The sequence below is a fragment of the Mytilus californianus genome, unplaced genomic scaffold, assembly GCF_021869535.1.
Source record: "Mytilus californianus isolate M0D057914Y unplaced genomic scaffold, xbMytCali1.0.p SCAF_5, whole genome shotgun sequence".
NCBI lineage: Eukaryota > Metazoa > Mollusca > Bivalvia > Mytilida > Mytilidae > Mytilus > Mytilus californianus.
Window position 1 is genome coordinate 57,633,579 of NW_026262701.1, and position 125,545 is coordinate 57,759,123.

The window sequence follows — 125,545 nt, forward strand, 5'->3', positions numbered from 1 at the left end:
TACTTTATCCGGAGGAAGAAAATCCCCAGTGATTTTTATCCAACAAAAATTCACTAGGTTTTTCTATCCGGGTCCAGTGTAAAACATCCACCAGTCGTTATAAGGTTCTAAAAAGGGTTTTTTGAAGGGGAAACATATATGAAATGTGGCTTAATAGTTTTTAGTGTATTTGAAACTTGCATAAATAATTTATGTAAAAAGTGGAGAGTTTTCATCCAAGGAATGTTCACACTAGTGTTTTTAAACAAGGAATGACTAGTGATTTTGTAACGGAATGATTGCACTAGTTATTTTATACCGGGATTAATTACACTAGTGCTTTAGATCCATACATTGATGAAATGATTAGTACTCATTTTGAACACACGATAACACAATAATGCTTATTAATGAATAAGATTTAAATATTTTTTCTATGCAAATCTTTAAAATCATATGCTTTTAAATTGTCACTAAACATTGTAATATTTATATTTTTTGGGTTGCCGAAGTTTTTCTGTGTATTTGCTTTTCGGTCGACTTCTATAATTGAAACTTTATGTAAGAACAAATCTGCTCTTTAAATTTGGTTTATATCAAGTTCAATGTCCTGATCATTGATAAAGTATTTTGAGTTATAAAAAAACCTCCTCATCATCATCAATATTATTTATAATTGCTAGATTGACTCAGATTAATTAAACTGGTTTTTTGAAAATCATTTTAATTTTAACCCATTTATTTATGTAAACAATAAACCGGTCTAATATAAACAAAACAACGATATCACGATCGACGCTTTCACACTATTTACATCCAATATTCTCTAGTGAAAAACAGTTACCCGGAAATAATACACACCGAAATGAAAGTACGCTTACAATAACATTAAGGTAGAAGAATAAAATAGGGTAATAATATTAGGTAGAAGAATGGAATAAGGGTAATAACATTAATAGTACCTATTTTTCTGCACCAGATTGGAATTTCAACAATAAATGTCCCTTCAGTGATGCTTGATGTAATTATTTAAATATAAATTGATTTAGATTATTACACATGATCTTGGATGTATTTTTATGTCCCACCTAGGGGCATTATGTTTTTTTTCGGTCTGTGCGTGCATTTGTCAGTCCGTCCGTCTTTCCCGCTTCATGTTAAAGTTTTTGGTCAAGGTAGTTTTTGATAAAGTTGAAGTCCAATCAACTTGAAACTTAGTACACATGTTCCCTATGATATGATCTTTCGAATTTAAATGCCAAATTAGAGTTTTGACCCCAATTTCACGGTCCACTGAACATAGAAAATGATAGTGCAAGTGGGGCATGATTGAGTTAAGCTATTTCAAGTGATATTTTATAGTGTGTCTTTCTATGTTGTAATGTTACACTACTATTTCAGGTTGGGGTGAAGGTTGGTGCCTGTTAAAACGTTTAAACCCGCTGCATTTGTTTGCACCTGTTCTAAGTCAGGAACCTGTTTCAGTGGTTGTCGTTTGTTGATGTGGTTCTTAAGTGTTTCTCGTTTTTTATATAGATTAGACCGTTGGTTTTCCTGTTTGAATTGGTTTACACGTAATTTTGGGGCCCTTTATAGCTTGCTTTTCAGTGTGAGCCAAGGGTCGTGTTGAAGGTCGTACTTTGACCTATAATTGTTTACTTTTTACACATTGTGACTTGGATGGAGAGTTGTCTCATTGGCACTCATACCACATCTTCTTATTTCTGTATATTCTGTCTTTGTTTCTTATGAAATTAATTGTTTTTCAATACTGCATGTACTGTCGCTGCATATGAATTTGGATGTTAGATACTATTTATGCTATAACATATCAGGCTGACTACACAAGGTACAATACTGAATTATTACATGATGAAATCGCGACCTGTTATAACTCTTACCTTGGATAAGTTGATAAGTTATGTAGGGTCCTTATGACTTGGACTTATCGAGGTTCGAATGTAACAAGTTTCCTCTAATCTGCTATAAAAGTGAATGCATAGAAGGGTGGGGATCCCGCTAACATGTTTAACCCCGCCACATTCTGTATGTATGTGCCTGTCCCATGTCAGGAGCCTGTAATTCAGTGGTTGTCGTTTGTTTATGTGTTACATATTTGTTTTTCGTTCATTTTTTGTACATAAATTAGGCCGTAAGTTTTCTCGGTTGAATTGTTTTACATTGTCATTTCAGGGCCTTTTATAGCTGACTGTGCGGTATGGGCTTTGCTCATTGTTGAAGGCTTGTACGGTCACCTTAAGTTGTTAATTTCTGTGTCATTTGGTCTCTTGTGGAGAGTTGTCTCATTGGCAATCATACCACATCTTCTTTTTTATTTAGAAGCCAAGACAATGACGATTGTTGTTTATTCACAACTTATTTGGACTCTTGGAATCAGTGTTTGATGTTTTGTATAGACAAACCCATGTATATACTATTGTTGAAGACCATGAATTTGACCTCTAAATGAACTTTTTCGTGTCACTTGGTTTCTACTTTATTAATGTATACCCCACAATCTCTTTCATTAATGTAGGAACTAATTTTTGTCAGCAACCAAATATCAAAAACTTGTATAAACCTTTCTATTCCTTTATGTAGAAGATATGCACAATAATTTAATTAATATATTGTTTCCATAGGACATATGTTAATCAGAGGCTATGGTGGCTGACTTGTCTAAGGAGTTCATCAAAAGTGACCACCAGCCTGTCAACAGGGAGATTGTGAGCCTGAAACCTCTCCTTGGCAAGGTGTGTTTGAATTTGATCTTAATTGCCAAAGGTAGCTAGTTTTCTGCCAAAGCTGAGCGGTTCTTTCTGACTTCCTCCACCAATAAAAATTTGCCACAATGATATAGCTAGGTGTGCTGAAAGTGGCATCAAACACCAAAAATCTATTGATCAATCATATGTCAACTGAATTTCACTTTCATTGTAAAAATCAATAAATCATGACAAATTATATTTGTAAATTTCTTATATCAAGTGATTTACTAACACAAGATTACTTCTGACTTGTCTAAATAATGATGTACATGTATATATCATCCAGGCACAATCAGTACTATTAACAAAACATGTCCAGCATTGTTTTTTTCTTAATATTCCACCATGCAGACTTATTAAAAGGATGTTGAATCCTTTGTAACAACAGCTTCAGGTATCATCCAACAGAAACTTCACATAACACAAAGCATCTGTAAGCAAAGATTAAAAAACATAAAAGATAGGTACATTGTGTACATGTATAGCAATTAGATACAACACTGATGTAAATGTTGAAATTTATTCAAGGAGCATAACTGAATGTTATATGAAAAGTAAAATAACAAAAAATACCGAATTCCAAGGAAAATTCAAAACAGAAAGTCCCTTATCAAATGACAAAATCAAAATCTCAAACACATCAAACGAATGGAAAACAACTGTCATATTCATGACTTGGTACAGGCATTTCCTTATCTTTACTTGAAATCTTTGAAATCAAAATAATTGAAATATTTAAGAATTGTTTGCATTATCATTTAAATGGAATAAAGTTCAATTATGCAAGTCATAAAATGTTTGGCTTCTGCTGAAGAGAAACACCTTGATTATTTGAATGGCTAATTAATAGATGCTGAATATTAAGCAGAAAATACTATATGCTTATTCAGGACCATAACATATTATTGTGATATGATGATGATGGATAGCTGTTTAACACGCAGCGGCAAATTAATATGCATATTCAGGACAAGAACATGTTTATGTAATATGAATACTAACCCTGCTTTGTACTGGACCGACACACTGAGCCGGATTTTTAAAGTGCTAGTTCACAAGGTAACAGTCTGCAGGAAGACATGTCACCTTACCCAGACACATTGTTCTGACTCCAAGCCGACCAGTCTTTGCTCTTACTCCTTAATGCCGTGTGCTTAGTGGAGATACATCCCAAATACCAATTTTAAAGTCTGTTTGGCCCGACCTGGGTTCACACCCACGACCTCCCACACTCGAGGCGAACATGCTACCACGAGACCACTGAGGTGGTATATTGTGATATGAAGATACACTGCTTTGTACTAGACTTTTCTTCATAAATCATGCCGTTGGTTTTCTTGTTTGAATTATTTGTTTTATATTTTGTCATGTTGTGGCCTTTTATAGCTTGTAAGGTGATATGAATTTCGCTCATTGTTGAAGGCCTTACGACTGCTTTGAACTAGACTTTTCTTCATTAATCATGCTGTTGGTTTTCTTGTCTGAATTATTTGTCTTACATTTTGTCATGTTTGGGCTTCTTATGGCTAGCAATGCCATATAAATTTTGTTCATTGTTGAAGGCCTTTCGATGGCTTATACCATAAATCATTACATGTAGGTCATTTGGTCACTGGTGGATTGTTGTCTCATTGGCAATCATACCACATCTTCTTATTATTAAATTGACAAGCTAAGTTAGATCTTTAACATGCTATTTCACAAGGTCGTAACAACTTGTCACCCTACTCAGGCACATTATTCTGACTCAAAGCTGACAAGTTTTTTCTCTTCCTCTTCCAGTTTCCTGTTTTACATATCTGATAAAATCAGCAAACATACCATTCACTTTCTGTGTTGTATCTTTATTTCCACTATTCCACATCTTCATAAAATTATCACTATCAAACTTATGAACAGTATATGTATCTAAAAGATGTTTCTTAGCCCAATATCTTCAATTCTGTTAAGGTACATTGTATATTTATTTATATATATTCCATCAACATCCAAAGTTGATAACATAAACACATGACAAGTTTTAACAAAATATAAACAACTTTATTATAAGGAACAGAATGGGACATAGTATCAGAATCAATCTAATTAGAACATGATCTTTATTTCCTCTTGTTTATTGTTAAATTTGTAAAGTAAAGATCTAGAAACTTCTTTCTACTAATAAAATCATGGTACTGACATATAGTCTGAATATTAAAAACAACTTGAAGCATTACATAAATGTACTTGGTGGGGTTCATTATTTTGATGATTGTGTTTGTAAGTTTCCAATAACTCCCATGTTTACAGTTGGAAAGCAGGTCACGGTTTGACCCCAAGTCTATCAGCAACAATAGAGTCACGTGACCGTGAAAATTCAGTAAAACTACGGATGAGACAAACCTCACTTTTACTCACTAAAATACCACTGTCATGGTAAAAACTTATTGATCAAAATAATCTTCAATATACATAGTTTTAACTCGTCAAAACTTACACATCAACTCAAAGTCCTTTATTCTTTATTTTATCTTCAAACTTGAAGTTTGTGTGAAAATTGTCAAGGCTCCTGATGGAAAAATCTAAATATTTTCGAGGAAACTAAAAATGATGGGCTGAGTTTAAATTTAATAAAGCATCTCATTAAGACAAACACTCGATATGAATATCTAGGTAATACAGTTTTGGAAACGCAAACGTCAAGTTATGTTCAACACGAAGCGGTGGCTTTTTTGCCGATTTGTGCAAGTGGTTATCTCCCCTTGATATCACCAGTCAAAAATAAAAACCCACCAAAATGAATAAAAAGGAGTTTATTTTACAAAAATCAAGAAGAAAATAAAAGAAATTCGATTAACAACTATGTTATTATAATATTAAGAAGAGATACTTCCCTACTTTTCAGAGAAGGATTACAGGTAAAAATTAAAAGATAAAAAATTGGTAAAAATTAGATCTAGAAACCTAGCTGAATTGATATAAATTAGCTCTGGCTGATGACATTTACTTTCAGTTTGCAATTTTTATAATGGGATATGAGGTCACTCCTAATGGATTTTTTTAACTACTTCTAACAATGTGTAATGCAATAAAACATACTGTATACAATTTTAATAATCTTCTGAAAAAAAAATAGTGCTGACCATTTATATTTTATATTTTAATAAAGTGAGACCAAGAGTAAAAATTTAGTTTCTTCAAAGTAAAAAAGCCTTTTAACTCAAGCCTATGTTTCTTAGTTGAACAGTACAGTACTGCCTAGAAAATATCCTACAGAAAAAGGAAAAGTTTACCAAAAAAATGACAAAAGTTCTGTAAAAAAATAATGCTTAAAATTATAAGTGAAAGTGACATAATTTTGAATTTCAAAATCATTATTATTGTAAAATTCAATTATTTGATTAGCTAGCACAGTAGCCTTTGTCCAATTTCTCAGGGTATTTTATTGATTATGAAAGTGAAAAAAAAATGGGGCTTCTTCTCTTCAGGTTGCTGTATCTGCTGCTTTACATATTTATAAACAAAGTATTGTATATTTTACCTGAATAATTGGATATTAATCTCAGAAATGAACATTGGTATGACAAATTTTGTGCATTTTACTTTAATAATGATCAATGATGATTAAATTTTACAAGAATTTGCCATTTGAATAAATTCAATTTTGTAAGAACACATCTCTATGAATTAATTTCTTGTTTGACTTGAAAAGCTAGTGTTTGCTCTTATTAATGTAGCTTACTTAGTAAAGAGATAATTAATAAGCAAGGTTTTTAACTTAAAACATATAAATATAATTAACTCACCTTCATTTCATTTTTCATTTTTTTTCCTCCAGAAATTTTCTTTGCAATGCATTTTCTATTGCTATATTTGCTTCCAGTATAAATGAAATTTTCTGAGAACTATAGTTTCAAACGCCATAAAGAAGAACTTTGTTTGTTGTTTCACATGTCCAATGTGTAAATTTTCACAATGCACATGACCCTGACACATATTTTGTAAACGTTATATGACGTATGTTGAAAAAGAAAACAATATCACCGTCAATTTGTGTAGGGAATCAAAAAGGGTTTTAATTACTTTAAAATGGAAGTATCGTATGGAATTGTGAAAAACAACAATTTTTAATCACAATTTCATTCATATCTATAATAAAATCAGTATTTTAGAGTACTTTGGAAACAGGTACAATGAAAAGAAGTTGAACTTTACTGTTTTGAAGTAGAAACGCAGCCAAAACCAGGTACAAATTGACATGACTGGTGGTCATCAAAATTGATGTATCATAGTAAAAAATGATGGCTTCAAAATTGTGTAGAAATTTGAAATAGTTTACCCGGTTTCATTTAAGATTATTACCGTTCTCTTCCGTATTTGGATACGCAAACGTCAAGTTATGAAAAATCGATGTTTTTGGCGAACAAAAAAGATGGCTGAAATTTTTTAGAACGGACAGGATAAAGAAATAGTAATAACAAGCTATTTTTTATAATGTTTGTATGACGTATTGAATCTAAATTGGTCGCAAAACCTACAAATTTTAAAATTCAATTATAATAAAAGCATGACAAGTTGAAATAAATACTTTAAACGTCAATCTTTTAGCCGATTGATTTGGCGGACTTTTTGGCGTCACGGAAGACTGTAGCGCCACCTAATTAATTCCCCCTGCTATTGTTGCTGATAGCGCTTGACGACAACGGACGTTTCTAAGGACTTGCTTTCCAACTGTTTAATTGTCAATGATAGAGAAAAAGTCACTGACTATTTTCTGGGATTCCAATTCAATTGTAAAACATATTGAGATTAACTTTTTGTTGTAACTATTTGTTGTTTGTCTTATTCCCAGTGGCAAATATTTCATGCATATTAAGGGTGAACAAATATATTGAGAAAATATCATGGGGTTTATAAGTGAAAAAACTTAAGTTTCAACAAAGAAAACCACACCATATAATTGGTCAATTAAATTTTACCATAAAAAAGTAACCTCAAAGGGACCCCTTGTTTGAATTCACCAGATCACCATACATCAGAAGAAGAAAAGAAAAAAAACTAATGTTAATCAGATTATGCCTGGATACAATCCAGGTTAAGATTTTTTACATCTAAGGATACTGGTGGTGTAACAGAATATCAATATCATTTAACCATTCAACCATGTCTGCAAAAGCTGGTATTGTCTCTGTTGTCATGGTGACAAGGTCCAATGGTAAACCCTTTGATACAGTTGTACTATAGTCATACTGCTTGGAAATTCTATCACAGCAGTCTTTCAATGTGTTCCTAAAATATACAATTTTATTATACTATTATACTTATAAGAGGACTGTATAACAAGACTCATCTACATTGTAAGCTACTTGTTCAAAATGTTTTAAAACAATAAAATAACAAGAGAATATTAGATGCAAAATTATAAGTTACCAATTATTCAATGCTTGTTCTTGTTTTACAATCTGTCAAACATAAAATTGAATTATCTGATGATGGTACCCATTTATATTGCAACTGATTGCTTTTAACTTTATAAAGAGACGATTTAAAAAATGTCAGATGTTGAAATGAAAATGGTTCAAAAAAGTTACTTATCTGGCAAGTGGTTCCTTATAATCTTGATTGTTAGAAAAACTTTTAAAATAATATTAGGTGTTATTATTTTTTTTAAATAATCAAGTGAACATCATTAAATTAGGTGACTCAACCTTAGATTTACATGTATTCAATTTCATATGAGCAATTGTAACTCATACAGCTGTTTATTTTTTAAGCAGCTCACACAATAATCTAGATAGACATGAAAATCTGAAAGAAAAATTGGTTACCAGTAATGTTTAATAAATAAATGATTTCTGATGTAACTTATTTCTATTCTTATAAAAACTTACATGTAAATATGTAGTTTATTCAACTTTTTGTCAATCTCTAAAGATATCTTATGCAACAATTTTTCTCTCACATCTGGTAGCTGCAGTAACAGCACATCTATACCTGCCTCTTCACAACAAGTGTATTGCTCAGACAAATTTTGCAAAGAATCTATTTCTTCTTGACATTGTTTTAATGTTTCTTTCCAGGTTGTTTGACACTGCTGAAGTATTTTGTATGACTTCTGAAGTTGTTGGTATGCTGATTTCAATCTTGGATCAATGTTTTCCATTTTACATCATGCAAGGGTTGGTAAATGTAGTTTTTGCTGAAAATTTTAGTAAACATATTCTAATTTTAATAAATTAAAATGTAGGTCTATAATGGTTTACTTTTATAAATTTTGACTTGGATGGAGAGTTGTCTCATTGGCACTCATACCACATCTTCTTATATCTACAAATCAATGAAATGGGAACCAAATCTTACAATAAAACTTTAAAAACTAGATTTTTTTTAAGTCAACATATTACAGTCTCCAATAAAAGAGAAACAAGAAAAATGCTAAATCATAGCAAGTTGCTAATGAATTCAATCAGAATTTCATGATTGTGTGTGCTTAAAATGAGCACTTAAAATCTCTGAGGTTGTACTTAAACTTTAATTTTATCCCTGTTGTTGTTTTTTTTTTTTACCTTATAGTAAAAGTTAATGATGATTCATTATTTCATTTCTTTAGATGGGCAATAAAATGAGTTTTAGGTAAAAAAATAATACTATTTAAGTATACATATATCCCCTATTCTTACCTCCGCAGGGCTGCCAAGTCTCTCACAATTAGCGTGAGACTCACTCATTTTCATGCTTATCTGGCTTTGATCTTTTGTTTTTTCTGTTTGATTTTTACAATTATGGCCAAATCTCATGCATTTGCTTCATGAAAAGTAGGCAGTACTGCCTCTGTTGTTTTCATAGTTAAATATTAGTAGACACGGATCAAGGATATGATGTTAGGAGGGAGCACTCCTGAGAATTAGGAGTTATATGACCGTATTTTGACCAAAAAATTGCTGTATTTAAAGTTTACCTATATGTTATATATTATTTTCTTTTTCTTTTAAGGTTCATCATAACAAATCGACAAAAATGGCTGTATTTACATCTCAAAAACTACTCTGTGTACAGACTAACCTGTGCAGTTTGGAAAGTTTTAAGGCCAGGCATCCGCCAGATATATAAAATTTAAATGCATTTTGTGTTTCAGAAAGATAAAATCATGTTTGGATTTTGATTGGCATTTCTTTCCTTCCTGCTGTTGGTGTAAAAATAAACAAACACCTAAATTACATTTGATACTGTCCACAGTTACACACTTTAACTCACCTATTGTTGTGTAGATATTTTTTGTCCTTCCATTGTCCATGCCAATCAAGGACAATCAATTCAATGCAATACAGTTGTTCCCCGAGAGGGAGCATCTTAAAGATTTACCCAACTTAGTATATTTTTACACCTTCTGCAGGAACGAAAAAAAAAATGCCCATCAAAATCCAAAAAAGATTTTATCTTTTCAAAACACAAAATTCATTTAACTTTTACACATCTAGTGGATGCCAGGTCTTAAAAGTTTCAAAACTGTACAGGTATTAAAGTCTTACACAGAGTAGTTTTTTGAGGTGTAAATACAGCCATATTTGTCCATTTGTTATGATGAACCTTATTAAAGGGGAGGGGTGCTTAAATATAAAGAATAAGGAATTATGAAAAAAACACAGTATGGCAAACAAATGAATAATTCAGAAATGCAGACTCCCCAATTATATATGTATATTGGCTATTATTATTATTGCTATAATTTATTCTTCAAAAAATTCTCCCCTTTCATAAGCTATACTTTCCTCTAATTGTTACCTGATAATTGAGCCGAAAAAGGCTTTAAACTCTGTTCAAAATAATAGTTGTCACTCGGTTTTAACAGTTAAGTACCACTTTGGTGTTTTTTAGGATTCCCCGCTTCTGACATTTTGTAGTCATGTGACAATTCTTGATCATGTGATACAGTAAATGAATCAAAGTTATTTGTGCGTTTACTATGAATCAAATTTGTCCTGAAGAAAAAAGATATTTATAGATCGGAACTATTTTTGAACCAGCGCTAAATTTGATTGAACTGGTATGAAAAGCTTTGCAATACACATTCTTACTCTTGTTTACACTTATTTTCCTTTAACTTTCCAAAGATGAATATGATGTGCAAGGGAAAGAAATGCGTGTTTACACACAAATTACTCAGGGGCTAAGACTAATCCTTTTGTGATATGGTCGGGATGATCAGCTGATAAATGGCAATTCCCCACTCTTTTTATATTTTGAATAACAAAAGTACATATCATATCAAAATACACCTAAAGCTTTCATGTTCATAGACTATGCCCGAATTCCTCCAAAAGATCTCTCCAAACACTGTAGCTGAGTGATCCAGTCTGGAGGCTTAAAATGTGTATATTTGTGATAAAAATAATAAAATATTGATTTAAGTGTCGATCAAAGTCCTGTCACTGTAAATTTCTATAAGTGAACTAATCACATATTTGTTACGTAAACATTTGGTTTTGCATATGCAATAACTGCAGATTTGTCCTATTCAAATTCCTGCCAGGCAAATTTAATACCATACATTGTATATTATGCCCTGTTAGTGTTATGACGTCATAAGCTTTCGGAACAGCAATGACAGATGGGGAACGTTGATCAAAATGACTGGAATTTGTCAAAGAAATAAAGAACACTACAGTAGTGTCCGGTAATTCCGCCCTTCCAGTAAATCCGCCCACTACCATTTCTTCCATAATTGTCACTTCCGTGAATATTTCGTCTACTATTTTATTCATAAGAACTGTACTTATCATCACTGCATGTCAAATTTTAAAGAAAAATCCTTTATAATTATGAAAATATCTAGTGATATATATAATACAGTTCCTAAAGTTAACGATAATCAGTGTTCTCCCCAGGGCCTTAAAGGACCGCAGGCCCGCGATGTATAATTTTTTACCGTGGTGGTATCGTTCTTACCGCAATGTATTATATTTCTCCGTGGTGCTAAAATTTTTAGTTAAAAAATCGAAAATCGGTAAAGTTTTAAACGACTTGTTAAATCTTTTGCGTGCGGTATAAAATTCCAGGTGAAATTTGACCAGTTCAAACCAGTTCTTAACTTCAGGATTGTTTACACCAGGTGATCGATTTACCTTTATGAGGTTAACCTTTGTTGATTGGATTTAATCGATGTAATTAATACTTGTAAAATGATTCTTTTGTGTTTTAATTAAGAGATCATAACTTTATGATCCTAGATAACTATTTTATGGCTTCACTCACCACCTGACAAGTCGGCAAATACTTTGTACACAAACCGTGTTGACCCGATAGTTGTACACACGACGGTACACATTTTGTACATTATAAAGTTGGCTCATTCCGTATAATTGACCATTATACACTTCTCAATACTTATATAATAGTATTATATGTCTCTGATTAAACCATGGCCAAATTATCTTTAATTTTGACATAGTTTATATTGCATGATATTCCGGTTTCAAACTATCATAGTACATGTATCTGTCAACAAGTAATTCAAAGGGGACGGATCACATGACCAAGTTAGTTCACATAGAATACCCATTGTTATTTACAATTAACTGCAATCCAGAGCTCCAGATAAGAATTCACAAATTGGGGTTTTTACCCACCATTTTTTTATGTAATTGGGTGATAAAGTTTTTTAATTGCACTATCAATTCCAATTCACCCCTCAAGCAAATATCAAATTGGGTTTTTCACCACCAAGCTCCTTAATGTATTGGGTTTTTTCATCAACTCAATATTGAATATTTAGGCATGTTATAATCACATTATATCAACCCCAGATGTGTTTCCATCTTAAATGTGTTTCTTTCTGTGTAGAATATGTGCTAGCTGTTTTATTTGGTTTATTCACCAACGAGCAATTGTACATTTAATTTTTGTCCCGTTTTAAACGTTCTGTCAGTTTTGTATTTTCTCAAAACTTATGTAAACTGCAGCTGGTGTCACTAGTTGGACAGGAACTAATTGCCTGCCTAGATCCCATATGATCACCCTACAGTTTAATTATAGTTGGGGTAGGTGTGGCTAAGTGTTTAGATTTTTGTGTAATATATGTGAAATTTAGGTGCTGTAAGAAAGTTTTGCCAGTCCTTTCACCTATTTGCCAGATCTACTTTTTAATAAAAATAAAAAGTAGTTTCCAGATTTAAGATATACCCCAAAACCTTGAGGTTTATAGGGTGGTTTATAATGACGGAGACCACATTCAACTTAAATTTACAAATAATTCTGCATCATCAGGTAAATAAATGACAATGTTATACTGCACTTGCAAATAAGACAACTATCTTAAGCATCTAGAACAATTAGACCAAAACAAAGAAAGTGTCAAGCTGCATAGACGTAAAAAACGGATATGTGTATTCACTCATCAACTAAAATGAAAAAAATAATATATAAACTGTTTTAGTTTAATTCAATTTAATTAAATCTGGGTTAAATTGTCCCTTATCAGAACTTTTGGTTTCCGATGCTTTCAAACTACATATCATGTCATAATTGATTTGGCCTTTCACTTTTTCCAACTGATTTCGTTTTTGACGGAACCCCGTGTTTATCGCTCTAGCAATGTTCTCGTTATGGTACGCAAACACGCCCGTGCGTTCAATGGCCGCTTCCTAAAATCACTAGCTGAGTCTTGTTATCATCATAACTTTCCCTCAGCTATCAAAAAGAAGCCGAAAACATGCTTCTATTCAATATTTTTACCGGACATTTACTTTCGTTTTAAATCATTGTATGTTATGATAAATCCCGAGCAATTCGAAAAATATGACAGCATGTCACACGCTAATTCGATAAACGCCGAGAAGATCGAAATGTTTTCATAAACACGTGTACCTTTTGAGCAACGAAAAATTCCAACAGGGACCCATTACAGCTACTTGATGCAGGGCTCTATTTTTAGAACGAAAGGACATTTCCAATTATAAATATTATAAAAATAGATTTACGCGACGACTGTAATCAAGTAAGGGTAAATAACGCAAACGATAGCGAATAAAAGCGTTAAGAACCCATGTTTTTGGCATATAATTGGGTTTTCCTTTGAATTTATTGGGTTATTGAACCCTGCAATGGGCAATTGCATTGGGTTTTTAATTATTTTTATTGCGTGATCACGCAAATACGCAGCTTATCTGGAGCTCTGGCAATCTATTCTATTTTATAAATAAAATGCATGATTGTACCTTCAAACTGGATATCTATATCCATATGATAATTAATGAATAACAGAAGTGATTTGCAAATTTTATCCATAAGCACATGTTAAATCTATTTATATCTACTTCCTGTCATTTAGGCGGGAAAATAGGGAGACTTTGTTGTTGACATTGAATAGGGTTACTTATTGAACTAGGATAAATTTATAGATTTAGGAATTCCTTTTAAATGGATCATGACAAATAAAGATTTAGATTTCAGTGCAGAAGTAAGTCTGTATCTATGTTTGATTATCACTAAAGACAAGAAAAGTTAATATTTACATGAAATCTATGGCAAAATGTTTTGAAATTTAAGAAAATTTCTTTTTATTAAAATTTAAGATAGAAACTGGTTCAAATAATAAAACAATATTTGTTCTTGTTAATTTTATATCTCCTTATGACAGGAATCCTTTCACAATACAACATCTTTCATTCTAGAAATAAGAAAGTTTTTTTTAAATTGAACATTTTTGTTCCTTTTTGAATGATATTTTATACTTATTTATCATTGATTTTATAAAAGATTTAATAACTTTAAATTTAGATGAATATTTTGTAATGTATCATGTTTTATTTCTTTTTAAAAAATATTAAAGTATACATGTCAAACTGTTTATTGATTTACTTCTTTTTTACCAATAACTTTCAATGTCTACATAACACAGTACCACTGCATTAAAACAAAACAGGAAACATAAAAACTACAGTTACTAGAAATATATGTAAGCGACGCGACGCGACGTGACACAACTGATTGTATGAATCATTTCACCAAGCTGTCCACACGCGTTACCCTGGTGCTATCCAAAAATCCTGCGGAGAACACTGGATTATCATATTATTGCTTATTTTACAAAACTCATTTTTGACTTGAAATTATTTTTTAGATTCCCTGGAATCCCCTTATTAGTGGTCTATGAATAAATAGATCAGCTTTTCGTTTCTTAAATTTGTGATAAACTGGCCCTCCATACATATTAACTGCGCATGGGCGAATTTAGCAGACAAACACATTTCCGATAAAATCACGGATGACCCGCTTGTTTTGTTGATTTTAAAATTTATTTCAGATATTTTTTGGGAAATGTGATAAACTACTCAAAGTTGATTTGTCAGTGAATTGATTTGTATTAAATTTGATACAATTTGTATATAATTATGCAGAAATACATACAATCAAAGCCTTATGCGGACAGATTTACTGGACTGCATAGTAGTACTAAAGAAAATCTGACATTGACATTATAAATTATATTCAAGGACTATAAATTTGAACAGTTTGGGAACTTCGTAATAATGAATTAATTTCAATGGAGGACAAAAAAATATATGATTTTGCCAGACAGCACAATAAAATTCTTTTTAATTTTTTAAGCATGTATAATATGTGATAAATAGATTATAACTTGTCCTTTTCCATATGGGCCCTGGTGTGGAAAAGGACATGTTGTCAGGCCAAAAAAAAATATACATGTATGTCTGTTTACGGTTACCCGACCTACCCTACTTTTGAGCGCCGACCCTAAGTCATTTTATTTCCGTCGTAAAGTGAAAAATAAACTGAACTCGTGTCAAAAGTGAAGTTAGTGTTACAAATGATATAAATCAATTGCCTGATACATCCCAATGTTCACAATCGTGAATATGATAGCTGTTTTAAGGAAATTCGCAACTCGAAATAAACACTTTGCCACCATTTTTTTCCAAGGGAAATAATCCAATCATCAAAAATAGGGGTAAACTCGGCCCATGATCAACTCGGACCACGACAAGTCAAAACGGCATGACTCAAAATCATGTCACAAAAAATAAAATGAAAACATAAAATAAAATGGAAATACCGACCTACCTACCCTATTTTTTTAAAGTATGTAACCTTAAACAGACATATATTTTTTTTTGGCCTTATCTATAATTATCAAGTCAAATATGAAACATTACTCTTCAAAACACTAGGCCGCAATTAAAAATATCTTTGTTTCCCCTTACCCTACCCACCATTTTGGAAGTGGGTAGGTAGGTAGGCTTTATTTTTTTTTTTTTTTTAGAGAAAATCCCTGAAATATATCTAACACACAGGAAAACAGAGAAAAACAACAAATTGAACTTTATTGATACTAAAACAACATACTGTATAACGTATTATGCATGACTAGAAGACCTTACAATTTCAGACTAGAAAATGTTTGTAAATATATAAGTCTTTGTGACTTAGAGTAGACCACATATAAATTGAGACACGGTTCTATATTTTTCTTATATTTTTATTAATTCAATTGAAAATATAAAACCCCAACGAGACTGCTACCTAGTAACATTCGATGCAAAAAATATGTACACTTGTTTTTCATTTAAGGAAATACTAGAAGCCACAAACCGTGATCCAAGCGAGTATGGCTATGCCTATTAAGGCTTATTCTAGAAAACTATGAATTTATTTTTAACAATAAACTTTACCATGAAACCTTGGGTGTGCCTATGTGCGGATCAGCATTCGCTGAGTTAGCAGACCTTACAATGTTTGTTAATTCTTGAACACATTTTACAACGCTTTCAACACAGAGACACAAAATGATAATGATAGTTGAAGTTCACCTATGAATTTTCCTGTAATGAAACAATATTCTTAGACACTGTCATAATTATACAAAGGAGAAAGATTCTTTGATGAAGGCATAGTATGATACAAGACATTAAAACCAATATCAAACCAACTGAAACATATCAATATCTGCACAGACACAGCTCACACCCAAAAAGTGTTTTCATTGAAAGGATTTATCAAGGGTGAAGTATTGAGGTATCCCAGAAACACAAGCAGCAAAACTGATCTTAAAAAAAACAGTAAGAAGCTCAAACGAGGATATCAAATATCTGAAATCAACGATTTTTTTTTATCAAACACAAAATACAGAAAGGAAAAACTTGCTAACACATCGCCCAGCGAAATGGGAGCAACTGCTAGTAATGTTAACAAAATTCAACCCATCTATACAGAAACTAAAAATATAATAATAAAACACTGGCATCTTATTTCACAAAACCCTGAATGTGTGACCATATTTAATTATCAGCCCATTATAGCTTATAAAAGACATAAAAACTTACAAGAACTGTTATAAAAGCATTAGCTGGTATAGTCATCTCGACTTTTCACAACACAATATGATACTGAGCTCGAAAAAAATTAACTACTATTTTATCCAAAGACAACTGGTGTATGGTCCAATATAACATACGAAATGAAACAAAATAGCATAAATAGCACGCCAATATACAACTTATTGAGTCGACCACTGATGAAGGCGAACTCAGGGATTTACCACAAACACGGCAGAAACACCGGGCCTAACATTTAAGCTCAAGGGTGAGCTCGGATGCGCAATCGTAACTACTCGGCCATTCTCGCTACGTATTTTGTTATTGGAGGGGTAGCTAGAATGGCAGAGTAGTTACGATTGCTCGGATGCATTTATTTAAAACATTATTCCATTCCAATTTCAGTATCCTTGCATACGTTGTTTACCCTTTGCTGCAAACACCCGGGCGACAATGATTTCGCGGAATGTTGAAAATACGGACCATTCAAGAAAACGAAATTAAAAAACGAACTTTTGAGCGAAACGAGAAAAAAAAAAACAACAACGTGATTTTCGAAAAAATTATTTCAGTCAGCGGATTTTTAGTGGGTCGGTCGGGTAAGGGGAAACAAACTTAATTTTAATTTTGGCCCTACAATCACATAAAACAATATATTTAAACACATATTTGTACGTGAAGTACTGGTTTTAAACATCCAAAGCTGTAATAGACTCCAGGGTCACCATTGCTGGAGATTATGAAGTCCCATGTTCACTGAATATATGCATCAAAAACCAATATTACAGTTATTAATTGACTTAAAAAGAGTCATATTAATAAAATAATATATTATTAACTATATTTTATTAATTTTAGCACAAATAAACTAATTTAAAGCTTCTAGACTTGACCATACTCTGTTTAGTATCACCTGTCATTGCTAATCAGAAGAAATGAAGTTGAAGAATGATGACTACAAAATTGGATTAGGCAGCTTGTTTACCTATGCAATCATGTTTTGTATTTTTAACTTTACATATTGTAAATTTCTTTAAACAAATATTTCTTTTTCTTTATAGACCAATCTTGAATTGTTTTTTATATGAATAAGTTACCCCGGTTGACCCCGAGGTCAATTGGTGTAAATTTTGTCGTTAACAATCGGTTCTTACTGTGACAGGAAATGTACTGGAAAATGCACAAATTTGAAAGTAGTTTTATTGAAAAAGATGGTTACAGAAATCATAGTTTTTAAATAATTTCAATTTCAGACTACACAAATGAATTTTATTTTTACCATGTTTACAGGACATTCGGTCTGGTAAACAACCTAGCTTTACCAGACTAAATGAAATTTTACCAGACCAATTTTTTTTACATCTAATTGTATATTATCCGATAAAATACAAAAAAACTTATGACTTGTTGTGCCCTACTCCTCTCCAAAAATGCACAAAAACGAAATCATGTCTTTACTAATCATTTAAGTGTAATTTCATGGACAATGAAAATCTCATTTGTCTGTTATCTTCAGAACACTGCTCATTTACAAGCCCCCAAGGGGCAATTTTTGAAGGCCTTGCGCAAATACTTAAGATCTTTGCGCAATCAGTTTCTTTGTTGAATTAATGAGATGAAACATTGAACTCTAATCAAAAATTATGAGCTAACCTGAAAAAATTGTTAAAGGCATGTTTTTACATCTCAAAACTTGAGAACTTTGTGGGATTGTAAAAAAAAATTACTTATACAAGTAAATTTTTGAGAAAATTAAGGGGAGATTATTCAAACATTATAATTAACTTATATAAGTATATTTTATTTACTTCTTCAAGTAAATAAAGATTACTTGTACAAGAAGTACCCCTGACTGGTGATAAAGAAAAGTAATCATGGTAATGTCACATTTTATTGGATTTTGACATGAAAATTATTTGTGAACTAAAAATAATTTAGAGTTTCTGTTTAAAATATTTTTTGTTTCTTCTTTCTTTTTCATATATCTTTTGGTTTTCAAATCTAGTGTTTATATTTCATAGCTGTATTTTGTGACCTGCTTGGATTTTTTAAAATTTATTTATTGTATTTGATCGGAAAACCCGGAATTAGCCTTATCCGTTCCCAGAATCTGATCCGGTATTGTCTACATTTCCGGCAAACTCCCCGGCAGTTTCCAGCTCTGATCCGCATACTACTCTACACTGATGGAGTAAAGGAAAATAGTTCCGGAACGGAAACGATCACTGTACGGAGTTTGCATTTCCGGTTGATGGCAGCCATTGTTGTTTTTGTCAGTCAAATATGTTTTTACTCGAATTTACACATTACTTGTTGGCGATTTTCGGCATAAAGCTAGCGGTTGAAAAAAATAAACATCGCTGTCATGAATAATAAAGATGAAAATTATTTTTTTAAATCGTTTGGGAATTTTGCTAGAATGCTAGAAAAATCCATGAAAAGCAACACAGGACATTCGGACCGGAATTCAACAAAATTTTACCAGACCGATTCATTATTCACCGGATTTGTCCGACGTATTTCGTGTAGTCTGCAATTTTTATTTTTGTAAATCATGTACCCACAAATACACTTTATTTATTTACTTATTAGAAGAAAGATAAGTGCCAAGATAAGAACACATTTCAGTTGAAGCAAAAATTCTTTTTTATATACTGAGTATAACACATGAGTTTATTTTAAATAGGATGATTAATGTTATGAAAACTGAGTATTGCAACCTACAGGGGTTCAAATTAGTGTGGGTCCAAGGTGCAGGACCTGTTTTTTTCTAGGATAGGAATTTTCATTTTTGAATTACAAAAGTCAAGGATCTACCATTCTTTACACTGATGCTTAATACACGACCATTCATTTCTTATGGAGGACCCTTCACCTAAAATTTCAAATCGTCCTGGACCTTTCATTATTTAAAGCAAATTTGAACCCCTGAACCTAAGAGAGGGGTAGCATCTCAAACATGTAAAAAAAAATTTACCCATAATATTTATTACCCTTCTGCAGGGGTGCAAAAAATAGTTTTTGCTTTGCTGTTTTGATGAGACTGTTTCTGCACCTCCTTCAATTCAAAATGATTTACTGTTGATTCATTATTATTCGTTGGATACCAATATTTGTGGATAAAGGTTAACCTCAAATATTAATCATTGTGAATGTTCAACCGAGTTCAAATTTGCTATAGGCTTGTATGCAGACTTTGGTAAATCCATGAAATAAAAAAATGCAAGAAAATACAATTTTTCCTTGATCCATGAAAATAAACGAATCGACAGTAATTGCAGTTCATTATTCAGGATAGCATAGAAAAAAGCAAAAGTTTGTCTTAATAAGTTCAAGTAATTCAGAATTGATTCAAAGCGAAGATGTTGAAAGATATCTGTATGTTTTGTCCTTGCAGATGTTCTCAATGTAACATGTATAGTGCATTATATAAATGAAAATAAATTTGAATTTTTTTGTTGATGTTGAATTACATAACCAAAATAGAAAGATCAAATATTAATACAAATTAAGTGGTAAAGGAAATTACAAAAATGCATTATTTTTTCAGGAAGAAAAAGTATGCCAAGAAAAAAGGCCAAGGCATCAACACGTGCCAAACCAGTGTTACCAGACGGAAATGAAGGGGATACGCTATCTGAACAAGAGAAGCAAGAAAAACTAGATGCATTTCTAGAAGATCTTGATAGTAAAGGTAGAAATAAGAAATGTTGATAGTATATGATAAAGAAGTTTGATCCTCAACTTTGGGCATCCCATCTACATGATTGATTGATGTTTGTTTTACTTCCAGTGGCAAATATTTCATGCATGTTTAAGAGGATAGCAAGATAATATTACAATCAGTTTTAAAGACAATAAACAATTAAAAAAAGCTTGAAATTTGCTTTATTTCACTTTAAACTCTTTAAAAATACCAGGCTTATAATGTGGAATGCCAGGAGCGTGTATTGTCTCCATAATACTCATCAATGGTGCTCAAATTAAGACAATTACAAAGCCACAATATGATAATAAAATATTACGTAGCTGAAGAGCATTAATAACCAATGGCTGTGATTTAATGTAAATATACTCTTTAACCTATAACTTAAATTTTACTGTTTTCTTTATAAAATATTACTTATCGTTTATTTGTTTTGCACATCAAGATTGGTTGATTGATTGATTGATTGGTGTTTAAAGCCACTTTCAACACTATTGTGCTATTTCATGGCGGTTAGTTTTTATTGGTGGAGGAAACCAGAGTGCCCCGAGAAACCCTCCGACCTTGGGTAAGAAAACTGACAATCCTAGTCAATTTAGATTGGAGTAGAGTGCACCTACCACGTGCGATATACTACTCACAATCTCAGTGTTGACTGGCTAGTGATACAGTAGTTCGACTACTTAGACCACTGGGCCACCGAGGCCCCTTCACATCAAGAACATCATTCATGTCTTTTGTAGTTTCTTTATAAACACAACAGAGTATATATTTAGTTGTAAGCCATTTTAAGAATGCTTAACAAATTATGAAATGAATATTTGGTCATTAGTGGTATCTTTCTGATCAATAGTACATACTGGACATTAAACAAGCAACAATCAATCAATCAATACTACACTTTAGGAAACAATCATGATAAGGGACCTTTATAAGAGTGGTCTAAAAAGCTAGAATGATATTCATGTGCAGATCTCTTCCATTCATGTTTTAATATAACCATTATAAATTATATTTATATATTTATAACCATTATAGAAAGTTATATAATCAATCCACAATCTTGCTGTATTTATTTGCAAAAAAGCGAAATGCACACAATCATTTGTGTAGCTGATATCATAGAGTTTCAATCACTGGTTAAATGTTTGTAACTGCAGCATTCTGGTATCATCAACCATTGAAACTGTAATTGTACAAATTTGTAGAATAAGTTACTACAGTATACATGTATCTGCATAGTCCATAACTAAAACATAGGACATGGTCTTAAATAAGTGTTTTTACCTAAAAGTACATTAGCAGAAATGAATTTTGAAGTATTCCCTTTATGTGTTTTGTATGGTATTAAACAACAATGTTAATTATATAAAGCAATACAATATCAAATTTTAAACATATGTGGTACACATATATATATATGTAAAAAATATTTCATCACTTGACTGAACAGATAGATGCATGCATCAATCATTAATAAATTTTTGCTGAATTTTGAATTGAATTGTGATATTCTGGTTTCTATGATAATAATTACATGTTTATAGTTTATACATATTAATTATCAAACTATTATTTTGCAGTAATTGAAAAGAAGTTAAAATTGGAAAAACTTATACATAGTGTTTTGAACCACATAGAGGCATGTTATACACAGGAAATAAAGAGATTACCTTTGGTTTGTATAATTTGATATGGATATGTTTGTAGCTTAATATTTTTATATGATTTTCATGATTAGGAATTCTTTACCATAGTAAAGAATTCCTAATCATGAAAATCATATAAAATTATTAGTAATAATTACTTCTTTGGGTGATTAGTGATTTTTGTTTATTTTTTTATAGACCATGTTTACTGGACTACCTTTTTAGGCAGTTAAAACAGAATTACAGCTTGAATTCATGTTAAACAATCAAAGCATGTAAACATTTAATATTTATAATCCAAAGTTGAAAAAACAAAATGAGACAAAAATTACAAGGATATAAAATTAACAAAAAGATGGAGAAGGTACCAAGGGAGTCAATTAAAAGCTGTTATGTTGAAGAAAAACAGATGCCACCAAGGCAAAAAAATCAAAATAACAAAAAGAGAAACAACAGTCCTTGAAACACCAAAACAAAACCAATGATTGAGTAACACTAGCTCCACCAAAAAAGAGGCAAACTCAGGTGCTATGAAATGTTGAGCATTCCTTCTCCACTATATATATAGATATAAGAAGATGTGGTATGAGTGCCAATGAGACAACTCTCAATCCAAGTCAAAATTTATAAAAGTAAACCATTATAGGTCAAAGTACGGTCTTCAACACGGACCCTTGGCTCACACCGAACAGCAAGCTATAAAGGGCCCCAAAAATTACTAGTGTAAAACCATTCAAACGGGAAAACCAACGGTCTAATATATATAAAAAACGAGAAACACTTATGAACCACATCAACAAAGGACAACTACTGAACATCAGATTTATATATATTTAGTGGCACCCATCTTTTACTTAAGGCATGTAAAAAGTAAATTAACAAAAATATCGAACTCAAAGGAAAATTCAAATCGGAAAGTCCCTTATCAAATGGCAAAATCAAAAGCTCAAACACATCAAACAAATGGAAAAAAACTATCATATTCCTGACTTGGTAGAGGCATTTCATCATGTAGAAAATGGTGGATTAAACCTGGTTTTATAGCAAGACAAAACATCTGACTGGTCACAGACTGATGTCACAATTAAGAAAACAAGGAAATGATATATATATAAAAAGCTGAATAATAAGTTCAGTCTAGGTGGCTGAGTGGTCTAGAGTGATGGACACAGTGCGGGCAGTGTTGTCTCGATATCCCAATAGCATGAGTTTGAATCCTGGCGAGGGAAGAACAAAAATTCTGCAAATTTGCAGATTTTACATTGTTGTGCTGATATTTAGAGTAGTTATATATATATACATATACATACTGGAAATAGGGGTTAAATAATATAATGATTTTCACACAAAAACAGAAAACAGGAATTTTTTCTTTGTGGTATGTTCCTTGTCAAATACTCAAAAAAAACATGATAAGGAAAAATTTTAATGACATCATCAGAATTTCAGTCGTTTTTCTACTTTTTCCTTTTTGAACTGATATAATCTATGACATGAAATGATTCGTTTTAGAGATAACCATGTTTAGGCTCTATTTCATGCATTTTACTACTAACACTGCTTCACAACACTTGGGGTAAACTTTTGAGGAAGATCCTGTCTACCCATGATGAAAACCATTGATTTTTCATTGTATTATAAAAACCATAAAATAGACTAAATAACATCTCTTTTCTCAAGGGATAGATCTACTTAATATTTTTAAAACTGAACATCTTAACGTTAATATTTAAGTGCAATTTATTTTGTTAACTTTTTATCTGAAAAAATTAAACTATTTTATTTAACTGTTTGGTTTCTGCATAGAATTACTTTAAACATTTATTTCTAGTTATCCATTTCTATGAATTGACCTCTGATCAGATTTTTCATTCTTTTGTTAGGGGTTAGTTTATAGTTTAGCTTGTTGGTTTTAAGACATGTTTTAAAATGCATAATGAAATTACATTTAATGAAGTCTTACTGTTATATTTTCAGACCATAAGACAGATGAAACTCAGTGATTTCATAGGTTTGTATTTAAATGTCAACACAGTTGAGCCTCCTCATGGGGTTTTTGATTATGTGATTACTTGGCCGTTTTTATAGTGATTAAATGATTACCAGACCAAATATTTCATGATTATTTGATTATTTGATAATCTAGGACTATATTTTTGATTATTGGATTATCTTGTTTAAAAAATTAATAAATGATTATGTGATTATATTCACCAAAAAATTGTGATTATGTGATTACTTGGACACCCCTATGAGGGGCCTCACAGTTAGAACCTGCAGAAAAACACAATTGCAAACACCATAATTTAAGTAAATTTGAAAATTAAATTGTTTTTTAGATAATATGGAAAAAAAACTCAAATTCTATGTGATTAGGATTGAACACTTAAACAATTTAGGACCACTGTCGGATATATTTTGCAAGGACTAGTAAAATTGTACCCGTAGTGGCCTGATGACTAGTATTTAATTGTGTTGCAGCATTTATAGAACAACTGTCACTTGCTTTAAATAAAAACAGTAATGTCTTTAATATAGATATTGATAGAAAATCAATATCAAAAGCAAAGTTACTCAAAAATAGTAGTAGTATTAAAATCATTGGCATTGTAAAAACCTATCTACTTTCCTTTCGTCACCAAAAAATTAACTTTTAAAGGAAGTTAATTTTTCACATTAAATTTTGCAGGTTCACTTAGAAATATGACCAGAGACTGAAACTGGCATTTTTCAGATTCTTGTACAAAATGAGCAACATTTAGAAATTAAAGCAGACAAGTTAGCTTCAATTAAAAAAAATGTGTCAAGAGTAGGGTGACTTGTCCTCCTGGGCATTGATGATAATCTGGTGTGCTAGCACTTTGAAAACCAGTCTTATCATGACAGTCTGATACAAAACATGTGAACACATGACATCAAATAATGTATATATGACAATTGCTGTTTATCTTTTTATTAATAGCCTTAGGAGGAACAGTAGATGCAGTATTGAATAATCCAGATATATGTGAAGCTGATGATGATTTTGATCCAGCACAGATGAAATGTGTTTCTACAGTAAAAAGAGCATGTGCAAAGTAAATTAAAATTTCATGTAGAGTTTAATGCATGAAACTGTTTATATTAATGACAGCTTAGGGATGTGTTATTAAAAAATATACATGGTACAGTTTGACCCTTTTGAAATGGTGTAACCATCTATAGATATAAGAATATGAAGATGTGTTATGGTTGGCAATGAGACAAACTATATACTAGGTACCAAATGATATAGATGTTAGCAAGTTTAGGTCACCATACAGCCATCAATAATGAGCGAAATCTGTAATAATAATAGCTTTTTTAAAAGAGGCTAAAACATGGCAAAATGTAAAAAAAATCAAAAGATGAAACCAATGGCCTGATTTATGTATGAAACCATATACAGAAGCAGTATTAGAATTTCTCTTACACTTTAACTGTACATGAACACCAACCTATAGATGAAATTTCAAAGTGCCTTCTATTGGTCCTATGTAGGACTTTATGGAACAGCCCTTACCTTTATCACAATAAATTACAGCTTGAAAACAAATGTATATGGAAATTTTCAGAAATATGAAATTGAAGTTATAATCATATTCAAATTAAACACAATAATGAAAACAATAAAATAAAGATGAGGAACCACTATTGTAAATGGGAAACATTGACATATTAATAAATGTATCTAATGAAACAGAATATATGTACAGTTACATATTTACATTTCTTCTTCAATTTAAACTTCATTTCCTGAGTGTATCCAAAATCCGTCTGTATTCCAAGGAAGAGAGGAAACTTATTTATTGAGCTTTAGACTTCCTATATGTATGTCAGAACAAAGACAACATATGTAAATCACTGACACTCAAGGTTATAGAAACCTGGCATGAATATAACCAAGTGAAAATAATTGTTCAGATTTTTCCCACCTAACAATAATTGATTTTATTATACATTGTAGTTTTATAGTGTTATATAGTTAAAAGGTTAAAAACAAATTGAAAAGTTACTGTTGTATTTTGATGAAACTGTATATGATTGTAGTGGGATCATGTTTTCTGGTTGGTGTTTCTGTTTGTTTGTCTGTCCCATTTCAAGTGAAAGGTTTTAGTTAAGTAGTTTATCATAAAGTTGTGGTCACATCAATATTAAACTTATTACCGGTACATATTTTTATGCCCCACCTAGAAACATTATGTTTTTGGTCTGTGTGTCCGTCCGTTCGTCCATCCATCTGTCCCGCTTCAGGTTAAAGTTTTTGGTCAAAGTAGTTTTTGATGAAGTTGACGTCCAGTCAACTTGAAACTTAGTACACATGTTCCCTATGATATGATCTTTCTAATTTTAATGCCAAATTAGAGTTTGACCCAAATTTCAAGGTCCACTGAACATAGAAAATGATAGTGTGAGTGGGGCATCTGTGTACTATGAACACATTCTTGTTTTTAATATGTCAAATTATTGTTTTGATCCAGATTTTGAATTTCACTGAACACTAAAATGAGATTTTACAAGTGGGGCATAGTGTCCTTTGAACTCATATCATTTGCTTTTTATTATTTAGATCGAGACTCAATTCTATTAGAATGTATGATACTATATCAGAGGAAGGCCCAGCAGAAAATAGTATGATGGCATCAACAAAGGTAAGGCAGTGTTCCCGCCTGCCCTAAATAGAAGGGCGGCCCGCCCTTGGTGCCCTTACCCTCGCCCTTCTGCCCTCCAAAGTAAAAGAATGCACCCCTCTGCCTTTTCAAAAAAAAAAATTTCCAAATGTCATGCCTACTGGCATTTCCGGTAAAATTGTTACCTGATTGTGTAACACTAATTAACTGACAATGGGATTAAGTTAAATACCTAGTGCTTTGGCAGTTTTATTACCTTTGTTAATGATTGTTTACTGCTAATTAGTGGATTTAAGATAATTGAACAAATACTAGATATTTAATACAGAATGAAATGTCCACATGCATGTTATCCATTTGTAATGTTTATGTGCAGCATGTACACCTGAAAAAATTTATTTCAGTAGGCTTAACATAAAAAATAAAATCTTAAACAATTTTAAAGGCATACATAGTTTTGACTTAATTGGTAAAAAATGTTTTGTTTCATAACCATGAGAATGAAATTTAAAGAGGAATCAAAGAAATTTGTACTTTGAACATAACAAGATTCACTTCCTGTTTTTAATACTTGTATTTTATAATCCTCCTGACATAGGAGCACTCAACAAATTTATTATTAACAATGATGGAGAAAAAAGTAACTGTTTATACCTTCTGCAATATATTATTGCATCAATATAAAATATGATCATCTCCTGTCTCACTTGTTATATTTATAAAACTCCTTACTGAGGAGCACTTTGATATGCACTTAAAAATACTTTTTTGTAACAATTCAAATGATAATAAATAACTCTCAATAATATATATACTATATGTTTGAACAAGTAATTTAAATGTAGATAATTTAATTACATTCAACATTCAATTTTGCATGTATAACTCCATCTTTCAAAACTACTTGTTTATTTTGGTATAAGTTATAAAACATTGAAATTTCTGATGATTATTTTCCATACCAAATGTACAAGTTTGTTTAGATTAACATCAAAATGATGTGCTTTGCTTCATGGTATGATAATTTGATGAAAAAAAATTCTTACTGGAACCAACATCAATAACACATTAATTTCTGAATATGGTTTAAATACAACTAATGTTCTCCAGCTGAGCCTAGCAATATTCAAGGTAATTTATACACTGTCCATTATTGCCCTTAAAATCTTGGTTATAACGCTAAAGTGCCCTTTCAGACAACTAGCACCCTTCTGCCCTGAGATTCAAGCTGGAACACTGGGTAAGGTCTTATCTTTTTAGAAAGTCAATGTGCCAGGATAGGTACATTTTAAGTCAACTAGAAAAGACAATAACTAAGAAAATATTTCAGCTGCTTATAGATAAAAGGATTGATTGATTGATTGATGGTTGCTTAATGTCCAGTGGCAAATATTTCATGCATCTTCAGGAAGAGAACAAATTAAAAATAAATACAATAGGTAGGTCCTGTAATAGAGGCAGTCTGGGATGAAGGTCGGGAGAAATTTAGACTACCACTAGAAAATGAGGGTAAATTGGATAGGGACAGAATTTTACCATGCAACAGGCCACCTACGGACCTCTCAAGGGTTCTTATCGAGCAGAGAGCATGGCACTCTCTCTACACCAGGCATCGGATTTAACGTCCCAATTCTGACAGGACGTGGCTGCATACTTGTACATCCTGCACAGCCAAACAGACACCCCACTTTGGCAAGGGTTCTACTGCTGGTCGGAAGAAGACCTGTAGTGACCATATTTCTATTCCCCAGTCACCCTTGGGGAGTAGATAAAAGGAGATGTTGGATATACATCAATGAAACAGCAACTAAATGACTCAAAATAACCCAAAAAACATCTACAGGTTAACATAAGATCTAAGTGTCCATTTATTTTGTCAGGCTCTGAGTCGAGGCTGGAAATGAAAGGAATACATTATTTCACCGTTGAAGACAACCCAGAAGCAATTGTCAAAGACACACTCTTCCTTAATTTTAATTTTATCAATGTGTAAAATTGGTGGATGTACTCATGGATTATGTTTGTTAGTCTATCCCCATATAAGATATTTTTTTTATTTTTTGTAATTCATTTTTTCCACTCACAAGAGAGAAAAACAATAGGGACAAATTGCTTATATAAAACAACTCTTTTGATAGGCTGTATGTGTGTAAAGTAATGAAAGTATCCTACTTTTGGAAATTTACAACAGGTCAAAACATAATCTCTATGATTATTATTTTAATTAATTGCTGATAGTACAGAAATGATAATCATTCTGCAACATAAAGTTTTCGATTAACAAGGGAAATAAATCACTGAAAGTATCAGCAATGACAATAACTCTACACAATATAGTTTTCCATTAACAAGGGAGACAAATCATTGAAAGTGTCAATAATGATAATCATTCTACAAAATATAGTTTTCCATGAACAAGGGAGACAAATCACTGAATGTGTCAATAAAAATAATCATTCGACAAAATATTGTTTTCCATGAACAAGGGAGACAAATCACTTAAAGCGTCAATAATGATAATAATTCTTCAAAATATAGTTTTCCATTAAAAAAGGAGACAAATCACTGAAAGTGTCGATAATGATAATCATCCTACAAAATATAATTTTCCATTAACATGGGCAACACAAGCATGCAGATGTCAGTTTAGTTTTGAAACAAAGGTGGGTTCCACAGAGGAATTTCAAAAATAAAAATGAATAATTTTTACATCATGATGTAGTGCATCACAGAGTATTAATTGAATGAGAAATAATTATTTGTTTATTAACAGATAAGTAATGTTGTCTTTTCAATAGTTCATGTTTAGTTGAATGTAATACTATTTTTGGTAGAAAAAGAATGGAGTAAAGAAGGCGAGGAAAGGAAAGAACAGTAGCATTCTAGCCAACATATCTAATACCATGCCTCCACCAAGTATGCCTCCACCTCCATCCTCAGCGTATAGAAATGGGTATGGTAGAATTGAAAGTCACTTTGATTTTCCTTTTTTTTTAACTGTAACGTTTTCTGAATTTGATAGTAATTAAAAAATATCCGCTAAATACACAACCTATTTTTTAAAATTGGAAATGATATTGAGCAAAAATATGATATTTGGTGAACCCATTTGTTTGTTCTTTCTTCAAAATGTTTACTAATGATAAATGCTTTCATTACCCTTTAGTCCTCAGTTTGTGTGCGTGTCTTTGACACTACAATCAACTTTAGTATTTTGTACTGTTGTTTGCTGTTCGGGGTGTTGAAGACCGTACTTTGACCTATAATGGTTTACTTTTATAAATTTTGACTTGGATGGAGGGTTGTCTCATTGGCACTCATACCACATCTTCTTATATCTCTTTAGTTTATTCAGCAGAGCTGATATTAACAGAAATTATTAAAGGATTTTTATATTATTTTTGGGCCATTTTTGCTATCATGTATAATTACTATACTTCATGTTTAAATGCTAGTTTTGTATTGGTTTAAGAGAGGGTGACATTCTGATCTAACACATGGTTCAGCAGGTAACAAATTTCTGAATGTTACCCTCTTGTTCAGAGCAATAAGTTATCAATGATTTAAAAGATAATTAGTTACATGTAATTCTAAATATATAATATAAAAGATGATCTGTTGATAATAACAATCCAACATACTGTATCATTCAGTATAGAATTACATTATATGGACATGTCATATAATTCTGTAAATTTGATTTGCTGAGGCATTCCCAATAAAATGCAAAATATGACTGGATGTGCTCTCTATGACAACATTAAAACAATTCATTGAAGAACAAACCAAAGGTTTGATTTATATCGTTGTTTAATGTTTTTAGCATACAATTGTAATTGTAGGTTTGTAAAAGCTTTATTTGCACATGTTTAAGGAATAAAGTACCTCAGTGCATCACACAAAATGTTTTTTGGTCAACACTTTCAAACCCAAATAAGTTACAAAAAGAAGCATTCAATTCTTAGATAAATTAGATAATGCATAGGTGAGATGGTGCTAGAGTAGGTAGGTACCTCTGATAAACATTGTCTTGGTTGACATTGTTTTTTTTTTTTGGGTAACAGTCTACCCTATCACCCTCTCAGCTATGTGTTCATGTTATTTGTATAAAGGAAAATATAGGATATTGTATACACAAAATCACTATGCACACAAAAGTAAAAACCAAAAGCATAGGAATATTACTTTTATTGCTGTTCTTCATCAAAATACACTTTATTGAGACATAGATGCCTTCATTATTAAAAAAATCAGCAGCAGACTGAGTTCAAAGACAGTGATATTGAGTAACCATCAATGAGACGGCAACCCAGTTACAAAAAGAAATAAAAAAATGAACTAGTTCCTACAAATAGCAGACACCAAATTACATTATTGTAAACCAATTAATGTTCGCGGGTAGGGAAATAACGTGAAATTGTAAAAATTAGATTTTTTCCTATTTAACTTCATCAAATAAATTAGAAAATCATGAAATTAAATAGCCGCGAAGTGGACTAGAAAGGGCTTAACGTGAAATCAGCATCCACGAAAATAAGTTGGTTTACAGTATTTTGTGCTTAAGTAAATGATTTTGAGAATATTTTGTACTACTATATTGAGAATTTTTTGTTTTGCTATAGGTATTTTACACCTGTGAATAGAGGTTTAGCAGCTGCAGGATGGGATACCCCTATGATCACCCCCAAATTTGACCCTAGGTAAGTAAACAAGCAGGGAAAATCTATAGAAAAGAGCATTTCAAAACTGACTGTATGGGGAAAAAATAGATAACTATAAATTGAAAAATTATTCAGTGATTAAGGTATATTTTCAATATAACATTTAAAAAAGAGATCAATGCTTCTCAGACAAAATTTATACTTAGAAAAATCAGTAAAAATAAAATAGATATGTGTGGTTCAAATAACATGAAAGGTTTACTGGTTTTATTTCATGGAGAAATTGATTTAACAAATAAATCTCTTCCTTTTGTTTAGAAGCTATATATTTATTAAGTATAGCCATAATAGTGTTCTTTTATTTTTAGATTACCTGTTACCCCAACTCAGATGAGAGATGCTAGACCAGGGGAACTGTACATGTCATTAGGTGGTAGTCCTATTAGAGATCCAGTATCCATGATGCAGGTAAATGTTATAAAGGGCAGTGTTCAAGCTATGTTCTAAAGGGCAGTGTTCAAGCTATGTTCTAAAGGGCAGTGTTCAAACTGTGTTATAAAGGGCAGTGTTCAAGCTATGTTATAAAGGGCAGTGTTCAAGTTATGTTATAAAGGGCAGTGACCAAGCTATGTTATAAAAGAGAGTGTTCAAGCTATTTATAAGGGCTTTACAGTGTGATTTCACAGAACAGACAAAATATTGTTTTCTGGATGTTATCTTTTGAACCATATGTCCATCTTAGGTCAAAGGTCAAAGTGACAGCAGCAAACGATAGACTAAAATTAGGGCAAAATTTGGTTTCCAAATGAGATCTTCGAACTAAAGCTTAGCTTGAAATGTTCCTTTGGAAGGACAAGACCCTTTTCATTTTGGGGTCTGTAGGTAGATTGTAACCATCATAGTACCTCTATATAAATTGAGAATTTTGAGAAAATATTGTTTCCAGACAGCCAGAACTCTTATCTTTACAAATATTCACCAGTTCAAGAATCAAGGTCACATCAGCAATTCATACACTGGTATTTTGTCACAGAGGAAACATTTCAAACTTTTAAATAGTTATTATTGAAATTAGAATATGTCGTCTTTTTCAAGAGCATGTGCATAAAGAGTGTTTTTGATGTTTTAGAAAGTTCTGAATAAGTAAGTTACTACTAAAAAAATGTTGTACAATGTTGACAATGAGACAACTATACACCAGAGACCAAATGATGTAGATGTATGCAACTATAGGTCACTGTACAAAAAGGAGCAAAACCCATATACCATAGTATGTTTTAAATGGCCCAAAATAACATAATATTTTGGAAATTCCCTAAAATAGAATTGAATTAAACTACTTGAGAAGAAAACTTATTTCCATTGGTTGTTGGATGTGTACTGATTGTGATATTTTAGTCTTAGATACATGATTTTTTTTTTTTGGTTGTTGTTGGCTTTGAACTAGCTTTCAGTACTCTCAGATCTTTACTTAGTGTGTATTTTTTTGTGGGATGTATAGATATGCTGCCACATCCTGTCTGGTTTTCATTAGATGTTTTCTGCTTTGTATGGATCTGATGAGTTAAGCCTTTTTCAACTGATTTTTATACGAACGCAAAAAAAATTTTGTGGTCGTATATTGGTATGACGTTGGCGTCGTTGTCGTCATCGTCGTCGTCCGAAGACACATTGGTTTTCGCACTCTAACTTTAGTTTAAGTGAATGGATCTCTATGAAATTTTACCACAGAAGGAAGGTTGGGATTGATTTTGGGGGTTATGGTACCAACAGTAAAGGAATTAGGGGCCAAAAAGGGGCCAAAAATAAGCATTTTTGTAACTTCCAGACATAACTTGTGTGTTAGTGTATGGATATCTCTGACATTGTACCACAAGGTTCCATATCACAAAAGGAATGCTGGGATTGATTTTGGGGGTAATTGCCTCAAAATTTTAGGAATTAGGGGCCAAAAAAGGGGCAAAAAACAAGCATTTTTCTAGTTTCATGACAATAACTTGTGTGTAAGTGTATGGATGTTTCTGAAATTGTACTACAAGGTTCCATATCACAAAGGGAAAGCTGGAACTGAGTTTGGGGGTAATTGCCGAAATGTTTAGGAATTGGGGGCCAAAAAAGGGGCCAAAAATAAGCATTTTTCTAGTTTCCAGACAATAACTTGTGTTCAAGTGTATGGATCTCTCTGAAATTGTACTGCAAGGTACCATACCACAAAGGGAAGGCTGGGATTGATGATGGGGGTAATTGCCTCAATATTATAGGAATTAGGGGCCAAAAAGGGGCAAAAAACAAGCATTTTTCTAGTTTAAGGACAATAACTTGTGTGTAAGTGTATGGATCTTTCTGAAATTGTACTACAAGGTTCCATATCACAAAGGAAAAGCTGGGTTTGAGTTTGGGGGTAATTGCCCTAAACGTTTAGGAATTAGGGGCTGAAAAGGGGCCAAAAAACACATTTTTCTAGTTTCCAGACAATAACTTGTGTTCAAGTGTATGGATCCCTCTGAAATTGTACTGCAAGGTACCATACCACAAAGGGAAGGCTGGGATTGAGTTTGGGGGTGATGAATCATAAGGGGGTTCAAAAAATTGGGGGGGGGGATTTTTTTTTTTTTTCCTTTTTTTTCTTTTTTTTCTTTTTTTTTTCTTTTAAAATTTTTCATTTTAAGTTGGTTATTTCTGATTTATATTTAAAAGCAAATAATAATGATATGGTAGGAGATACACACCAAACAGGATGTGTAAATTATTATATAATAAGTATTGTGCAATAGCAAGAAATTTTCAATTGCACAGTATTGCACAATAGCAAGAAATTGTCAATTGTACAGTATTGCGCAATAGGAAGAAATATTTAATTGCACAGTATTGTGCAAAAGAAGATACTTCGTATAAATTGCTTATTTCTTGACCAATTTCAATGGGGTTTTATTCTTGAATTCTTGGGGTTCTTTAATATGCTGAATCTAACCGTGTATTTAGTTTTTGGATTTTGGGCCCCGTTTTTAAATTGGTCCACATTGAGGTCCAAAGGGTCCAAAATTAAACTTTGTTTGATTTCATCAAAAATTGAATTATTGGGGTTCTTTGATATGCTGAATCTAACCTTGTATTTAGATTCTTAATTTTTGGTTCCGTTTTCAAATTGGTCTACATTAAGGTCCAAAGGGTCCAAAATTAAACTTAGTTTGATTTTAACAAAAATTGAATTCTTAGGGTTCTTTGATATGCTGAATCTAAACATGTATTTAGATTTTTGATTATGGGTCAAGTTGGTCCAAATCGGGGTCCAAAATTAAACTTTGTTTGATTTCAACAAAAATTGAATATATAGGGGTTCTTTGATATGCTGAATCTAACCATGTATTTAGATTTTTGATTTTTGGGCCCCGTTATCAACTTTGTCCACATTGAGGTCAAAAGGGTCCAAAATTAAACTTTGTTTGATTTCATCAAAAATTGAATTCTTGGGGTTCTTTGATATGCTGAATCTAACCATGTATTTAGATTTTGGATATTGGACCATAATAGGTGAATGTCCAATTTAAAATTTTTAAGTTCTTAGACCACATTCATTCTGTGTCAGAAACCTATGCTGTGTCAAATATTTAATCACAATCCAAATGCAAAGCTGTATCAAGCTTGAATGTTGTGTCCATACTTGCCCCAACTGTTCAGGGTTCGACCTCTGCGGTCGTATCAAGCTGCGCCCTGCGGAGCATTTTATTATAGTTTGTTCTTATGTTGTACTGTTACACCACTATCCCAGGTTAGGGGGAGATTTGGCGCCAGGAAACTAGTTACACCCTTCCACCCCCACATTCTCTATGTGACTGTCCCAAGTCAGGAGCCTGTAGTTCAGTGGTTGTCATTGGTTCATGCAGGGCTTGTTCTGGGACACGGAATCATGAAATTAACACATTATTTTTTCAAATGCCTCCCTATCAAACTTATCGTGTGTTTCTTGGACGCTTGATTTTCTCCACATAAAATGTCTGTCATGTGCGGCCATTTCTGCGAAATATTTGTCAAACACGTTTTAACAGTACATTTTGTTTTAGGTGTAAAAAAAGGTCAATCGAAAATACAAGAAATGCTGAGTATTTCCAATTATTTTTAAAGTCTAAATTCATGTTTTGTTTTCTTTTTCCAAGTACAGTTCAGATATTCATATTTATATGATTTCTAACATTTTTGAGGATGACTAATTTCAAAGATATTCTAGATTTGCCCTGGAAATTTTCTTGAATCAAATTTAAAACCAACTCAACTCACAGTTATGTAAATTTAAATTACCTACAATTAATTTAGAATTAATAAAATTCCGTGTTTTATAATGTCCCACAAATGAAGGTTCCGTTTCTAAATAAACATGCCTCCGAAAAAGAGGATTCTTTACGAAAAATAAACAATGTTTGACAAGCAATTTGGAAAAGAATATGATGTGAATGAAACATTAACTAAAGGCAATTTCTGTCACCTTGTAAATGAAGCAACAAACTTATTTTTACAAAAATCAGAATGTTTTAATATAGGCTCTAGAGTAACAAGTACTGAGATAGAAGAAAATACTGCATAAAAGTTGTTTCTTTGAAATTACATATGACCGATCTGTAAAGTCAATACTATCAGATCTTTTCTAAAGAAATGAATCGTTTATGTCTATGAATTTCTTTACTTATTAATGAAAAATTAGTCAATCCTGTCACTCCAAGAAAGACTGTTAGTTTGTTAATTTGTAAAACCACCTAAATAATGAAAGGCAGTTGAGTTAGAAAGCTTTATTCTTGCATAATCATGTAAATTTCTTAACAAAGTGCTAAATTTAACAATTTTTTTATTATAAACGAAATTGATCATATTGATACATATATGAAATAAAGAAATGTTTTGCACAAAAAATCCAAAGTCAAGAGAAGGCCTTCAAATTGAAGTGAAAATGTTAAAATTGTATTTGACCGGGGGCTTTCCCATTTGACCACACTGGGCCTTACTTGAAGGGCGTCGTTGTCGTCAACAATGTATTAGTTTGTGATTAGGTCAGTTTTGTGGGGAAGCACTAGTGGTAGGTCAATGATATTTGGTATTCAGTTGTATTAGCATACGCACATCTCATTCCCATGGAGATTATTTGGCCCTGCCCCCTCAGTCATGGTCTACTGACTTGAAACTTTTGCTTAGTTTACATGTATTAGCTTGTGATTAGGTCAGTTTATGGGGAACTACTAGCGGTAGGTCAGTGATATTTGGTATACAGTTCTATTAGCATTGGAACATCTCATTTCCATGGAGATTATATGGCCCCACCCCCTCATTCATGGTCAATTGACTTTGAAACTTTTGCATAGTTTTTATGTATTAGTTTGCGATTAGGTCAGTTTATGGGGAACCACTAGTGGTAGGTCAAAGATATTTGGTATGCAGTTATACTACCATTGGCACATCTCATTTCCATGAGATTGTTTGGCCCTGTTCCTTCAGTCATGGTTCATTGACTTTGGATATTTTGCATAACTTACATATTAAAGTATTTTAATTTCAACATTTGCATTTTACTATAGAAATAACAAAAAGGCGAGACATTTCTCTGTGTTAACAGTTTTATTCATAAATAGTTTTGTTATAAATAAAGCCATTAGTTTTCTCAATTGAATTGTTTCATACTTTTCATGTTGGGCCTTTTATTATTTTTTTTTTACTCTACAGTATGGGTTTTTCTCATTGTTGCCTATAATTGCTTACATCCATTTCATTTGAACTTTGGTAATGGGTGCTATTAACAATTTAGTATACATTACTTTGGGGTTACTTATGCATGCACGGTCTCTTAAAATATGACATCACACAGAAAACTGTTTACTTGTACCCAATGTTTTACAATAAAAGAAGAAAAAAGTTTGAAATATCTGAAATGGAGTAATTATGAAGTTAATATTCAAGCTGCCATTATTTGTTTGCATTTCAGAATGTTTTAAAAGATAAAGAACGTGAACTCTTGGAACAGTTTGAATCTCCAGAAAGAATAAAGGATGTATTGAGTGCACTATCAGACATTATAGGGAAAGCTAAAGGGAATGGGGAATAGCGGATGAAACTTATTGTAGTTTTTCTTAAATGATTCTGTTTATGTACAGTACTTATTTTAATTTAACATATTTTTTATACATTGAGCAATATAGACTTTTAATTTTCTTTGATGCAATATTCAGATTTTATTGCATCTAGTTCAGTTATTATGTATAAAAACAGTACATCTAGACTGTATGCATGACATCACATTATATAGTCAATTACTTTAATATCGTGTTTTACATTTATAGTTGAATGGATCAGGGCTTTTCCATTTCAACTAGAAAAGTTTTAAGGAGAACTACTGGAGTCACCTCCATGCATGGTTTCTTAAACTACATAACAATAGACTGTATGAAGATTTTTTGATTACTTCTATTGGTGAAAATTGTCTGGTTTTCCTGTGACGAAAACAAAATGAAATGGAAAAGCTCTCATCATACTAACTGTTACTATCATGCTTTCGTGCTTTTACGTCTTCTGTTTTCTATACAGTCTCTGTGAGATTTGTCAACCTTTTTATCTGTCATTTTTTTCCTTGTATATCATTATGTATTACATGCCTTATTGTAAACAAAAATATTAACTGGGACATGATATTGTTTAAACACGAAAAGGAAAACCAAAACATTTTTGTTGGACTTTAATACGTATTAATGAACACATTAGCTGCACCCCAACAGTTTCATTTTTTGCTGAACAGGTGTTCCATGCTTAGAAAAACCCAAGGAAAAGGGATATATGGATATATTGTTTTTATATTTTATATGGTGAAATATGTGCATGATGAAATGCCTTCCAAATAACCCATTTTATTTTTGCAACAATTTCAGTACGTACAATATGGGTGTATCATGCTTACTGCTTAGAGAACGACCATTTAACTTCAAGGGGGGGGGTTATGGTTTTTTTCCTAAAAAAAATATTCTGATCTCCAATTTGATGAAAAAAAATATTGTGGTCAAGCAGATGACAAATAAAAATATTCTGAATCCAGATTATCACCATACCTTATAGTGTCAAATTTTGAAAAAAAATAATTTGATTGATAGCATCGAAAAACTAAAAAAAAAATGTTTACGCTTTTGCGAAAAAAAATTTCTGACTCAGACAAAAAATCATACCCCCCCCCCCCCTTGAAGTTAAATGGTTGCTCCCTTATTGTGTGATTTGTTCACTTTATAAGATAAAATGTATATGGACTCGTCATGTCCTTATGAAACGGAAAAAATTTATATGTTGAGTTTCACAGATTTTTACATTGCCTATCATAGGTCAAAGATTTTATAGTTGACAATTTGGTTTTACCAAAGATCTATCAATTCTGTGTAAGTATTACTATATTTATATTTCTTACATGGTGTATTGATTTTAATGCATTTTGTAGAGGTAATTTTTCATGAAAATAGTTCACATAGAACAAATAGATAAGTATCTTAATGTGTATAGGGTATATTCAAATTATAATATCTATTCGTCTTTCCAAATTTTCAGTAATTTGAATGGTTGTATACCCGGTACAGAAATGTTAAATGTACTATCCTTTGCTTAAGATGATGTTAACCAACACAAATGTTTTATTATAAATAGATAAGATTTGGGGTAAATGTCAATATGAAAACACTCCAACAAGATAAAAAAACTACAGATAAACACTTAAATATTTCTCAAATTTTTTATAATGAATCTTATATTGCAAGTATGTATGGATTTTCTTAGTTGTGAAAATAAGTTTAATGCAGTCTGCATCAATGACGCTTTTGGAGGAGGGGACCTAAAGGGTAATTTGTAGATTTTTTTTTCTTCAGAACATGTAAATTTTGTGCAAATCAAATACTATTAAAGTCATGCCTGAATCACTAGTGTTTTATACAAAATCAAAAGGAGGTTATAAGGTAGATTTGCAATACATTTTGATTTTTTTTATTCAAAGGTCCAAAAATGTAATGCTATCATACCTTCTTCTTCTAGGATTCTCTCAAATATTTAGATCAAGCATTCTTATGTAAATGTGTGATTGTTTAGAAAATATATATGCTGAGAAAATGCTGCGTTTTTTTTTTTTACGTCATATTTTTTTTTATGCAATGAACAATTCTTTCTTTATTGCTGAGTTGAAGAAAAAGACAATTCAGACAAGTTGTTTGAAAATAAATATTGTATATCTATACTTAGTCTAAAATATTGTCCTCAGTTATCGAATATTTTATTGTATGCATTTTGATATAACTTCAGAATGTATGCTGTCTTTTAAATTATCCTCACAATCAAAGATTCTCTTATGACCTTGCAAATTAACTAGGGATGTCAACGAGTACTAGAGTATTCGAGTATTGCTCAGTAGTACAGAGTATCGAATATCAAAACGATACTTGACTTATCAATTTTTTGTTAGAATATTGCTGTCTTCTTTATATAAAATTGATCTTCTTGAGAACCTCTTTTTGAAAATTAAATAGGCATCACTGATTAATCATTCTAGTAAATAAAATACATTTTGTTTCAAATGCTTGTGCTAACTTGCCATTTAAAATGCCTCCGAAAATATGTGGGCTATACCTAGGCCAACACTTTAAATTAAACATGTCTTAGCCATTCCGTCACATCAGTACTGTCAGAACCAATATTTTCGTCTGCAAGACTAATTTACAAGTTGCAAACCGACTGTCCCCAATAATACTTGACAAGAAAAGGTTTCCAAATAAAATAAATTTGTTGCATCCTCTGATGATCCTCAGTTAATAGTTAAACTTCTAATCCTTACGCCATTGTAAACATTAAATGTGTTTTCTTAACAATTACCAAATACTATTGTTTGATATGGTTTTTCCTTGTTAAAATTTAAATAGGTGTTCATTAAATTATATTGATTAGATTATTGTTTTTTACTAAATTAGTACTTGTAGGTACTGAGCTACTAATTATGGTGTGTATTTCCTTGTCCCAGATACTTATGTAGATGGCTTTTCGTCCGTCGAACAACAAACCACAGAATATTAATTACGTATTTTTGTGTTTCTGTGTTGTAGATATATTCACAAGCGAGTACTCAAGTATTGCTCGATAAAACCAACGAGTACTCGATTAGTAATTGTTCACCGAGTTGACATCCCTAAAATTAACCCAAAATAATTAAGTTATAATACCGTGATAAATTGCAATGTTTTTAAACTTCTGAACATGGACTTTCAAGAAATGTAAATACAAGCTTAGAGTAGACTTTGATGTCATTAATAGCCTTGATGACATAGTGTAGACTTTGATGTTGTTAAAAGTCTTGATGACATAGTGTACACTTTGAAGTCATTAAAAGTCTTGATGACATAGTGCAGACTTTGATGTCATTAAAAGTCTTGATAACATAGTGTAGAATTTGATGTCATTAATAGTCTTGATAACATAGTGTAGAATTTGATGTCATTAAAGTCTTGATGACATAGTGTAGACTTTGATGTCTAAAAGTTGGGCCATATGGTTATTTTGACAGATTTTGAGCAGAAATAAACAAATATCAGGAATTTGTTTGTTAAATTTAACACTATATACACTTCATTTGTGCTAATCTTTGTGGGCAGGCTATTTGGGACAGTGGGATCTTTTCTCTTTCATAACATGATTGAGACATAGTCAAATTATTTTGGAAGTTCACCATTTAACTGAATTTATTGTCATTTCATAGCTGTATCATACTATTAATTTTTTATATAAAGCATTTCCTTTCCATGGTTATACTTTTATGTTCATGAAAAGGAAATATTTCAAACCAAAATTTCAGTCTTTTCTTTAATTACATAGATTCAACATTTAATAATGCAAGTTTGAGAAATTTTTAGATAAACTGCAGTTTAGGACCAAATTGACCGAAATTGTACTCACTCCTTCAATTATGATTGTACTGTTGAATTTAATTATATTGATGGATTAAGACTACTAATTTAGCTAAATAAGTATATATGTATAAAACCAAACTATTATAGACAATTTGTTTGATGTATTTTGAAAAGTGGTATAAAGCAATACCTCTTTATACAGTCTCAGTTTTAAAAAATAAATAATCACCAAGTAGATGTGTAATGCTTTACTTTCTATTTAGGCATTTTGATCTTTTCTCATTTGTCCAAATGATGTATAAGCTTTTCCAGCATTTAGTGTTTATATTTGTGTGTGAACTGTCATTAACATAGTCAAGTACGGTTGGTGGCTGCGAACAGTTTCCATCCAATAACTTACGAACCTGTTCAACCAATGCTTTTCAAATATGTTGTTACTGTAATACTGATGATAAAATGGAGGTCTATTTTGATATTGATGAATTTTACTTTTACTGTTAAGGAGTTATGGTCCTTGATAAATAGGAAAATGGCACTTTGTGTTGGTTTCGTATGATCCGTTCAACCAATACTTTTCAAATTTAAATATGTTGTTATTGATGACAAAATGGAGGTCTTTTTCAATATTGACGATTTTCACTTTTACTCTTCAGGAGTTATGGATATTGATAGATTGGACTATGACACTTTATTTTTTGTGTCCGAGCAATAACTTTTGAACCGATCAAACTAATGTTTTTCAAATAAGAAAATGACACTTCATTTTATTTCATAGCAATAACTTAACCGTTCAACCAATGCTTTTCAAATTTTAATATGTTGTTCCTGATGAAAAAATGGAGGTCAAATTTGGATATTGACAATTTTCATTTCTACCTTTTAGGAGTTATGGTTCTTGGTAAATAGGAAATGGCACTTCAGACATGTCATTTCCGTGCCATAACTTATGAATCGTATTACCAGTACTTTAAGATTTTTGTCATAGAAATACCGGGTGTCCGTCCGTCCAGTCTTGTTAGCGCTTTCACAGGTACAAATCTTGCCAGATTTTTATAAAACTTATACTATAGGTTAATATCAGCAATATCTCGGACAAGTTCTATAATGGTGGCCGATCGACTCTTTTTAAAAGAGTTATGCCCCTTGGAAATATTAGATTTATGGAAAATGGCCTGGTTTGCGCTCTCACGGGTTCAATTCTTGCCAGATTTTTATAAAACTTATACTATAGGTTAATATCAGCAATATCTCGGACAAGTTCTATAATGGTGGACGATTGACTTTTAAGTCCCCTACAGACTAAGTGGAAGGGGACTTTAGGTTTGCACTCAGTCCGTCTGTCTGTCTGTCTCTGTCTGTCTGTCCATCCGTCAGTCCGGCAAATCATTTTTCCACACTTTTTTTCTTCATGCTTGAAGATATTGATTTGATATTTGGTATATAGTTTTATCATGACAAGTTACAGATCAAGTTTGAATATTGTTCCGGTCTGATGATTTTGTGCAGAGTTATGGTCCTTGGACTTAGAAAATTCACTAAAATAATCAGGGTTTTTTTTTCGTCAAGCTTGAAGATGTTGATTGATAATTGGTATATAATTTTATCTTGACAAGTTACAGATCAAGTTCGAATTTTGTTCCAGTCTGATGATTTTGTGCAGCGTTATGGTCCTTGTTTTAAAAGAGTTATGCTTCTTGGAAATATTAAATTTAGGGAAAATGGCCTCGTTAGAGCTCTCACGGGTACAATTCTTGCCAGATTTTTATAAAACTTATACTATTTGTTTATATCAGCAATATCTCTGACAAGTTTTATAATGGTGGCCGTTCGACTTTTTTTAAAAGAGTTATGCCCTTGGAAATATATAATATGTGCAACACGGTGGACATTGGAACTTTGTTCTTGTATTGATATTGTTACTGATGACAAAATGGATGTAAAATTTGATATTGCATTTTTCACATCTGCTGTTCAAGAGTTATGGTCCTTGATTGATTAAAATTGACACTGTTGTTTCAGTTCAATAAATTATAAACTGGTCAGCAATGCTTTTCAAATTTTGATATGTTGTTACTGATGACAAAATGAATGTCAAGTTTGATATTGATGATTTTTACTATTCAGGACATATGATCATTGGTAGATTGGAAAAAAGGCATAGAACGTCAAATAAGCCTGAAAGTGTCATATGGCTCCTTTTCATGGTTCAGCGACTGCTTGAAAAAGAATCATAGTAATTTTGTCATGTGAATTTCTCACTTATTATGAGTAATAGGATAACTATATTTGGTATATGGGTTCCTGGCAACGTCTACTTGTCAGTCAGACAGTTTGCCTGACCACGACCTCACTTCATGGATAAGTGATCAAGGTTAAAGTTACATGATTAGGTTCGTTTCTCAAATACTATAAGCAGAAGGTCAAATACATGTGGTGTATTGAATGATTGTAAGGGTTACATGTCAGTCTTTCAGATTTCATCTGACCTTGACTTCATTTTCATTGGTCAATGTTAACATTTTTTGTTTTAGTTTGTTTTTCAAGTACTGTAAGCAATAGGTCAACTATATTTGGTGTATGGAATGCTTGTAAGGTGTGCATGTCTGTCTAGCAGGTATCATCTGACATTAACCTCATTTTCATTGTTCATTGGTCCATTTTAAGTTTTTGTGTTTTGGTCTGTTTTTTTAAATACCAAAAGCAATAGGTCAGCAATTTTTGGTGTATTGAATAATTGTAAGGTGAACATGTCTGTCTGGCAGATATTATCTGACCTTGACCTCATTTTCATGGTTCATTTGTCAATATTAAGTTTTTGTGATTTTGTCTGTTTTTCAATCACCATAAACATGAGGTCCGCCATATTTGGTGTTTAGAATATTTGTAAGGTGTACCTGTCTGTCTGACAGGATTTATCTGATTGATCATGGATCTTTTACAAAAAAAACGTTAAGTTTATGTGATACTTGCAGTAAAACCTTTATCTTTATGACTTTCATCATAAAATCAATGGTCAGTAAAGCACCTTTGGTAAAAGTATGATTAAGTCTTTTTCATAAAACATCTGGGCACATTAATAGAAGTTTAAAACAAAACAGCTACTGAGATTTTTTAAGTTTGGATAGTCTCAGAGTTGACTCACACAAAACACAACTGTGGAAAACAATAGAAGCCAAACAGAGCAGTTAGATTTAAATCAAACTTCCAACCAAGCAAGGGCATATAAAAATAAATCATTAGCAAGTGAGAAGCCAGAATCACCATGCATTTTTCCAACTGATCTATTGGTAATGGTTTCAACTTTTTTGTGCATTGTTTACGTTACCAAAACAAACAAAAACATTCAATAAATATTTTATTCAAAACGAAGTACATAATCAAAATAAATGAGATGTGTGTAGATACTTCTTTAAAAATTGTGTAAACATTAGAAATAATAATACTTGTATATCACTTTTATAATAATCAAATATCACAGTTCAGTAAATATCAAAATAAATAAACATTGTATATATATAAATCGTATCCCAGAAAGCTAATACAAGTTTAGCCAGATCGAAATGGATATTTATAGCAAATTGACTGATAGGTCGTGTTTTGTTTCAAAGATATGTCAAGTTCTCTTATTACATACCCTTCAATTATTTGTACAAAATGGGGGGATTTAATAGTTCAAACAAAATACTATAAGTAAGACAAATCCGAAAGAAATTAAGTGTAAATATTTGAAAAGCATTCAGTAACAAAATTCTATCACTTAAAAGTTGAGTACAGAAAATAAAACAAATTAATTACCCGTAGTGCATTTTCAGTGTTTATTTTTATATAATTATCACCAAAGAAAGAGAAGGTATTCGTTTTCTTTATTTTCGCCTTTATCATATTTTTTCTACACATAGTGCTAAGGTATCAGCCAATAAGATACTTACTGAATTCCTTGCTTCAGTTTACTAATATAAGGCACACGTCATACGCAGTAATCAGTATGAAAATAAAATTTAACGGGAAAAGTTAATATTTAAGAAAGCAAAAAGATTCAAATCTGAAAAAAATCTTAAATGGCTTAAATTTTCGAAAGAGAGGCGAAAGATACCAAAGGAACATTCAAACTCACAAGTCGAATAAAAATTACAACGCAATGGCTAAAAAGGACAAAGACAAACAGGCAAACAACAGCAAACACAACATAGAAATCTAAAGACTGAGCAACACGAACCCCACAAAACACGGTGGGTGATCTCTGGAAGAATAAGCAGATTCTGCTCCACATATGGCACCCACCGTGTTGCTCACGAATAACAATCCCGGTGATACGTCCAATTCGGCAGGCTTTCGCTTCGGGAAAAGTGGACGGGATAATAGTTACGGCAATGGAACATATCCCATCGTCATCTGTGAAACAGATATTCCCTAACTTTCAATTATGTCTGCAGTCAACATATATCATTTAGATCATCGTATTGGGACAGCTTCAATTAAGCATTACATCATGTTCAACCATCAAATGCTTTTTCCTCTCTCAAAGATTTAACATTAAACGGGGAAAACGAATTAAAGTGCATTGAAGACGCTAAATCGGTTTGGCTTTGGTTTGAAGTGTCCCGTCCCCACAACATTTGATAATTGTGACAAATACTCAAAAGTAGCCACAAAGAGGCCGTAATACCAATGAAACATTCAATTCTCATAAGTCGAAGAAAATCAAACAACACTACATAGAAAAACTAAAGACTGAACAACACGAACCTCATCAAAAACTGAAATCACGAATCTATGGAAATATTAGCTTTGATCTATCTAAAGACGTCCGCAATTTAAAGACACATTTTTAGGTATGGAACAATGTTATAAAAACAGAAAGTGCGAAACCATCATGGGGTCAAGATCGTTATATATAGATATAAGAAGATGTGGTATGAGTGCCAATGAGACAACTCTCCATCCAAGTCACAATTTATAAAAGTAAACCATTATAGGTCAAAGTACGGTCTTCAACACGGAGCCTTGGCTCACACCGAACAGCAAGCTATAAAAGGCCCCAAAAAATTACTAGTGTAAAACCATTCAAACGGGAAAACCAACGGTCTAATCTATATAAAAAACAAGAAACACTTATGAACCATACCCATTTAGTACTTGTCAAAATGTAAAACAAAAAACTAACAATTAAAAAACAAGAAAAAGTTTGATGGTTTGACAATATGTGAAGACTAAAACTTCATGATATTGAATCCAATGTTACAATGTAATAATCACACATCTTCAAACGTCTTGAACTGCTCATTGAAACTTTTATCTCTATTTTGTTTGTACGATACTATAAAAGATATTGATCCAATAAAAAAAAGGTGCACGAATTGTTTTATAAAATTTCATCTTGCTTGATGTGCACCTAATTGTATTTGTTGTCAACCAAAAATAAATGGTCTGGTGTTCTTCTTTCAACGCTATTCAGTTCGACAGAAAAACTCGATGCTGATGAATATTCCTTCGTTAAATGGGGAGTTTGCATCTGATCTAACTCATTCAATTTTGGTGGTATGTTTTGTGTTGCGAAATCATATGACAATAGGTCTCCTGGTTGTTCTCCTTTCGCAGAAGTATTAATTTGTCTGTGCCTAAAAAAATATTACAATTTAATATTCAGGTGCAATGAAATGTTTAATTATTATATATTTCTCACCCTATAAAACCCGTATGCATATTACACTTACTAATGACTGTTGTGGCATTGTTGTTGCTCGGTCTTTAGTTTCTGTTTAATATTTGCGAGCTGTTGTACGTCTTTTCGATTTTGTTGTTTATCTCATTTGGTTGAAAGACCAAATCTGACATGGGTCAACAGTTTGGATGTGTGGGATGAACAAAAACGCCACGTCATTTCTGAATGCGGACTTTACATCAAAATGGCCACGTTTTCTGGACGAAAATAACTTTCGCAACAACTCACTTAGAAATACATCGGTGGCCTTATGCATTTCAAACTGTCTACCCTATTCAAGACATCCTCATTTTTCAGTGATAATTGAAATTCAAACCCTTCATCCGGTTAACCCATCTGCTGGTTTTATTGCTAATTAGTTCTCATCCTTAATATTCAGGTTGAAATAATTGCCACTGGACGTTATCAAACAATTAAGCAATCAGTATTTGTGACAAGCTTTTTCTGTCATTCTGGTATTGTTTTTTTACTGCCCTGTTGGTATATTATTTTTTTCAGCTAGCAGTGATCTCATGGGTATTGCATTTGCTTATACATTTGTAATGAGAAATCATTACCTTCTGAAGGTCGATGAAAATACTTTCATTTATTTTGTCATAAAGAAGACTTCTATAATTAAGTATTTGTCCATCTATAAGAATAAAAAGATAGTTTCTTTAAAGAAACTGAAAGCTCGAAATTAAATAATCAACAGTGAATTTAATAAAAGTACATTATAAATCATATCAGTTCTGAAGAATTGACTACTGAGCTGATGACACCCACGGGGACTAACAGTCAACTAAAAGTGGTATAGACCAAGTGCTAGTAAATGACAATTACACTTTATTAATTTCGTGCGTACGAGGCACTTTTTTGGATAGGCTGGTCCTCTCCCTTGCAACTTTGTCAGAGCCAAACAGATAAAGGACAGGGAACCAGTCTATTTTTTGGATTTCCCTTCATAAAAAAAACCATAAGTCTATCTATTTCGTAACATCAGAACATCAGAACATCAGCAAGCATTGAAGAAATCAAATTAAAAAAACACTACTAGTACTTTATTTACCCGATATCTTTATGTTTGATTTTGTAAACGATGAACCCAATCAACGCTGCAAGAACAATAAGTCCTGCTATAATACTAATAGGTAATACAACATTGTTTTCATCGTTTTCTTCATTCCGTACTTTTCCTAAAAATAGATTTCATGTTAGAATGTTAGTCGTATTGCGATACATTTATCAAGCTGCTGAAAATTCGGCGTAACATTTTCATTTATTAAGAATGACGTATCAAATTTCTTTTTGAATAAGAAAAGTCAATTAGATGATGAATAACTGATCGAGTACTCGTTATTTTACCGTGCGACACTCGAGCACTCGCTCGGAAAATTATTTACAAAATTGGAAACAAATTATGCACATGTTTAAGCTTTGTGGTTATTGCCTTATGGAGACGAGCAAGCTTGCATAATAGAAATACATCATGTTAGCATTTTAATTATATAGTTTTTCTTTTGATAAACCAAGTTTATCAATCTGACAATTTCTCAAATGACACGCCAAGCTTTAACAACTGAACTCTAGAGCAGATTCTGATAATTTTGTAAAATAAAGATGTTTGACATTTGTGGAGTAATGCTAAGTGTGAGCAAACTCCGAAACTTAAAGTTAGTTTAGCGAAGCAACGTCACCACAGTTTCGGAGTTTGAAGTGTGAGGTATCAATTATTTAGCCCTTTGCCGACCATGTTGATTTTCGGAAAATGGTTTTTGAAAACGAAACACGAAATCTTTTCTCAATGAAATCACATTTGAATATGGAGGATTTCTCGGCAAGTGTTGAGTTTTTTAAATAGTTCATTGTGAAACAGCAGAAAAATTACCATAATATTATGAATGAAACTGTAATAATCCTCATGAAACAACCAACCACAAACATTGTTACTATTTATATCCTTTTTCCCTTTATGTCCATGAAATGGTATTTTGTGAATTATATCCTATACAAGTAAATGTTCCTAAAGCATGTATTTGATCTATCATTATTGATTCTTCCTTTTTAAAGATACTAATTCATTGGAGAATATACATTAATCTAAATCAGACGCTTAGAAATGGAAACGGACTAAAAAAAATCAGAAATTTATATTTAAATCCAATAAATATTAATCTAAAATTGATTTTTTTTTCAAATTGAATAGTAACGAATTTCATGCTCGTCCACAAATTTCATCTTTATTTTGTTTGATATAAAATATTCCAATTTGAATAGTGGATATTGAACAAATATATAGGAACCTGGTTTCGAAAGATGCAAAAACAAATGAAAAAATTCAAGCGCTACAACAAAAAGTAATATCAACAACTTGGCAGTATACTCAATTCAAGTTTTTTAAAACACGGTCGATTATGACATTACATTTTTTGCAATGTGTCTTAACTCGTATACGGCATTTTTTAAGTGCTCAAGATTTTTTATAATTTAGAAATCAAAGACTCAAAATGCAAAATTACCCAACACCATAAACTTATTACTATCCAGCGGAGCTCTGGTTGAAAAATGGTGTCCTACCCTTTAAAGAGTATTGATGATTTTAAAAACTCTACCTTATTTGGAAAGATATTAGACACGGAACACTGATAGTGTACTAGTGGACTTGAAGATATCATGAGAATACACCTTTTCCCGTTTGAAAATTGGGACATAATTAAGAATTATTACATTTCGTCTTGACACACTAGCTGCGTTATCTTTTTGCAATCCATTCTTTTTTACCTTTTCCGCCAAGTACTGTATTTATTCTGATAAATTTGATAAACAGATTTCCAGAATATGGCATTTGTATCAAAAAAGTATTAACAAAATTGCCGAACTCGAAGTTAATTCCAAAAAGGGGGAGGTCCATAAAACCTGACAAAATCGTACGCTTGACTATATCATCCAACGGATCGAAAGGGAAAAGGACTTCCGAATGTGCTCAGCTACTTTGCATTGCATGTTTACCATCGCAAGTTCTTTTCTGTTTTGATGAGCAATTTTCTAGATTCGGTAAACGATTCGTAAGGGTTTTTTTTTCAGGTTTCAAAAAACTTATTTCTTTGACATTTTCCCTTTTATCAGTGTATTAACTTCATTTGTAATGTCATTATGATAATTGGTAGATAAAGTTATACGTTTCAAAATGATTTTATTTTATTAATCAAAAATTGAAAAAAAAACTAGAAATATTTGAATAGTACTGCATTTCGTGGTCTTTCACACGTTACATCTGCAATATTAGTTGTACATACCTGATTCTGTTTGTTCAGTTCTTGTCAGAGGACATGTTTCCTTTAAGAAAGAATTAAAGGATTTGTATTTTAGCTCACGGACTTTCATATAGAGTGTTAGGGTACTTATACATCCCCATAATAAAAATACACTAAGTACAGATCTGTGAGAACTCGTAGTTACTACCAGCTAGTTCAAAGCCAATAACAACTAATAACAAAATCATGCATATGTAAACAACAACAAAAAATATATTTAGTTTTATATGCTACAGTCTTTTAGAAAAAAATATGTTTAACACATTTGTTATGTTAGCACTCGGAACACTGTTAAAAAATGATAAACTATCTGAATAAAGGGATACATATCATAGGCTAAAGTTTACCTAACTACTAGCATATAAACTAACAATATTTGAAATGTTTGCAAATGAAACAAAGAACAAAGAACGTGTATGCATACCCCAAACTACTAGTATACTGTAGAGTCTTCAACACTGTTTACAGCTACATAAATTAATGCAGGGTCTGCTTACTCTTCCAGAGCACCTGAGATCACCCCAAGTTTTTGGTGGGGTTCGTGTTGCTAAGTCTTTAAGTTAATCGCTTGGTCCTAATCAATAAAACGAGATATCTGTACTGTGGGCCTCTGTGACCGAGTGGTCTAAGCAGTCCAACTAATGTATACCTAGCCTGTCAACACTAGGGTTTTGTTCGAACCCTGCACGTGACAGGTGCGCCCCACTCAAATCTTCACTGACAGAGGATTGTCAATTTTCCTTCCAAAGGGCGCTAGTTTTCTCCGCGCACTCCGGATTCTTCCGCTTATAATAATCAAAGCCACGAAATAGCCAATAGTGTTGAAAGTGGCGTTAAATAGCAATCAATAAATCAAGCATCAATCAATCAATCAATGCTATATCTGTTCTCTCTGTAAAATCAAACGGATTCTCTCCTTGTCCTCCAATGATCGACACATGTTCGTTATGCCATCTAAATTTCTAGTAGAATGGATAAATGCTAAGTACTTAAGATCATTTTCAGTTGAACATTGACCTAAACAAGTAGGCACAGAAATGTTTTTCGACTGTGATGCTGGCTAAAACTTGGACTGCCAAATAGAGTAAGTGCAAGACGATAAAAACATTACCTTGTAACAGACAAAGTACAGACATCTCAGAGAATTGCTGTACACATTTACTGCATTGGTAGATTTTCATTTATAAGGGTTCCTTAGCGTGCACAGAATGTGACACTTAAATATAGCTTTAACCGGATGTGGCTGCGAATTTATATGACATGCAATGCAAAACAGATGCCCCACCCATAGGATAATTTCGTACTGACAGATTTGAGATTTTCATATTACCATTTTTGTATTATCAGTCGTCCTTGGGATCAAGGACAAAATAAACCCGTTCAATTAAACCATGAATTTGAGAAAAAAAGTTGTGCAATTGTAGGTAAAGAATTAACAGTAATGGTATGACGTTTTTCGGCGGATACAATTCTAAAGTACTGGTATAATTCTTTTATTCATAAAAAAGTTCAAGCTAGCGAAATGAAAAGATAGACGAGATGAAAAATTAACTTACAATAGCAGTACACGTGACGTTAACTGTGTTACAGGAATAACATTCTTCGTCATACACAATTAAAGTTACGACTTCACCGTAATTGGAACCATCATTGGATAAACTAATCTCATAACCATCTGCAAAGACCGTTGTATTGGACGTTGATCTCTTTCGTCTAGCATTTGCAAACTCACACGACACCATGTAAGAATGTTTAATATCTGCTTTCGAAATAGTTGGTGACCCTGTATATGATATGTTGTTTTCCAGAATCTGAAAACAAGATATAAGTAATAACTCAATGAAATGGACTACACCTAACTTTAAATCTGACTGAATAAACATGTCATGTTTTAAAAGCTTTTAACAAATATTTTACGTTTAAACATTATAGCAACACATTGCCTTGCAAATTAGTTTGATTCGTTAAAACGTCGTTTACATGTTATATTTACAGTACACTTAATAAGTTATAAGTGTTTTACAATGCAGGGGCGTGGAAAGATTCGCGTCGTGTTCCTGCATTGTCAATCAATTGCAACTCTTAAAGTGTACTGTAAATATTGTTTCATATACAAAATTCATGAAGTTTTTCCCGCGGTCCGTGCAAAAAGATTTTGAATTTGTTTTCATTGCCAAAAGATCTGCGCATACATACAGTTAGAATAGTCCTCTAAAAGGACGGCTGGGTGACTCGAAGCTGTTTGATTTATTATAGGTGAATTGGGCCAAGTGGAGTAAACTGAAAAGGAGAGAATATTATATTGCAAACAAATCAAATTCGGTTTACTTTTTGGTTGACGACTTTTTTTAACGTTTGTCTTGAAGATAATACAGAGATTTTTTGCCACCAGTCGTTTCCCCAAAAATCAATCGACAAATTCTAAAATCTAAATTAAACTCAAACATGTAAAAAAATAAATTATCTTACTCGAAATAGTTCTCAAAAGCAGTTTTAATCGTTGAAATTTTAATGTAATGAGTACATGATATGGACATATAGGGATTCCTTACGAAAATTCCACTTGGTTTTAATTACTTTCGGCAATTAATTCCGCGACTCAGTAGGAAAATATTTAGGGGAAATAGTCCTGCACCATTTAATAATAAAATTCCGTGTTAAAAATTAGAATTGCAATGATGAAATTAAAATGTTCACATTTTTCATAATAATGTGATAAATTCTAGATTGTGTGTTAAACCCCAATCAAAGGGAGTATGTTCAAGACATGTCGTAGTCCCGATATCGGCTACAATGGATTGACATTGATATTGTCACCTTATCCCTTTACTTATATATTAGCAAATTGTACATAGTTACGGTAGGGATAATGTGTTTTCCTGATTATTTGGTTCTATAATAGAGTTTGCTTTCTATTCATATGCTTCAAGGTGGCGATATCGAATTGATATCGACCATTTTAGTTCCTCCTGGATCATCTGTTTTAGTTGTCGATATATTTTATAATACATTGGTCTTAGATATATATCAGTATTTCTAATTTAATTTTGTCTTACATATTTCCACTAGGACTTGAAACTTTTTGCATTTTAAGATGCAAAACTGTCATTTTGAGATCTCGTTGTTAATGCATTAAAATGAGCCACTGCCTAAACCAAGAAGATGCAAGATGCATATTGCAAAGATGTTAATGTGTGTAACACGTGTTATTTTGGTAAGGGCTCTACTTTTTTCATTATCGGGGTCGACGTTGATGGACTAGATGTAGTTTTACGATCAGTATACATACTCAATTTTTTTTAGTAGGAGTAATTTTATCCCTGTCATTGAGTAAAACCAATTCAGTAAATATCGAGTGGTGTTTATTTTCAAATAATTTGAGTTCTTACTACGATAAAAAGAAAGGTATATCAAATTCCCACTTCCTCAAAACCTAATGACCAGAAATACATATTTGTAAGTATAAGCAATCATTTCATTAATTGAATTCAAACGTTGGAACATCGATTCGATATCATGTCGATACCAAGATCTCAACTACTCTTGGACATGTATAAATAAGTTAGTAGTAAAACGATTTGTTTGTATTTTCTCTTTTGTCAATAATTACACACTAATATATATATATAACAGTAGAACATGTTTATTCTGTGCTTTTCTATGCTAAGGTGCAAAAGTAAAGGTTAATATGCATTTAAAAAAAGAAGTTCATAGGAAATATCAGATTTAAAATTTGAATTATATGGTAGATTTTGGTTGAAGAAAATAAGCTTTATTTAGACGACAGTTGTTTAATAATGTTCAAATCTTGTAAATCGATTACAAAGAGACAACTTACGGTAGCAAACAAAAAATGAAAGAATCGCATGAACCCCAAAAGGAGCGAGACCGGATGCGCTAACAAGGTAAGCGTCTCCTGATATGTATGCACCACCCGCTATACGACTTCACACTCAGTCAAAATGTCGCAATTAAGAATGGGACACAATGGCTAAATTTACAGTTCAAACATCTAAATTTGGATCTAAAGATCTACGACTGTGAAATAATGTCGCTAGTCAGTTGAGACACTGAAACATTGTATCGGTCTATGCGACGGTGACCATAAAACCTATGTAATCTCAATTTCAGTCGCTCTTTCTCATAAGTCTGTTGTAGAAGATTTTGTGTAAGAAGTACACACCTGGTTACGCAGTCCGTATAGTAAACATGCCCAAACGTAACGTATCAATTGAGATATGTAAACGGCATACGATGGAGCAGAGGGTATGTTACTGTTTAGAAGTTGGAAATTGACAATTTATAGCTTGAATCAATACGTTCGTCATATATTCTAGTTTGAGGTCGTCCAGCTTTGTCAGTATAGAGAAAAGAGTCAAAGTATGAAACAGCTCTTCTTGTTTCGGTAGTATCCTTAATCTCAAGTTCATTGGGATATATGAAATGCAAGTTTTGACTGAAGTGTGGGTTATTGAGTGACATGACATCATCAATGTGTTTGAAAGTGAACTTTAAAGTGCTTAGCTTTGTCTTTGAGAAAGTGTTATGTGAATTCTGCTTCACACGAGTACCAAAAACAAGCCAGCCAGTAGAAGTGCACCATTATTATCCATAGGAATACTGATGTTAAGAACAGATGTATTAAAAATGTATAAGAAAACTATATTTAACATACCCAATTAATTGATTTATTCTTGCTTTCTTAACGTCAAGTGGCAATTATTTGATGCATATGCAGGTCGACAAACTATAATACAGAGCGTGGCACTCTAAACGAGGCATCTGATTTAAAACCCCCATTTAACAATCGGGCATGACTGCGAATTTGTATATTCCGCAAAGCTAAACAAATACCCAGCTTTGACAACGGTTTTACTGCCGTCCACATTTATATATTCCAGTCACCCTTGGAATATAAACATCCTCTATTTCCCAGCGAATGCATATATTTCAGTCGATATAATTTTGCTCATATTGAAACAATAAACTTGCTTTCTAATTAATAAGGAAAATATTTTCTATAACTTCAGATGCAAATGCGTTTTTTTTTTCTTTGTGAATTGATCGTCTTAAACTGAGAAGGGACTAGACAGATATGACATTGGATAACTTGTAAAGCATGTTATATTTCTGAAACCTTAGGAATATAGCGTTGATTTCATCAAGTTTATTCTTGAAATATTCATGTTTCCCATGCTAGAGGAGCTAGTTTTGAGAAACTAGTGCCATTTGGAAAAGTAAAGTAAAGGAAATAAAATAAATCATAAAATATAAAATATTCATTGGAATGAGTTTAAGGTAATCCCTAGACTACTCCGTGCGTTATCACTGTGTATCATCGCCACCGGAAATTGGTTACTAACGAAGCGGAGAGAAAATGAAAAAAAAAGTAAACAAGATAAGAATTCATTCAATTTAAAGTATTTCTACTGATTTGACGAGGGTACCGCTTAAGAAATGATTTTCTGATATATAATTCTTTAAATTATTAGGCCGATAAGTACAAAATTATGACAAGATTTTGTGTAATACTCCAATTCTTGCCACTGAGTACCCGAAAATTTCGAGGTCGATCGTCCTCTGTCGCCCCATTGGCAAGATATTCAACTGTTTTTCATTATTTTTCCAGACACGTTTTTAGATTATGATAATGTGACATCATATTTACTGTGATTTGTTGTCAAAAAGATGTTTTTTAAAGAATATGGATCAAAACATTGTTTGTTTATTGTACGGCGAATTGCAGAACGTTGTACGGCGAATTGCAAAATAACAACTTTTGTCTGTACGGCGTCTTGCAATATATTGTAATTTAAAGATGAAATATACAAAATAAACTACATATCAAATATTATAAAATATATGCCGTTAATTTCGTTCAGAAGTCGTCGTTGCGTACCTCTACGCGTGTTTTTAAAGAGAAAAAGTTTTTTTTTCGACCATATTATCCTAAAGACATTCATATATCGTTATACTACTAACGACTGTTGTCTTATTTGTTGTCAGGGTGAAATTTTGTAAGTTCAATAAAAAAAAAACGACCATTCACCATCTTTCCTTGGTGCTTGAAAGAATGTTTTTTTTAATATAAACAGTGGAGATGTGGTATGATTGCAAATAAGATAACTTATCACCAGGGTCAAATAAAGTGTATGTACTAAGCAATTATATGCTCTCGTCCGGCATTCAACAACGAAAACACGTACCTTATAGTCGGATTTATAAAGCTCCGACATGAAAAATATGGAAGGAACAAGAAAACTAACGGCCTAACTCATAACAACACAATGTACGAAAAACAACAAATACGATAGAGATGAACCAACGACAACCACCGAACTACATGTACAGGCTCGTGACTTCGGACAGACACTTTAAGAATGTGCTGGGTTAAATACATTGTTTATTTTTTTAATTTCTGAAACGAATAGTTTGTTAAAAGAAAAGTGAAGAAAATATCTTTTTTCCATTGAAAATTAGAAGAAATAAATCATGAATTGTGTTTCGAATTAATCTACTTGAAATTAAGATTGTATTTTTTTTTTTTAAGTAAATTCAGTAAATTAAGTAAATTAAGTAAATTGGTAATAAATCAAGAACCGATTCTGTTAACATTTTGGATATAGTTTCTAAAACAGTTCGTAAAAACCGTTCTTATGGTCATAGAAAAAATCGCAATGAAAGAAAATTTCGGACCAATCATACCAATATTTCGGACCTAATTTCTATTTCAAAAAACAACGGCAGACATTATCTGTTAACAAAGCTCTGTTCATTACCGGTTAATAAGTTAAATAAAATTTTAGAGTATTGCAACACAATTTCATATAGCAGTCCTAAGTATGAAATCGTTCAAATTATAATGGCATATTGTTATTCTAAACTGTTTCCCAAAATTGATCGCCCTGAAGATCATAAAAGACAGTTTATTAAACTAAAGTATGTCAATAAAGGTTTTGATTTTGTAAATATTGCCGGTATTTTTAACGACCATTCTGTTAAAGAACAAATTCCGGGATATTTTGATAATACTGAGCTCCCTCTTATTTGTTATATTTACAAGAAATCTACCCGGAAATTTGTGTTTAATTATAGCCAATTGTGTAAAGATGTTAATATTAGTGAAAATACACCTACTTCATGTAATTGCAGTAATTCCGAATACATTTATGGACCCATTTCCCATGTTATAACAGGAGATCTTAACATCGTCCAAGACCGAGAGTTAAAATCATTCCTCAGTAAAGGACCTAAATATCGTCCCCCGTCAATTATTAATTGGAATGAGTGTCGTAATATCATCCACGACTCGCTCCATACTTACTGTTTGAAATGGATAAAACGGGAAAAAGCTGACAAAAAATCTTTGGACTCTTTTTTTAATTCAGTAATGAACATAGTTGATATACGTATTCAACATTTTAAAGAACATTTTACTCTTAACAATAACCACAATAAACCTATTTCTCGTATCAAACATAAACTAAAAGAACTAGCCAAGGAATTTGTTTTCGTCCCGGCCGATAAAGCTGCTAATAAAATTATTATTGTTTGACGTAAATTTTACATTGAGGTTCTGAAAAAAGAAATCACCAATCCACCAACATTCCAACTGACTCCATTTTCAGAAAACGACATCTGTAACAAACATAAACTTTTAGCTACCGCTTTACAAGCAGAACCAAATACAATAAAAGTCCCAACTATGTATTGGCTTCCGAAGCTACACAAAACGCCTTACAAATATAGATTCATTTCGTCTTCAAGCCATTGTTCCACTACTAAATTGTCTATTCTTCTTACCAGTACACTTGGTACAATCAAAAACCTGATAATAAATTGTTCAAATAAGGCCTTCGAAAATAGTGGAATTAATTACTTTTGGAGTGTCAAGAACTCGTTGGAAGTACTTGATAAATTACATGCATATATTGGTGATTTTGAATCTGTTCAAAGTTTTGATTTTTCTACCCTATATACCACATTGCCTCACATTCTCATTAAGAAAAAATTCACACACCTAATTAAATGGGCATTTAAAAAGTCAGAATGTGAATATATATGTTCAAACTCTTTTAGGTCATTTTTTAGTAGCAATAAACAAAAAAACTATGTCAATTGGACATGCTTTGATACTATATATGCCCTTGAATTTTTACTAGATAACATTTTTGTTCGCTTTGGAGATTCCGTATATCGTCAGGTTATCGGAATTCCAATGGGAACTAACTGTGCACCACTTATTGCGGACCTTTTTTTGTATTGCTATGAGTTACAATTTATGACAAAAATCAGCAAAGACCCATCGAAACAACATCTGATACACAAATTTAATAATACTTTTAGATATTTGGATGATATTTTGGCTCTCAATAATGACGACTTCAGTATGTATACTAAAGAAATTTATCCTGTTGAACTTACTTTAAATAAAGCTAATACTAACAATGACCACTGCCCTTTCCTCGATCTTGATATCTATATCATTAATGGAAAGCTAATTAATACTAAAATATATGATAAAAGAGATGATTTTTCATTTCCTATCGTTAATTATCCATTTTTAGATGGTGACGTTCCCTTGTCACCATCTTACGGTGTTTATATATCTCAACTTGTACGATTCGCTCGTGTATGTAACAATGTTTTAGATTTTAACGAGAGAAATTTATGTATTACTGAAAAATTATTACACCAGGGTTTTCGATATCACAAACTAGCTAGTCAAAACATTTACTAAATTTTATCATCGGTATAAGGACATCATTCGTAAATATAGCCCAACATGCAGACTTCTTATACGTTCAGGTATTTCACATCCAATTTTTTATGGAAATATTCTTTATAAAGCACAAAAATGTCAGTATTCACCTCTGAAGCTAACAAAACCTTTAAATAGACTTATTAAGAAGGGATATAGTTACGATACTGTTGTCAGGTCATTAAAGATTGCATATTTTGGCGTTAATATTGATTCACTTATAGGGTCTTTGCATCGGCACTAAACACATTTATTTAAAAACCAGTTGTTGGCATGACACGGGTTATGTTCTTCTCATATATGTTATGATGGTATGATACTAAACCCCTAACGGGAAGGATTGTGCCTAATATATTCATATGATGAAGACATAATCTTTCAATCAGTTTAATTGAAGTCTGGAGCTGGCATGTCAGTTAACTGCTAGTAGTCTGTTGTTATTTATGTATTATTGTCATTTTGTTTATTTTCTTTGGTTACATCTTCTGACATCAGACTCGGACTTCTCTTGAACTGAACTTTAATGTACGTATTGTTATGCGTTTACTTTTCTACATTGGCTAGAGGTATAGGGGGAGGGTTGAGATCTCATAAACATGTTTAACCCCGCCGCATTTTTGCGCCTGTCCCAAGTCAGGAGCCTCTAGCCTTTGTTAGTCTTGTATTATTTTTAATTTTAGTTTCTTGTGTACAATTTGGAGTTTAGTATGGCGTTCATTATCACTGAACTAGTATATATTTGTTTAGGGGCCAGCTGAAGGACGCCTCCGGGTGCGGGAATTTCTCGCTGCATTGAAGACCTGTTGGTGACCTTCTGCTGTTGTCTGTTCTATGGGCGGGTTGTTGTCTCTTTGACACATTCCCCATTTCCATTCTCAATTTTATCAATCAGTCTTTTTATTTGCAGGGAAAAACGAATAAAACACTGTTGCTAAGGCTGTTTGGCCTAAACTTAAAGTAGTAGATGGAGGGGTAGTGAGAAGGAGTGTATTCGTCCGAATTCTCATTGTAGTACATTTTCATGATTACTATGTATAATATTTCTCAGTAAATTTTAATGTGATATTGTGCCAATTAAAATTATATAATTAATACAAGTAAGACTTGCATTTGCTTTAAAAGATATACATGTAGCAGCACGTGATTATTTGTTTTCAAACACACCTTCTCTGTTTTGAAACTTATAAATGTATGGATCTCGGCCTATATATTTGGTTGAATATAAATGTGAATTCATAGTGTTTCCAAATCAACAGTTAGCCCTATTTTTGTGTGTGTGTAAATAATCTAATCTTTAGATATACTAGTATTCTTAAATTAAAATCATGTGTCTTAATAAGAAGAAAAAAGTGCAACTAAAGTACGCCTGAATGTAAAAAGGTGTACCCGACTTATTCTTTCACGATAAGAATTTACCGATTTCGGTATTTTAACAAAACTGTTCACGAGGACAAATAAATAAAAGAACGCTATCAAATCAACATTTAAACTTTCGTGGATTTTTCCAAAAGATTTAATGAGTATGCATCATCAGGAATTAAAAAATATTTCAACCTGTCCTTATTAGATGTTATTTGATTATATTTCTTTAACTTACAAGTCGAAGATGCTTTTGTGTATTGTATTAATAAGTATATAGCATTAAAATGACAACCACAAAAACTACATACAAGGTCATCTTTATTCTCAAGTAGAAAGTTTATATAGATAGTAAACTGTTTATGCCGTAGTCACAGCGGGATTTGTATCCCTTGTATCGGATTTTTTTTTCATTCTTTCTAAAAATGAATTAAAAATTCAAACAGTGTTAGCCACCGAGCTTGTTCATTTCTTAGAAAATTAATGTTCTTTATTTTAATATATTGGCTGTATCTACCTTTTACAAATTAGACAATAACATTAATTGAATAAGGAGATGTGGAATGATTTTCAATGAGAGAACTATCCAACAAAGTCCAAATGAAATGGATTTAACCAACTATTGGTCATTATACACTTCACAATGAACAAAACCCATATACCGTATCAAAATTGCCTGATTTATAACAAAATCATGAACAAATGTCAGACAGCAACCTACGACAGCCGCTATATTACATGTTCCTGACCAGGGACAGACACATATAACGTCAGGGGCATAAAAACAGGTCAGTGAAACAGTGACATGCCTTTCCGAAAGTTGAAACATTTGCCAGGTTTTGTATATGCCGTATTCATATTGTATACATCGGGGTATGTATAAGATGTAATAGGACTGTGTTCAAGCCTTATATTGTGTATACATCTTAAATGCTGTCAAGCGAATTGTATTTTTATCAAATGCATAATTAGATATTTGAACTTAATACTTTATTTTCTTTAAAAGGACGGCAAATAAATATTTTAAAATTAGCAAGTTGCCATACAGTTGAAAACAAGTTGCCATACAGTAAATTTGTCAACACGAGCAAGTTGCCGTACCCTAGACTTTATTTTTTATGGTCTATATTCTTTAAAAAACATCTTTTTGACAACAACTTTCAGTAAATATGATGCCACACTATAATAATCTAAAAGTGTGTCTGGAAAAATAATGAAAAACAGTTGAATATCTTGCCAATGTGGCGACAAAGGACGATCGACCTCGAAATTTTGGGTACTAAGTGGCAAGTTTTGAGGTATAACACAAAATATTGTCTTAATTTTGTACTGATCGGCCTAATAATTTAAAGAATTATATCAGAAAATTATTTCTTAAGCGGTACCCTCGTCAAATCAGTAGAAATGCTTTAAATTGATTGAATTCTTACCTTGTTTACTTCTTTTCCATTTTCCTCCGCTTCGTTAGTACCCAATTTCCGGTGGCGATGATACACAGTGGTTATGTTATGTAGCTACATAATGGATGTTATATTCTATGGAATGTAATAATTAAACTCATCATAGATACCACGATTAAATGTACGGTCAATCATGTTCAAAATTCAAATTGTAAAATACCTCAAAATGTTGAATGTTGCACCAAACATCAGGAGGCATAAAATGCCCCATAACGTTAGTCTTCTTACATGATCTCGTTCTAGATTGACATAACCCTAGTTCAGGTACGCTTATGTTGGTAGGTGCTGTGGTCCTTGACTTGGAACAATCTTCCCCACCAAACATGGAGTTACAAACGCATATACCTGTTTATTAAAAGAAGCAAAACGTTATGCCGGATTCTTGCTTTAAAGAACGACAAATTGAAAATCACATATTTATTAATTTTCGTCGCCTCAAAATATCTTTATTATTAATATTAAACATAGGAGACTGCTAGAATATGATACAGCAGTTATCCTGAAGGATGCTTCTGTGCGCAAGCAGCATAGTAAAACGTTCAAAATTTAAACTAACACATGTACATCGTTAAAACAAATTTAATACGTTTTTTGTAAATACCTAGATAATAACTATAGAAACCTACAAGGGAGTCGAACATAACTCCCAAAACAAATTGCAACATATATTGAGAGCGAAATGTCTAATTTTGAAGCCAATGCCCGGAACAACAATTTCATAGTTTCTTTAATAATCTAAAACAAGTGGATTTTCAAATGAAAAGATGATAAGTGGAATTTTGCTTCGGAATCGAATAGAACATCTGTGCATTTAGTTAAAGAATCTTTTAAGGTCTATGTGTAAGTTACTTTTATGAGAAAAAAAAATCTCATATAAATATTATGCCTTCCATAGTTAGAGTAGGACGAAAACAAATACGAAGTGACCATAAGTACAGTTACAATATAACTTACTTAATTTTCCACTGAAAGTCCTGCACTAGTTCGAATACAAAAACAACTTTGCTTCATTAAAGACCATTCTGAGATATACACAAAGAAAGACGAGTCCAAGGGTACACGTTTGATATTGTACCACTTAGCTGAAGAGACTCTTAGAAATCCTAATCTCTAATTTTAGTAATGTTAGAAACCGGTAGTTTGATACAGTAGTAGTTCTGTGAATACAAAACTTATCTTTTTGGGAAAACTAGTCTGATCCAGATGAGAAATACATAATCATATACAACTTCAATGCCCCCTCAGATGACATTAGAATATACAAAAACAAGGACAATCATAACGGTTTGATATTTAACGTACCGTTGATACAATTTCCATTAGAACTACAGTTGTTTAAACAAAGTAGACTTGTGAGTTTTTCTAGCAAAGTTCTACCGTCTTCTGTTGTTTCTTCCTTAAGGGTTTGGTTCCTCTCCAATTCTACTTTTGCGGCCGTAAGCATGGTGTCCAAAGTTGTAGACATAAACGATGTATCTCCTGCAGCCTGTTTTTACAACAAATTAAGGAAATAATTAATACTAAACAAATATTTTTAACATTTCCCTTCATTGAAGCATGTATTAATTAAAGAAAGAGTTGACGAATGATTAAAGTAAGAAAACCTACAATATGTTTTAACTAGGCAACAAAATTTACACAACACATGCATGGCAGTACTGTCAAATAGAGATATAAATGTCACCGCTTAGGATGTTTTCTTGGAGACTGCTGCCTTTGGGACGAACTTTTGGAAAATTCAGCGTATCAGCACTTGTTTACATTAACTTACATCAGAGGGACATGTTTTTCGTTCTACATATGACGAAAAGATTTCCCTTTGGACATTTACATCTATCAATTCATTCATCTATATTGATATTACTGCATATTCTTCTTTCAGGATAAAACCCTATATTTATCTTATTAGAGAATTAGAGAGAAAAGTAAGAATAAAAAGTATATGTAAAAAGTAAAATAACAAAAATACCGAACTCCAAGGAAAATTCAAAACGGAAAGTCCCTTATCAAATGACAATTCAAAAACTCAAACACATCAAACAACTGTCATATTCCTGACTTGGTACGGCAGTTCCTTGTTTATAAAATGGTGGATTAAACCTGGTTTTATAGCTAGCTAAACCCCTCAATTATATGACAGTCGCATAAAATTCCATTATATTGACAACAATGTGTGAACAAAACAAACAGACATTATAGGTAAAAATGTCAAAAATAGGGGTACAGCAGTCAACATTGTGTTATAATCTTAATCACAATAAAAACAAACAAGGTCACTGTTTTATTCTATCAAATTAAGACCTTTAGATGTATACAAAATTCACCAGATATTTTATTTGTTAGAAAAGCTTGCAATGAGAACATGTCTGCTTGAAATACAGCATTTGATGCTGTAAGCACTTTATTTACAATTGTTTTAATCTACCGCAGGCATGTGGATCTATAGATTATATACAGATTCCAATACATATAAGAAATCTCTTTAACTGCATACAATATAGTGTATTAACAAATTTTGTTTCTTTTGATTCTTAAATGATGTAAGATGGAAATATTCAACCGTGACGCCATTCTCTAGAAAGAAATATATCTTAAAATGGTCTTGTTAAAAGTTTTGTAAAATGACTAGCTGTCAATTATAGATAACATAAGAATATGTGCCTATAGGACACAATGCCTCGCTCAAACTATCACAATTTCATGTTCAGTGAATCACGAAATCAGCGTCTAAACTCTTGATTTGGCAAATTTTATTATACATAAAATCAAAACTTAAAATGATGTGGGACGGACTATTAGACACACAGACGGAAATATGTAATGTCACATCTATCGTAGGCGGGGCATTAAGAATACCTTTATATCATCAACACAGGTTCCAATGTAGTCATCTGGATATTCCCCAGTTATGTCACTTAAATCATGTGGAAATCTTTCGTTTATATACTCTCTACAAGTAGACTCCGCAAGTTCATACGTCCATCCGTTGCTCCATTTCGGTACCTTTAAAATTCGAAAATTGATTAAAAGTTCAGTGGTATATCATATATTCATGATATTATACATAAGAATGACAAATAAATTTCAATTTTGTGGAAATTCCAAGGATTGACGGAACTATGATCACCCTAATCCTTTATTTCGATAGTAAACCTGTCTAAAATGTGGCCATATGTCGTTTAGCGGGATGTGTCGATACGTTGAGGAACCATAGATAAAACTATCTACAGGGTTGGTAGGTAGCTTTTCTAAGGCAACATTTCTGCCCCTTTCTAAAAAACTGTTATTTTGCAGTGCCATTCCTAATTTCCCGCCCTTCATATCGGTCAACCTACCTTGCAGAACCTAACTCTTGCAATTTAAATTTTCTTTTAAAGCGTTATAGAAAATGGTCAACTAGACTTATCACGTCGGACATTATAACCCATAATAAAAAAGGTTTTCGTTTGATTTCGCAAGATGTATAGATATACAGTTATGTCCAGCAATCACAGGTACGTTAAATATTATGCGCCGCGCTCTGCACGTTTAAGACAACTTCTCTGAAGGTCTGTCTGTAGCTGGTTGTAAGGCAAAATGTCCCAGTGATAGTCCAAACTTTCGGCCCTTTATTTAGATCTACCCACTTTCCAGAACCTACTGTTTAATTAATTGTTCATTTGTTCTCAATCCCATTATAAATGAAATATTTTCCACCGGACGTTAAACAAACAATCAATCCACTAATTTTTCTAATATATCCCGATGCAGATAAACGAAGAACATCTTTTGTTCTGTTTATTTTAATGTGTTCAAATAACAGGAATTAGTGTTTGTTTACATGTTTATCCAGGCATACCTCATGAGGGACTGAGTCGTTGAAAACGTTTTCTGAAAAAGTCAGTGGTGTAAAATCTATTACATCATCAGTATCATCAGTGCTTCTAATCACCCTTTTTAGTGGATCACTAGCTGACCTTTTTTTTCGATTGCCATCTGAACATCTTGTATCTAAAGAGAGGTCAGTTTGAACATCATAACATGCTTCCATTGGTTGAGAAAGGTTGCAGTGCAGAAAGTAGTTGTCTGTTATTCCTCCTTGAGGTCCACCCACATTGGCACACGTGCAGTAAGATTGTAAACTATTCTCATATGATAAAACTGGCGGGTTTTCTGCAAATAAGGACTCACTGGTCCCTGTTACCCTAAAAATGCAAATAAATTAATGTGTATTTATGTATACTGGGTATTTGGGTATGATATAACAAATGAATTTAATTTGTTCTCATTTAGGTTTTGTAAAATTTAGATTAGACGTATTTGAGCTTTTGATTTTGCCATTTTATAAAGGACTTTCCGTTTGTAATTTCCGTTGGAGTTCGGTATTTTTGTTATTTTACTTTTTAAATGCAAGCCAACATATCATAAGTCGAATTTCTTGAGAAAAAAAACAACAACAAAAATTTACAAACATTTATTTTTGCTTAACTCCTTGTTGTATAAATATAAAATTGATGTGTGCTAGCTGCAGTCATTGCACAACAAAAATGAATTTGTAAATTTTAATGGATTTTTTTACTTTTTTAGTAAATGCAAAGTATTTGAATAGTATAAAGAAGTTTATAACTAGACAGGTTCTGTCAGATAGTCAACACCGAAATAGTATTTATCTATGGTTGTAGATTATCCATTCAAGGAATGTGTTTAGGTGTTAGAGATTTATGCAAATTCGAGATTTCCAAAACATATTGTTTTATATCAAAATTAATCAATTTACTCACTCCCATGATTTGGCAAAATCTTCTATAGATGTTGTTGCCTCGGTTTCATTCCTTTTACGTAAATCATCATCTCTTTGTCCGTTTTCACTGCTTATGTATCCACAAAGTCCTTCTGCGCTCCCAAGGTCGAGGACAGATGGTTTTACAGTAATGTAACGGATATATTCCCCGCTAACCTTAAAGCTTACTGTTGTTCCGATAGACAATGTCACCTTTTTGAAAGAATGACAAAAATATTAGTTATTGGCTTGATAGCTATGTGAATTAAACATCTCTTTTCGCCCAATTGGACTAGGCGTTTTACATTTAAACCCCTAGACAAATAAATCTGATACACAGTCACTTCTGAGTGTAATTACAATTGTAAGACAATAAGTAACTCACTTTTTACACTATTTGGTTCTTTTACAATTTTGTACAAAATGTTTGACAGTAAAGTAAGAAATCATTCGCCATTAAGTTTTAATCGCATTTTCTGATGAAGAAACAATGTATTTGTATGTGAACTTTAGATTTAAAGATGTTAGCGAAAGGTTTCGGTTTCAATGCACTTACTATACACAAATGATATCGCTGTGATAGTTTAACAATCACGTCACCACATTTTATTTTATTTTTGCAACTACTTAGGGGTAGGCCACGGTAATCAAATAAATGTCCTGACGAATCTTTTTGGTTAAGACACAGACATCTTGATATAAGAATGTTTATCATTATAAGATCTCAAAAATGATGCTATTATAACATTTTCGCAGATTTGTATTTAAGTTGACATAATGGTTTTTATTTGCGACAATATACAAATGTACATGATATAGTTCATATCATGTTATTCTCAAGAATAATATGAAAACTATAGGCACTGAGCTTGTTGTTAAGGGCATACGATACAGTTATGATTCCATGGTGATTTTTTACAGAAATTTGCATACACGTTATTTTTCACCTAGTCAAATCAAATATGTAATAAAAAATATACCTTCATGTGCTACTTTAAGAGATACATGGGGTCGAAATTTTATACATTTACTCAAAATTTCGGTTTTTTGGACATTTCTATCCTTTGGATAGACAAAACAAACCTAACTTTTTTGTTTAAAAAGATAAACAAAAGCGGATTTTTGTAAAAACATTTGGAAAATCTTCTCAACATAAGTATGCTCTAAATTTTTATAATAATTCTTTGGAAATAATTAATTTTTATTAAAGTTTCATGATTTTAGAAAAAAGAAATTTTTTTGTTGTATATTTATCTAATTTAAAAAAAATTCATCGGTGACTTTTTCATAAAAATTGGTACAAATAATCTTCATATGCAGTCAAACCTAATGTCACTTTAGAAAAGAGGGGTCCATGAACTCGTTTTCAAGTTAAATCATTTTTAATGACAAAAAAAACAGTCGACAAATGCATTTTTCCCGATATGCCAGAGTTTGCCGTCGAGAAAATAACATTTTACGTTAGCAACGTCATTACCTCCCCTGTAACTGTATCGTTTGCCCTTAAGCTACTGATTATGTCAAATGGACATATTTTGTAAGGATTATACATGAAATCAGCATAGTAATATGCACAGAAAGAAAATAAACGACTAGATTTTGAAATAGAATATAATGATAAAGCTTGAATAAATTGATGATTACAAATTAAAAAACAAATTTGGGAGAAGTACAACGGAATCAAAACTATACGAGATCTACCTAATAGGAAGAGAAACAAAAATTACTTTAGTGACATCAAAATAGTATCACTAAAGGAATTCCAATTTGGCCTTCACAAATAAATACAGAATCTGCAGAGCATGAACTAGCCTGAAAAAAGCAGGTTTGAAGACAGGTAAAATCATTTGGAGAATTGTGAAATTCAAAGTGGCTTTGGCAAGAGAAAGGTTATGTGAAATTTTATGCCGGAGAGTCATATATCATACTGAATACATACAAAGAACACGGAAACATACAATTGTTGTTCAATGTACAATTTGGATCGGAAAATACAGCACACAGGATGAATATGGAACAGCAACATATAATACATTTGAAGAAGACACTTATTAACATAACACGCCAATCCAACACAAAGAACTTCAAGCCCATGAGTCAGAATTGTTCAGATCATTTTTCGAAATCATCACTTATTTACACGCAGCGCTGATAGTGGTTTCAGACATGTTAAACCAGAAGAATATAAACCAAGACTATTTAATATCAATGGTGATGAAAATGGAAGAGAAGTTGTTAAGAAGGTTTCATGAAAACGGAGCAATTTAGATTCAACAGACGTATATATTCTTGACATGGGTGCATACATATATCTCTGGCTGGGTAAAGGTTCCAAAAAAATGAAAAATGCAACGGTCTGCAATATGTCAATGCTTTAAAAGATGAAAGAAGGGGAAAGAGGTCCGAAACTAAAACTTTGAAAGAGGAAACAACCTCAGACTTGGACGAATTTTACAAAACTTTGTAAAAAGGAAATGAAAATTATTTAGTAGTTCCGATTATGTTTCTTCAAAAAACAGAAAAAAAGAACTTTATAGGTTATCTGATGAAGTTAAGGAATTGAAGATGACTTCGGGAAAATGGGACAATTATTTGTTTAGGTCCTTTTTGGTCATATAGATCTTCAACTGTTTCGGACGCATGACATTTATAACGTGTTGTTTTCATTTTTGTTTACAACATAATGACTTAAAATCCGACGAGCTTTTGATTTTGCTATTTAATTAGAGACTTTCCATTTTTGAATTTTCCTCGGAGTTCGGTATTTTTGTAATTTTACCTTTTTTATATTTGATATACAAGATGAACTATTTGCATGGATTGGAAGTGCAACTTTATATGCTGAACTCAAACATACCATTATATATGCACATAATTATTTAATGGAAACAGACTATCCATTAGTGTAAGTTACCTGTCTTAGTGATTGAAAGACAACAAAGCCATTCTGCAATTGATGCATAAACATTCAAAACTTGTATTGTGAACATAGGTGTTACTTTACACTAACAGTGAATTGTGTTTAACATGCAGGTCTGTGATTCAAGAATTTTAGAAATTTTAGGCTCTAAGGCTGATATCATGACATAGAGCCAACAAAGGATCTTATTTGAAAAATGCCATGTAATAATCTATACTTAAGAAACAAGTACGAAACCAAGAGACAGATATCTGACAGACTAATGTGAACATGTAAAGGATGTTAATTGATTGATGCTTGACTATTTATTTTATTAAATCGAGATAACTTATCACACCTTCGTCATCATGTTTCACTTATGAGGATTTTAACTGCATAACATTATATTTCAAAATAAATTATCCATTTAATCATGGTCACATGTAATAAAATTTTACTTAATCGCGCCATACTAAGTTTACTTTTGAAATGTAAAAATGATACTTCATTTTTGAAGATCAACTGCTCATTTTCTAGGTAAGAATTATATATATTAATTGTAAAATTCCAGTATTCAATATTTAAAAGTACTAACATCATATATTCCTGAACTGGTGTTTTCCTCTATGACCATGCTTTTGTCATCACAGATGCGTTTATCGACGAAAGGTGTCGATAGCCCACGGACGTATTTAACTTTTTTGGATATATTTTTACAAATTCTAAGAACAAAAAGAGATTGGCCAGCCTGAATAGCCACCCCACAGTTACAGGATGCAGAACCACATTTTGTAAACAATGCATTAACCTGAAATATAAGTATACAATATATATAAGTACGTCTAAACAAGTGACAAATCTATCCATTGGATCACCAGTGAAGGTGATACACGGCTGAAAACACATATTATATTCATAATTTATCTAAGTATCAGTACAACAATGTTAAATCTGCAAATTTGCGGAAGCAAATTTTTGTTCTTCCCTCGCCGGGATTCGATCTCATGCTATTGGGATATCGAGACAACACCGCCTGCACTGTGTCCAGCGCTCTAGACCACTCGGTCACCTAGATTGAACTAATAATTCAGCTTTAGGTAGCCTAGTGTTACCTTTCCTCGTCAGTAGAATCTAGAGTTGTAACACAGTGCATGCTATATATATCTATATATATATATATATGTTTACTAGTATCTTAATTGTAAATTTAACAGACGTTTGAAAATATGTAATAGTTGATAATCGAAGTTTTTAAACGAAAAATTAATGTGAAATTCACCACTGGTAAGTTTCTTTCTTTTATATAAGGATTTGCATGTACATTTTGAATTTTTCTTTCATGAAGTTTCACATAATGTAAACCCCTAAAAAATGAATGAATTTTGACCGAGGAAAATATAGAGTAATTTTCGATTAGATACCCAAAACAATCAAGTGTTAAACAGTCTACAACAACGACAAGATACACTCCGTATAAAAACTGCTTGCTTTAAATAGACCAAACAGTATAACCCAAAAGACATAATAAAGAAAATTAACATATTCAAAACAACAGCAATGCGACATTCAAATTTATGATAGATGATTAAAGCGCCTAATTTAACAATCATCAGAACAGTATAGTAATACTAGTAGTTGAAAATATATGACTATTTGAACTGAAAATCAAAAACCATAAAAGATCAACATAACCCGAGGAGCTTTAAACCTTACATGAAATCGAAATTATAAAAGATAAAATGTATTAAATGCCTAAGATATGATCATTTGTCCAACTTCGGTATGCAATTTTAATTACCTGTTTTGATAAGAAACAACTACATGAGATGACACTTCTACGGTTCCATAACAAGAAAGTTTCTTTACAATTTTATTACCCGCATCAAGTAGTAAGGGCATTGCGTTTCCGGGGAATGCGTGCGTCCTTCCGAAATTCTTTAGAAAAACTAGTTAAGCATAAGGTTGTGGTCAAATGAACCAAAAACATAATATGCAAGTTCATTCACGTATACAATGTATATTAAACAATTTTGTATTCTCCAATGTCATTGTCTTACAACAACGCATCGAATGCAATTGTATCGTCATGTTTAAGGCAGATACTACAAACCACATAGTGCTTCTTCGTACCTTTAATATATTCTAGCAAGAAACGTTGTTTGGTAGAAGAAAAAACTTGGTACGGGTGGGGTTTGCTTGATTGGTTATTTTTTAAATTGCATTCTTCAAACCAACGACAAAAATTGTGTCAAATAAATTTCTATAATATCATATATATGACAAGCACACAAATATAATACTCGCTACAAAAATCTGAAAAACAAACTCTAATATCAGGAGGGAATGATTATTCCAAAGACAACATACCTGATATGGATATTTTGTATTTTTGTACAGGATGTACTCTCCAACACCATAGTAATCATACCGTGTTCTGTCCGCAGTCCAAAAGTGAGGATCGTTGAAGACTCTACATAGGCGATTTTTCATTTTTTCATCAGCGTCTGAGACTAAAATCTATAAAGTAATTATTGTGAATATTTAATTTGGTTCCTTCATTGATAATGTTGCACAATGACTTCGTCATGACAGGCACTAGTTTTTTGCGAAACCGTCTATACGTATATGTAAATAATGGCCAGAACTTTAAGGAAATGACAAAATAGCCAAATTGCCAGTGATCTTGTGGCTTATATTACTTTTGATAAAGAATCGTGAGAAATTTATGCTTATCAGTCTTCAACATTCAGACTGTCGGATTTCCAATATTTGGCTTCCTAGGACAAACAAAATTATAAGTTAAATAAGGAAAGACATGCATTTTTTCAAAACATTATACACCAAACGAAACTAATTTCGGCAAACGGTGATGAAGCTGGTTCTCTCCAGGGCAATTTACATAATAAGAAATAAATCTGTCAAGACGAAATGTCTTATTCTACAGCGTCCACTTATTTAATTCAGTACCCTGAATTTGTAAAATTATACCGCTTTAGTGTATACATACGTAGTCAAAATTACAAAGGAATTAAGTGTCTGAAAGATCTGAAAAGTGCTCATACGTTGCAATTCATCAGTCAACCTGCTGACCAAATACGGAGTCATTCTGTTAGAAAAGTGTGACAAAAATATCTGTTGGACAAACTTTCTCAATCACCGAGTTATTATATGTAGCTGCTCTTTAAGAGTGTATAAAAAAGTCGCACACTTCTTGTAAAATTGTGTTGATGTATGCCAAACTTTAGTGGTTAATCATGGTTAATTTAAGGTTTTATTTGATGAAACGAACCAGGTTGATCAATTGGCATTCGATTCAGAACAGTTATACATTCATATTGGATTACGTTGGTCATTTTTAATGCAAACACATACTTCGTTTAATGTTCATTTATTTGTAAATTGTGTATGTACTGAAGAAGACATTGCTATGTTGTAAAACTAGTGTCTCGTCCGTTTGTTTAGTTTCTGAACAATAAAATATATTTAAACTAAGCCACATACTATACATCATTTGATTATCATCACAGTAAAGCTAGTTTGATACAAAAACAAAATGCATGGTCAAAGGCATAATTAATAAATGTCCTGTACATAGTCAGGAAAATGACCATTGTTATATTATAGGTCGTTTCTGTGTGTGTTACATTTTAATGTTGTGTTTCTGTTGTGTCGCAGTTCTCCTCTTATATTTGATGTGTTTCCCTCAGTTTTAGTTTGTAACCCGGATTTTTATTTTTCTCAATCGATTTATGAATTTCGAACAGCGGTATACTACTGTTGCCTTTATTTAATACATACTTGTCATAAAAAGTATTATTTAACTTCTTTTTTACAACACTAAGTCGATTCCGCTGGTCGTGAACTGCAAGTCCTAATCAGCTGTATTTTCTTAAACAACGATATTTTCAAGAAACTATGTTTCCAACTCCCTCAAAACGGATTTGGGTATTAATTTTAGGTTCATTTTGGTCATATAGCCTTTCACGTATATCTTTATTTATTTATCCTAAGTTGCCAAATATTTGGCTTAGAGTGTTCTTGATAAATGTAAATCCAGAAAAGGGCGTCGGACGCATAACATATATAGAGTGTTATTCTAATGTTTTGTCACACAGCCAAAACAAAAACTTTATACGAATTTGTATTCAATGGTCCCTCTAATAAGTCTTTCCTATTTTGAATAAAACTTTCAACTTGCTACTGTACTATCTTGCGATTATACGGAAGGATTTCAAAGTAATCAAGGGACTAAAAACACTATCTATTGATCAATTTGCAATTGGCAATTGAGTTTGCGTCATGTAATACAAAGGCTTCTTGGTAAAATAGGTATAGAAATAGAATGTAATGAACTTTTCTCGTCTTACAATAAGACTTTGCGGATAGGGCGTCAATTTGGCAAGGCTGAATAAAAAAAGTCATGCCCGGATCAAATTGTTACTCATTTCATTTCATTTTGAATTGCAGGGACGATGTAATTTGAATTAATATGAACGAGACCTAAAGACACATTTTTATTCCATACAGTGTTAATTACCTCAATGTCAGGACTTGTTATGTTGTTCCAAGCACCTGTTAAATCAACTGTACTTATGAGTGACATTAGTCTTATTTTTGTTGATCTTTTTCTGCTCCCACTGTATTGACCGTCAACATAACCTGTCACATTAAACTGAATTGACTGTCCACTATATTGTGACGGAACTGTTAACCCACAGGACTGGAAACTGTCGAAGGCAATGTCCTGTTGCAAAATGTTGCTTGAAGAACAAGTTGTTGGCACATTTTGGTATTTCGGCTGTGTAACGTAAAGTAAATGATTACAATGTGAGACTTGGTCAGCTCGAAAACAACCAACTGGAACGGTAGCTGTATATGAGATTATCGTGCTCTCACTTTCAATTACTTGGTATTGAAATTGATCTGGCTGAAATATGAATTTTACTATTCAGTACAAGCACCAATATTTAATTTTGAAATTTATTAAAATGAGTAGATACTTAAACAAATTAAATAACAAGATACTGTATTAAATTAACTATCCAATAAAATAACACTAATTATAATAAAAATAATAAAATTATTTGTTCGATAAGGTCATCGACTACCAGAGTCCTTCACTTATCTGTTAGATTTTGTAACTTATTTGTCTGAAAAGTTGAAATTTTATCCTAGAATATTTCATGTATTGCACAATTTGATGTGTTATTGTTTGTTAAATGTATCTAATATTAAACAAATTGTTTTGTCGAAAAAAATGTAGAATCCCAAATGTTTAGTCTGATATATACGTCTCTGACAAACAGAATACCACAAATAGGATTTCATACCTAAACTGACCAATTACTATTCTATAAAACAAGTCAATATTTTAAATAAACAAAAATATAAATATGCCAAACATTTGTAGATCAATCAAAATAAACGATATCAAAGACATAATTTCATAAAAAAAAACAAAATTGAAACAAAAATATAGCAAAATGAAAGGGATTGACTTATGTTATGTTCATGAAAGAAAAAATAATATTGGTAAATGTCCATAAAATGTTACAATGTCAACTAGTAATTCTCCCTGCACAGGCGATAAATCTAATATTTTATTTCATTTGCGACTTTTGAGGGCTTTAATTCAGTGCATAACAGCTACTAGTATGTATGTTAGAATTCAGTCGACGACAGCTATGTGTGTAAGAACAACTTAATTATTCAGTTCAACGAATTAAATCAAATGAAAGTAAAACCATCTTCATACAAAGCCTGCTTACAGTTTTCAAATCAACTGTTGTTTTACATCATTTTAAAAACACCCGAAACCTTACAACTCGCAACTGCAAGCTGCTGATCAAATATGAGTAACTCTTTTCAGTAGTACCTGATACAACTCATCACTATCAACCTGCAGACCAAAGATGCGGTAATTTTGTAGAATAGTACCGGAGAAAAATGTGACGGACATTGATATATTGTACGAATAACGTAAACGGTACCAATTTCACTGTACCAGATGCACATTACAACGAATGTCTCTTCAGTTAGTTTAAACATATTTTTATGAAGGTACTAGAAGGTCTATTCATTGATGATCGAGGCCAACATATTTGAAATATTCTCATTCAAATATTGAAGAGCTTATAAAAGCAAAAAACAACAAAGTGTATCCAAAGCTAGACAAGGAATTAGAGCTTTGCATGGCGGAGGTAGATTCCTTAATTTAAAATAATTTCTAAAATTGTGTTACGACAAATTTCAATAACAGATATAGTCGTATTCACAGACGAAAGAACAAACTGACTGCGATATAACAGACTTTGGGTTTGATAATAACATGTTTATTTATTCTTTTTTTTTTTTCTCATAAATATGCTACATGCATTGTAGGCTCGAGATCTCTTACATTGTAATTTTCCATATATAATCTCTTTTTTCTATGTCATTACTCCTGAAAAGAATATTTGCACTATATATTGACCTTTGATATAAGACATGTAGGTTTTAGAGTGTAAACAAAGCATTTTTCCAAAGAATTTTCATTTTAAAGGGATGTCCATTAATAGTCATACTTGATCGTCACTGATTTATGAACACGTCTAACATTGTCAATTGCATCGCTGATATAAACCTTTGATATAAATTTCATAAAAAAACTGACAAGAAATGTAAGGTCGAGAGTGTTTAACACTGTAATTTTCATATAATTTACTGTTCCAAGGTACTAAGTTTCTTAAGAAATAGTTGATCGGCACTTATTTTTGAAATATTTGGTGGCATTACTACAATATACCTTTGATATGATTTCATGAACATCGGACACAAAATGTAGGCTTCAGAGCATTTACAACTCAATTTTTCATATAATTTGTTTAATTTGATTTTCAAAGTGACATAACCCCTTTTTAAAAATGTTGACCAGCGCTTTTTGTCGCAGTCATCCGGAACACTGCTGGCATAAACATTTGAGATATAAATTTTATAAAAGTCTGGAAAATATTGTTAGTGAGAGCGCTAACAAGACCGCACGGATGGACGGCTGACCGGTATTTCTATGACCCGCACAAAGCGTTGCGCAGGGGACAATACACTGGGGGTACGTAACGGTATTAAACTGATGACAGATCAATGTTGTTATTAAGCTACTTGCTATAAACAATACGTGTATCTACACATTGCTTACAGAGGAATGTACTATTAAATGTCTCAATCCCTAAATGCAGGTAATATTTTTTGCTTTAAAGACTCAATGTATCTACCTGAAAACAATAATGTCGTATTGTATCTTTAAAGAAATAAAAGAGAGGTACATTACGATACAGAACGTATTACAGATCAATGTTATTTGAAAGCTGTTTGCTATAAAAGCGGCATCAGAGAACAGTTACTTACGTATAAACCGGCTTTGAACCAGTTACTGTCATAATAAGGACCTGGAAGGCTTTCAGCTCCATTTCGTAGTCTTACAGAACACCTTACCTATGAAATGACATTTGTTAATAATTGTTTGATCTATGATTTGTTTCTCTCTTAAATAATTATATAAGATTACAACGTAATATACTGAGTACATTTATTTATGATTTATATAAAAAGTATTTGTCCTGCTTTTAAGGTCAGATGCGCAAATCGCCCACATGTATTGTATTGATACCACTGTACAACACATTCGGACATATTCCGTGTTACGTACTGTAATGAAAGTACTTTTGAATAAACAAAAATATCGAAATAAATGATGATAAGGTTATACTAATAATCATTAGAAAAAGAAGGAAGAAAAATAAATAACGACAAAGAAAAATTCAGATAACAGACGATCAATATTTCAAAAAACCTTTCACCTATATTTTGAAAAATAGCACCATGAACCTTATATAACAATTCCGGAATATCTCAGAAAAGAAATACAGTTTCAATTTATTTGCAGTGTCTGTCATGTGGCCAATAACAAGTAAAATTATGTCTGCTATCAAGATATTTTTGGTTAATAGTAATATTTGAGTGCTTCTTAAATTAATGTACATAAGCTTACTATCATATTCATGTAATGATTTCCAACCCAGTCATCGGGACGAAGGTCTGTTTGTCTTATACTACTGTACAATTTGTTGTTGTGTTCGGTGACATAATATTCATTTATATACCAATAGACATCGTACACGTAGTTTGAAACTTGATCAAACATGCACTGGAAGACAACGACAAGACTTGGAATTTTAGATTCGTCCGGATTAGCAGGAGGTCCGTCATCTAATGTTGATACTACATGTGGTATTATTTCAGCAGTTGGAAACCCTGTGTCTATAGCAACATGACAAATACATTGATGAACAGATGAACTAATTTTCATAAAAACTTGCATTTATTTCATCACCAAAAATGTATTTTTGATCTCAAATTGAGAGACAGTTCAAGCAACACTTTATGAAACGTTAAAATTACCAAACAACGATATATTAATAGGACGCAACAAGTATAGAATAGATATACCATAAACATATAAACTTGGCTAAGAATACATTTTCAAAACAGCAGAAATCCGGGTTTCAAATTAGTTTTTCTCAAGTGAATGTATTTATTCTAAAAATGATAATTCACAGCTTACGTTAATATTGTTATGTTAGTAAACAAATACTCTACGTAGTAATAAGCTTGTAACAGCAAAACGTATAAAGCATAAGCGTACAAAAATACTTGTTTGTTTTATGTATTTGATAATGGAAATCCCTACTTCTCCATTGAGAAAAATGTTGATATAAACATGACTGATATACATTGTGTAGTCATCGATTTTCCTTACGTTTTAGTAGAAAGAAGTGTGATGACTCCGTGATCTTTGAACGAGAGGGCTTTCCAAATTACAATTTACAAGTTGTAATTGCTTAGTAGGTCTAATGTTTACAGATCGTTGTTTTCTTATTAAACCATTTATTAAGGCCAAAACGCGATTTGTTTTGTATTCAATTAATGTTTTTAAAAACCATTTTTCCATCCCAAATTAAATAATTTCAATGACACATTATTTTCTCTCTTTCCAACTTGGTCAGATTTTCTTAATGATAGACAAACGCTATGCAAATAAATGTTTTCCATTGCATAACTTCACAGTTTTATAATTTTGATAAATTTCAATAGTTTCTTCTTATCTGATACCGATCAACGTTGAAAACAAATATATTTATATATGATAATTCTATCATGACAATTTGCCATAGTATAAAATACACGCCATTGGTCACTATCAGAGGACGCCAATGTAATTTATATCTTAAAAGAAAGATCTTTAAAAATACCAAATATACTTACTAGTGCAGCCTGGATAATACCCATTGTATGAAGACTCGCCCATTGGACATTGTACACCTCCTGTGCCTTAATATGAAATATGAACAAGGGTACGAATATCAGCAGGAAAAATTCATAAATTTATTGCTAAATATACTTTGCCATTTGTGCATTCATTCCAAAAACGATATCTACGATAAATAGAAATGATCTTATTGAGAGAGAAAATTAAATGATAATAACATAAAAAGTTTCTGACCAGTATTGGTTATTTAGATATAACATATAACCACATAATTTTCATTCGGTCTTGCAATTCTAAACAATTGTAAAAGTAAGTACTCAATTTTAGCCGTTTTCAGAGTACAAAACATTTTAAATGAAGACTTTGTATCGTACGTGAAACAAACAAGTGAACAGCTAGATATGTCGGTCATCTCCAAAGGCGTAAAGGCATGAAAAAATAAGGATACGTGATATGATTGCAATTAATACAACAATTCACCACTTCATTCCCTTTTTGCAGGCACCTTTTAGTATATCGTCTAAAGAACCATAAAGAAATAAAATTTAAGCGCTTCGGTCAGCCTTTGTTTTAGATTTTGAAATGTTTCTATTTCCCTCAATACAGTTATTCATACTCACCAAAGCAATATGCAGACTTTGCTCGTTTGCTTGTTTTCAGATTATAAACATAAAAGTCTGTACAGTTTTTAATATCGATATTCCAGAAATCCTCACAAAAATCTGTAAAGGTGCGTGTACAAACTTTTCTCGTCACCACCCCATCATCGACTGAAGGTAAGGAACCTGTAATATTGTTATTAAAAAGTAATAATAGCAGGATGCTGTTACGTAGTCTTTAAAACGTTGTCTCTATAAATATATCACCCTGAGGACTCATCCTATTATATCATTCAATTCAGCTAAACTTGTCAGAAAAGAACATATTGGGAAGGATCCCAACCATTTTCAAGATATATTAAAATTCTCAAATGGCAGGGGATAGTGATCTTCCCTTTGCGGTTCTCGATCACCCTATATATAGCTAACTAGGCTTAAAAAAAGCTTTCGTTAGTCGAGTAGGGCATTTCCTCGTCAGCTTTATGTTGGGTTGTACCATAGTACATGCTGTATTGTGTCAAGTAGATGGCGTACATTTTAGATCAACTATATTTAGTTTGTCATAAAGGATGATAAAGTTACATTACATACCGCTACATCATATTAAGATTTTATTAAACACGTCTTAACATGTAAAATTTTTACGACAGATATTTCAATTTTTAAATTACACCAATTTCACCCGCGTATGGAGTATACATTTCTCAACTCAAACAATATGTTAGAGCTTAGAATTTCTACACATACTTTGTAGAACTTCATCGGTGCCTGCGTAAAATATTGCTGAGCCAGGGTTTTTTCAAAGAGCGTATCGTCCTTTTTCTAAAAAAGTTCATATGAAAGTACCAAGAACTAATAGATTCAGTGTCTACTTCACAAATAATACACTGTTCTATATTTTTATTTACTTTACATTTTTCCCTTTATTTGTCTTTATGCTATCTGTTCCTTTTGGTCGTACATGTATGACTCTTGACGTGACTCGGTATTTATGCATCCAGCGATCGAGTTTTTGGCTTTGAGCGATCCTGGTGCAGGTAGGTCAAGATGTGTGATTCGGGCAAAAGAGGTTTTTACAGAGTTTTTTTTCATTTTTACCCTAGCCTCGTCTTGATATTTTACTTCATTTGTACTGTATCGAAGAAGAGTATACTATATACTGTATGTACTATCAACTGCAAAAACCTTTTTGTTGGCATCAATGTTAGAACTACTTGAATGTTTGTTTGAATTTTTAATTCAGTTGTGCTGTTTGTCCGTGATGTGTATCTACACAGTTTTGGCTGCTGAATACCAAGTGTTGCCACATCATCCTATTATGTCTGTTTGGGTTGCTCACCCAATTTTGTCAATATAGCGGAACTATAAATGACAAGCATACAAGATGGAGGTTTAGCTAGCTATAAAACCATAATTTTCTTCGAAAAATGCCGGTACCGAAATACACCAGGAACATGAAGATTTTCATTCGCTCCATTGATAGATAAAGTCTTACGTTTCATTTTGTCAGATTTAATGAACTTCCCCTTTATGAATTTACCTTGGAGTTCGGTAGTTTTGTTATTTTGTTATACTTTTTTATATGATTTTTCAAGTTTTCAATTAGCAGGCTGATGGGACCAGTCCTATTAATCTTTCAATTCATCTGGACACGACAAACAAGAACATAGCTGGTGAGGGGTAAAGATGTCAACTAACTAAAGATATTTAAACATTTGCAAATAACAGGAGATGTGATAAGCTCTTGGAACTCTCTATAAACCTTTCAGTTCATCTTGATATGACAAACAATAAAATATATAGTACAGATAGAGGGATCTCACTCATTTTCAAGATATTTAAATATTTTCAAATTTAATAGGATGGGGATGACCCTTCGGGAACCCCCTAAATTTGATTTGAATTTGGTCATTAAGAAAACTTTCCATTCATCAGAATCTTGTACCGTCTTTATGTATTTTAAAAAATCATTTTCAAGGTCAAATGTCAAATTAATAGCAAATCAAAATTCACTAATTGTAGTTTCTATTGATTCATGTTATTCCGTAAGAAGTCGAGAAATACTAGTAATCTACACATTGGTACAGTAAGTTATTTTGATTACCACACATATTAGACCTGTGACAGGTTTGAGGACTGCTCCGATGGGTCTTTAGACCATAATGAAGTAAACATAAAAAGCTGATTTGGTCCTAGAACTGTTTTGATGACTGCCGAAAAAACTTTTGACAAGTCCGCTACTACCATTCCCTTTGGAACCAATCTTGCACAAAGTTAACTTCGACCCGGACAGCCCGATTCAACCAGACATCTTTTCTACTTAACTGTCGGTCTGATCTGCCCCAATCTTAGTGAACTCGCAACCAGAGTCAATGTACATCGAATATTTGAAAACTCCCTTGTTTCTTGATATAACAATACAGTACACAATAAACTTTGATTGGAATAACAATATTTCCTGATCTGACTTTAAAAATCGAAAAAATATATTGGTTAAATTTTAAAAGACAAACAGTTCACGTCCATACCATATATTTTTTGTACTCTAATAAAACGTCATTTATTTTCTATTAAACAGTTCAAGATGTCATCGGCTTTTAAATATAGCAGTATGTGTATATTTGTGAGCTTAATCACTTGATTCTTATATCATTAATTAGCAATGCCCATTTTTGTACTTTATATTGACATATATATGGCGATATTATAAATCAGCAAATTTGATTACCCAGGATAGACTGTCAAGTATAAACGTGATACATGACAGCAATACTGATACACCGTTACTAACCAAGTTTGTTAGCTTTAATTCAGAGTGGCACGATTTCATCTTTTTATTCAAAATACAGAACCGGCATTAAAGTTCAGTAGTCTTAATATCTCTCAATATGGTTTGTATAACAACGGTGTTTGCCCGATTCAATTAACACTGTTCATGTTCATACTTTGTGTTGAATTATATATGCAAGTTACAAATCAGTAAATTTGGTGACTTGTAATAAATTGTATAATATAAATGACTGCAATAGTGGTGCGTTATAAGTAAACAATTTTGTGCACTTCTCTTAAAGAGTGCAAACATTTCGTTTTCTATTCGAAATAACAAACGGCCTTTATAAATCCGTAGTTTTTATATCTCAGGACGGTTTATTTAACAAAAATAGTTGCCTGCATTAACCAACACTGTTCATATTTGTTTTTTTTATGATGATAATCATATCTCGTTATCAATATGAATATATGCATGGTTATCTATGACACAGATATTCATACAAACATGCAAGATTGTTGTACTTAGTCGCAAGAGCTATGAGTAAATATTGTGATTAAAATTAAAAATTTTCAGCATCGTCCGACAAAAAACTATGACAGGAGCGTATAATATGTCCTTGTTTTGCATACTGAAATTCTTGCAAGAATAAAAGATATATTTAATATGTATTTTTATCAAAAGTCGATGTGAAGCTTGTATTCATTAATCCTTACAACAATGAAAAGTTAAAAGTACATCTAACAAAGCATACTCAAGTTAGTTTACAGCATGTGAAAAATGAACTAAAATTTAACAGTACAAGTATGTAACTCTGGAAGGTTCATTTCTGTAAAGAAAGACAATTCAATATCCCATAAGAACTCCTTTTACGGCTAAAACTGTGCCACTTTTACTATGAACATTCGTACAAAATCATATCCTGGAATGGAAAGTTCATATGCACTGCTATTCTTTGGCAGAGGTCAAAACATAGGGTTGTGCTGCATATTTTCAACATTTATATATACAAAAGAAGATGTGGTATGATTGCCAATGAGACAACTCTTCACAAGATACCTAATGACACAGAAATTAAACAACTATAGGTCACCATACGGCCTTCAACAATGAGCAAAGCCACTACCGCATAGTCAGCTGTAAAAGGCCCCGAAATGACAAATGTAAAACAATTCAAATGAGAAAACTAACGGCCTAATCAATGTACAAAAAAATGAACGAAAAACAAATATGTAACATAGCAACAAACGACAACCACTGAATTACAGGCTCCTGACTTGGGACAGGCACATATATACAGAATGTGGCGGGGTTAAACATGTTAGCGGGATCCCAGCCCTCCCCTAACCTGGGACAGTGGTGTAACAGTACATCATAAGAAGAAACTATAAAAATCAGTTGAAAAAGGCTTAACTTATCAGATGGATACAAATAGAAATACATCTAACAAAAACACTAAAACACAGAGTGGACGTGGCCGGGTAATTGTACATCCCAACAACAAAAAGACACTAAGTACAGATCTTATTTGCTTAGATTTTTCAATACTGATTACCTTTCATAAATAGAATTATGATATAAATATAGTGAATAAAACCATGCATTCATATTATTACCATTAAGCCATATGGGGTACCATGTTCCACATCTAAATGTAGCTGGTGGTTCAGTCGGCATGTCTGTACCTGATCTGCTGATAATCCTATACCAACCCTCTTGCAAGACATCATCACTTATAGCTATATCTGTATCGAAGTCGTAAATATAACTTGAAGATCTTTTCTCTTCATTCTCTATATTGTCATAATTTGTACATGGACCTGTATATTATAACATGTTTTAATAACAAGGTCTACATAAACATGTACATATAAAATGAGTTGGTTATATAAGGTTTTAAAAGATTCTTATGGCTGGCAACTAAATTACTGAACACAATTTAAAAGTCTATTACCGGATTAAGTATACATATTCCTCATCTAAACTTTGTCTTTATGGGATATTCAAAACTAATTGTCAGTCTGAGGAATATTTAAATTGCAATAATTTTATACATAGGCAGTTACTCTCAAAATTAAGACTTAGTGATCATTTCCTAGGCATTGCATTGGGTAGATACAGAAACGTTCCAAGAGCACAACGATTATGTAAAAAATGTGGAGTCCTAGATGACGAATTTCATTTCTTTTTGTATTGTGACATTAACATAGCATTGCGTTCAAATTTTTTTGCATATCTACAAGACTATGTACCATTATTTCAACATCTTGATGCATGTAATAAACTAAAACACATTCTAAACCCCACCCCTGAACTTGTTTGACATATTGGAGTCTTCATTAAGCGGGTCTTTAGACCTGAGGGGGTCAGACCCATGTCAGACAAGTTTATAATTGTGCTTTTTGCATAAATTTGTTAATTGAAATCTTTCTTAAAATATGTTCTATTGTATTATATTGCATTGTATTTTATTTAATTGTATTGTTTGTTTGTATTGCTTTGACTCTTATGGGTGTAATTTTGCAATAAAGATTATTATATAATTGATAATGAAATTTCCAACCGTTATTTGGAAGTTTCAATTCGATAAGCCATAAACAATTCTCACGTTTTAATATGTTGATGTGAATTAAATATATATGGTGCACGTGGGTAACGACACTATTGTTAAAGAGACTATATTAGTTTCCCCTGAAATTATGTCAAAGCAATAGGGGAGATGTTGATTTACTGTTCCTCTAAAAGTCATACGACAAAAATGTGATAAACTGCAAGGCACCCTTCGGCCTTCATAAATTAGCAAAAGTCATAAGGTGATCTATGTACATGGACATTAACATATTAATTGAGTTATTGATGCATGGTTTTCATAGATTTTTGTAGCTGGCAACTAAATTATTGTACAATAATTTTATAGGCTATTGCCAAGATAAGTATACATACATAAACGTTAGATATCACTTTATAAGTTTTACTCATTCACAATTCAGCCAAATTCAACTTGTTTTACCGATCGCTAGACTTAAGAAAAAGTTGTTTCCTGAACAATTAAATTCGGTAACGACTTTAATTCGGTGATGTCACAATCAAGGAAAAGAGGACGGGATTTTAGCTAGGACAATTATAAAGGACTTTTCGTTTACTTATGAATTTTCCTTGGAGTTCGGTATTTGTGTTATTTTACTTTTTTTGCAACATACCAGTGGTCATCTAAGACAAATATATTCCATAAATTTCAACCAACTTATGATGGTATGTATAGATATGATTTGAAACGTTAATATGATTAAATATTCAGAAATGAATTTACGACCTAACGAAATGATGCCATCTTTGGGACATGGGTACTAAAAGTAAAATGATATATTCTAGAGAAATTGACAAACCCGGATTTGTTTTTTTCTCAATCGATTTATGAATTTCGAATAGCGGTATAATACTACTGTTGCCTTTATATAAGAATGTGACTCTTACTTTGGTACTTTTGGCAGAATATTTTTGTCATATCTGTGAAAATTTTATAATGTCTGAAACCACGACTGTCAGAGTGTAAGCGTATGCTTGCTTTTCTTTTGGAGCAAAAGTTCAAGCTTTGAAAAATATACTGTTTTCCTTTAAAGCTTGCTAAAGTCTCTTTTTAAATATAAATTGTATTTCAAAACTTGATGGTTGACATTAAGATAAAACAAAATAAGAATCCTCTGGAAAAGGTAAATTCGATTGACTATGGATTGTATCATCAAATTCGGTAGATGAAAAATTTAATCAAATAAACCTAATATTTAGAAAAATTAAAAGGTCTTATTCCTTCATATACTCTTAACGCAATCTCGAACAATTTTTTTTTCTAGCTTACATGACAGAAGAAGAACAAATAGAAACAAACAATTCAGCATTAACAATGTTATTGATTACCAGTCATAAAAGTGATGAGTTACTGTCGACGCACACCGTATGACGATCTCAAATGTACTTGAATTTCTATATAGCCAAATACTTCAGGTAAGTAAACACTTTATTTGACAAAAAAAAACCTGGGTACAATCTGTGATAACTACGTTTGAACAATTTTCTTACATTGGTTAAGTGTTAAAAGCTATAATACATACTCTTTATCTGTATATGTATATAGAGTATGCATTTTAGATCAGATATTAGAAAAGTTTTATTCTAATTATCTCTGGGTTGCATCACTTTATCGTATTCGCCATTTCCTTGTAAAATGTTTTTTTTAAATTGTGAATTTAATTTGATCGGAAGATATACGTCGACGAATTTTAAGGATTATCTTTCATCCTGAATAATGCTTCTCTTTGCGAGCAGCATAGCATAACTTTCAAATTTTTATTCCAAAAACACGCACATCGTTAAAAAAGTAAGATACAATTTTCGATCGGAATTCCTTATTTATGTACAAAACAATAATAAACCACAATATGATAGACAGCGACGAACTACAATCACTGAAGAACAGGCTCATGGCTTGGGACAGGGGTTAAACAGGTTTGCGTGTAACAGCACAACATAAGAAAAACTGCGATTATCATTTGAAAAGGGCTATATCGTTTTGTCATTAACAAATAATTGCATTCCACGCTTCTGATTATCGAAAAAGGATATACATTGACTTTTTAAATTCTGGTCTTGGATGGATATTTGTATAATTAGCAATTATGCCACATCTGCTCATATTAACCCTTCAAATCTATTTATCTAATATTGGTTTAATATATGACTCGAAATTCGAAATGATGGGTTTTGTATAAAAGTTGTTGAGCGTAGAAAAAAAAGTAATGACTGTATATAGGAACGAAGAATAATCTTAAAAGGTTAGGGGTATAGTACAAATTTAAAAAAATAGTCTCTCTGCAAAGAGTACATTTTCAGTCAATTTGTAGCAAAATTCGCAATTTTTCGTTATCTTCTTGAAACTTTTAAAGTCAGAAAAAAAAACAGTATTTATAGAGCTTACTTTTCTGGTCAGTTTAACTATTTAAAATAATAATAGTAAACCTTACCAGCAAAGTAAGCTGTTCAATTAAGGCAACATAACCGAACTTGACAGTAGCCTCCTATCTCGAGTATTAGCCTTTAAATGGTGACTTTTAAAATTACAATTTTCAATACATTGGTAACAATCATCACTATGATACTTTGTCAAGCATAATTTGGCAAAAGGTTTCAGAGAATAGGATGGAAATGTGAAAGTTTATAATGAACCTATTTGAAACCGAAATTCCACTTCTGAAAACCATTCAATATGTTTTTCATACGCAATTATTCCAATGGAAGCTGTTCAATAAAAACAAAGGATTTGTTCAGAAGAAAATGCTTTAAGTACTAACAGTTAATTCACAAAAAAGTACCGACGACTTTTTAAAAAAATCATGAACATTTCAGTATGATTTACGAAAAATGTTTATGAAAAGAACCATAAGTAATAATTACTTTTTATATCAAGAAAAGTTTGACATTATAGTGAGACATAAGTGACAAATAAAGTGTGATAATACGAGGTGCATTTAATAGAAAATCGTAATGCACTAGAATGTAAAAAAAAGTATCATTAAGCATGCAGAAAAATGTATAGACCAATCTTTTTTGTCATAAAAATATTAAAAGTATATATATATATATATAAATATTTTACTTGAGTGAATAATAAATGTATAAATGGACGAAGACTAAAAGTGTTTTATTCTACTGACACAATAACATTTACCCTATTATATACTATGAAATTATAAAGCTTGATCATGTTGATAGGATAAATTTATTTTATTCTTTCATTATACCTTTTAAACGCATTATGTCAAACACCCGTAATAAAATACGAATGCATTGTATGTCAGCTGATCGGCGACGTCATAATTTGTTTGGATTATTTCATTTAACTTTTTTGCTTCTTTGTCGTTTGCTGTTATAAATAAACACAGAAAATTTTAAACAAACCATAGTACGATTTTGTTGAAAGCATGATTTCTTAAAGAGGCTCATATATAGCTCACTTTGTACGAAGATGTTTGACTTTATTGTAATAAGATATATTATTTTTGTACATCTTGTACTGTTGATCATTTTTGTAGTGCCTTGTTTTTACCTATCTTTTAAACACAAACACAAAAACTGGTCAAAAAACGTCATTTAAAAAAATGACTCCTTTATAAGTCATTCATTGGTTACAGCTATACTAGCATTTTATCTGTTTTTGTATAGCTGAGCATTTTTACTATTTACAGTTTTAGCCTATTCATTAAAGTTTTAAAAATAATTTGCAAAATTATAAAATTAGTATAATAAATGTTTTAAGGCCAACAACTTCTATAAATACTCATCTAATGGTATCGGTCGTATTGTTAGTTTGTATATCCTGTATTGCTGATCTTTTTTTTTACAGTTTCTACTTATCTATTATACTCTTTGAGATAAAAGGCAAACACACTAAGAATAATCATCAATCGTCATTCACAGACTATAACTCCTTCAAGAGTCATCCGATGGTTTCGGAAATATTGGCAACGATAACATCAATGGAACCAATTATGCATTTCGACAATAAATTTCTCTTCAGTGGTGTTCGATGCCGCTATATATGAAATTCAAAACTTCTTTAAAAACATATTGGTGTAAACAAAATGTCGGTAAATCCTGTCACTCTGAGCATTTTTGCCCCTGTCAGATTTTCTCTATCTAATATATATTTCAAGATAAAAGGCAAGTAATGCATTTTATCTTATGTTATGTTCTGTTTTCCATTAGCCATGGCAACCATGTTTGTTGTTTTTTTGACCGAAAAAAGAAATCCACAAACATCAAAAAAGATTATCAACCAACATTTGGTTCATTTGTTTCAGAGAAGAAGATCTTTGAAACAAGAGATACAAAACATAAGTCGTTTAAGGTTTTAATAACCCATCTTATTGTGTCCGTTATATTGCTATTTTTGAAGATCTTGTACTTCTGATAATGTTTTGCTGGTAACAGTTTATACCTGCCTACAATTGTCTATAATAGTTTTTGAGATAATAGGTAAAAACACAAAACAAATAGCCAAAATCGTCATAAACGGTCAATAACTCCTTGAAGGGTCATCCAGTGGTTTTGCTAATTTTTACCATTTTTTTATAGAAATCATATTGCTGATTATTATTTCCCTTAACAGTTTTTACCTATCTTATATAGTGTGTTTAGTTGATAAACCAAAACATGAAAATTAGCCAAAATAGTCACATAAAGACAATAACTCCTTCAGAAATCCTTTCATAATTCGGTTCCAACAGAAAGAAGATAGATCTGGACATTTTGAACATTCTTGCCTCTGTCAGTTTTTTCTAATATAGTTTTTAAGAAATAAAACAATTTATGCATTTTACTTTTATTTTAGCTATGACGGACATGTTTCTCGACAGGATTAAATAATCAAAACTTTATACTTTTACCCGAAAGATCATTCATCTTATGTTTGTTTGAATTCGGTCCTCTCTAGTGTCAGCGGAGAAGATTATTGAACAAGAGGCTCCAAAGAGCATGAATGTGTTCAACGTAAAGATATGCCATTTTGATATAGAGTTAGCTGTTAAGTTAGTAGATCTTGTATTGGCGGACAAGTTTGTTCACCGGGATAAGTAGAAAACAAACTTTATAAAAGATACATGAAGGATCCTTCACACCATCTGTAGAAATGTTACAACGGACACGAAATTAGTCAAAATTGCCTTTAAGGCTATAGCATTTGCTCCTTGACGGGTCATAATTATGGTTTCGATCATTTTTGGGATTCTTGTCGATCTTATTTTGCTGATCAGTTTTTCCAATCACAGTTCCTACTTATTTAATTGAGTTTTTATGGTTTTAATCAAAAAATGAAAATTAAAATCGTAATTTAAGAGCAACAGCCCCACATGAAGGGAATCATCTGATAATTTTGGTGCAAAACGGAGGTAGACATTTGGAGCATTTTTGTCCCGTTCGATTTCCTCTATCTATATTAGTTTTCCTGACATAAGACAATTACTTTTCCTTTCTTTTTTTCTACCTTTAGCTTAAAAACGAGTACATAGAATTATTTTTACCAATTTCTATGAACAGATCACCGATGAATCTTTTAAAACTATATAAACCGCTAACACAAAAATGCCGTTTTTTTTCTAAAATCTTGAAATTTAATAAAAAAAACGAATTATACCCACAGAGTTGTTAAACAAATTTAGAACATACTTATGTAAAGAAGATGATCTTTTGAAACAAAAAAAAGTAACGTCTATCTGTCCCAAGGTGAAAAATATCGTGCATGTATGCATATTTTGATAAAAACAAATTCACAGTGCTGATTATTGTTGTCTTCAACAGTTTCTATCTATCTACTAAAGCTTACGAGCTAACAGGCAAAAACATGAACATTAATCAAAACTCGTCACTTAAAGTCAATATCTCCTTAAGGAGTGATCTAATGATTTTGGTGCAATCAGGAAAAGTTTGATGTTGACAAGATCTGCGAAAGATAAGAAAAGGAAGATTTAGACTCATAAGTCGAAAATAAACTGACAATCTCAGCGTAATTGCTATCAAATGTTTTTATCTGTTCAAGTTTTCAAGATATTAGACTATGAATGCATTTTACCATATGTTCCATTTTAAGCCATGGTGGGAATGTTTGTTCACTGACCGGAAAAATAAAACACAAACTTTAATCAAGATACCATTATGACATTTCACACCATGTTTAGTTGAAATTGGATAGGACGTTTTAGAGCAGAAAATCATTGAAAAAGTTAAACAAGACGCCGAACCCCGGACGCTGGACCACGAGGACATACGCCAAGTGATAGCAAAAGCTCACATGACCTTATAGGCCTAGGCGAGCTTAGAATCAGATCATTTAATATTTTCAATATTAAGTAAGTAATTTATCTACACAAATACTAGTCAGAAAACACCGCTGGTACCACTAAGTACCAGCTCAATTCTAAACTTGAACATAGGTTTAAATCGCCTAGGGTAATTTTTCTAAATCGTTGCATACAAAAAAAGTACAAACATCCTAACCGCCTCTAAAACAAAAATCAGTTTTCTTCGCCTTTTACGTCAATATCTGCAGTGTTTTCAGTTACGGAAACAGCAAATACTTGCTTAGATGTAGAGCGCTTAGATAAATATACCATAACTGTCTTATTCAAATATAAACAATTCTTGCGGGATCAAATTGATTAGGTCAGGAGTGGGTCCTGTATGCCTATACTCTACCCCCTCTCTTTCGCTTGTTGTAAAATTTGGCATAAAGGGCCAAACCATGATCATATCGAAATAAATCAAGCCCCCAAAAAATTATTTTATAATGACATGTCAGAAAACTTGTTTTTGGAGATAATGTTGTTACTTTTTCATGAAATGCACTTTGGGGATACATTGGGATGAGATGGGCTCCGGGGTCACTCCTAATTTCATCGTTGGGCTCCATACACCACAGCATGGCCTCAGACTCTACTGATAGGTCGACGGGCTCTTCTGATGGGGCACCTGGTTCCATTAATAGGTCTCTATGGTCCTATGATGAACTCCTAGCTCAGTCAGTAGGGATCAGGGCTTAACAAATGTGTGCTCCTTGCTCATACAAATGTTGAGCCCATCTTATTACACCCATGATAATGTACGACCGGATAGAGAAACTAATCGAATTAGATTCATCCCTAAAAAGTTAATATTCGGTAGGCAAACCTATTAAAAAAAAAGTTTCCAAAATAAAAACATTAAACATTAACAACTGAATTAAACTTAAGTCCAAGTTGTTTCACAACTTTTGAGTTGTTATGAAGAGGACTCTTTTTAAGCGCCATACGTATTTTAAAGACATTGAAGCCAGTTTTATAAAAGTATTTTGTCATCTGTCATTGAGAAACAAAACAAACAACAACAAATGGAAGTGTTTAACGACCTTGACTGGCTGTTCAGCCCTCGCACGGTCGGCTAAAAAAAAACATATTTATATTCAACACTTTTATGGTAGATTTGAAACTGTATACCACCATCTTGGATTGTAGAATAGCAGGTCTAGTTTTTTGCTTAAATCTGCAAATTTTGAGACAGATTGGCCATTAATGGGTTAGACTGTTTATTTGAATAAAGAAAAACAAGTGATTTATTACATTATTCAGATTGATTTATCAAATACTAGATATTTGTGTTCAAATTGTCAACTTAGCCGTTTTAGGGGAGATAACTTAAATAGTAAAATTTTTATGAAGGAATGATAGAGAAATTTTCAAATTTGTTTTACGTGTAGCAAGATAATAAGATCGAGGACACAATTCTTTCTTAATTTTTTCTTAAAGCATATTCTAAAACCTATCTTCTCATATTTTATTTCCAAATTTTATCGCATAGATTTCTTTTTATTCACAAAAAAGTTTTTTAATGAACAATCTATGCAAATCTGTGCAATTTTGTGCGTCTTGTAGCTTGAAAAATAGCACGGTGACCCATACTTATTATTATGTTTTTTGAAAAAAAGAATGGATAAATCTCCATTCTGGCAAAGAAATTTCTATCTGAGGAAATATATACCGATTATCCAAGTTAAGTTAAATATTAGTATTTCGTTAAAAATCTATAAAACTATATAAAAAAACGTATTTAAAGAAAGAAGCAATTGCTAAGATATGGAAACAATTTAACAGATTTTTAAGAAGACTGGGACTTAAATATTTACTAACCTGTCGTCAATTCTACATATAATACACAAGCAGTTAAAGTCAGGAAAACACTAAAAAGCTTTTTCATTGCTGTACTGCTCTTTCGTCAATAACACAGGACGAGATTAATTTACACAGTTTGAATTTTACTAATTATAGACATTTCGGAATTACGTTGTAAATTCCCACTGAAAACATATTGACCAATTAAAAAAAGGCTGAAAATGCCAATTGTTTGCATGTCTATGTATTGCTATAGTCAAAACAAATTACGATCGATAAAAAAAGAGGTATATGGTAAAGTTAACCTTCCTAAATGAGATATAAAAGAAATAAAACAGAACTTCTTTAAAGGTGTTATCACTTCATATGCTATTGGATAGATATGTTAGAGAAATGCTTACATTTAACAATTAAGTGTGGAGAGACAAGAGTTGAGACATTTAAATGAAGGATCATTTCAAAAGGAAAAATCTAATTATTGATTTACTCTTCAAACCAATAGCTTTCCAATAAATATAAAAGTAAGTGAAGTCTTGTCATCTTTTCTATTATGATTATTGGTTGATCAGTTACTTGATAAACTGTTTGCATAACGTCCATTACAAATTATTCATGTTGATTTGTTGGTTTCGATGATTCGTAGGTATTTTAATTGATTGATTGATTGATTGATTGATTGTATGATTGAAATTGCTCATAATTTCATATTTGACAAATTAAGCATCCGTTAATAGATTGATTTGCTTGATTCATCTGCTTGATTGGATAATTGATTGGTTCATTGATTGTTGCACATTTAACGCACATTCTTTACCCACAGTCACAGAATGATGAATGTCTCTCCTCCAAGTAATTGAGCAGGGTGATAAGGAATTTCTTCGATTTAAAAATAAACCACGGGGTTAAGTTCCAAAGAGCAAATAGGTGGGACATGGCTCTCCTTTAATTTCTAATTTCAGGTCAGCGCAACATGTTTATTTGTATCTAAATCATGGTATTTCTAAGAACATGCAAGTGTTAAACACCCTCTCCTTTTTAGCTCACCTGACCTGAAAGGTCAAGTGAGCTTTTCTCATCACTTTGCGTCCGTCGTCCGTCGTCCGTCGTCCGTCGTCCGTAAACTTTTACAAAAATCTTCTCCTCTGAAACTACTGGGCCAAATTTGACCAAACTTGGCCACAAACATCATTGGGGTATCTAGTTTAAAAAATGTGTCCGGTGACCCGGCCAACCAACCAAGATGGCCGCCATGGCTAAAAATAGAACATAGGGGTAAAATGTAGATTTTGGCATATATCTCTGAAACCAAAGCATTTAGAGCAAATCTGAAAATTGTTTATCAGGTCAAGATCTATCTGCCCTGAAATTTTCAGATGAATCGGACAACCAGTTGTTGGGTTGCTGCCCCTGAATTGGTAATTTTAAGGAAATTTTGCCGTTTTTGGTTATTATCTTGAATATTATTATAAATAGAGATAAACTGTAAACAGCAATAATGTTCAGCAAAGTAAGATCTACAAATAAGTCAACATGACCAAAATAGTCAGTTGACCCCTTAAGGAGTTATTGCCCTTTATAGTCAATTTTTAACCATTTTTCGTAAATTTTTGTAATCTTTTACAAAAATCTTCTCCTCTGAAACTACTGAGACAAATTTAACCAAACTTGTCCACAATCATCATTAGGGTATCTAGTTTAAAAAATGTGTCCGATGACCCCGCCCGCAAACCAAGATGGCCGACATGGCTAAAAAATAGTACATAGGGTAAAATACAGTTTTTGGCTCATATCTCTGAAACCAAAGCATTTAGAGCAAATCTAATGAGGATAAAATTGTTCATTAGGTCAAGATCTATCTGCCCTGAAATTTTCAGACCAATCAGGTAACACGTTGTTGGGTTGCTGCCCCTGAATTGGTAATTTTAAGGAAATTTTGCAGCTTTTGGTTATTATCTTGAATATTATTATAGATAGAGATAAACTGTAAACAGCAATAATGTTCAGCAAAGTAAGATCTACAAATAAGGCAACATGACCAAAATTGTCAATTAACCCCTTAAGGAGTTATTGCCCTTTATAGTCAATTTTTTACAATTTTCATAAATTTTGTAAATTTTTGTAAATTTTTACAAAGTATTTTCCACTGTAATTACCGGGCCAAGTTCATTATAGATAGAGATAGTAGTAAGGAGCAAGAATGTTCAGTAAAGTAAGATCTACAAACACATCACCATCACCAAAACACAATTTTGTCATGAATCCATCTGTGTCCTTTGTTTAATATGCACATAGACCAAGGTGAGCGACACAGGCTCTTTAGAGCCTCTAGTTTCCTCTCAAAACATATTCCTGCATTTTCTTTTATAAATTTCCAGGGTCCTCGGACCTGGGTCTGAACTACTTTTTTTTTAATGCCTGTAAATTCCATCGTATTTTCTTTTTCGCTTAATTGTTCCAAGAGCATCAAATCCGTGAATTAAACCGAAGAAGTGGACCCCGTCCTGTTTCTCTTTCGTAGAAGGAGAGCATTTAACCTGTTCCCTTAGTAAAAAATGTTCGTAAGATATTCGTCACTGTCTCTGTACATTATGCAAAGTATCAAAAAGTTATCAATAAATCATTTCATCAATCAATCAACCAAGCAATCTACTAACACAGCCAAACGCCCAATTAACCGATCGGTATTAAGAAGGTGTCATTTGATATTATGCAAAAATTTTATCAACCAACCAACCAAGCAATCAACCAAAATTAAGATCATAGAACATATGGAATGACTTGCATTACCAATTGATTTCTAAAAGAGCTGTGTTCTAAGATAATTATTATATATCTATTGGATGATATTATTAAAGCTGACTATGCATCGAGTAAATCAATCATGAAATACATACGTTTGAGATGCTACCTTATTTAAATGTCTCAACTCTAGACTGTTGACTCTTGGTTGTCAATTGTAAACATTTATCTAACATGACTATTTGATATTATTTGTTTATGTAAGATAGCTAATGAAAGATGTAGTTGCAAGATATTATCTTATTCATATTATGATAGAAGAATAGACATAAAATCTACAGACACATAATATAGATCATTTTACATATCTATTTTAAGGTGGTACTTTTAATCATACAAGAGAAAGGTGGAGGTATAATTAGCTTTTATTTGGCCCCTGGAAATGGAAAAAATGGTAAACCTATTCAAGCCTTTCAAAAGTTTATTGATAAATGGACAGGTTGGTATAATCTGGACACTTTATTTTAGAAAAAAACATGACTTAACTGACTTTCTTTACCAAAATAATCATTGTTTTTAGTCTAAATATAAATATATGAACAACAGCTCTACACGTAAAGATATTTAACACAAATTTACATATTTTTATCCATTTCGTAGCAAAATACCTTTAGTTTGAAGTTGTTGATCGTTTCTAATTATTAATGAAATGATCTCAAAATGAGCGTTATTTTGCTGGTTTTTTTAAGGTTTTTCACTAAATGAAGAAATGAGAAGCCCTAATGCCAATAATCAGTCAACTCATAAAAATAGAAATACTTATGTCCGCAGATAGAGTAATGTCTTGTAAAAATTTGAAAGAAGATATTATATAGATTTAAATTACTCTTTGAAATCAAGGGGTAAAACAAGTGACCTATTCATACCTTCTCCTTTGATGCTGAGCATCAATTTCCTGCATTTTCCAGCAAAATGTCTGTGGTTCTCTCCGTGGAGTTCAGCTTTTAGTTCGAGTTGAGTTTGAGATTAAGTTCGAGTTGAGTTTGAGATTAAGTTCGAGTTAGAGATAAAGATCGAGTTAAAGTTATCGTTCGAGTTTTTGCCCAAATTTCAAGTTAGTGTTCGAGTTGCTTTTCGAGTAAGAGTTCGAGTTGAACTTCAATTTAGAATTCGAGTTTGTATAAATTTAACTCAAATCATGGCTCGAAGACTTTCATTTGACGCAAAATCAAATCTCTGCCGTAGACCATATGTCAATAATGAATATTTCAGACTTTTTTTATCATCCGATAGGAAATCAATGTCAAAATGTGCAATCTTATCCGCTGAGTGATGATATTATTAATTTTCAGTAGAATGAATTTGTAACGAGGTTTCTAAATTGATCAAAAACTAGAAATATACAAGACGTGTAAGTTGGTAATACATTTCACTATCATGAACGAACAATTATTTGTATTCAAATAATACTGTTAAATGTAATTAACTATTTGTATGCAGACAATGATGACAGAAGAGCGTGCGGGTCCAAGGGATGGCGGGAAACCTCCATTTTGTTTTTAAAAAATCGTTTTATTTTATCTTTTTTCTAATTTTCGGCAGGCACCTAATCCCCCTTTATCTCGAATTTTGGCTCAATTTCTAACTGGAAGCATAAATCGAACTATAACCTAAACTTTAACTCGAACTCTTAATTGATGGTTAGCTACAGTCCTCTCCGGTTTCTCCGGCTTTCTCCACAAGTAAAAGCTGGCCGCCATGATATTGCCAATTTTGCTGAAAGTTGCGTTAAACACCATCAATCAATTAATTGATGAACTACACTTCACAGGTTACAACAATAGAACTTGTAGTTGAGCGCATTTATAGTGACCTCAATGTTCTAATTTTGTTGGTACTTGTTTCTATGATTGATTTGTTGATAATTGTTTGCCGAACATTCATTGACAATCAGTTTACGTAAATTCAGGACCACAAAAAAAAAACTAACAATTTATACAATAGTTCTGCAAGATATGCCGACCGGGATTTAGAGTGGGAAATTTGGTAGTAGCGCAGTATGCTGAAAATATAGAGGCCTAACATTTGCCTTGTAACAGACCACCTACAGATCCATCAGAATGAGTTGTTGCAAGAATGCATTAACTAGCAGAGAGCATTCTACCTACACTAGACATTGGATTTAACGTCACATTCTGACCTGATGAGGCTGCGAATTTATACAGAGCCAAACGAACCCCCAAATTTAGCAAAGGCTTTACTGTCGGAAAGGGAAAAATTCAGGGATGACCATATTTCTATACCAAAGTCAACCCCTGGTGTTAACTTGTTTATAAAGTTATTACTATTCCCGAGCCGATGAACTGAATAGCTATAAACTATTTGATAAGGCCGAAAATAAAAAAAGAATATCTTTTAAAAAAATCAAAAGTTATAAATCTTGAAACATTTGTTTACCAATTTAATCTAAATTTTTTCTATTTCTGCTGGTATAATACAATTCTGTAATTCTGGAAATCAACTTGTAGAATCTAGTTCATTTGTATCTACCCTCGTAAAACAAATATAGGGACAGTCTTTTTTGAAGAGAAGAAAATACTTTCCAACTTTCTTTTGCCTCAGTCATGATTTTAAACTTATATTTATTCATCGGTTTGGTTAACTTTTAACACAGAATAGATGGTATGGTAGTTTATATGGAGAGTTCAAATTAAATTCTTCTTTCGCCTATCATAGCAACAAATTTTTTTTTTAAATATTTTAGTTGTCCAGAGTCTATAAAATGAGGAAATGGAGGCGGAAGATACCAAAAGGGATATTTCAACTCATAAGTCGAAGACAAGCTGACAACGCCAAGTCACAAATACCGAAAAAATGACGGAAGGACAAACAGTTTATAAAGCACAATACAGAACACTAGACTGAGCGGGGCTGATTTCAAGTGTCAGAAAATGAAACGGTACCAGAAGTAACCTGCCATCGACACCAAATTTTTTCAATCATAACAATATTGAGATACGTCTGCAAGACAATCATTAATGATTTTCCTGTTAAAAGACGGGCATCGGAATACACTAGTTTTCACTAGACCTTAAACTCACCCTTTTAATTTTGACCAATTGCCTAACATAAAAGAATTTTTTCAACCACTGAAGACAAAATATATAACAACTTATTCTGTATCAAACAATCTCGTATTTATTCATAAGCAAGCTCCAATAACTTTACCTGTTAGTTTGATATTAAGTCGACCAGAAACCTTTTTTGTTTCCCATTTACCTTTTTGTCGAGCGCCAGTGACGACACGCGCGCTTGGTGTTCAAACCGATAATCCTGATATCTTTAAAGAGTTGTTTTGTTTTTGCTATAACTAACAGAGTATTGGAAATAATGTTTTACAATATGCCGACTGTACGGATCGCTATATTTGCCACTCGTTTTCATGGTACAAACTGGGCGAGTTAATATGAGTTTCTACATTCTAAATTTCATTGCAGGGTGTCCTCGAGATCTGTACACCATCTGTCACTAACAATTATCAAAGATTCTTTAAATCTTGCCACGGAAAAAGAATACCAAAAATGAATACCAAAATATAAAATCCAATTCGCTGAGTGATGATATGATAACTTTTCATTCGATTTTATTTAACGCGATTTTTAAATTGACGAAGAATTAAAAATTTACAAGATATGTAAGTGTATATATATTTAAATTTAGATCCTTTGCCAAATGTGAGAACATAAAGCTAGCAATATGTAAAGATAGATAAAAATCTCCTTCTGTCTAACAAAGGTCTATTCAAGTGAAATTAAAAAAAAACTTTAGAAATGACACCATAGCACCTGGTGCCAATGGGAAATATGTAATACGATACCTTCTTCCTGGTTCCCGGAGAGTATCAACGTTTATATTTAATGCATATATGGAAAATAACGATCAATGAATCATAATTATAAATTAAACATAATTTTACAAGTTAATTAACTGTAAAATTATATAAAGATTAAAAGGACAACTTCTATCTCACTTAAAGGAAAAGTCATGAATATCCGAGGCGATTATATATGAAATATTGATGTCCTTGGACTACCATACAATTGTATATGAAATGTATAGAAAGGTTGTAAAGGTCTCTTTAAATTATTTTTTTTAAAGAATATTTACTTCAAGTTGTCAATAACATAGTATGGTCAAAACCGTGTTCCAATAACAACTGTAATTCACAATTTTGTTACGTCTGCTATTTTTAAAGTATGGTTGAGAAACTGTTACATGTGTTGGACTAAAGAATTCACAAGCATGTTACGAGATTTTCAAACTGGTCTTAAGTTTTAAGGTTTTTAAGTCCGCTCAAATAAAAGTCACTCAAAAATATTCGTAGTTCGTAGCTATCCTTTATAAATTGGTATAAAACCAGGTTCAATCCACCATTTTCTACATAAGAAAATGCCTGTACCAAGTCAGGAATATGAAAGTTGTTATCCATTCGTTTAATGTGTTTGTGCTTTTGATTTTGCCATTTGATTAGGGACTTTCCTTTTTGAATTTTCCATGAGGTTCAGTTTTTTTGTGATTTTTAAGGATGTATTCTTCTGACGTTACAGTCTCGTTGAAATCTCGTTCTGGAATTTTTTCCAGAACATGTGATACAAGTGGAAAATATCAATGAATTTTAAAAATGTTATAATCAAACTTAACTCTGTGAAAAAATTGCGTATTTACAATGAGTCAAATTTTATTACCAATCAAGTCAGTCTTTTTAGCCAAAATTTTGAGAAAATGGGTGAGGGGTACAAGAAATTATTTTATCAGAAACATGTACATCCCATATCACTTTTTTCTTTTCAAATTTCTTAGATATGTATTTTTTCAATCATTTATAACAAAGAAGTTGAAATAATATGCATTTTGTTCTTAAAACAGAGAAAAATCACAAATTTACAAAATTGACAGCATGGTTAATTTGACACAAAAAAGCATCAAAATATGATAAAACTTTCTTATATTAACACCTACCTATAGTTTTTTAAGTTAAATTTATTCAGATTGGTCCACTTCATCTATATTGAAAGTATGAAAAAAAGTTTAATTGTGGAACTGTGATTTTTTCACGATAATAGCCCAAAAATAGGTAAAAATTGATGAAAAATGGGAAAATCATCAAAATTGGGTACTTTCAAAGGACCGAAGCAAAAAAAGAAGTGCACCACCATATGATTTTTTCTTCTCCAATTATTTGTTTACAGTCATATAAACCCAAAAATCAGGTTAAGAAAAAAAGTTTAATTCTAGAAATTTTTGACTCCTCAGAGGTGTACATCCTTAAGGACAATAACTCCTTAAGGAGTCACCAAATGGTTTTAGCAATAGAAGCATTTTTATAGTATAGCTTTTCATGTTTGGTAATTACAGTTTCTACCTTTCTATGAAAGGTTTGAAGATAATTTGCAAAATTATAAAAAGTAGTCAAAATTTGAGATAAAAATGAACAACTGGACTTCTCTTATTTAAAAGTTCGAACGTATAGTGTAGTGAATTATAAGTAGACAGTCACTTCCTGAACGATTTGTCAACCGATGATAAGCAAAAAGTATATCAATGAATAAATTATTAAAATAAATTCTACAGAGAGGTCCCATGATGTGACATTAATATGAGATTTCGATGCATCAACCAAAGCTAAAGGAAATGATTTGCAAATTTTCCTGGTAAACGCGTATCTCAAATTGTACAACTTGTTCTGGTATTCTCTTTGCGCTGATTTGCAAATTTATTTTTTATGCACTATTGAATGCCAAAATTCGAAAATTCAGGAATACCTTTACTTCACAAATATTCATATTATGTACTTAGATTCAAAGAAGTGAAATACAAATCCAATAAACTTAATAGACAACAAAGCTTAAGGTTATACTCAATCTGATTCATATGAATTAAGATAAAAAAAAGTTTATATAGGTAACAGTTTCTATCTCAAATGTCCAGTCGGTGATTGTACAGTGCACTTCATCTAAAATCATTAATTTTAGGTACTTGCAGTGAAAAGGACAAAATACAAAGATCAAAATTGAGTATTCTACATATTTTATCTATATTCATGACATTGCTGATGACATAAAAAAAAATGGTGGGTTCATCTGGTTTTACAGCTAGCTAAACCTCCAACTTGAATGACAGTTATTTATATTTCCGTTATATTGACAAAATTGGGTTAGCAACCCAAACAGACAGACCGTACTTTGACCTATAATGGTTTACTTTTATAAATTTTGACTTGGGTGGAGAGTTGTCTCATTGGCACTCATACCACATCTTCTTATATCTATATAATAGGTTAATGTGACAATAATTGGGATCCAGCAGCCAAAACTGTGTAAACATACATCACAGACATACAACACAACTGACTAAAAAATTCAAACAAACATACAAATAAATCTAACAATGACGCCGTCAAAATGTTGTAATCGATAGTTAATTTGACTAAGACGCCAACAAAAAAGTTTTTGCAGTTAATAATACATACCGTACATAGTAAACACCTTCTCGATAAAGTAAAAATTAAGTAAAATATAAATACAAGGGTAATCAAAATGGAAACAACACTGTAAAAATCTCTTGCGTCCGGATCGCACCTCAGGACCCACCTGCATCAGGAACGCCTAAAGTTAAAAATCCGATAGCGGGATGCATAAATACTGAGTCATGTCCAAAAGAAACATAATAGCAAGAAGACAAATAAAGGGAAAACTGTAAAGAAAAAAAAAGGATAAACATCTTTACCATCTAGAATATTGATCTTCAAAATATTGCAAACTGGGCAGAGAATTCCAAATGGATTAATTAGACTTTCTTTTGGAGATACACATTTATATTCGGTTGAGTCCCTTAGACATTTTTGTATTAGTCTAAGCTAGGTCTGAAATTGAAGAGACAATTGATACAGTGACTATTGTTAAACACTTACATTCATCAGATCTCTCTTAGAATACTGTTACGATGTTTGGAAGTGTTTCTTTTTGTCGATTCTCTGGCAAAAAATCCAGCTCGGAAGTAAATAAAATTGAGACAGAATTAAGAATGTGTTCTAGCTTTCATTGCATTTATTCTGAAACTGTCTAAGGAATATTTTCTTTAAGGTGCTAAAAAAGAAAACTATCATTATTTCATAAAACTATAAATGATACATTTGAGACCTTCTACCACGGACTGTAAATCAAGGTAAAAATTATACTTTACGTAATGGGAATACTGTTGTTGGTCAGTGCAGACGTATAAAAAAGAAGATGTGGTATGATTGCCAATGAGACAACTCTCCACAAGAGACCAAATGACACAGAAATTAACAACTATAGGTCACCGTACGGCCTTCAACAATGAGCAAAGCCCATACCGCACAGTCAGCTATAAAAGGCCACGAAATGACAATGTAAAACAATTCAAACGAGAAAACTAACGGCCTAATTTATGTACAAAAAATGAACGAAAAACAAATATGTAACACATAAACAAACGACAACCACTGAATTAAATTAATTGAATTGTAGCCTATTTGTCCCGTCTTCGGTCCACCTTTAGAATATTCTTTCCTCTAATATCAGAGAATCGTCCACAGAGTATTTCTTATGACTACTCTCAACAACTAAAATATAGACTTAAACTTGACAGTGCCACTTTATGTTTCGACAGGTACAGGAATGGCTAGTATTTAACATTGATACCCTAACAGACTTGTTAATGCGAATTAGGCAGATATGTTAGGAACATTAACCACCTTTTCTTAATTGTCGTTTTAGTATAAAACTCTTGCACACATTCAACGATTATTGTGATGTGGACTTTGGCATCAACTGTATATTATTTAGAGCAGTTCAAATTCATTTTCGATCTGTCCAAATATACTCTTTAAAGACTTTTCCTCCGACGACATCAAGCGCACACACATCTAATGCATGTTGTACAATGCTGTGTCTTTTTTTTTTAATTTCATATATTTATGTGACAAGTGTACTAAGTCATATATCACGTTATCAAAGCTGCCTCCATTTCGTCAACCTCAAGGTATTTTTGAGAAATTGTCTACAGAACTGCGTGAAAGACTACAAAGGGGATTAAGATCAGTTATTGACAGTTAATATTGTATTATATATTTTTTTTATAAACAGAAGGATCTGATTTAAGAAAAGATAGGCGACAGATACCACAGGGTTATCCAAACTCACAATTCAAAGACAAGCTAACGCCATTTTAAACAATTAAGCTGCTGTCATATTTATTTTCTCAGCATAATGGGAAAAGACCTGAAATAAACACGTATTTTTCGTGCAAATGAAATCAACCGAAAAACCCTCGGTTACTGTTTCAATACTTGGCGGAAGAAGTCTGTATAGCCTTCGATATTAAAAGAGAGGCAAAAGATACCAAAGGGACATTCAAATTCATAAGTTGAAAATAAACTGACAACGCCATGTAAAAAAAAACAGAAAAGACCAAACACAAACACAAACAACAGTATACAAAACACATAAAAAGAAAAACTAAAACCTGAGCTACACGAACCTTACCACAAACCGAGGGGTGATCTCGTGTGCTCCGGAATGGTAAGCAGATCCTGCTTCACATGTGGCACCCGTCATGTTGCCCAAGTAAGTACAAATCCGGTGATGAGTCTAATTCGATAGGTCGCATTCGGGGAAAATAGAGACAGGATTGTAGATACGACTACCTTTTCAGTATGCAATTAGTAAGGTCTTTCCCGACATGGGAACGACCTTATTGTTTTAATGTGTTTTTTCTTTTAATCTCTTTCAACGTTTTATTGACATAACCTCCCCCCGTTTTCATTGAAACTATCATGACCAAATTTGGACAATCGATAGACCTCACCATGAAGTATTACCAGATGACCCTGTGTACAGTTTCATCATCCACTTTAGAAGTTATTTCCCTTTTATTGGTTTTTTTTTCGAAATTCCCCTCCCCCTCGTTGTTTTTATAGATATCATAGGGGGATCTCATCCTGAAGTATTACCAGATGACCCTGCGTAGGATTTCATTATTCCCTTTTATAGTTATATCGCCTTGAAACGATTTCATTTATTTGCATATAATTGTTACAGATAGAATCGATCTAAAAATGTAACATGTACAGGAACAGATGGCAATGTTAATTGCAGTTATATTTTTTTTCTAAACCGCTAAATGTTATACGCACCTTTATTTCGTCCTGTGATTGAGGGAATTCACGTTATGTTTTTAAAGCAATTGATACACAGCACTTAAGTTAGAAAAGGAAAACAATATCCTTCGTTATTTCAGCTCGGTTCTACTAGTTTTGCTGACATAACAAGCATAATATGTAGTTATTGATGAAAATATGGTCAATTATGAACGGTTCATTTACCTTCGAAAGTAGAAAAAGACGCCGCGGGATATAATTGCTGCATATATTGATGTGAAAACAATTTCGTCATTCTGATCCCACAATATCATTCGTTTTAAATTACTTTAACCACCTTATGTAACAAAAAAACATATAATATATAAATAACACATAGCTGAGAGGGTGATAGAGCAGATTGTTACCCCGAGAAAACATTGTCAACTGAGGCGAAGCCACTCTGTGAGAGAGAGCCAATCAGCTAATATCTCAATGTTATCGAGATGGGTAAATCCCGAGCTAATTCCGAATAATTATTTGACGATTGTTTATTGACAAGGCCTTCAGGCGTTAATGTAGCCATCGTAGAGCAGTGGAATATAACGACTGAATTATTCGGGTTAAGGATGGAGTCGTATTTAATAAAGCGCACAATTTATCAAGCGTCTCCGTGAAGGCTAATAGAGTATTTGCCATAGGATAGAGTCGTATTTAATAAAGCACACACTTGATCAAGCGTCTCCATGAAGGGTAATAGAGTAAATTAACACCCTCGTATTTAACAATCAAAGTATGGCATTTTAACGTGAAGTATAATAATGGCATAGTTAACACAAGCGCTATTTCTCAGTGAACTACTTCGTGGTCTTTTCTATCTGAAGACCAAATTCACTTGTCTACACTCAAACAGTTTCATTATTCAAATATTTTTATTTCTAATAAGGAAATCAACAAATGTACATTTGCAGTGATACATTTATTTGTAGACAGGTGATACTTATACATTGATTTCCCACCTGTGAGCACTATAATTGTAACGCATATTGTCTCAATAACGAAAACTATGTAAATTTTAACCACTGGCATTATAACTACATTACACTTTTACCAATATTATCATCAAGGGAATCATTTGGGTTGTATAAAACATTTATCAAGAAGACATCCACAGAAAAAGGCAATGTAATTCCCAAAGCAGAATTTTTGTTTCACGTCATTTCAGTAAATGATAATGCATATTAATAATTGGGCATGATGTAATATATAAACACTAACAAAGGTTTATTTCAATTAATATTGTATGTATGACATCATTTCTCCCAATGCCAGTTCCAATAATGTAACGATACTATCTTCCTGGTTTGTTATTTGAATAAGCTATAAACAGTAACTTCTAATTTGTTACACAAATATAAATAACAGTAAATCATTTCACATTATATTGTTACGAAACTTAACAAACAATATTTTCGGAGACAACAATTACTGTTCTTAGTACACAAATGAATATAGAAATTGGATGCCGCTTCACCGAGCAAGTCGGATCCAAAGTATCCACTTATATTGCTGAAATATGTGTATTTAAATTTCTCATGGTTAGCTTTATATTATGAAAATTTTAAAACAACACTTTGTAAATTGCATGCGTCCGAAGCGCGTTTCAGCATTTACCGTTTGAAAGCCAAGGATGTATAAGAACCGAATCAGTTGAAGAGCTAGATGACCACAAAAGATAATTAAAATAATGCATTCCAGGTCAACTTTGCCAGAGGGAATTGAAACCTTACTTTCTTTATAATTTATAAATTTATAAAAGGACAAATTTAGCTAGATTTGTTGTAAATCGTGACAGTAGCGAAGTACTGACAAATGAGATGATGATATAACCTCGGGGACTGAATTTTACCTGCTGCGGTATCGACCCAGTGCTGTTAAAAAACAACACTTTGTAAATTTCATGCGTTCGAAGTGCCATAATGAATGACAAAAAAAAAAAAAAAACCGCCCAATTACATATACTCCGCCTTAATTTTGAAATACTAGATGTCGCCGTCATATTAACTTAGTTCCTTCTTAGATTAAATTCCTCTTCGTAGAACATCAATCAGAAAACAGTGAACGTGCGGAAGCTCATGTTCAAGCTAGAACACTTATCAACCGATCTTTTCTCGAAATACGAGAAAATGGTGGGAAAGAATTTCATAACCTGTTTAATAGAGCAAATTCTATCACAACAAATATCTCTACTTTGACTTGACAAATGATGATAATAAACTAACAAGAATTAAAATATCATCACCAAAAGCCAAATATGAATGTGAATTTGATATCAATAATCAAAATCATCAGTTATGTTGAGTGGACTTTTTATTTTGAGGTTTGACAATTTTGCTACGAAACCAAGTAAAAATGTCTCGAGGAAAAGACAAAAACCAAAGCATAAAAAACTGCTCAGTATCTGGAAGTCTTTTGCCCACAGGCCCCCGCCTATTCTAATACCTCTTATTTAACAAGATCTAATTTGACAGTCTTATGAAATCCTTAGTTTTTATACAAACTTTTACAACCTCTGATAGAAAAAATGAACTCGGGAAATGCAGGTATTGATAATGTATGCAGCTTACATTTGCAAAATACATTTAGGTGCGTACAAGCCAGCAACAAATATTGCTGTCCTAGGTGAATTGGGTCTTTATCCTCTTTCTCTGACTGCACTCAAGTCTAATATTAGTTACGGGTTATATTTATTAAAGGGGCATTAGCTGTCAAATTCATCTTCATCGATTTGACTCAAATTATAACAAACTAAAACGTATATCCAAATTATAAAAAGTCTAAAATAAACAATTAACAATGCATGGACTCAATAATATGTATCAACATTTCGTGTGTATTTTTGTCTAGACGTCATCTAATTAACCATCGAGATGACTTCCGAAGACTGTCTACGGTCATATAACCCGATATAAACGTAAATATAAATACAAAACATATAGCGTCCACGTGCAATTGGATTTTTCTAGGTTTGTTTGATTTCATACTGTAGGTTAAAAAGAATGTTTATCGTCGTTTTTACCTGTGTAAGAATAGATTTTGTGGATCGAATTAGTCAACAAAATGATTCATCATTGTTTCACTTTCATTGTTGATATTCTTTTCCTTTTAATAGCTGAAAACATGCGTAACCCATCTCCAGCTAAGGGGTTAAATTAAAGGTCACATGAATACGGGTGCAATGAGGTCGAATTATTCACTTGCAAGTGAATAATTCATCAGCGATGTCTCTTATCTCATTTTGACAGAATTGAACCAAATTGGCTGCTAAAAACGAACTAGTATTTCACTATATCATTTTCATTAATGATTGAACAAACAAAAAAAATCATATTCTATTTTTTTATATCTCGTAGCTAATGCCCCTTTAAAGGCAAAAGATAAAAATGTTGATATATTGGTCTTATAAAGACAATATTTGACTTAAAATAGTATATTTGAAAAACTAAAAGACTTTTTCTTAAATCTTATTGGCTTTGGATATGTTTGGGAAAATCAAGGTACCTTTTCTAAGTCAAAATTAATTTTCATCTATTGTGCACAAACTGGAGGAAAGAGTTTTGAATTATTGGGAACGGTTACTTTATAATGACGAAAAAAGGCAGGCGGTAATAAGTTGAGAACATACCGTAATCTAAAAACAAACTTTTGCAGAGAAAAATATTTATTCACAGATAATGACAAAGAAAGCATAACAACATTTGTAAAAATACAAATTAGCAATAGAACATTACTGATATATTGAAAGAGGTCCATATCTGAAATTGCAGTAGAGGAGATGATTTGTAAACTGCAAATTCAGGAGTTGAAGAAGAATTTCATTTTTTTTTTTAATTACACGTACAAACTCAAAACCCATGGGAAGAACTATTCAGAAACGCTGTTTCCGTTAAACCTTCTTTTTCTGATTTTTCAGAGTTTGAGAAATTTGAACTTTTAGCAATCAGTAATGACTTAGATGCATGTAAAATATGTAAATTAGGTGTCAACAAGATGTATAATATGAATCTGTCTTTAAAACAAGACGCGTAATATTAATCACTCACTTTCGTATAAATTTTATTTCTATTGAATTAAAGTACAGTTTTCATTGTTGTGTAGTAAGGGAGATAATCTGTTAATTCTTTGTATAGATATATATATAACAATGGACTTAACTCTAATCAACTCAATCGTGGTATCAGTGATGATAATTGGGCGGTTCAATGTATTGTTATTTTTATAAAAATTCGTTCCATTTTATAAACAAATGTATACGTTCATTTTGTTATTGATGACAGTTCAATGTTTAGACTATTTCAATACAAGTTGTTCTCTTTAAAAAAAGAAAAGCAATACGTGAACCCGAGACCGCTGATCGACTGGACTCCAAAACAATGTTGCTGAATGTTTGTTTGCTTTTGATTTGAAATAATTGACTGTGAATAGAATAAAACAATGATGATGTTAATACACCATTATTGAAAATATGTACTATGATTGTGTGTAGATTCTTGCACAAAACAGTTGAAAGCAATGTTGGATAGTAGTGAAACTTATGTTGAACGAAATAATCAGAGTATTGTATAAATTCCTTCCCAGTTTGAGAAAGAAATTCAGTCACTGTCATATCATCCATTTTGGTAGTATATAAATGAATAGGATTGAATTATATTTCATTTATAGTAGAAAGGATGGCATGTGAGTACTTTTAAAAAAATTGATGAATATGCATGTACCTGTAAGTTAAAAAAACCTGTTTTCAAATATAACGGTTCTCAATGTAAAAAGCTGAACAGTTATTCATAGTCCTTCAAAGTACATGTACTGAATATGATCAAGCAAAATTCATTTGGAAGATACTATGAAGCTACTAATGTTGTAACAAGAAAGACTATTCTAGACATGTATTTATCTGGAAACCATACGTGTGCATTTATTTCAAAACACTGTGCCGTTGCCCACAATACGGTTCGCAATGTCATTGATAAATATCAATTAGATGGTTCTGTATCTCCGGTAAAATATCAACATGGTGCAACGAAGCTTAAAAGTTCTGAAGACCTTGTCCGGGCTATAAGATACTATAAATTTCGCCAGCCATCAATTTATGGGAAGGAAATTCAAAGTAAGTTATTGTCTGATGGAGTAACGACAAATGATCTTTTACCAAGTCTATCTACAATTTCAAAAATTTTGAGAAATGACTGCCAAATGTCACACAAAAAATTAAAAGTATGTGCTAAGGAAGCTTTAAGTGCTGAGAACCAACGACGATTTGATGAATATGTAAATATTGTCTCTGCAATTAATCCTTATACTTTACAATTCTTTGACGAATCATCTATCATAAAAACAACTGGAAATAGACTTTATGGCCATGCAACAGTCGGGGAAAAGGCTATAGGGGTACAAAAATATGCTTCGAATGCCACCCACACGGTAAACCTCCTTCATGGGCCATTTGGAATTGATTATTTCAATGTTTTAGATGGACCTTCAAATGGATTTCATCTCGTTGACTTTTTTTCTGGTGCTTTACAGGAATTAGATCGATTTGGAAATTATTGCTTACGTCCCGGGGACACTGTTGTTATGGACAATTGTGGCTTCCACCACGGTAGATTCGCCGAAAATATCCTTAGATTTATTTTGGGACACCGTCACGTAGACTTATTATATCAACCTCCATATCACCCAGACTTGAATACATGTGAAGTATGCTTTAAAGTATAAAAGACTATTTGCGTAAACATACGATTTACGCACGTGAATTGACTGAGATGGCTATATGTGACGGTCTAGGACAAGTTACCGCTTCAAAGTCTATTTCTGTATTTCGTGGATGTGGTTATTTGTAAAAACACTTGCTAAGTATATCATATATATCCTTATAATTAATTCAATTAAATTTGTTGATGTAATTCTTTTGTGTTGTGTAAACTTTGAGGGGGGGGGGGGGGGTAAACAGATCTATTGAAAGTATAATACTGAATAAAAACAACCTTTTTCAACTGATTATAGCTGACTATGCGGTAATAGACTTTGTTCATTGTTAAAGGCCGTACGATGACCTATAGTTGTTAATTTCTGTGTCATTTGGTCTCTTGTGAAGAGTTATTTCATTGCCAATCATACCACATCTTCTTTATTATCTTCGTATGATTGTTTATTTATAATTCGGACATACGATGGATACCAATATCATGCCCCGCCTAGTTAGACAAATGAAATTTAGCTATAGGCTATTTATGACATAACATTGAATTATCAACTCAATGACGAGTTTATACGACCAAGCCAACTAATTATCTGGTATTCGAAGCGTTACTAAATAGTTTTCTATAGAATTCATTGAGATACAAAGGACAATAATGAGACAATCAAGCAGTAGAGAAGATAGTCGAGCAGACTATTAACAAGGCTAGTAGTGATATTTGTCAAGGTTATTGTAAATTGGGTGTAAGGCTTGACTATTTTATTTATCATTTGGGAGAGTACATCATTTAATCATAATCCTATTGCAAATCCCAGTTTCTGCAAACCGGATGTCTAATGCAAATTGCACAAACCAATCGCAATATAAATTTAAGCACTCAGTTTACTTTATAATCTGGATGCATTTATTTTATCTACCATATCTTCATATTTTGTTTCCTGGATGCCTTCAATTATTCTTATATTCGTTATTGAAGCTGTCTGTCCTCATGGTAGATGTTGTATAGATAAATTAAAGTCCAATTTCCATGTGAAGTGAAACCCTGTGGCATGCAACCCATAAGAAGGTTTCGTATGTTTTTCTTGAGAGTAACACACCAGCTTCATTGGGACCTCTTATATACTAACAATTATTTTGGTCTCATAAAACATCTCAAATTTTAAGGATTTCCTGAAGTTGCGTAAATCAATCCAAATATTCTACAGAAAACTTGGTTTTGAAAATATCTTATTTTCAGAAGTTTTATGAATACCTGAAAAATGCTGAACATACCCTGAAAAGAACTAATTTATATAAAAAGATGTGTAGATATAAAAAGATACCAGGATTAAAATGCTGTACGCAAGACGCGAGTTCAGTCTACACAAGGCTCGAATAAAAAAAGTAAAATGGCAAAATAAAGTACAAAGTTGAAATTAGGCTATTTTTATATTACCGACTTTTGACTCCGGCTTTAAAGAATTTTCGAAAGGTTACCTGCTTTGTGGTAGGACATCCTGGTACTCTGTCAGCGACCAAAAAAGTAAAATCAAACGTATAATTAGTGCAATTTAGGGAGAAAGTTTACTGTTTTCCGATGATTTTGTGGTTCACAGAAAACATGTAACAGTTAATCCACCCCCCCCCCCCCCCCCCCCCCAGATATTGTTCCGATTGTAAGCTTGATTTCACTTCTTTAAGTCGCTCTTACTTGACTGAGTCACAGGATGTCTTACCGCAGAGTAGGTAACCTTTCGAAAGTCCGGAGTCAAAAGTCGGTCATATGAAAATAGTCTATTGAGGACCCAAAATTTCGAAACAAAGGTTTTGCCGAATACATCTAAGGTAATCTATTCCTGGGGTAGAAAATCCTTAGCATTTCGAAATTGTCGGAGTTTTTAAAAGGACATGTAGTCACTCAAAAAAAAAAAATTAAAAAAAAAACAGCGAGAGGTCAGAATATTTTAAGTAATGATGACCATGCTTGAAAGTCACATGTCAAGCTCTTACTGCCGTGCCCTGGATCTAGATAAGAAAAGCGAAAATTCACATCCGCGAGTGAAATTGGTATTTATGCATACACGTGTTTTTTTGCGCAAGAAATAGTAGCAAGGTAGAAGGCGAGGCTATGCCGAGCATCCTGTTTTGAGCCGAGTACAAATAAAACTTATATTTCGAGACAATTTATGGCTATTCTTTATATACTGCAACTCCTACAACTGTCCCAAATGAAATATTTAGAGTAAAAACTATTATTTTTTAATTTGGAGCGGACGACGTAAAATTTTTGCGAACCTTTATTTTTTATTGACGTCATAAATAAAACTACCGAAACCCATTGTCAACGTCATAAACAAGGCGATATACGGTCATTATAATAGAATATAATATCAATAAACACAAAAGTAAAGTATAAACTGATGGACATTTTATTTATCAAATCGATCTATTCTTAAAGTTTAACTTTCCACTATATGAATATATTGATATACAAAATGTAAGCAGATACTTATAAATCAATACTAAAACATTATAAAGTAATTAACGAAGTAGTTAAAAAAAATTACGATTATTTAAGGGATGACTGAAATATTTTTTCCTTCTATGAAGAAATAACATCAAAAATGTGGTACACACTGAATATCCCGCGTAGCTTGTGCTTTTATAACTATACGCGGTATAAACAGCACCATTCAAAAGTTATTATTAATTCTTTATTCTATGTTATGTTTTTTTTTTCTGTTTTGCTTTAACGTCCGAAATAATTTAGAACACGATTTTGACTATAATTAAAAAAGTTTAAAAAAAAATTAAAGTTTTGAGCAATGTCCAGTAGGATACACTCAACCAATCAATATTAATTTCGCTACAAATATTTAAATACTTGTACAGTGGATTAATTAACTTCATAATTATACCTAATAGTGAGCAAAGGTCGTGTACATAATGACTACAAATTTGGTCTTAATTCTTGTTTCATTAATTTAAGGCAGCAATTTCTTAATATATCATCTGACAGTTACCGACATATGTCACTTTTCTTCCATGAGTACTCAAAGTGTTCGAGCATGTGATTGAATCAAGATTATAGCTTTATGTATGTCTTTTATGACTTGAGGTCTCTTCCATGCTCTCAGAAAAAGGGTTTTTAAAAATACACTATTCTTTAATTTACATGAACCAATATTTCATAATACATGTATTTAATTGTTTAGTAAACTTTTTTTTAGCATTCCTAGATAGTAGAAAAGAATTTGATATGGTTTGGAGAATAGGTTTAATGTACAAGATGTTAAATCTAGGCGAACATGGTAAGTTGTGGTTAAAAACGACTGTCATCGTAATACGAAAGGTGCAGCAGTTGTTAATCAATTCACTCATATATCTTTCTTGTATATGTTAAATCGGGACGGCAACTGAGGAGTTGTACTCTCAGATCATTGTATTTAGTATTTATAAATGATCTCGAAAAGTTTAACACAAATGCAGGTATTTTCAACATGAACTGTTGTGCACCAGCTCTAGCTTGCTGAGGACATATCCTTATAAAACAAGGAAAAGTAATTTGATTGCCAATCAAAATCTTCTATGGTTTGTTGGAACTGATCTTATTTTGATAGCAAATTATCATTTGCACTTAGGCACTCTCGATTTAAAGCAAATAAAAGAACTGAAAGTTCAACTAAAGAAGGTAGAAATGCATATTTGTGTATCAAGAAAAGCTCAACTGATCCTTGCTTATGACTTAAACGATACAAATATGTGGTACTGTCCAGTGTTCTCGACTTATAAATGTTGATGCAATCTGACGTTGGCGAGAGTATTTATGTATTCACCAAATAAATAATATATTGACAACCCAAGCTTATATATTTTTACAAAAAAAAACTAAATATTTTAGACATTCATGATTTCTTTTCTAAAAGGATATACGACTGTTTACCTTCTTTCAAAGAAAACACTATATGGTTTTATTCCTGATATCATTAATATTCTAAAACAGAATGAACTAATTATTTTTCTTATGGATTATATTATACCGAAGAAGGAACATTTGCTTCAAAAGAAATTTGGAAGTCTCGAGATCGTTTATAGTCCAGTTGATGGGAACAGTTAATCAATTGGTTAAACAGTGTTAATTTCGAAACAGCTTTACACGTTTTAGAAATATACACAAAGGGACTATTGCGAAATTCTGGAAACACCCGATCTCCTTTTATATGAGATGAGCAATTCTTTTTTTATCACTAAAATATAAACTAAATACCAAATACACCAAGTTATACATGTGGTATATGTAGATTGAATGTTAATGATGTTAATTTCCACGTGTGTTGCAACTGTCCCAGTCCCAATGCACAGCGTAAACTCTGCTTGACATATAAGGGACAATTATCCTGTACATCTTTACTTTGAATAAAGTATGTATAACGACGAAATAGAGCGTTTCAAGAGTTACTCGGTCGGATGCCACATATATAAATCTGCTGAGTTCCCTGCGCGTTGTCACGCACATGTTGTCCTGTTTGTAGCAGAATATAGTTGATATCTGAGACGGTAATATTCGATCCGACAATACGTGATGTCATACTTTTTTTAATATTCTTGTATAAATCGTAATTTATCTATTTATTTTTTTTATTCACATACTGAAACTTTTTTGTTTTGTAATCATGACATTTTTTACACGAGAAACACGTCGGGTGCCACATGTGGAGCAGGATCTGCTTACTATTCCGGTACACATAATATCACCTTCTGTTTTCGGTTGGGTTTGAGTTGATCAGTCGTTACTTTCTATGTTGTTTTTCAACTGATGTTTGTCTTTTTGTTGTTTTTCATCATCTGCCATGGCGTTGTCAGTTTTTAATCGACTTACGAGATTGAATATCCCTCTAGAATATAGCAAAGTGCTCTCGACCAATGAAAGTGTAGAATTTTGTGTTCCTTAATTGATCATTAAAAGATCATTGTTAATCAAATACTGCTCACGATGCTCACTTAATTTGTTATTAGGGCCATCTTCAAGGACTGCATTCGCCTCCAAAACTTTATCCCCAGAAAAATCGTCGGATTGTTTCAAAAATATTTTCGCCAAGATACATGTATCTCCATTTTCTTCAACTTTATTTAGGTATTCAGTTACTGCTTTTGAACAAAATAAAGAAGACCTGTCGATTTAAAATATCTACAAAATATCAGAACTATGTAAATGTACTTAGAAAACCTACACATACTTTATAATATATATGCATCAAATACTTGTACATAAAAGGTTTGCGTGTAGAATCAATAACGGGTAAAATAAATACAACAAAAACAAACCCTAAGAGGTAAGAACTGTTGTTGAATGAGATGCCCATGATTTGAAAAGAGCGACATTCCGGAATCCTTCCATTGAGTTTTCGTTTCTGAACATTTCTCCGAACATTGGCTCTGTAGGGAGAAGACAGGTGAACTAAGTTCCGATCAAAATTTACATATGAAAAATCCACTCAAACTATATTGAAAAGACGTTCGAAAAGCTGAAAAAGGCAGAAAATATCGAAGTTTGAAAATTGATTTGGTCATTTGTGAATCGAAGTTTAAAATTGATTTGGTCATTTGTGAACAATAAATAATTATTCCTCGTTCTTCATAAGCTTATCGTAAGTCAGGACCCTGTAATCCAGTTGTTGTCTTTGGTTGCTGTCATTCATATGTATTATATCATTCTTGTGGTAGTATACATGATTTATCTTTTGAATTATTTCACATTTTGTCATACTGGAGTCTTTAATGTATAATAGCTTACAATGAGCAACGGGTGCCACATGTGGAGTAGGATTTGATTACCTTTCCGAAGCACATGCGATCATCTACGTTTTTAATGGAGTTCGTGTTGCTGTCGGAGTCTTTACTTTTCTCTGTCTTTTGTCTTTTGGCCCTTTTTCGTTTTGTTTTTTTGCCATGGCGTTGTCTGTTTGTTTTTGCGTAATGAATTTGAATATCCCTTTTGTATTTTTCGACTCGCTTTTATATGGGTGATTTGTGTCTATTGGTTTTATGTTAGTTGGTTGTTTTTTAGCTTTGTACCGATCTACTGAGTTAAGCAATTTGCAACTGATTTTTACAATTCATTCTTATGTTGTGCTGTTACACTACTGTCTCAGGTTAGGGTAAGGTTTGAGCGCTCTCAAACATGTTGAACTTCGTCACATTATTTATGTGCTTGTCCAAAGTCAGGAGCATGTAATTATAGAGTTGTCGTTGGTTTAAATTTATGACTGTCATATTTGTTTTTTGTAAATTGTATCGGTATGAACCAGACCGTTAGTTTTCTCGTTTGTATTGTTTTACATTTTTCCTGTCGAGGCCTATAATTAGTTATATCTACGTCATTTGAACTCGGGTAGATAGTTGTCTCATTGACAATCATACCCCATCTCATTATTTTTGTTGTTGATTTATTGACAATTTGCATCCAACGAGACGCATACTAAAAAGGAATATATATCGAGTGATTCGTTGATTGATTGGATGTTTTTGTGACGTACAGTGAAAAATATTTAACGCACACTATTGACTGATATATATAATGTTAAATGCCCCTCTCCTAAAAAAAAGAGAAACGTCAAGGGCAGATTCTCTTTTAAATACACGGGACCGAGTCTTTAAAAAAAGGAAGTGAGACGGCCTGGATCTCATTAAGTATACGTTTCAGGTTACTGCAGCATGTCCATTTGTATAAAGATAATGGTATTTCTAAGAACATACAAGCATATAATACCCCCTGCCCTTCCAAAAAAAAATATCCTTGCATGTTTCTTTATAAGTTTAAATGGGGAAATGCAAAGATCCCCCTCCAATAAAATGTCCCGGAGTTATTATTTTTTTGTGTATGCTATTTGTGTTCATTTGTGGAAAAATCAAACATTGATCTTAACTTTTGTTTAATTTTGCCGTACATTTCTATTTGAATATGAAAATTCCCGTGTATTTTCCTTTTTGCTTGTTTTCAAAGACCAAGTTCGTACGTGTATTTGAGGAGGATGAGAATTTATTAAGCTGTTTTTTTCTGACATGGTAAACAACATGCGTTTCAATCAATCAATCAATCAATCAATCAATCAATCAATCAAGCCAATCAATTGTGTAATGAATGAATGAAAACATTCTTCAAACTTGATATTCAAACAATCAATCAATAATTCAATTTTTCAACCAACCTTCTCAGTACCAACCATCCAAACCAACAAAGGAGAAGGTCGGGTAAGGGCTAGTTTTGGCCTAAAAAGTACATCTGATGAAAGAGTTTTTAACGCACATTATTGACTGATATATATATACATTTTTTAAACACTTAAGTGTCTACTTCAGCCGATTCAATTAGTTTATGTAAAATATTTGAACATGAAAGACGCTAAAATTCAAGCTTGAGGATGAAAAATCTAACAAATATGCCAAAATACGTCACTTTCCAGATAGTTTTTGTCTAAAATGAAAATGGCCGCATTCGTGTTCAGTCTCAACCTTTTTATATGTTATACATTTATTTTTCCGTGCCGGAGGGAGATATGAAGATTTGTTCACCCAAGAATATTCATATTTCACGAGGGCTCTGCCCGAGGGAAATATGATTTTTCGAGGGTGAGCAAATCTTCTTATCTCCCGAGGCAAAGGGAAATGAATGTTTTATTCCACTGCCTATGCTTTGTTTACTATCAATACATTAAATATTATTTTGCATACATTTTTTTTTCTTATCCGCTTGTTTTTGTAAGTCAAACTAAACACGACATACCCATTGATAAACAGTAACTAAAGGATCAAAATTTAATTATAAGTCTGTTTGTTTTATCGTCTGAAATAAATTTGAACATGATAATGATTTTTGCTATCGCTATTTTAAGAAGAATAAGAAGTTCAAAACGTTATGTACATTAACCGCGCGTAACATCGCACGAAGTAATCCCGACATTTCAGAGGGGAATATGATCCTCAGAATGGAATATGAAGATTTGTTCAATGACACTTGGGATAGTCTCAACCAATCAAATATTGATTAAACTATCAATATGTTTAAAAAGTGGAATAATATGTATTATCATCAAATACAACATATATTGAAATATTAAGACTGAACACAAATGCGGTCACTTCCATTTTGACAAAAACCGTCACAGGCTTAAAATTAGCACAAATGCTAAAATTGTAAAGATTTAAGTAGTATTGCATGAATTTATGATGCTAGTACCTGATGCATGTGCATTGTATTGTCAAAAACAGCCCATATTCATGGAACAGAAGTATTCTTCCTTCAAATGAATAGCTAAAAGTTTATATTTCAACAAATTTGTAAAAATGCTATATTTTGGGGCCAAAAAAGGGTCTTACCGGACCTACTCCTTTATCGATATTAATAATAATAATAATAATAATAATAATAATATCTTTATTTAGGGAGAGTAACTCATTTGGATTACACCAATTTTCAATAAGGCTCTCTTAATACAATAATTATTACATTAAAAATAAACAATACATATTCAATAATAATGATAAATAAAGATGTAATACAATTTAAATACAATAAACAATTATTATATATGGCATTACAGTACAAATATCATGGTAATGTTAAACGTACATAGATTTGTAGTTATGTTTAAATTCTAATACTGTGTTTGATTTTTTAATTGAATTAGGAAGAGCATTCCATACTTTTGGTACATTGTACGAGAAACTAGACTTATACAACTCTGTATTTGGTTTTGGAATTATAAAATTATCTGAGGACGAAAATCTCGTATTGTATTTTTGGTTTGCAGAAGCTGATAAAATAAGACTGGACATATATTCTGGACCTAAGCCATGTTTTGGCTTATACATTAGTAATGATTTATGATAATGTATTCTTTGTGTAATCGGCACAATGTTACATTCGTGAAATAATTCGCTTGAAGGTTTGGTGTAATCATGTTCGTCTAAAATTATTCTTGCTGCTCTCTTTTGCAGTTTTAGTAAACTATCTAATAGAAAGTTATTACAGTTTCCCCATATTGAACAACAATAATCTAAGTGAGGTAAAACGTAAGCGTTATAGAACATTTGTCTAGCTTTGTGATTTAAATATTTCTTTATCCTTTTTATAGTAAAGCTAAAGAAGAGTTAACCCTTTTTATGATATAATCAATATGGGAAGACCAGGATAGAGATGCATCAACAAAAAAACCTAGAACCTTTTCACATGTACTTTCTTTAATTTGTTGTCCATTCATAGCAATATTAATGTTTTCATTTGATGTAACTGAAAGCTTCTGTTTAGAGCCAATACATATAGCCTTCGTTTTAGATACATTTACAGCCATTTTATTGTCATCACACCAGCGAAAAATATCTTGTAAAACCGTATTAAGTTTATGACTGATACAACTTTTGTTTTGTCCAATGGCTGATATGGTGCTATCATCAGCAAATAAATCGGTGTTATGATTAGGATTAGACAAAGGAAGATCATTTATAAAAATTAAAAACAACACAGGTCCTAAAACGGATCCTTGAGGTACACCCGTTTTTTGTTTTTGTAAGTCTGAAAATGTATTTGAAATAGATACCATCTGATATCTGTCAGCCAAATATGATGTAAACCATCGTAACGAAGTATAAGTAATTTTTGAATAAGCAGTTCATGATTGAGAAGATCAAAGGCTTTTGCTAGATCTAGAAACACTGCCCCAACAAGATCGCCATCATCAATGGCTTTAAGCCATTTATCCAATAAAGCTGTTAACGCAGTTTGACAATAATGGTTTACGCGAAAGCCTGACTGCATTCTATACAATAAGTTGTATTTATTAAGATACTTTACTAAGTGTGTTTTCACATGTTTTTCGAGGATTTCAGAAATGAGCGGTAAAATTACAATTGGTCTGTAATTAAAAACATCCTGTTTTGAACCTTTGTTCTTATAAACTGGTATGATTTTTGCAAGTTTAAATGAAGATGGAAAAATACATTTTTTAATACTTAAGTTAAAAATATGACAAAGTGGTAGTGAAATAGCATGAGAAGACATCTTTAAAAACTTTGCACTTATGTTATCAAGACCTGTTGCTTTTGATTCATCTAGTGCTTTTCGTTGTAAACACACAAAATCATTACTCATAAGTGGTATAGAAAAATACACTTTATCTGGTACATGACCCGATATGAAATCATCAAGTTTGTTAAAGGGACTATTGTTGCTGTTTTGATTTATATTAAGATTATCTGTGATATTTGTGAAATAAGCATTAAATACATCAGCAACGCTTTTCGGTTCTAAAATTTCCTTTTTGTTACAATCACTTATGATTTTAATACTGGTATGATTGTCGGTTCCGTTGACAGTATGTAGGTGCTTCCATAATTTACTACTGTTTCCCTTTTTGTGTTCTATGATATTGGTATAATAATTTTGTTTAGAGTTTTCGATGAGATATTTGACTTTGTTTCTCCAGAATCTATAACTATACATATCTTTTTTCTTATGATAAAAATCACGTTTTCTCATGCTATCTAGAATTTCATCATTCATCCACTCATTTTGATACAAACTTTTTACTCTCTTTTTAATGAGTGGAGCATGATGATTTAATACTTCAGTAAAAATATTTAAAAATGACAACAATGCTTCTTCGGGGTCATCAATTTCTAATACACTATCAAATGAACACTGTGATATGTGATTGATAAAATCATTTTCATTAAAATGTTTAGTAGATCTGAACGTAATATATTCATGAAATTTCTTTTTCGATTTTAACCCTCTTTTGTGAGAAATGCATACTGGATAATGGTCACTGATAGAATACTTTGGAACAGAAAAAAAAATGAATATTATCTGGTTCATTACTATAAATATGGTCTACCAAAGTGGAAGATGTTTGTGTGACTCGAGTGGGAACTGAGACTATTTGAGACAAGTTAAAAATGTTTTTCAAATGGGACCATTTAGCTGGAATTTTTCTCAACGCCACACTGTAAAAACAGTGTTTAGATCCTAAACACAAATCTAAACACTTTTTCTGTGTACGTTTTGAAACACGTTTAGCATCTAAACATGTTTAGATTTTAACAAGTGTTTAGATTTCAACAAAGTGTTTAGATGTCAGATGTTTAGAAATGTATGCTGTTTAAACCTTAGAACTGTTAGGCTACTAGTACTATGATTTTGCAGGAACTACTAGTGGTACAGCACTACAGATTGGATACTAATAGTGCATTGTATAATATTGTAGAATATACAACTCTTGTGTACATTTCTGCTTAAATGTCCTTGCAATGATTTTTACCATCATTTGTCCTCGTCAATACAGAATACTAAAGCTGGAAAACTGCAGTAATGATAATAATAATAATAGGGTTACACATTTTATTCTTCCTGGAGGCCAAAGAAAAAGTCTGTAAACCATAAGACCAAGTTTAACCCACCATTATTTATAAAGGAAAATGCCTGTACCAAGTCAGGTATATAACAGTTTTGCTTTCATTTGTTCTGTTGGTTTATGTAGTCAAGCGTTTGATTTTGTCAGGTTTTATGGACCTTTCACTTTTTAAATACAAATTGGAGTTTGGTTCTTTTATTTTGTTTTTCTTTTATTCCAGACTTGAGGATAACATACAATCTATTCAAATTATTTCAATATTTTATTTAAAAGTCTCACTTAAAGCAAACAAAAAATACAATTATAAATTTTGATATAATCTTTACAGATTTATGAGAGACAATAACAACTTAACAATATTTTCCCTTGTAAAATTTTATAACATTTTCATCACCAATTTCATAAGTGTTAAAAGATTTAATAAAAAGAATTTGCCATAGATAGTCATAAACAGGAAAATGTAAAATCACATGAATTTTATCCTCAACAAAACAGAAATTGTCAGTCCATCTCCTATCATACAGGAATTGTTAATTACAGAACAATCTTCTTTTGAATGATGAAGGCTCTTGGTGGGCAGTTCTTTTAGGTTGTCAGGTGAACTTTTGTAAACTGAAATGAAAAAATTAAACCTTCAAGTACATGTACATTTGTAGTGCAACAGTCACTTATTCTTATATCAAAATACATTAAACAAGCTTCTCAAAAAAGATTCTTGCAAAAGAAAAATACAAATTGTAGTTAAAAAGACAATACTTTAAACCATGTACAAATCAATAGACAAAATTCAAAGGGAACAATATAGCATGTAAGTTTTTTATATTTTTAAAACAAAATCCTAGATTTCTGAGAGCTACAGCCTTTTGTCTTATTTATAATATATTTTTTTTATAATGACCAATTTTGCTTTTTTCAACAGGATAAATACTAGAGTATGAATGAATTAACCTTCATTTTTCAATTATATTATAGTTCTATTGGCTACTTAATAATATACTTATATATTTTTACTTACACATTGAAATTAAGTCATCCTTTTCTTTCTTCGTTGTTTTAAATCTGATCTTTTCTTCAATTTGATCTATATTCTAGGCATTTCATTCCCACTACGTACAGTGTCACAGTCCTATAATACATACAAACAAATTATTAAAGGTTTAAATAAAATATAATAACTTGTCAGTTTATTTTCAACTTATGAGTTTGAATGTTCTTTTGGTATTCTTAGTTTCTCTTTGACAAGTGTAGTGTTACTATAATTTAGGTGATATATGTGTAAAAGATGTTGCACTATGGGCCATTGGGATCTTATTTCTTGCAAAGTTAAAATACATGAAACAATAATTTTATGTACAGGGACGAATACTTTTACCTATACTGTATGTTAATAAATTCTCAATGAAGTTTCACTAACAAAATCAAAGATTCATACATTTTAAATGTGTGCATAGACATGATAGACTGACTGTTTCTTCTGAAAATTGAGTGAACTACAACGGTACTAGTAGTACCATGTCTAGTCCAAATAATTATGACGTCTTGAGAGGCTATTATATTTTTTTGCTTTGACGCCTTACAGTGACGTCACAATGCATTCTAAATAGCATGAAAACCAGGGACTTTCTATGTTAGTATAGACTGTCCCTGTGAAAACCCATGAGACGAGGATACAAGACCCCCCCCCCAATTAAATGTTCGCTCCTATCAACAATATCAGATTCGGAACAATGAGGGGAAGAGGGGAAGGGGTCCGGACCCCTTAAGGAGATACATATATGTTAACAGTTTAATGCACATATTCATTACTAAGCCTGTGTTGTGCCCCACCCCCCTTTTCATACGAAATCTGGATCTGCTTACCATCCGCTGCTGTAATAATTGTTAAGCTGGCTTTTGATTCCGTCAATATTCTAATAAGATGTTCTGTATCTGTTGCATCGTCCATAGATATATTTGCTTGGTCGATGGGATCCATTGTTTTAAATTTTGTTTGTCTTTGGCGGGTCGGTAGGCGTCTGTATCAAATTACCACGAAAGATAACTCTGTTCGTTAATTAATATCAGATCATAGTCGGACAACGACTCCGGAAATTAGAGAAAATATTCACTCATATCTTCCTTATAAATACTATAAAGATTCAGTAAAAAAAGTAATTGCTTAACATATACAAATTTTAATTGAAAATAAATCTATAATCTTACAACAGAAAAAAGGGCCGCGAACTCAGTTGGGGAAGATGATATGAATTGTTCTCATAAGTAGCTCATTGTAAATAATTATATGTTTCCATAATTTTCATTTCAAGACAACCGAGATAGTGTCACAGAATACGTTGGAATATGTAGGAACATCTAGTAAAAAGGTGAAATCAGTAATGAAGTGGTATAATGTGTTTAGGTGTTTAAGAAAGTGTTTCAGAAGTGTTTAGATGCCATTTAATGTTTAGCTTACTGATAACATTCACAGATAATAAACCTGCAACACGTTTAAATTCTAAACATGTTTAGGTTTCAATGTGTTTACGTAAATGTCCGTTTAGATCCTAAACGCTTTTCTAAACACGTTTAGATCTAAACATGTTGTAGATGCGTTTCAATTCTAAACGCCGTTTTTTACAGTGCAAATCAATATTAAAGTCACCCAAAATAATAATTTCCTTATCTTCAATATCAACATTTGTTAACATTGATTCAAATTTTGTAATCCACTCTGCATTACTATTTGGTGGTCTATATATGTTACCAAGTAATATAGGTTTTTGATGAACAAAAATAATTTCCAGCCAAATTGATTCTATATCATCCTTTTCCAAATCATATCGTCTAATTGTGGTTAACATGTTAGAAATATAAATTAAAAACCCACCCCCAGATTTTCCAATTCTGTCTTTTCTGTTTGTATCATAACCTTTAATATCTATTTCTTTATTTTGGACAGAATTTGACAAAAATGTTTCACTTAAACACAGCACATCTGTGTTAGATTTTGATAGCAAATATTTAATTTCAGAAAACTTTGGCAATATATGATTTATGTTTAAGTGACATATATTAAGTGACTTTTGTGGAAATATAAAAGGGTTTGTAAAAGGAGATGATTTGGGGTTAGATAATAGAATATGTGTTGCAGTACATAAATACAAAATAACAATACTGACAAAATTTCCCAAAATGAAGTTACATTTTCTGGTAGAAGAAAGGTTATTGTGAAAATCCTTAATTTGTCTGCAAATAAAGTAAGATTGGGCTGGTCTCCATATAGAAAGT

At 32.0% G+C, this 125,545-nt stretch overlaps 3 protein-coding genes and 2 long non-coding RNA genes across 8 annotated transcripts; 2 read left to right on the forward strand and 3 right to left on the reverse strand.

The window, feature by feature from the left end:
* Nucleotides 1-2,940: 2,940 nt before the first annotated feature.
* LOC127702958 (ribosome biogenesis protein C1orf109 homolog) lies at nucleotides 2,941-10,635 on the reverse strand. Its single transcript, XM_052207287.1, has 5 exons — nucleotides 10,509-10,635; nucleotides 8,618-8,925; nucleotides 7,848-8,015; nucleotides 4,569-4,681; nucleotides 2,941-3,178 (listed from the first exon to the last, which is right to left on the reverse strand). The coding sequence occupies exons 2-5, from the start codon at nucleotides 8,887-8,889 to the stop codon at nucleotides 3,138-3,140; spliced, it is 594 nt and encodes a 197-aa protein (XP_052063247.1). The 5' UTR covers nucleotides 8,890-8,925; nucleotides 10,509-10,635; the 3' UTR covers nucleotides 2,941-3,137.
* Nucleotides 10,636-10,735: 100 nt separating this feature from the next.
* LOC127702956 (borealin-like) lies at nucleotides 10,736-41,857 on the forward strand. 3 transcript variants are annotated; one of them, XR_007982602.1, is made up of 11 exons: nucleotides 10,736-10,770; nucleotides 20,607-20,750; nucleotides 22,346-22,440; nucleotides 24,389-24,422; nucleotides 25,374-25,488; nucleotides 27,000-27,081; nucleotides 29,895-30,013; nucleotides 31,683-31,760; nucleotides 32,090-32,189; nucleotides 37,687-41,178; nucleotides 41,217-41,857. XR_007982602.1 is itself a non-coding variant. In XM_052207283.1 (10 exons), exons 2-10 carry the CDS (start codon nucleotides 20,618-20,620, stop codon nucleotides 37,804-37,806), a joined length of 876 nt encoding a protein of 291 aa, XP_052063243.1. In that variant the 5' UTR covers nucleotides 10,736-10,770; nucleotides 20,607-20,617; the 3' UTR covers nucleotides 37,807-41,857. The 3 variants fall into 3 exon arrangements, 1 of the variants encoding a protein (XP_052063243.1); XR_007982603.1 differs by having other exon boundaries at nucleotides 37,687-41,140; XM_052207283.1 differs by having other exon boundaries at nucleotides 37,687-41,857.
* A 3,101-nt stretch (nucleotides 41,858-44,958) lies between these two features.
* On the reverse strand, nucleotides 44,959-93,350 carry LOC127702954 (von Willebrand factor D and EGF domain-containing protein-like). 2 transcript variants are annotated; one of them, XM_052207279.1, is made up of 18 exons: nucleotides 93,256-93,350; nucleotides 84,163-84,366; nucleotides 79,798-79,962; nucleotides 79,174-79,239; nucleotides 77,900-78,168; nucleotides 77,257-77,343; nucleotides 74,411-74,800; nucleotides 72,241-72,390; nucleotides 70,469-70,681; nucleotides 66,976-67,187; nucleotides 66,054-66,399; nucleotides 65,072-65,218; nucleotides 63,518-63,701; nucleotides 62,376-62,560; nucleotides 52,192-52,446; nucleotides 50,618-50,657; nucleotides 48,391-48,517; nucleotides 44,959-47,238 (listed from the first exon to the last, which is right to left on the reverse strand). In XM_052207279.1, exons 1-18 carry the CDS (start codon nucleotides 93,320-93,322, stop codon nucleotides 47,013-47,015), a joined length of 3,333 nt encoding a protein of 1,110 aa, XP_052063239.1. In that variant the 5' UTR covers nucleotides 93,323-93,350; the 3' UTR covers nucleotides 44,959-47,012. The 2 variants fall into 2 exon arrangements, with proteins under 2 accessions (XP_052063239.1, XP_052063240.1); XM_052207280.1 differs by lacking the exon at nucleotides 48,391-48,517 and having other exon boundaries at nucleotides 47,014-47,238.
* Nucleotides 93,351-93,583: 233 nt separating this feature from the next.
* Nucleotides 93,584-100,068, forward strand: LOC127701982 (uncharacterized). The gene is made up of 3 exons (XR_007982262.1): nucleotides 93,584-93,758; nucleotides 96,355-96,475; nucleotides 98,741-100,068. It is a non-coding gene; the product is annotated as an uncharacterized LOC127701982 (long non-coding RNA).
* A 22,459-nt stretch (nucleotides 100,069-122,527) lies between these two features.
* Nucleotides 122,528-124,466, reverse strand: LOC127701989 (uncharacterized). The gene is made up of 3 exons (XR_007982263.1): nucleotides 124,139-124,466; nucleotides 123,294-123,404; nucleotides 122,528-122,890 (listed from the first exon to the last, which is right to left on the reverse strand). It is a non-coding gene; the product is annotated as an uncharacterized LOC127701989 (long non-coding RNA).
* Between the last annotated feature and the right edge of the window lie 1,079 nt (nucleotides 124,467-125,545).

Excerpts from the sequence above, each read along its gene's own strand:
- LOC127702958 (XM_052207287.1), bottom strand. The coding sequence starts at position 8,889 with ATGGAAAACATTGATCCAAGATTGAAATCAGCATACCAACAACTTCAG. Across the intron at positions 4,682-7,847 it reads GATATTCTGTTACACCACCA|ATATTGGGCTAAGAAACATC; the intron begins GTATCCTTAGAT and ends ACAGAATTGAAG. Across the intron at positions 3,179-4,568 it reads TACAACACAGAAAGTGAATG|ATGCTTTGTGTTATGTGAAG; the intron begins GTATGTTTGCTG and ends CTTTGCTTACAG.
- LOC127702956 (XM_052207283.1), top strand. The coding sequence starts at position 20,618 with ATGCCAAGAAAAAAGGCCAAGGCATCAACACGTGCCAAACCAGTGTTA. Across the intron at positions 20,751-22,345 it reads AGAAGATCTTGATAGTAAAG|TAATTGAAAAGAAGTTAAAA; the intron begins GTAGAAATAAGA and ends ATTATTTTGCAG. Across the intron at positions 22,441-24,388 it reads AAATAAAGAGATTACCTTTG|ACCATAAGACAGATGAAACT; the intron begins GTTTGTATAATT and ends TTATATTTTCAG.
- LOC127702954 (XM_052207279.1), bottom strand. The coding sequence starts at position 93,322 with ATGAAAAAGCTTTTTAGTGTTTTCCTGACTTTAACTGCTTGTGTATTA. Across the intron at positions 72,391-74,410 it reads TAACAAGTCCTGACATTGAG|ATTTTAGTCTCAGACGCTGA; the intron begins GTAATTAACACT and ends ATTACTTTATAG. Across the intron at positions 65,219-66,053 it reads ACGACTCAGTCCCTCATGAG|GTACCGAAATGGAGCAACGG; the intron begins GTATGCCTGGAT and ends CGAATTTTAAAG.